Genomic DNA, 144,179 nt, shown 5'->3' on the forward strand with positions numbered 1-144,179 from the left:
CACTCTCTTGTTTCTGGCGAAACAGTACTTCAGTAGCCTTAATATGAAAGGAACCTAAATCAGCTTTATCTGGCATGTAAAATTACATTCAAGAAAAAGAAAGTTTCCCATTCAGGGTAGTTTTGAACTGGTGCTTTTATTCCTAAGCTAGAATCCTTACAAGCAAGTAACTTATCTTAAAAATATATTTTTTAGGGGCAGCTAGGTGGTGGAGTGGATAGAACATTGACCCTGAAGTCAGGAGGACCTGAGTTCAAATCCAGCCTCAAACCAAACACTTGACACTTACTAGCTGTGTGACCCTGGGCAAGTCACTTTAACCCTAATTGTCTAAAATAATAATAATAATTTTTTGGCATCATCAAAAAGTAAAACCAGCAAATGCTGTACCTATAACTTGTGCACAAAGATCACTTAGCTATGTTTTTAAAGTTGTTGACGTAGTAGTGCTTTCAAAGCAAAGTGATTCAAATTGTTTTTTCTTTTTGAAAGACATAACTGGATTGCTTTGAATAAGTAAGGGAACTAAGATCTTCCAAGGTTGCTCACTTAATTCTGTCTTTTTAAGTTATACGAAAAACAAAAAAAATAAGTATCATTCATCCTTGTGAAGTCAAGTGTGAACTGCAGAACTTTTGAAGTTTATTTAATATGAGGTTATATAAAGGTCAACTGTTTTCAACTTCTTTGTCTGATTTTGTGAAATGTGTTTAGAATGATGTGTAGTTGTGTTGCATGGTTTTATTTTCTTCACTTATTTATTTACAATCGTATTTATGTTCTGTTTAATATAGTTCATTTCTGGCCATTTAAAATATCTGACATGAAAGAGGCCACACTGGATCATTTTTAGCTTGATGAATCTTATTGTATTAGCTATTAATTATGTATGATTTAAAAAAATTAGAGAGGTAGTAAAAACTAAAACCTATCTCAGGGTAATTTTTAATAAGTATGGCCAAGATCAAATTTTTAAAAGATTTTTCAAAATTTTCTCATTTTCCAAAGAAAGACAAACATTTTTACCAAATTCCTTTCCCTTCACTTTAAAAATCAGCCATAGTGTTACATACATATTTATGTGCCGCTTTTAACAATTTTGTTATTTTTGTACTAACCCAAATTATTCACAGTGAAAGAAAGTTAGTCAATTGATCAAAAAATGGATAAATGTGAATTTTAATCTTACAAATACTTAAAATGCAGGATTTACTCGTGAAGGGGTATAATGAATATAATATTTAGATCTTGTTTCGATTATCAGTATGTTATTATGGTTTTGCATGTCAGAATCTAAGTATTATAGGTACAAGAACAAAATTACTATTAGCCAAATGAACAGAGTTTAGTTGGATTTTGTAGACTACAAATGAATTAATTTTAAAATCTTTTTTTTCTATTATTTTAGCTATACTGTATTAAACATCAAATTCTTAGGACTGAATTAAATATTTAATCAGGTTAAATTCTGAATGTGTTTCTGTTCTAATTTGTCTTGTTTGTAAAAATATACAAATATATCACAGATTCTTTTTTTTCCTCTGTACTTTCCATGTGTTTGTGATTGGTAAAAAATACAATTTTTTAAAATAAAGATAAAAATATCAGGTAATACATTTATCCATTTCTAAAGGTCATTTAAAACCATTGAAAATATGAGTTACTATATTTAAATTCTGTACTTATCTGACCGATGGTGAATGTATTCCATGAAAAGTAAGAAGCATGCATTAGGGAAGATGAGAGAATGTGTGTATGTGTATATGAGTGTGTGCGTGGTGTGTGTGTGTGTGTGTGTGTGTGTGTGTGTGTGTGTGTGTGTTTATGTATCTATGCTACCAAATGTTTATCATTTTTAATCAAATAAGTCTTCCTCACTTCTTCCTCTTCTCCAGCCTAAGAGACTTTCTGCAGTAGGACCAGCACCTGTTTTTTTTTCTAGATGGAGCAGCTTTCCCTTTTAGGATGTGGGAGAACATTCTTGGATTATCATTGATTTCCTTGCTGCCTAAGGCATTAATGGCCCAACCTTTGGGAAGTAGGGGAAGATGGTTTTAAAAGACTTCTCACTGCTGTGGGTTGGGGTGGATGAGGAGGGGACATTTTTCTGACCAAGCTTTTCCCCTGTGGTGAATGTGGAGGCAGAGGCAGTAGTGTTTTATCTTAATTGTATATTTCTTAATCTTATCATAATTAGTGCTTTAAAAAAATTATGCATTTTTAATGGTCTGTCAAGATCTCATCAAATTCTAATACTGAGCCAAAATCACTGGAGTAATCCAAGCAAGGCCTGCTGTAGAATTTCCTACATAGAGAAAACAAACCAAACCAAACCAAACAAAAACCATTAGCTTTTAATGCACAAATACTGTGTAATCTATTATAACTATTCCAGAATCCTTTTTTCCTGTTTTGTGATTATTTCAGCCAGTTGAGCTTACTGTATAAGTGATATTTCAGAAAACTTGATAGGGTTTATTTTCCCCTTACTTAGTGGAAAATACTTCTATTTGGTGATCCACTTGTAGCAAAGCTTTAGAATCAAATGTGGTGAAAACCAAAATCATTATTGGAGGATAATTATTGGAGAAAAAAAATTCCCTTGAGACTTACACCATAAATTTATCTTGCATTCTCCTGTTGTCATTGCATAATCATTTGGAATTTATTTCCAGAAGCATTCATAAATCAAGTAATTAGTCAAGTTGCAAGAAGTAGTTTAATTAATTTCTTGGGCAAATTCCAAACTATAAAGGGAAAAAAACACAGAAGCTAGAAGGGGAACATTTATATATTTAATTAATAAACAGTAACATGCACACAATTGTTTCTGCCCAAAATGAGCACTCTAATTACTGATTATGGCTCAGTGGGAAATCGCCGTCGAACACAACCACTAGGAGATCCTTAGGATGAAAAATGGGTATGGGAAAATATCAGAGTTGCTTCTCAAAGACAGTTTCATGTAGGTAAAGAAATAATAAATTGAGGTATTTCCATATGCTACTGATAGCTTTCCAAATGTTTTCTGAAGAAAATCCAATTCAATTACACAAATCTTTGGGACCCTACTCCTGCTTAGATAACTACGCTTGATTTAAACTGTGTCTTTAAAATCTAAGTAAAGAGGCTACAGGATGGATGGTTGGATGTTGTCTGCCATCCCCATTGTTGATGTGGAATTTTTTTACATTGTAAATAAGGATGAAATTAAACGTCCAAACCATTAAAAACAAAAAGTAAGGAAGAATTTATGTTGTTGCTTTCCTTATTCAGTTTCTAGCCACCAGGAACTTCGTCATTAATTTTTTTACTGATTTGATGATCACATAATCTATTTTCTTAAGCTAAGGCTATTATATTCAATTTAATTTATCAAGCAAGTATTAAAAGGCTAATACATACATGACACTATGCTAGTTGTTTGGGAGACAAAGAGAAAAATGAAACATTTCCTGTCCTCAAAGTCTTGAGTGGGAGTGGGAGTGAGGACACAGCCTTTCCACAGATAAGTAAATATAATGCATATGGGTGACATTAAAAACTTGAGGAATCAGAAATGGCCTCATGAAGATGGTCATACCTGTACTGAGTCTTGGAAGAAACTAGGGATTCTAAATTGGAAGTGAAGAGGGAGAGTGTTTCAGTCATGGTGATTTCCTCTGCCATAGAGATAGAAGAGTGTCACATACAGGAAACTGAAGTTTTCTGGGAGTAATGTGAAACAAATTTGGAGGGCCAGATTGGGATCAGATTTTGAAGAGTTTTATGAGTGAAACTAAAGTATTTGTATTTTGTCCTGGAGGCACTAAAAGAAACTTCATGAATAGAAACGACTCTATATTCTAGGAAATCATTGAGGCAACTGTATGGGAGAACTGATTAGAGAGGGGAGAGTTTAGAGACAAGGATACTAATTAGAAGATTTTTAATCATATTCCAGCAAGGCCTAAGCTTGAGTGGCAGCATTGTGAATGGAAAGAGGGAAGTACTAATGCAAGAGATGTGAAATTAGCCCTAAAGATTCTTGATTTCTGATTGCACACAAATGCTGCTTTCACATCAACACAATGGTCAACATATGGGAAAAAGCCCCCCCCCTTTCTCCTCCCCCACTGTAATTTTTAAGTATGGTTCATAAGTAAGCTTGTATATTATGCAAAAACATTAAATATATATTATAAGTACTTTCTTCAAGAAAAGGGAATCCTGGATAGAGCATTGGGACGTAGAGTTAAGAAGACCTGAGTTCAAATCCTGCCTCAGATGCTTTCTAGCTACCTGACCTTGGGTAAGGCACTTAACCTCTCTGTGCCTCAGTTTCCTCATCTGTAAAGTGAAGATAATGATAGCACCTATCTTAAAGAGATGTTATGGGAATTAAACAAAATAATATGTGGAAAGTGTTTTGCAAAACAAAGTGATATGTAAATGCTAGATACCATCATCATCATTGTCATCACCATCATCATCCTCATTATCATTATGTCAATAGGTAGAGAATAAGACAAGCATTGAATAACACTAACAAAAAGAAATTGTTTATACTTTAAGGGACAGGAAATAGCTATAGTTATCCACATGAGTTGCATTTCTGAAGCAATTGTATACTGATTCAGAAGCCACCAACTTGTTAGAACAAAGACCAAAATCAATATCGGATTAAAAGGATAAAAATGAGAGGATATAGGGTGTCATTGAGGCAATTCCGGTCTGATAGTTTAAACAAATTGCTAATGCTAAAAATGGGGAATGGATAATTCAAACTAGAAATTATAATTAAACTCATGAGAATCTGGGGGTGGAATAGAGGAAGAGAAAGAGGAGGGAGAAGAGGAAGATGGAGAGAGGGAGGGAGAGAAAGAGAGACAGAGAGACAGAAAGAGCACAGACAGACAGAGACAAAGAGAGCCTATGACAACTTTGAGAAACACCAACCATTAGAAGGCATGATAAGATTGAAGAGTGATAAATTAAGAGTGAGGATCAGTCAGACAAGGGGAAGAAAACAAGAAGAGAGTAATTTCAAAAGCCAAGAGAGGAGAGAGTATCCAGAAGGACAGGGCAGTCAACATTGTCGAACAGAGCAAAAATATCAAAAAGGAGTAGAATGAAAAAGGGAAAATTGGCAATTAAGAGATCATTATCAACTTTGGAGAGAGCAGTTTCCATTGTGCTGATGAGGTTACAAACTGTAAGGGGTAGATGAATAAGTGAGAGAAGTCAAGGTAACAAGTGTAGACAGCTTCTTATTTAGGATTTTGGCTGATAAAGAGAGGAGAAATATAGGACGATGATTAAAGGATGGTAGAGTCTAGCAAACATATATATGTATGTATATACACACACACACACATATAGATACATGTTTATATTTGTACAGTTAATCTTCAACTTTCATGGGGTTAATATACCTAGAAAACAGCATAAAAGTCCAAAACAGGAATGTTGATACATTGAAATAGGTGGTTAGAATCTCAAGACCACCCCAAATTATAATCTTTCACTAGAAGTTGCTGAAAATACACTTTTCTGCATACAATTCTTCATAACAAAACATCAGTTCTGATAATATGCACTTTTCCTAACACAGTAACCACGAAATAACACATAAAATGCAGGGGGCAGGGGAGGCAACGGGAGGCTGGATGGGAGGGGCAGGGGGGAAGTGATGTCAGAAAAAACCCAAGGTAGAAAAGGGGAAGGGATAACACCTGCCATCTCTAATCTCTCTTTTAGCTTCATGGTTGAAATGTTCCTCAGTGAAAAGCCCATGGCTAGGATGAGTCCTCCGCCGTGTCTGAGCTCTGAACCCTAACCTGGGGCAGCTTGGCCAGTGGACAGGACAAGGTGGGCTGGGCTGGCAGCATAGGCATTGGGGAAAACAGGATGCTCCTTTGGCTGCTTGAGTGCTGGCTCTGGCAATGTACACTTCTCTTTTTTTTCTCTACTGAGTATAGCCACAAATATGCCGGTTATCAGCATGAAAATAAAAATGAGGTTGCTAATACAATCACTCAAATGCTTGAAGTGCTGAAAAATCAAATGCTGAGGGTTGACTATGTGTGTGTGTGTGTGCATGTGTATGTGTACACATATATATGTATGTATATGAATGTATCTATACATCTATGTATGTATGTATATATGTATGTGTGTATATGTATATAGTCTGTTGAGGTTATTGTAGGCAACATGATGAAGGCTCCATGGCCATTCATCTCTTCATTTTCCTTAGGCATTTTTATCAAGTTGCTCTATTACAATACCTCATTTTGGCATGGAGGTGAATCTGGCTTTTTGAGACTATGATAGCTTAGTGCAAAGCTCTGATAGCTCTGATACCATGGTGGGATGGCTTTGAGTAAGTCCCCAGAAACAGCTATTCTGCTTTCTAGGGACTAGCTGCAAAGAGGTTCATAATCTGTAAGAAGGCAACTTGGTGATAGATTCTTTGTCCAAAGCAACCCATAAAATAAAAATAATAAAAACTAGCCCTCAGTCTTGTGTTCTCTCCTTTTGCTTCTGCGGTGACAGTGGCAGAATGACAGAAAAGGAGTCACAAGCTACCAAGAATCATACAGTTTTTAGACAGCTTATAAACTTTTACTTGGTTACTGGTATTCTAAAGGTGAGATCCATGTTCAATGACTAACAAATGATCAGACATACTCATTAAAGAACTGTCATATCTTTTTTTTAATCTCTTCTTTATTAAATAATATTTTATTTTCCCCCAAATACATGTTAAAATGATTGTAACTTTTTTTAAAGTTTTGAGTTCCAAATTCTTTCCTGCCTTCCTCTTTCCCTTCCCTCCTTCCTGAGACAGCTGGATTGCTTATACTGGATTATATATATGTGGTTATACATGTGCAATCATGTAAAGCATTTCCATATTAGTCATTTTATACAAGAAGATTTGAACAACAGCAAAAAAAAGAATGAGAGAAAGAAAATGAAAAACAGCATGCTTTATTCAGACAATCTTGTATTCAGACAATATCAGTTCTTTCTTTGGAGGTGGATAGCATGCTCCATCATGAGTCCTTTGAGATTATCTTGGATCATTGTATTGCTGAGAATAGGAAACTCATTCACAATTCTTCATCATATAATATCGCTGTTACTGTGTACAATGTTCTCCTGGTTCTTTTTGCTTTACTTTGCATCAGTCCATATAAGTCTTTCCAGGTTTTTTCTGAAATCATTCTGATTGTCATTTCTTTCTTTTTCTTTTTTTCCCACTTTTTGGTGAAGCAGTTGGGGTTAAGTCACTTGCTCAGAGTCACAAAGCTAGTAAGTGTCAAGTGTCTGTGGCCGGATTTGCTGCTTGTGATTTCTTAGAGCACAATAACATTCCACCACAACCACATACCATAGCTTTTTCAGCCATTCCCCAATTGATGGGCATCTCCTTGATCTTGACATCATTATAAACAAAAACCTTGAGAAAGAAGGAAGTTGCATCTAAAGGGAAAGGAGAGGCAAGTAAAGGAACTGATGAAGTTGATCTTATTATGCCCCCAAGTGCAACAAAAAAGATCTTGTCATGACACCTGTGTGTATCTTATACTGTATTCTTCTTAAGTATCTGCAAAAAAAAAAGTTATATAACAATGCCAGGGACAGAGGATAAAATAACAGAAATTTTACAATGAACTTGATTCATTGTATGAATATAAAGACCCTCCAAAATAAATCAGCATACACATTGCTACTTGGTGGCTTTGATGCAAAGAAGGAAATAGAGGGCAAGAAATATATTGGAAAATACATATGAGAAAGAAGACATGAGAAAGGCCAAAAATGTGTAGACTAAACAAGTCTCATGTCTATACATTATAAATACTTTCTTAAAGAAAAGACTTAATAGGCACTGGATACAGTAAGCACCAAATAACATCGCAAAAAAATAAAATTGATAACATTTTAACAGGCAGTAAATGAGCTATTAATTATGTTGGAGTCATTGCAGAATCAGCTACTTCTATTCAGGCCAACTTCGGATTTATTAGTGTAAAGATCAAAATTAATACTTAGCTAGAAGAAAGAATAAAGTGACATGACATGCAACTGAAAAAACCCTCAATCTTGACATATTTAAACAATTTGTTAATAATGAAAAAAGGATGATGGATAGAATAAAGGACATAGACACAGACTATAATAATATCATGAACAAACATCACTGTTTTAGATCAATTGCCCTAACAAGGAAACTAACACCTTAGTCAGCAAACATGGGGATTGTAATCAAAGGTAACAAAAGATGAGAATATGAACTAATTTGTAAAATATCATGGAGACAAATGATGGAATATTACAAGCAGTATAACCTTATTAAGGAGACAAAAACAGTGGAAAGAAACAAAAATCCCTTTTAACAAAGGTTCATGAGAAGCACAATTAAATAAGTCTTTGCAAAGGGCATCTAAGGATGAAAATGGAAAGAAGGCAGCAAATCAAAAAGAATTGCAAAAAATGGACAGATATTTAAATAACAAACTCATCACTACCAAAGACAGTAAAGCAACCCCACTCACAATTAGTGTGGTATGAGGGATTCATTCATTAAGTAAATGATGGGAAGGTACATGCCAAACATGTGGCAAAATATATGGGACCTTATAACTTTAAGAAAGGTGACTCAGAGATTATCAAAGGCTGCCAATCTGTATGTGTATTTTCAATCTATATAAAAATCTGATGAAAACCAAGTATAGGTACATTGAGTGAATTCTCAAAACAACTTACTAGTGGCAAAAAGGAAGGCCTTCAAAGCAGTAGTCCATAGTAGACTATAGGTTTATTTTCATATAACTGACTAAAAGTTGTTGTGAATACAAGGTAACCATAATATTTATTGCTTATGAAAAAATTCACATGATACAGCAATATTATTCAAACAAAAAGTTTCCTGTCTGTATATCTCATTCAAGATTCCTTAAAATACATAATAAATGACTTATGGAAGTGTTTTTCATGACTACACATATATAACCTATATCTAATTGCTTGCCTTCTCTATGAGGGGAGGAGGAAGAGAGAGAATTTGGATCTCAAAGTTTTAAAACTGAATGCTAAAAATTATTTTTACATACAACTGGGAAATAAGATATACAGAAAGTGGGGTATAGAACTCTATCTTGCCCTATTGGAAAATAGAAGTGGAAAGAGATAAGAAAAGGGGGGTGATAGAAGAGAGGGCAGATTGGGGCAAGGGGAAATCAGAGTGCATGCCATCTTGGGGTGAGGGAGGGGAGGGGAGAGATGGAGAGAAAAATTTGGAACTCAAAATCTTGTGAAAGTGAATGGTGAAAACTAAAAAGAGATAATTTAATTAATAAAAAATAATTTTAAAAAAGTTTTTTTAAAAAAAAAAAGTGTATTGGGTCCTAGGGTTGATTCCCATGAGTATAGCCTGTGGGGACTATGAAGACAAAATGGTGGTAAACCTATTTGATAGACACAGTTCTGAGGTCCCAGTAGTCTCCACATGGAAAATAAGAGCTATAGAAGTACAAGGGAATCCAGGGCCAGAGCATGAAGGTGTTTATGAGCAGGTCTGTATCATTAGAAACCAAACATTGCCGGGAATCAATCACTCAACAAACATTTATTAATTGGTTAAATACATAATAAATAAGGTGTATTTTTAATGGTCCTCTGATTAGAAACTTCAGACAATGCCTATGAAAGTGATATGTATCTAAAGGTGTTTAACAATATAATGGAGGAGATCCAATGCGAACTCCAAGTTGAAAAATGATTCCTTTTAGATGGGAAGGTTTTTGATTGTTTCTGTTTGTATATGACATCACGTTGGTCTCATCAAATCCTAGAGCATAGGAGAACCTTGTGGACTAGTGCCAGAATTATCCAAAAGCTTTTGGTCCAACCAACCACACAGGAAAAAGTCAAATGGATAAAGAATGTCTATTGCTCAGAAATTCACATGAATTAGTTATTTAATATCCAGTTAAAAGGCCAAGATATTGAGACTGTCCATCAGGATACAGATCTGGGTGGACAATACAAATGTATGAATTGGGCCTAGAACTAAATAGGAGGAAAAGAGTAGGCTTGATTTTGCTTTCAGGAAACTGTCAAACTCCTTTAATGACCTCAAACTTCTTCCAGAAACAAAGGCCCATTTAAAAAAATAATAATATTCAGCCAGTATTGCTATGTTGCTGAGAGAAATGATGCACAACATTCTCCAACAAATCGAAAATGAATATCACAGGAAGGACAGTGTAGGGGTCGATAGCACATAAGAAGAGGCTACAATGAAGAGTAAATAAGGGACTTTGAGGAAGAAGGAAGGCTGTCATTGGGCAAATATATTATCAAAAAAGAAAATAGTGTGATTATGTGGTAAGGGAAAACTACAGGTGAATAGCTCAATTGCTATTTTGGTACCATTATTATGTCAGGAGAAAATGAGGAAGTCTCCCAGCACATCAGTTGACCCCTGTCATCTAATCTATAAGAGAACATGAACAAGAGTCATGCAGGATGCACATGCCTAGGCTGGTTGTGATATGCATCACTAAAAGAAATGAATGAATGAAATCACAGATCCATTTGAGTAGGCCTTTTTATAACTTAGATCTTCTTGGGTCATGGTGCCATACGAGGCCCCTTCAATTCAACAAACATTTACTAAATAAGTCACTGTGTCAGGTGCTCAGAATTCCAAGATGAAACTGAAAAAAAAAAGAAAATTCTTTACCCTCAGTGGGCTTACATTTTATTAGGGGATGAAACATATGAATAGATAAGAAAGTACAAAGTAATTTCAAGCAGAGTACACTAACAATTCTGGGAACAAGGAAAGGCTATCTGTGGAAAAAGGCACGTAAACTGAGTCTTGAAAGAAGGCAAAAAGTATAAGGAATAGAATTGAGAAGTATATCTGAGGTAGATGAGGGTCTCTGTGCAAAAAGAGGAAAGTGAGAGATAGAAAGCTGAGTGGGGAGCAGTAAGTAAGCCTGTTTAGGTAAAATGTGGAGTATGTACAAAGGAATAGTATGATCACTTCAGTCTATATTTTTCTCTTCTTTATAGTTTTAAAAGCTTCATACAAGTCAGTGAATTGGTTAAAGCAAGAGAAAACACTTAGCTTACAATGATAGATTGTCAACTGAAAAACTACTTTTAAGACATAAATGTAGACATATTGGAAAATATCTAGGAGATATATCGATCAATGAAGGACCCATAATTTTCCATGTACTTTTCTGAACTGAATTTTTTTCTATATGTGTGACAGAAAATTTGAAGAAGCATCAGCCTGTGTTCATGCCTGCAAAACAGCATCTTAATCATCAAAGCATTTATCTTGAAATGTGCATATAGATGATCAGCAGGGAGGGAAAATGGTGAAAACTGAGAATAAAAAAAAAAAAGGAGTATTCTGAAAACAAATAAAACACAGATAGCTGCGATTACCCCAGAGACAGGCCTGCTTTCTGAACACCCTATTCTTGTCTCTGTTGAATATTATTCTGATATATGTAAGAGACTGGTTATTTCAGCAAAGTAATTAATCATGTAATGACTACACTTGTGCATTCAATTATAGTCTTTATGGTTGATTACTCTTCATAATAAATGTCATTACTGGATCTTTTCACTCTGCTTTGCCCTGGCCAAAGAAGGCCAACTTAAAAAAGGGAAAAACAGTTATAACAAACTTTCAGATTGTATAACTGTAGCAAGGGAGGATGCTAGGGAAACATTTTTCAATGTCATTGAAATATTAGTTTGTTTACTGAAGGTGAAAATCTAAATATTCACTCAATGTCCAGTTTCACTGAAATAGAATCCAGCACTTCAGTATACTACTGTAATGCTAATGTCACCATCATTGTCATCATCATTCACACTCCACTGGAAGTGTGGCCTTATTGATGTGGATACTGTCTCTAAGAGCAGATTGAAAGACTTCCCAACCTTTGCCTTGACCAAAAAAATCAGGGCAAACATCTGGTTACAAGTACTGTCATTGTTTTTTTTTTAATTTATTGTATTATATCCTTATTGCATATTATACATTGCACATTATATTTATTCATGTCTTACTTTGAGTTATCTCTCATAACAAATGAAATGTGGCTAAATAGAATCAACAAAAACAGTGACCACTTTTGTTAGCACATGCAATATTTCCCAACTAAAGTCCTCTACCTATCTTCTGAGAAGAAGGAAGTTTGTTTTCTCATTTTCTCTCTGAAATAAAAATTAGACGTTGTAACAAATGGAAACGGCTGCTTTTTTGGTTGTATTTCTTTTACATTATTGTTTTTATTGAATACATATTTTTGTCCTGGTTCTATTTACTTCATTTGTATCAGTTCACATAAGTTTTCTCATAATTCTTTGAATTCCTAACATCAATATTTCTTATGATACAATAACCTTGGATTGTACTCATATACCACAATTTGTACATTCATTCTCCTGATCAGTGGGTACCTACTTAATTTTATAGTTTTTTTCTGACATACACACACAAAATGCCATCATTAATAGTTTTTACATATGATTTTTTTTTCTGTTCTTGACTGCTTATGTTTTGACCATAAGGATCATTGCATCAAAGAGTATGAACTGTTTAATAGTTTTTACAAATAAATTCATATTGTTTTCCAGCATTGTTGGGCCAATTTATGGCATTCCAGAGTCGTTTTTATTACTCCTGTTATGAATATAGAAGATTTCAGAAACATCTTTACTTTTTCCTAAATGCATGGAATAATCCACTCCTTTGCAAAAAATATATATTTTTTTCATAAACATCCAGATTGAATAAAATACTTCCCTAACTTTCAACAGAAGGAAGATTTTGTACTTCAGTTCTTTTAAGATGCCATATTAAAAGATTGTAAAAAAAATGCCTCTTCTAGAGAATGCTGGAGTTAGAAACCTCAACAAGCCTCAGATGTAGCAATGAATCATACTACTGATTCAATAGGTGGCACTCTTCTCTTTGTGAGAAAGAAAGGGAAGGATTAGTATGTCAAGGTAGGTTTAGAGAAGGTGCTGTTACCTTTAAGATAAATGGCCAACGCTATGTATTGTTACTTTTGGTTGTGTAAGCTTGGTTGTCATGCTATAAGAAAAAAGAAATAACACGTCTACTTTCCTCAAACAGGGTTGTTTGTTTTGTTTTTGTTTTTAATTTGGAAAACATCATATTGCCTATCTATTTAGCAATGGTTTTTATGTTTGTAACATTATAAATATTTTAGCATTTTTTAACAAAGATAATCCAATGTAAAGTGAGGGTGTATATGAGAGAATGGGGCAAAAACATGCTTTTGTAAATTGAAACACATTTAACATTATCAGATCTAGAGAGACAGCGTACTGTAGCATTGGTTTTAAAGACAGAAGAGCTGGGTTTGAGTGGCAGCCATTGTGCAGACCAACTGGGTAATAGACATAATACTTTACTTCACTGACCTTCATTCTTCTCATCTGTAAAAGGAGAAAAATAATGCTTGCCCTACCTAAGGTATCTCCTAGGGCTTTGGACTGCATGTAAAATTTAATAAAAATGCTTTGAAAGTTATTAAGGCATCACACATGCATTGAGTTAGTCATTATGATTTTGCCCTATTTGGGATCCATCCATGAGCTGATACCACAAAGTGATATTTCTATATGATGGTTGTCTAATTGATTCATTGAATACAAAATGGCTCTGTCCTGGCTGGTAGCTGAAGATGGAATACTACTAAAATTAAAATGCTGTTTTTATCTCTTTCTTTTTAATACAATAATAACAAATCATCTCATAGTTTCATGGTACTTTTCAAAGTACTTTACATATATTATTTTATTTAATTCTTGCAGCAACCATGTGAGAGGGCATTACTATACTTTGGACATTGAAACAGCATTATCTATATTATCTATAAAGCTATTAAAGACTGGGGGGGGGAGGAAGCTCTCTGCCAGCATCCCTGGCACTATCAACTGGTTCAATATCAGACATCAGTATGACCTTATTAGTGGAAATGGCATTAAAGCAGATTCACTGCCACTTGCTCTGTTGCTATGCATGCCTTAAAGACCAATGGCCTTTTCTATCTGAATCGCAACTGAAATCTTGTATATATGTTGATTTTTCCCAATTAGAATGTGATTTCCTTGGAAGTAGGAACTATTTTGATTCTGTATTTGTACCTTTCACACTTCACACAGCACTTTGTACATAGTAAGCACTAGAACACTTTTTAATTCATTAATTTCTGCATTTACTCATTTTATAAATGAAAACTGATGCCGAGAGAACTGATTTGCCCAAGGTCACATGGTATTCAGACTACATCTACATGTAAAATAGGACAGGCTTTTATTACTACAGTCAAAAAAATGCAATAATAATTGTTGGCATTATATAGTGCTGGAAGGTTTGTAAAACACTTTACATATTATCTCATTCGAACCTAACAACAATCTCATTAGGTAGGGCCCATTATTATCCTCATTTGACATTTGAGGAAATTGAGACTGAGAGATATCAAGTGACTTACCTAGGTCCTACAGCTAGATGAGTATCCCAAGTATGATTTGCAGTCAGATTTTCCTGAAGTCGAGTATAACCCTCTCTCCCTGTACCATCTAGTTGCCTCGCACAAAGAACTCACATTGAAGCACTTACACAGCAAAGATAAATCTCCTTCCTTCTCTAGGGCTTTCCACAACTTTGCTCTACCCCTATCCTTTGCCCTTAAGAAGGAGAAAGCCCTTTGTGCTAGAATTCCCCTGGGCATTTACATCTCAGATACTCACAGTATTTATTAATGAAGGACAAGTTCTAGATTTGTTCCTGTACGTTGTGGTTTTGTCTTTTGTTACTCTCCCTCCTCCTCTCTCTCTTCCTCTTTCCTTCTCTCTTTTCTTCCTACCTTTTTTTTCTTCCCTTTTCCCCTTCTCCCTTTTCCCTCTCTCCTCCTTTTCTCATTCCTTCTTTATTTTCTCACTTTCTTCCCATTTCCTCTTTTTTCCCTCCCAGGAAGCATAATTCAGTAATTAAATTTTGTTCAGACCTACTCTAAGTGAAAGAAGCAATGAATGTGGTGTCAAAGGACCCAAAATTAAATCTCATCTCTGTCTCTTACTACCTGACAGACCTTGGGTAAGTCTCAACATCTTTTGGCCTCAGTTTTCTCAAATTTAAGGTAAGGGGATTAAACCAGCTCCAAACTTATGCCCAGATAATCAAAGTTACAGAGAGAATTATCAGCAGAATTGAACCAAGGATTTTAAAGTCAGAAAACCTAGGTTTAAGCCTCATGGTCTTTTCACTAATCTGGTTGTCTTCATGTAGGAAGTGGCCAAGAGTAAGCCTGATTTTAAAACTTACTGGTCATTACAAGTAGAAGAATAGGATGGAAGGAAATACACATGTAATAATCATAACTGTAATGTGAATAGGATGAACTCTCCCATAAAATGGAAGCAGATAGCAGAGTGGATCAAAAACCAGAATCCTGCAATACATTGTTTACAAGAAACACACTTGAAGCAGAGAGACACATACAGAGTAAAGATAAGGGGTGGGAACAGAATCTATTATACTTCAGCTGAAGTAAAAAAAGTAAAAAGTTAAAAAATCCTGATCTCAGACACAGTAAAAGAAAAAGTAGACCTAATTAAAAGAGATAAGAAAGGAAACTACATCTTGTTAAAAGATACCAGAAACAATGAAGCAATATCAATACTAAACATATTTATACCAAATGATATAGAATTCACATTCTTAAAGGAGAAGTTAAGTGAAATAGACAGCAATACTATACTAGTGGGGGATCTCAACTATCCCCACTCAGTACTTGATAAATTTAACTAAAAAAGAAACAAGAAAGAAACTAAGAGGTAAATAGAATATTAGAAAAGTTAGATATGACAGACCTTTGGCATGACGTAGACATAAAGGGGACACCATAAGCAAATTAGAAGATCAAGGAATAGTCTTCCTGTCAAATCTATGGGGAGGGAAAGAATTCATGACCAAACAAAAGATGGAGAACATTATAAAATATAAAATAGATAATTTTGATTATATTAAATTAAAAAAACTTTTGTACAAACAAAATCAATGCAACCAAGATTAGAAGGCAAGCAGAAAGATGGGAAACAATCTTTACAGCAACTGTCTCTGACAAAGGCCTCATATCTCAAATATATAAAGAACTGAGTCAAATTTACAAGAATGCAAACCATTTCCCAATTGATAAATGGTCAAAGGATATGAATAAGCAGTTTTCAGATGAAGAAGTCAAAGCTATCTATAGACATATGAAGAAGTTCTGTAAATCACTTTTGATTTGAGAAATGCAAATTAAAATAACTCTGAGGTACTACCACCTCATACCAATCAGATTGACTATTTTGATTGAAAAGAAAAATGATAAATGCTGAAGAATATGTGGGAAATTTGGGACACTGATGCATTGTTGATGGAGTTGTGAACTGATCCAGCCATTCTGGAGAGCAATTTGGAACTATGCCCAAAGGGCAACCAAACTGTGCTTGTATTTGATTCAACAATACCACTAGCAGGTCTGTATCCCAAAGAGAGCATAAAAAGGGAAAGGGACCTACATGTACAAAAATATTTGTAGCAGCCCTTTTTATGGTAGCAAAATATTGGAAATTGAGGAGATGCCCATCAATTGCAAAATGGCTGAACAAACTGTGGCATATGAATGTAATGTAATACTATTGTGCAATAAGAAATGATGAACAGGCAGATTTCAAAAAAACCTGGAAATACTTGTGCAAACTAATGTTAAGTGAAATGAGCAGAACGAGGAAAATATTGTGTACAGTATCAGCAACATTGTGTGATGATCAACTATAAATGACTCAGCTCTTCTCAGCAACACAGTGATCCAAGACAATGACTCACAAAGGGAAATGTTAACCATATCCAGTTAAAGAACTGATGGACTCTGAATACAGATCAAAGTATATGTTTTTTTTACTTGCTTTGTTCTTTCTTGTGTTTTTTTATCTGTTTCTTCTTTCACAACTGTGACTAATATAGAAATATTTTTACATGATAGTACATGTATAAACTATATCAAACTGCCAACCATTTTCAGAAGAGGGAAGGGGAGGGAGGGAAGAAGAAAAATTTGAAACTTAAAATCTTATAAAAATGAATGCTAAAAATTCTCTTGACATGCACCTGGGGAAAAAATAAAATGCTATTTAAAAATAATAAAAACTTACTGGTCAGAAATCAGTTTGACAACATCTTACAAGTATATAAGAGCAAAGGAGAAAGCAGAAAAATCTCATTTCTGCCTGGACAGAGATTCATGTCCCTTATGTTCCATAGTGTGTCATGTGGACAGGAATCATAGAACCACATAAAACCAGAACTATCCATGATCCTGAACAAACAACAATTTTTAGAAGCCCAGGTTAAAGCATTTGTCTACAGTCACATAGCCAGCTTGTATCAAAGGCAGGGCTTGACTCAAAAAACAGCTACTTCTCTATTATACCAACCTGCCTCTCATTCCATTGTGCTGTTGCTTCTGTCATCTCTGACATTTCTTTGGAGTGGTTTGCCATTCCTTCTCCAGTTCATTTTGCAGATGAGGAAACTGAGGCAAATAAGGTTAAGTGAGTTGCTGAGGGTCACACAGCTAGTAAGTGTCTGAAGCTGAATTTGAACTCAGGTGTTCCTGACTCCAGGCCCAGTACTCTATCCACTGCACCACCTATCTGCCCCATTCCATTGCTCATGTTGCCCAAATTCTAACTTGTCAGAGAAATGTAGGTTAAGACTGGAAAGAGAATGTATTGATCATGATCATAAGCAGACTCAAACTTCTCATCTCCTAGCATAAAAAGATTGTCAAAGATAGAATTTTCTGGGGATCTTGGTAAACTAGACTCCTACTTTCAGATACTATCCAATCACTGAAAGAATACTAAATATAAATAGTCCTTTGTACAGTAGCCACATAAAACCCTTAAAGAGACCAAATAAAGTTGGTTTCAAAGCTCTAACATTAATATAGAAATGAGTTTCAAATAATTATGCTAATTCCAGGAGGGAGTCCTGGGAGAGTGAAAAAAAAAAGTTAAACAAAACCTCATTAATTTTGCTTCTGATAAGTACTCTAAAAGAGATTATTTTTTTTTCAGTTTCAGTTCTGAACATTTCACATAGATCTATTTATGACCCAGTAAGAAAGAAATGTGCCTACAATAACATAAAAACACCCAGTTTTATACCAATGTGATTTGAAGCAGAAAAATTATTAAAACACCAAAATTGGGAGTAACTCTGTGCAGCAAGCTCTATTAGGTCACAATAAGTTTCCAATATTCCACAGAAATGCATTACCAGCTTTAGAAAATGAAATGTGTTGTGAGCACAATATTAGAAAAATGAACAATTCAGGCTAACTAGTAAATGTTATTAATCTTATTAAAAAAAAGGGAAACACACACACAGAAATGCCACTGCACTCTCAGTACAAATATGGAGAGCTAATCCATCTTCAGTTTACAGCATCTGTAGAGCAAACAATGGTACTGTCTCCACTCAGGAAAAACTAGGGTTTAAAATAAGAACCTTATGGTCATGGAGGATTTTTTAATGTTTTGTTATAACAGACAGGGATAGACCCATGGGCAAGTCTGTGGACGTTCTTTCACTCATGTGAACTGTGTGTATAAGTTGCTAAGGGGGAAATATGAATGCTACTGGGGAGGGGAAGAAAAACAGGGATGGGTGAAAGCAACTAATATTTGCAGAGGTTTGTATCAGAAGAGAGTTCTGGGAGAAATAATAGGATAGAACGGATTAGGACAGCTTCAATAATTTTTTGTTGACTATTATTAAGTAGGCTGGCAAAAGATCTTGCTTTTTAAAAATTAATTTGTTTCTTTTAAGAAATGAAAAGGATGTGACCAAAGATTGTATACAGTAGAGCAATTTAGCAATAATCAAATAATTCAGACTATAGAGCACTTTAAGGTTTCCAGAGTGCTTTCCTGACAATAACCCAGTGAAATAGGTTCTACACTTAATATCATTACCACCTTCATTTTACAGATAAGAAACTGGAAGTTCGAAAAAATAGTCTGCCAAGAAAACAAGAAAAAGTTCCTTTTCCTATTATTATTTGTCACAGTATAGAAGAGTAAACTGATGAAATCATGAATTGTTAAAGTTCTGAAGAATATTTGCAAGGGAAAAGAATAGTCTGTGAAAATATGAAGAAAAGAGTTGCAAGAGTATATAAAAACCCATTTCTATTCAACCTAATAAGGACTCTAAATATTCTAGGTCTTCTTTGGTAAAGGTCCTGGGGACTAGCTGGTTCCCATAGTCTTTTAGGCCTGAGGCCCATAACAGAGTTTATTCTACTTACTCTGACTTAATCCTCAAATCCTGTCTTCCATTGCTAATGCCCCTATGCAAACTAGGAATTTATTCATCCATCCTTTCTGGACTGAAGTTTTTCTAAAGGTCTGAAAGCCCAGCCACCCTGCTAATCCTGTGCAAGAGGAAGTGATAAGTTCTTTCATGCCTACATTCACTGGGTACATGGCAATTTTATGGTTAAGTTTTCTACCACTTTTAAACATCCATAGAGAGCAAATGCAAAGGAGAATCTGAACAGAAGTGCTGGGCTTAAGTTTTCTCATCTATATTGTTCCTCAGGAGGTCTGAGGTCTTTCACCATCTTGCTCTCCACTAATAGGTCCCTCTGTTCTGGGCCCACACATGTGTATGGATTGAGTTCAGTTTTGAGGGAATCTGATTGTATGGGTGATATTCCTCTTTTTTCACATTTCTACCAACAAAAAGTTGGTTAAATGATGATTTTCTTAAAGCACAGGTCTGATCATGTCACTTTTCTACACAATAAATTCCAAGGGCTTCCTATTCGAAGATTCAGGATCAAATGTAAAATGCTCTGTTTGGTATTAAAAGCCTATTGTAACTTAGCCTCCTCCTACATTTTCAGTTTTCTTAAACCTTATTCTCTAATACATAGTCTTTGATTCAGTGACATTGGCCTCTTGTCTATTCCAGGAAAAAGACTTCATCTCTCAGCTTCTAGCATTTTCTCTGGCTCACTCCCATGCTCTGGCTCACTCCCATGCTCACTCACCTTCTCTGCTCTACCTCTCTTGGTCTTTTTTGATCCTCTAATATTTCAATGATGTCACCTTTATGTCATAAGTTATGGATCCATTTTGAACTTACCATATGGTGTGACATATGCCTGGTTTCCCACATACCAATTTCCGTGTTTCTCAGTAGTTTTTTTCCCCCCCAAATAGTGAATTCTTATCCCAGTACCTGAGACTCTTGGATTTAATAAAACTACTGTGCTCATCTTATTTCTTTCTATGCCTTAGGTGTAATTACCAAATTGTTTTTATGATTGTTGTAGTATAGAGATCCTCTAAAGCAAGCCTCCCTTCTCTCCTCTTTTTTCATTATTCCTCTTGAAATTTTTGACCTATTGTTCTTCCAGGTGAATTTTGTTATTTTTTTATCCTTATAAATTAATCTTTTAGTAATTTTATTGTTTTTCTTTTCTTTTTTGAATTTTTAGGCAATTGGGGTTAAGTGACTTGCCCAGGGTCACATAGCTAGTAAATGTCAAGTGTTTGGTCTGAGATAGGATTTGAACTCAGGTCCTCCTGACTCCAGGGCTGGTGCTCTATCCACTGTGCCACCTAGCTGCCACCTAGCTGCCCCCTAGTAATTTTATTATTAAGGGACTAGGTACTGTCATTTTTATTATATTTATTCAGACTATTCATGAGCAATAAATATTTCTCAAATTTTTTGGTTCTGTCTTTATTTCTACAAAGATTATTTTATCATTGTATTTATACAGTTCTCGTGTGTCTTGGCAGGAATACTCCAAAATATTTTCTACATTATGTAGTCATTTTAAATGGAATTTCTATCTCTTTCTGCTGAGTTTTGCTGGTATTATACAGAAACATGGATAGTTTACATATATTTATTTTATAATACTGAAACTTTATTAAAGTTATTATTTCAATTAATTAAATTTAGATGACTCTGTAGGTTTTCTAAATATCTTCAAAAAGTAGTACTTTTATTTCTTCTTTGCTTATACTTATGATTATCTTCTTATTTTGTTTTTCTTGTCTTATTGTAATAGCTGGAATTTCTAGCACCATAACTAGCAAATAGGAGTGGTGATAATGAACATTCTTCCTTTAGCCCTAATCTTGTTGGAAAGACTTCTAGTACATTTGCTTTACACATGACAGTAGCATTTTGTTTTAGATAGAAACTACTTATATTTTTAAAAGGTCCATTAATTCCTATATTTTTTAGTGTTTTTATAAAACTGGAATGGGTGATATATCTTACAAACAGCTTTTTTTGCATGTATTGACACATAATCATATGTTTTTTCATGTTATAAATATGGTATATTTTGTTGAAATTTTCAAAATATTAAATAAAATATGTATTTCTAGTATAGATCTAACTTGGTAATAGCATATAATCTTTGCAAAATGCTGCTGTAATCTCCTGTCTAATATTTTATTTTAAGAATTTGGAGATTAACTTATACTATTACATTAATATTATAAAATGAGAAATTTTGAAGACTTTCATGAACATGCAGCACTTTTCATCCTGGGGCAGCTAGGCAGTGCAGTAGATAGACTGCTAGGCCTGGAGTCCAGAACACCTGAGTTCAAATCCAGCCTCAGATACTTACTACCTGTGAGATCCTGGGCAAGTCATTTAACCCTGCTTGCCTCAGTTTCCTCATCTGTAAAAAGAGCTGGAGAAGGAAATGGTAAACCACTCCAGCATCTTTGCAAGAAAACACCAAATGGGGTCACAAAGAGTTGGATATGGCTAAAAATTACTAAACAACAACAGCAATCATTATTCATTAGATATATTGATGCTTTCTTCCTCTATTTTGCCTCTTGTTGGGTTTGGTTTCAAATATATATTTGTTTCCTTGAAGGACTTTGGTAGGACCTCCCTTTTTGTTATTTTTCTAAAAATTTATATTAAGTGAAATAAAATTTTTGGGAATAAATTACTGAATTGGAGGTTGTATAAGAGAGAAGAGCAAAGGTAGCAGGTAGAAAGTTTTTGCGACACATCCTAGCTGACTCTATGGCAACCAATGAACATAAAATGATTCCTATTTCTCAATAAGAAGAAGGGTTATGGTAGGGGCAGCTAGATGGCACAGTGGATAGAGCACTGGCCCTGGATTCAGGAGGACCTGAGTTCAAATGCGGCCTCAGACACATAACACATACTAGCTGTGTGACCCTGGGCAAGTCACTTAACCCCATTGCCCAGCCAAAAGAAAAAAAAAAAGAAGAAGAAGGGTTATGGGATAATACATAAGGTAGATGAGGGAGGGACTAAAACAGAAAGAAACAAGAAAATTTGATGCTATAGAGGAGAATGTGTCCCAAAGAAGAACACTGCCATGGAGTGAGAGATCTACACTATAATGGAGGATAGGGATCTTACAATGGGTATAATCTGCAGAGAGATGTGTACTGGGAGAATATTTCCTCTATTTTGCCTCCATGGACAACATCTGTTCTCAAAAGAAGAGAAACTGAAGGTTCTGGAGGTAAACAGTGGGAGGGAAAGGATCCCTGTGAGAAGACTGCATAAGAAATAGAAAGGAAAATGACCATGTGAAGGAGAAGCTAGAAAAAGACATTTGATTTGAGATATGGGGAACTTTCTACATTGGAGCAATGCTTTTATATTTGTTGTTGCTGTTCCATCATTTTGGACATTTTCAATTCTTGGTGACCCTGTTTGGGGTTTTATTGGCAAAGATACTGGAGTGGTTTGCCATTTCCTTCTCCAGCTCAATTTACAGACGAGGAAACAGAGGCAAACAGGGTTAAGTGACTTCCCCAAAGTCATACAGCTATAAGTACCTGAGGCCATATTAGAAGATGAGTCTTCCTGATGTCAGGCTCTGCAATGTGCCACCTAGCTGCTGCTTCTATATTTATTACCTCTCTAATGAACTGATACTTCCAAGAATGAGGTACAACATAACAAAAGGATGAAGGGGCAAGGTTCTCAAGGCAATGACAGAATTTTTTTAGAAAAAGGTATCCAAACTTGATACTTTAGAAGCCTTAATTGCAAGAGAAGCAAAGGACACTAAAAAGGAATAAGTATAAAGTTTATGTATTATACATCTATACATACGTGTGTGTGTGTGTGTGTGTATGGAGAGAGAGTAAATAAGAAAGCAAAATCTCAATCTATTTTTTTACAAGAAAAACATCTAAAAAATAAAGATATATAGAAAACAAAAGAAAAAGTAATGCTAGAGTTTTTCCTAAGCACTCAATGAATCCTAAAAAGTTGCAATCATGCTATCAGACAAAGCAGAAACAAAAGTTAAGAATACAAGAAAAGAAAGTGGCATCACCTTATGTTTGAAAGAGCCACAGACAACAAAACATCATTTTTTAACTTATATGTTCCAACTGCCATAGCAACTAAATATATACTTTCAGAGTTGGGCAAATCTAACAGGAAGAGAAATAAAAGGAAAAATATAGAATTGAATAAAATGTCGATAAATTATATGAAATAGTATATGAAGCACTGATAAGATAAATGTAAATTAAAATAACTCTGAGGTTTCATCTCACAGCCAGAAAATTTGTCCTGATAACAAAAGATGGGAATATACAAAGTTAGAGAGATTATAGAAAGAAAGGCACATTAATCCACTGTTAGTGGAGCTGTGAATTAGCATATTCATTTAACAAAGCAATTAGAAATTATTCAAACGAAGTGGGTAAAATAGCCATACTCTTTGACCCAGTGATTTACTATTGGGCATATACCCCAAGATAGTCATTGATAAAAAGAAAAGGTCCATCTACATAAAAAATAAATTATAGCAAAACATTTTATTGCAGCAAAGAATTGTAAACTGAGTAGTTAACCATTAGCAAGGAAATAATTGTTGATTAACCAAACTGAAGTACATGAATGTAATGAAATGTTACTTTGTTCTATGAAACAATGCATATGACGAATGCAGAGAAGCCTTGAAAGATTTACATGAATTGATACAAGGTGAAATAAGAAGAGTTGAGAAAATGACATACATGATGAGTCCGACAGTGTAAATGGAAAGAACAACCACTACAAAGCAATAGAAAATGAATTTCGCAAAATTATGAAGAACAAGAATGGTCCCAAGGAAGAGATATGAAGATAATTCTCCTCACTCCATTGCAGAACTGAAAGTTCTGTAGGTATAGAACATTACATATGTTGTCAAATTATTTTAATCTATTGATCAATTTTTGTTGATTCGTTTCTTCTTTTTCTTGAAAAAAACTTGTTATATGGGATGATTCTCTGAGAAAAGGTAAGAAAAGAATTACAAAGGGGAAATTTAGGAGATATAACAACAAAAAGTAAATAACATGTATTCTCTGAAAAAAGAAATTTTAAGTATTTTGAGAACTTTAAAATGTCATAAAATCATATACCTCTATAACTTTCTCTTACCCTGAGTTCCCTTTCAAGCAAAAACTAAGATTATAATAATCAAGATAATATAGCTTGCATTTATGTAGTATTTTACAACAGAAAGCATTTCATATACCTGTATGTTATTTCACAGAACAGAAGCAACTTGGCATAGTAGAGAGCCAGCCTTGGAGCCAGGATAATGAAAGGTCAGGTATACCCCTTACATATGTGACCCTGGGCAAATCACATGACGTTTTGCCCTATAAGTAATTCTCTCAGACTCTAAATTGCAGCACAGGTATTGACCTACATTGGTGCAGAGAGTTTCTTCAATGGGGACTTCCTTATACTAATGTAATCACATGCAGTTCTTATCCCTTTTTCATATAATCCTGTGACAAGTAAAAGTTTCTTCATCTCCATTTGTCAGAAGAGAAAAATGAGTCCCAGTGAGCTTAAGTAACTTGCCTGAAGTCAGAGGGTTAAAAAATGGGACAGCTAAATTTCAAAGCAAGAACTCAATGCCTAGTTCAGACCTTTTCCCCAGGATTTATCATATCTTCTTTTAGTTTCAGGACTTTATTCTCTTTCAAAGACCAATCACTTAAGAATTTTTTGAGAATAATATTCAAAAAGATCAACCAAAGTCAAACAAGCTACCAAAGTGATCAGGATCCTGAAAGTTACAAAGACATCAAGGCAAACGGCCTGAAATCCTCAAAGCTGAATTGGGACTGAGAATCCATAATGGATATTGAAGTCATAGCCTGCTGATCCTAATGTCCTAATCCACACTGCAATTTTACTGGCATGTTTATCATTTGGAAAGAAAGAACTTGAAAGTATGCCATGAGAAAAGTTACTTCTTTAACATAGACTCCATGGGGTTGATAAATTATTTCCAGTTATAACTGCAAAATTGTGTTTATTCAGCTTTCCAGTCAAAATGAATGTTGTCCTCAAACCTACAGGATCAGTGAAGCTTATGAAAATCAAACAATATCCTGTCTGCTTCATAAATTATAAACAACAACAGCCAGATAATGGGAAACGGAGTCTGGTTCTGAAAGGCTTCGTGTTGGCAATTCAAAATGGCAATGCATACAGCAGCTAAAAAAGAGCCTGGTTTGATTTTCATAAACTAGCCAGCCCCTCCAGGGTGAAGAATAACGAAAAACAAATGAAAAATTATTCGGTAGTTTTTCTAGCAAGCTAAGCATGACAAGGAAATTGTAAAGATGAATACAGGCATGCAGTGTTACATTTATCTGGATACCTATTTGAATGCATCATTTTGTAAAGGGGGTGGGGAGGAAATAACAAATTCCAACTTATGCCTGACAGTGTAAACACCAAAACCTTGGGGATGGCTCTCTTTTAATCTATCTCTCTCATATTCTGAACTTTATTCTTATTGAAGCATATTATATATTTTAGTTTTTTAGTAAACCCCTTAATTCTTAAGCACATAATTCCACACTGGTCAAAACCATGGTTCCAGCAAGCCCAGTTTCTAGCAGAATCACTAAAAGCCACGATGGAAAAGTATGGTTATCTTTTTTGATGTTAACTTAAAAGCTTAAAGATGTACCAGAAACATTTAGATTTATAACATGAACCATTATAGGTCTGTGAAGTGATCTAAATACCTTTTGATCCTATCCATGTTTTTGACTTCTGCCACATAAGTTCAAACAAATTTACTTCCTGTTGTGTGTACATGATCTGAGTAAAACTCAATTGTCAGTTAAATAAGAGAACTCTTAGGAATCTAACTTGTGTGGAAATATGAGGAAATATGAGTCAATGAACAGCCGAAGATAAATAGCTACTTAGGCCTATGGTTGTGAAAATGCTACATGATTGTTAATGTTTTTTAGAGATAATATTCTGAAATCACACAAAATGTCAGTGTTTCTTCATGAGGTCAAACAAGTGACCTAGGAGTGGATTTAAAGCTGTGTAGGATATTCCATGGGCAGCTAAGTGGCACAGTGAATAGAGTGCTAGGCCTGGAATCAGGAAGATTCCTCTTCCTGAGTTCAAATCTGACCTCAGATACTTGCTAGCTGTGTCAACTTGAGCAAGCCAATTAACCCTTTTTGCCTTAGTTTCCTCAAATATAAAATGAGCTGGAGAAGGAAATGTAAACCACTACAGTATCTTTGCAAGAAAATCCCAAATGGGGTCATGAAGAGTTGGACATAACTGAAAAATAACTGAACAACAACACACATGGAGAGAACACGAACAACCAGTGCAGGTGTGGAAAGGCAACTCACTCCTTTGATGCTTCAAGGCTGTTGATATCTTCTGGTGATACCATTGAATCGATCTCACTGGTCATTGTTGAACACATAGCATGTACCAAATCCACTAGGCAGGATGCTGTTGTATTGGATGAAAGGTTTCCACTATGCATTTCCTCTGCTAGATTTATGGTCTCCACTGGACACTGGATACTGATTACAAAGTCTTTCAGACAATGCCAGGCATGACCCACCCCTCTCCCCCAATGGACACATACTTCTCTCTGTTTCCAGTTTCATTGTTGTTTTTAGGTTCTAGCTTAGTTGAAATCCTTAGCTTCTTTCTCCTTATGAAAAGAACAAGCACTATTATATGTTTCCTTCAAAAGTAGAAGTTTTTACATAGGTTTTCTGTTTGTTCTTTTTCCTTTTTTTCTTTGAAAGAAGCCAGCTTCATCTTGGACCATCACAAAGCTTCTCTGTCCTATATGCTGAAGTCTTAGATAGGCCTATAAACTCCAACTGGAAATTCTCAGTGTAAAGCACCAGGCTATCTAGAAGAAAGGACAAGGTCTTCAAGGCTGATTAATGCCCTCTGGCCCAGTATTTTCTTTGGAATAGATTTTGTGGTCTCTGGGTTTGGGAGTCTCTAGGAGCAACAATCATCAAATCATCAGCATTCTTTACATCTCCTGATTTTAATTTCTGAAGGCTAGATTATAACTCATCTAAGAATTATTTGCCTAATACTTACCTAATAGCTTTAGGTCTGGGTTCCTCTATTTTTCAATCATTTATCTCTTCTTACGTAGATTGGGGGGGGCAGGGTAAAGGAACAGAGAAACAGTGAAGCTGAGGGCCAAAGCCATCTCTTCTACTTGTTTAGCCTTACTTTTTGCCTTTCTTACACAGCTGTGCCCTGTTGAAGCCTGAAACGGGCTCTGAGATCTCCTCTAAAACCATCCATCCAAAAAATTAACTCTCTCCATGGAACATGCTCCAACTTTATTGGATAATCAAGTTGTTACTATAATATAATTTTTTCCTAAATTTGGCATTTTCTAATTCTGTGTGGTTATTCCCATTATTCTTGTAATCTTGAATTTGGTGAACAAGTCATTATTCATTTTTTCAATAGCCTTCATATTTACATGTATTTTTATTATATCTTTTGCAGCTTCATTTTTCTAGGATCAAAGAGGCTTAACAAATCTTTTTAGTTTGTCCTCCTATAACAGGACAGCTTCCCTCCCATCCACTGATCATCTTAATTGTATAATATATATATATATATATATATATATATATACATATATATATAAAAGACATATATGTGTGTATGCATGTATATCTGTATGTGTATACATATATGTAAGTGTATATATATACACATGTGTATATGTGTATATATGTGTGTATATGAGTACTTACATATGTATGTGTGTGTGGAAAGAAAGAGAGAGGAGAGATAGACACACAAAAAGAAACAGAGGGACAAGTATATCAGGGTCAAATGTACCAAAATATCATAAATTTAGAGCTGCAAGAGACCTTAGATTCTCTGATACATCGAGGTTCAAGGATAGGATGAGTTGTAGTTTATTTACAATACCCTTTTGTCTAACTCTTAGGTCTCACTTTCTGTTTGGTAACTAACCAGTACATTGAGTTGAGATCTAATGGTTTTTAAGTCACTATTCTATAAATATTGTTTGGATCTTTCACTAAGCCCATTACCTTGTATTTTCATCTGCCACTTTTGTGTGTATGTTGGCAGGGGATTGAGGGATAGACAGGGTGGAATGAGTCATTGCAAGGGCTTCATTTAGTTTATTCCCATAGACTTGTCATTTTACTACTTAACTATTTAACTTTTAGGGTTATAGAACATCAGAATTGGAAGGGACCTCAGAGGGTATATGCTTAAACTTGAACATGAACTCCCAGCATAGCACACCCAACAAAGGGTATGCTTTCACTCGAATACCTCTAGGGAGGGGAAACATTTCGTCCTGAAGTATCCCATTCGATTTTTTGGATAAATCTATTATCAGAATTCCCCTCCCCCCCTTACATCAAACCTAAATCTACCTCTTTGTATTTTCAACACATTGCCCCCCTTAAGGGTCAAGCAGAAATTGAATATCCATTTCCCTTGTCAGTCCTGAGACTTCTCTGGACTGAGCATTCTCAGTTTCTTCAACTGATCCTTGTATGGAATGGTGTTGGGTCCCTTCACCATCTTGATGGCTCTCTTTTGGATACTATCAAATGTGGATCTGCAAACTGAGCATATCACTTCAAATGTAGTCTGACTCAGGCAGAGTGTAACAGCACGATAACATCCCTAATACTGCTCAGTTGGCTGTCATATTATACCAATGACTCCTATTTGAGGATTTCCAGAATCTGAGCTCAAAAGCCATCTAGCCTGATACCTACATGAACAAGGATCCTCTGTACAATATCCCTGACCAGTGGTCATTCAGCTGAAGACCTCTTTTTAGGAGGGATGTATAAAGCCCCTTTCCCCAGTTCTAATAATTAGGACATTTCTATATATCAAGTTTACATTGACTTCCTTAGCTCTTTAACCTTTACAAAAAACAGCCCTGTGAAGTAAGGTCTGTAATATGCTACCATGCTCTCTAATCTTCCCCATCACTATTTGGACAAGCCTACTCCATTTTCCAGTTGAGGAACTTAGAGCTCAGGGGTGGCAGACATAGCTTCAAACTCTGTGGTTTCCTTTCCTGGTTGGCATTACTAAACACCTGATGACTATGGTGAGCAGAGCTTTCTCTTCCTCAAACTTCCTGGAAGAACTTGGTCACCTGGACCGATATGCAATGTCAGCTAGATATTTCCTAATTATTCATGATAGTCATAAGTTAAAAATATCTGAAAATTTCAATAGAGTAAGAACAAATTAATCTCAGAATTATCCCACATTTGTCAAAATTTTTAAAATCAAATTATTCTATGAAAGTGATAGGCCCACAGTATAAACTTCTCTTGTCACTAAATAAATGGACATTAATCATGCCTTACAATTTAAATGGGCTTAATCATATTTTAGAAAATTCTGTTTCCTTTCTCCACTGATCTTACTCTGATATGTAACTTCTCCAAAAATTATCTGACTACCAACATCCATTAACTAAAAAAGCTCTAACAGTCCAAATCTGTTAAAATGCCGGTACTCTTTTCATAGAGGCAGCTAGAAGGCTCAGTGGACAGAGTACTGGACTAAGAGTCAGAATGACTTGAGTTTGAATCCCACCTCAGACACTATCTGTGTCACCATGGGCAAGTCACTTAAATGCGTTGTGCCTCAATTTCCTCTTCTATAACATGAAGATAATATTAATACCTACTTGTCATGTTGTTATGAATATATCAGCTATACAATCAAGGGAGAGGATTAGAAGCAGGGATACTTTTTGGGGGGCAGGGGGCAGGGTTAGTGAAGAAAAGGGTCAGGAAAAGGAGAGAGAGAGAGAGAAAGAGAGAGAGAGAGAGAGAGAGAGAGAGAGAGAGAGAGAGAGAGAGAGAGAGAGAGAGAGAGAGAGAGAGAGAGGGAAAGGAAGGGAAAAGAAAGAAGGAAAGTGAGGAACCATAGAGGTTCAATGAAGGAAAGAAAAAAAAAAAGACCTGTATCTTTAGTCCTCATAGAATGTAAGCCCTTAGATGGTATGGACTGTTTAATTTTTTTAATCCTTATTCCCCTAGAACCGAGTACGGTACTTGGTACATGTTGTTTTTCAGTTGTGTTGGAATCTTTGTGAAGCACACCAAGTCGGTACTGGCCATGGGGTTTTCTTGGCAAACATACTGGAATGGTTCGCCATTTCCTTCTCTAGTGGATGAAGGCAAACAGAGGTAAAGTGACCTCTCCAGGTCACACAGCTAGTAAATTTCTGAGGCTGGATTTTGAATTCAGGTCTTCCTGACCCCAGGCCCAACATTCTATCCTCTGAGCCACCTAACTACCTCCAAAGCGAGTGGAGGTTAAGTGACTTGCCCAGATTCACAGCTAACAAGTGTCTGAGGCCACATTTGAACTCAGGTCTTCCTGATTCGTCATGTAGTAGTTAATCAACATTCGTTGATTAGATAATACAAAGCTCACCTGCTCCATCTGCTCTAGCCAGGTCACATGTACTTAGTCATGCTTCTTTTTTTCTGGGCTCTAGTCCTGGTCAGCGATGCCCTTTTGGGGCCTTCAAGAACTGAAGGTCATTCTTATAGCATGACGAGACAATAAACTAGTATTTTAGTACAATGCTTATGGGAAGGGTTGGACTAAGTAATCTCTAAGTTTGTTACCAGCTCTAACATTCAATGAGGATGGCAACTGGCATATAAACTTTCAAGTTTTAAATTACTATACATGTGTTATCTCATTTAAGGCTTATAACAACACACTAGAGTAGCTATTACAATCTTTGTTTTGGAGATGGGAAATCTGAAACTCAGAAAATAACGTATTTAATGTTGGTGACATATAGTGTGTGTCATGGTGATACCGCAAATAAATATCAGAGATAGGATTTGAACTCAGATCTTCATGACTTTTGGCTTAGATTTCATCTACTATGCCTTATTGATTGTCCCTCACTTTGGCATATCAAGTTGTGATAACCTAAGCTGTAGAAAGCTATGAGGCAAACTAGTTCTTGAGTTATGTTGTATATAAAATTCCCAGAGACAAAGTTTCAGGTAAGAAAAAATCAATTTATTAATTAGGCCAGCCAATAATTAATACATTGATGGTAAGGGATCTTTTTAGGTGTTCAAACACAAGAATTCAGTGTCTTCTGTCACCTTAAATCTCCCTCTTTTCCTTCTGAACAGGACCATCCCTGGCGAGTGAATGGCAATTCTAGTTGGTGGCTATTTAAGAGCTATCAATTCCTCCTGATTACTTCATCTTTGGGGGGGGGGAGGTAAGCTGAGGAACAAGACCTGGTCATGAGACTCAGTAGCCTCCAGCAATCCAGGCCAAGGAAAACCTCTCTATTCTGGCTTTTTTTTTCCTTCATGAGGCAGGCCTACCCAAACTCTAATGAAGGGATGGAGGACACAAGAGTAGCTCTGGATCAGCTCCATTTAGTTTCTGTTTACAGGGCAAACAGAAAGGCCCACCTTTCCCTGGGGAGAGGCAAGAATATGGTGACATTCCTCAGCTAGAATGGGCCTAGGGGATTTTCTCTGTAAGCTACCATAAGAGATGGCTTTTTGACAGAGAAGGAAGATATTGTAAATTAATATTAATAATCAAATGATTTACCATTAAAATTAATTTTCCTTAGTTAGAAAACATGGGTTCAAATTCCAAATCTGACACAAACTCTGTCATCTCTGTCAATTCAAGCAAACTCCTATAGGCTTCTGTAAAATGATCAGATTAGATCACATGAACTCTATGGTGTCTTCTGCCTCTAGATTTATGATCTTATGGGTTTAGTAAAGTTGTGTAAAATCCATTTGGTGAATGAGTTTACGACATTCCTCAGAGTCAAAATGCACTGTAAGTAATTACTATACATTGCAGTTGAGAGTGTACAGTTATAATGGTACATGGAATCAGGCACATGAATTAATCAGCTGTTCCACAATTTAATCAACAGCAGAGTCTTAACTGTTTTCTCTCTCTCTCTCTCACTCTCTCCCTCTCTGTCTCTGACATCAGAATAACATTACATTATGGGAAATCCCTTTTACCAACAGAACGAGACAATTTCAGTGTGACAAATTGTCTCATGTACTTAAAAAAATCCAACAGACCACTTTAATGACTTCAGTTCTAAAGCACAAGTTATTAGCATACCCTGTCACACACAGATTTAAAATGGGATCACATAAGATGATAATGTGTGCTTCAAACATGATTTTAAGTGCCTAGATTCACAAAACATCTACTGAAAATAGCTGCAGAGGGAGATTAATGTATTTCATGCCCTTTGGCTAATGGGTATACGACATGTGAGTCACTATACCATTGAACCATGAGTGACAGAGGGAGTACATTTAGGAAAATCACATTGCAACTTTTAAAAACAAAGTATAATGAAATTGTAGCATTTGGAAAGCAGGGGGTTATTTAATATTTTATTTGTGACTAATCAGAGGCTTTATAGACTAAGGTGGTTTATTTTATGTTCCACCAAAGTGCACTGCTTTACTTTGCTTCAGGTATTTGTGATCTAAATAGTTTGGGCACTTTGTCTCCCAAGACAGATTGCTACCCTACTTCATGTCAGTAGACAACCTTCATTAGTTGCTGTAAACTGCCAGATTTTTGCCCTATGCAAACATAACAAGGCTAGTCATTTGATGACACACACTGCCAGGCCTGAATGCTTTGGCCCTTCTAACTTAGTATTCCATTGGCATGGCTTTCAAAAACTCAGGGTCACCTGAAGGCTAAAATGAGGCATCAGATAAATAAAGCTATGAATAATTAGGTTAAAAAAAGTGAAACTCTGAAAGGTAGCACTTACAGGAAAATGTTAAGAAGATAAATAGTGTTAATAACAATGTAGCCCTAAGATCAAAAGTATCAGGGTGATCAAATAGGTTATAACTTTAGCCAATTAACAAACCTATTGGATACTCTCTAGATCCCCAGCACTGCCCCATGCACCATGGAGTACACAGAAGGAGGTCCTTGTTCACAAAGAATTTATAATCAAATTAGGGGGAAAGGAGTTGGTACAGAAGACACAATAAGCAAGTAATGTAAAAACAGCCTAGAGTAAAGTTCTGAATGGGGTGGTACAGAATATAATGGCATAAGTGGAAATCAATGAGAGCTAGTACAGTCAGAAAAGGATTAACAGAAGAATAAGAACTCACTTTAAGGCTTGAAAAATAGTTCCTCCCAAGGAACCTGGGTAAGTTAAGGCATACAGGTATTACTATCCTCATTTTACAGATGGGGAAACTGAGACTTTCAGTGCCCATGATCACACAGCTAACAAGTGGCAAAAAAGATAAGTTCTTGGACTGGGAGTCAGGGAGACCTGAGTCTGAATGGTACCTCAGACAATTAGTGTGTGAGCCTGGGCAAGTCATTCAACCTTCCCATTGCCGTAGTTTTCTTGTCTATAAAATGAGGTCATAAGGCCTTTAAAGTCCCTTCTAGTTCTAAATCTCTTAGCCTATGACCCTAAGTGACTGGGGCAGGGTTTGTACGTAGGTCTCCTCAACCTGTTCTCTGTCATACCAGGCTGCCTCCCTAAGAAATAAAACTTGACCTGGGCCATGAAGAATGGGGACATTTGCATAGGTAAAAAGCAGAGAAGACAATTATTCCTGTTGAAGGAAACTGTGATTTGGCACAGGGGTGGGATCATATCTAATACTAGCATTTTTTTCCAGGTGAGGAAATTGAGGCAACAAGCAGCTCCCTGTTACACAGTAAACTTCAGGGGCAAGATTTTAATTCATTTCTTTTTAGCCCCATAGCCAGTATCTTTCTGCTACCTCACACTAATCCAAAGGAGGTTGACCAAGTTGCTTCGGAGAGAGAAGGAGAAAGGAGCAGATAGAACAGGGTGCTGAAATGTAACAGAAATTAGAATGGATGGATTAAAGAAAAAGCATGGGGAAGAGACATAAATCAGGAAGAGAGGCTAGAAATTTTGAAATTTCCAACTGTGAATGTGGGATAAGCATAATCAGCCATAGGCTACCAAAGTTTTACTCCTGATTGGGAAACTTAAAGGGTACAAACAATTTAATACCTACATTCATCTTTAGCAGGATAAGAGGAAGTAAGGGAAAACAAGCTAAGAATCTTGCTAAGAAGAACGAGGAAGTTTAGGGTCCAGGTAGCTGTAGGGTTCTCCTGCCACCCCTCTTTGCTGAAAAATAATCTACAGCTTGTAGCAATCCATCTCATCTCTCATCATGGATATCCATTCCCTTCATCCTTTCTGGGAAATCTAGTCACTATCCCTGTCCCCCACCCCCACCTTCCTCTCAATCCTCACTCCACAAGCAATGACACATTTCCTCAAAAGGAATGAGTAATGCTACCCGTGGGAAGGAACCTTTAGTAAGACCTTTCTGGTAAAGCAGAAAAATAGAGTTCCCAAATATCTTTAGAAGCTTTCTAAAGTCTCTTCCAACTTTGAGATGATACTTCCTAAACTACTGTAATAACAACTTCTCTGTCTCAACAAATTCTCTCTCCCACTCAACTAAATTTGTCTTAATCTATTTTATGATTTGCAGATCATGTCATACAAACTATTTCTTACTGTTTGCCCCAGTCAGTACTTGCCCTAAGTGCCAAAATTCCTAGTTATGGTTCTGGAATGTGGTATGGATAAAACATTTCTAGAAACATGAATAATAGTACAACTGCTCAGTAACAATTGTTTAGATACTTGGCTTCATACAAGTCTTTCCATGATAGGCAGCACAGCATAGTGAATGGAGAATGAGCCTCAGACACATGAAGACTTGGGTTTAAGTCCTGCCTTTGACCCATTATAGCTGTGTGATCCCGGGCAAGTCACTTAACTTCACCAAAGCCCACACAACTCTCTAAGACTAGAGATTTCAGTTCAGGTGCTGCTCTATATCAAAAAAGGAAATTTCCTCCCTAGTTCTCTATAGCAATGAAATTACAGGTATGATCAAAGAAGAAAATATTTCTAGCACTGCAGGGCTTAGGATGGCCCTCTTTGAACCCTGGGCTCTAAAATTCCCACCAGCAGCATGATTCTGTTTGGTTAAAGCAGATTAAGTGACTTCTAAGGTCCCTTCAGCTCCAAATCTGTGATTTAATAAACCGTTTCCTGGCTTGGTAAGACGGTCCCATACTTGGCCCCTCTAAACAGTACTAACATAATTCCTCCTGATATGTCAGGCATATAACTCTTTCCAGTGAAGGCCAACCTCATTTAGAATATATTTTTGCTCCATAAATGTTACTTTTTGGTTGGGTCCAGACCTGTGATTTCAGTGATTGGAGGGAAATTCTGATGTCTACTATAATATAGCTCAACAATTCTGCAACTTAATAGTCTTGGAGATTTACTTGGGGTAGGGAAGAGCTACTATACTTCAAAAGCAGGACTCAAACCTTGGAGTTTGGCCCTCTGTTAAACAATTTTACCTGTGTTTACTACATTATACAAATTGTATCTAATAATTTTTGCATTACAGAACTTAATAGGACCTATGATATTTGGATGATTTTCCTTTTGCTTGCTTCCAATGCTGTTAGAGTTCACCTTTTCTTTTTCCTGGGGGGCTTCTTTCTTTAGTCTTGCTTTCTTAGTGAATTCTTTTCTTTCTTTTCTTGTGCCTCATTTCCATCTTCTTGCCCTTAGTGCCTGTTGTCCTGCTGATTTCAGCAAACAAACCTCTAGGTAATTTTGGTCCTGTTGCTTAGCTCAAAGTAAAAAGCAAACACCATATGCTATGGTTATGAACTTCCCAGGCTAGTATAAGCTGCCAAAAGTCTGGCTTGCAATTCTGTAAGAAAGAATTGATAAAAAGCAATCACGTCTCAGACTCAGAGAAACTGAAAATGCACCCATCCAGGTCCTTTTAGGCCCCTTGTTTTTATTCTTAAAGAGGCAATACCCCTTTAATTCCATTGCAAGACCATACTGTCACTATTCTAATGTGATGTCACCACCTATAATAGAAATAAGGAGAAAAAATGCAAGCAAATAGAGGACAGGAGACAAGTATGTATTTTTTTCTTTGTAAAATGTTGGGGATAAATGTTACAAAAATGGAAATTCATTTCAAAATTTTTAATCTAAGGGACAAGAAAGATCATCGTGTATAAAATCTATTTTCATGCAACTTTTCAGGAATCTATCTAATGTGTAGAGAGACATACATTTTATCCACAGCATGCTAGGATTAGCACTCTTTGGGTCCATAGGAAAAAACCAGGAGCAACAGTTGTATGATACAGATGCAAATTTAAGCTTACAATAACGAAAAACTTACTAATAATTAGAATCAGTTAAAGATGGAATTGGATTGCCTCTCAAGATGGTAAGTTCCCAGTTTTCAGATGAAGTAATCGAAACTATCTACAGCCATATGAAAAATGCTCTAAATCATTATTGATTGGAGAAATGCAAATTAAAACAATTTTGAGGTACTATCCCTCTCCTATTAAATTGACTAATAGGACAGAAAAGACAAATCACAAATTTTAGAGGGGACGTGGGAAAATTGAGACACTGATGGACTATTAGTGGAGTTGTGAACTAATTCAACCATTATGTAGAGTAGTTTGGAACTATGCTCAAATATTTATAGTAGCTCTTTTCCGGTGGCAAAAATTGGAAATGGAGTGTATGCCCATGAATTGGGGAATGGCTGAACAATTTGTGGTATATAATTCTGATGTGTGCTATAAGAAATGATGAGCCTGATGCTCTCAGAAAAATCTGGAAAGACTTACATGAACTGACACGAAGGGAAATGAGTAGAACCAGGAGAATATTGTACATAGTAACAGTAATATTGTAAGATGATCAACTATGGATGACTTAGCTTTTCTTAGCCATGCAATGATCCAAGAAAACTCTGAAGGACTTATAATGAAAAATTCTATTATCCTCAGAGAGAGAACTGATGGAGTCTGAATACAGATTAAAGCATACTTTTTTTTTTACTTTATTTTTCTTGGATTTTTGTTTTGGTCTATGTTTTGATTTTTTACAACATGACTAATATAAAAATATGTCTTGCATGACTACACAGGTGTAACCTATATCAAATTGTTTGCCTTCTCAATGAAGAAAGGAAGAAAAATTTGGAATGCAATTTTAAAAATGAATGTTGAAAATTGTTTTTACATGTAATTGGGAAAAAATAAAATACTAAATTTAAAAAAAAAGGTAGGTTCCCTTTCTTTGTAGTTCTTCAGGCAAAGGCTGAATGACAGTGTCTGATATGTTGAAGAGGGGATCCTTGATCAGGTAAAAATTGTACTTTATAGTCACCAAGGTCTATTCCAGCCCTAAAATTATGAAGTGTATAATGTGTTATCCTTTCCAAGTATCCTTTCATTTACACACTAATGGAAAGCTTCAGGAACAATGGCTCACTCCAAGGATATGCTCAATGGCTATGAATTTCAAGGACTGAAGGAGGTCTAGAAGATATTATGGACCTGACTCCTTAAATGTCATGCATAGAGCGTTGACTGCTCAGATTATGTGTAGCCATGACAGGTAAATATGGATATATGAATTACAGAATGATATTATGTTGTTAAGTCATTTTAGTCATGTCCAACTCTTCATGATCCCATTTAGGGTTTTCTTGACAAAGATACTGGATTTGCCATTTCTTCTCCAGATAACATCTTAGAGATCCTTGTATCAAATCTTTCGTTTTACTGATGAAGAAATGGTCAAGTGACTTAATGTAGATCAGAGCCATAGCCAAGTATTTCTACAACCAGGACAAGTACAGCCTAGGGTAAGGACCATGAAAGCATTCTTTTTTTGTGGAGAGGGGAAGATAGAGGCAGCCCAGTGTGGGAAGACAGAGAATAAAATATAACAGAAGGTTTGTCCTTTGGAAGCTCTGCCTACAAACATCCCAGAAAATTTTGGCCATTTGATAACTTCCTATCTAAGCTAATTCTTAATGACATTCTAAAGTCAATAGTTTCTTCAGACCAAAGCCTGCCCTGTGAACCCCCAAATGCCTCAAAATACCATGTGGGAAATGGATGATTCTCCTTTCTTAATTTTACAAATGAAGAAACTGAGGCTCCAGAGAAGGGAAATGATTTGGTCAATGCCACAGAGGAAAGGTTGCTCCCTTCTTCCTATAATTGAGGCTGAGGTGAGGTAGAGTCTAATGTAAATATTTTAAAAATTCATATAAACTTAACACTGAGCATCAATACAAATAACCCAACTAAGTAACTATTTGTATCAAAATTATTTCATTTCAATCCATAAAGTATTACAACAGTCCCTCAACTTTCTCATCAGGATTCTTTGGCCATTCATTTTCATTCAAGGTTGCAGTTAGCCTATTCTGTACTGTATTCTATTTGTGCTTTTTTTTTTTTTGCTTTGCATAATTTCACAAATATTTTCCAGACTTTTATATTTCTTATATTTGTTGGTCTTAATTGCAATATGCTATTTCATTATATCAATACACTAGAATTTAACTATTTTTCTATTGTTGAATATTTAGTTTGTTTCTAGTTTTTCCAATTACACACACACAGACACACACACACACACTCTTACGTATATTGTGTATGTATATCTATCTCTAAGAATATACATATATACACATGTGTGTATATTTATACATATATGTGTGTATACACACATATATATGCATATACACATATATCTGTGTGTCTATATACATACATATATATGTATATAAAATTATGAATATCATTTGATAATTCTTTCAGGTATACTCCCAATACCAAAACAGTTGGTTTAAGAGTATAATTTTTTAAAATTTTTACTGCATAGTGCTAAATTGCTCTCCAAAAAGATTCTACAAGTTTTCAGCATTCTTTCTGCCAAGTTACTGAAATTTGGCCTATCTTGGTGACATCCAATGGGACACTAGCCCTTCCAGAGCAGCAGTTCCAGGTTTCATGACTCAGGATATGCAGCTAAGCAGGGTGAAAGGACTTGAAGTATTTTCTTTTGAAAGCTCCTTGCACCTTTGGAAAAGTTTAAGCAGATTTGGAAGACAAAGTTTCTAGGAAAAGAAAATACCTAGGGATAAAAGAAGTAGAGAATTTCCCAAGAAGGCATGGCTCTCCTTGCCTACTTGAAGAGCTCTCACTTTCACTGACCCTCTTTAGTGACAGACCCTGCTGTGAGGAACCTGGTGAAGCATCCCTCCATCTCAATCTTTACTATTGCCATTCTATTCCTTCCATCCCTCACCAGGGAAATACTGTTCCTACAAGTGCCTATGAGTCTGTCCTCCTGGGATTAGAAAAGTTTGAAAAGCAGGGGTAGGCAACATTTTTCAGGAAAGACAAATAACCCTTCAAATAAAACAATAGTATTCTCTTTCAGCCTTCAGTACCCCTATTGCTAAAATGTCCTTCCTCTCAATAGGCCAATCACTGATGAAGAGGCCTTTTCCAGACCCTCTTTACCGTAACCCTTTCTCTAGCTGGCCCATCTCCATAGATGGTATGCTATAAGAAAGTAGGAGGAAGAACTGGTAGGTGAGATCAGCATGTTTCTAGTCAGAACCAGAGATCTAGCCATGCCCTCTTCTGCCCAAGTAACCCTGGAAAATAACCAAGCTGCACCCTGCTTTATTTGTAAAGCACTTAGCACAGTGCTTGGCATAAAGTAAGCACTTAATTCTTGTTCCTCCCTACCCCTTTCCCCATCCTTTTCCCAAAATGAAGATCTTCCCCATCCCACTCTCACAAGCCTCCCCCACACCCCACCCCTGCTGGTGGTTCATAAAACATCCTACCTTGGGGCAAATGTTTAGTCCTTGGGGAACAGCTTGCCCTGGAGCAAAACCCCATCCTCTTCCCTCATCCTTGTTACATACCTAATATTGCATAGCTAAGATATTATATACACACATATATACATTTATGTGTATGTGCATATATGTTACATAGCTAAGAGATATGAGCAATATCTTTTATCTGTATATTATTAGATAGACATGTAAATAGAATGAGGATTGAGCTTTGGCCAAGGGCATGCAATTGCCCAAAGTCTAGACATTTGTATATGTGTGTTTGTATGTTTATCAGTTTATCTATAGATAGATAGGTAGGAAGAGAGATAGATAGACACACAGATAGATATACATACACTGACCTAGAGCAAAACCCTATCTTCATCCTAGTTACATATCTAATATACAACTAAGAGACATAACTTATATATCTTAGCTGTTATATACACCTACACATATGTGTATGTATATATATATATGCATATATATATATTATATATATATATATGCATATATATATATATTATATATATATATATATAATATACCTGAAGTGAGTTTATCAGAGTACTTGTAATAACATGGAATAAAATGTTGGTATGTACTGTAATTAATTACACTAACTTCTACAGAATCAAGCCACACACTGCATCTTAATCAGTACATAGGTAATTTTTTCCTTAGTGTCTTTCCACGTAGCAGGATTTGGATAGGGGATTATATCTTCCTCTCCATTAAGAAGACTTTCCAGTCCTTTTTTTGTTCCATGACTCTGTGGTATACGTAGAAGTACCCAGTCTCCAAATCATCTGTATTTGAATTAAACATTACAATTTTGGAGGAAGAGGGGAAATTATATTAAGTGACTTTTACTTAGGTTAGCTAAATAAGGGAAAGTTGAATAGTAGATATAATTTGAAAGTTAAGAATGGAATTCTAGAAGGAAAACCTATCAAATGTTCACACACACACACGCACATCTTTTTGTTTGTTTAAAGTTCACTTTCAAATATGAGGTTGCATTTTTGATACATAGATGGGTATCAAACTTCTAAAATTCAACACTATAAGATTGTGCTTTCTGGCCGCAATGCTATAACAAGAAAAAAAAAGTTTTATTCTTGCTGATAACATAGCAAAACTATGGTAGTATTCTTATTCCTTTTTTTTTTTTTTTGGTTAGGCAATGGGAATAAGTGACTTGCCCAGGGTCACACAGCTAGTAAGTGTTATATGTCTGAGGCCGGATTTGAACTCAGGTCCTCCTGAATCTGGGGCCGGTGCTCTATTTACTGCACCACCTACCTGCTCCTGGTAGTATTCTTATTCCATTTGACCTGAAACTATTTCTTTTTCAATATATAGCCTATGCTAATGCCTTTTCTTTTGTCAAGGTGCTTAATAACCATGTTACCTGCTTTTGTGGGAAGAGAAATGAATTTCCTCTTACATGTAAGGTAATGAACAAGAACAACTCCACTGCTCTCCCCATTTGGTTTATTTTTGAGTATCAAACTATTGTACAAAAATGTTCCTTTTCTATCTGGTCATTTGTGAAACTCAGTTACAAATTGTTACCAAGACAGGTATATCCAGGTGTATAAATATAGAAGAGAGAAGACTCAATATTAATCACATGTATTTGCTCTATCTTACATTCGTTTCAGTACCTTTGTGTTGTGAGACCCTTTGGAAATAGATAACCACATTAATTTTTTTTAATAGTTCATGAAAATATTTTAAAAGTGTCTGATGTATTATAGTTCAAATCCTGTCTCCTGTAACTTAACTGGATAGACTAAAGTCTAACATAATATTTTTAGTCTTAAGGTGAATATTACTCCTGGTCCATGCTTAAGTGTCAAATCCTATTCACAAGTATTCTTTGTTCTTTCTCAATTCTGTGAAATGTCCACTTTTATTCCTTTCAACATAATTAAATACATGCAAAGCAGTATTTTGATTTTCAGTAACACAGATAAAATGTTATGGTACTTATATAGTAACTTGTATTTTTCCCAAGAAGGCAAATCATGTAATCAGGGAGTGGGAAAGGAGGCTTGAAAGCCAAATTTAAGGGGGTATACAAGAGCAGATACTAAATGCAAGCTGTATCAAAAGGCGTAAGATGCTTAGGAAAACAGATAAGTCTGTGTGAGGCAAAAGGACTGGTGTTTGAAAACCATTAAAATCCAATCAAAAGTGTAAAATAATTCAATTAAAGGGAGACAAGACATTGTAGGATGAGGAATGATGGTTGGTGGCAACTTTTTTCTTGGAGTGCTAGGATGTAGAGGCCATACTAATCTTTATTTCTGAAACAAAAAAAAAAATTAGTAACCTGAGATGAAAATGATTATAACTGTATATGATGATCACTTTATTTTTGCATATTAATTATAAAGGGGCATGGACTTTGTTATGACTGCCAGTGAAGGTTGCTGGTGTTTCCAGGGCCTCCTTGTGGCTTATCAGAACTTCAAGGCAATTTTTGTGGAGGATTACAGGATTTGAACAGGTAAATGGAAAGGGCTGTTGGTGTTTTAACACAGCTTCAGAAAGACTCAGCAGGAGATACCAACCATGTGAGAGGAACGCTGTGTACACCCTGAGTCGAGGGTAAGACGAATGGAATTTAGTAACAGAAACTGAAAATGAGTGCTGAGGACCTTCCATTGAGAAGGGCAGGTTTGCAAGTCTTAAGATCTGCTTGAAAAGCCCCTTTTATATCAGCAAAGCACAGCTATGAGGCTTAGTAGTCAAATTTTATTGACTAGCCCAGAAGCATGTTGGCCCAGGAGGTCTCTTCCTATAAGAATGATGAAACTTTCCTGAAATGGAAGTAGTTCAGCAAAGCTTTAGCAAATGGTAGCTTGGGACCTAGAATATAGCAGCAGTGGCAGTGGAAAGGCAAGGTTCCAAGCCTTGAAAGGAACTGGGGCAAAGCAAAGTAGCTGTGGCAAAGGAACTGTTCAATCATATTAAGAAGCTATGGGAAAAAAGTCAAGAAGCACCAGGCACAATCAGTTAGTAGGAGGTACAATACAAAGGATCAAGCAGGAGAAATCTTCCAATATTGAGGCCTAAACATTCCCTCCCTTCAGGATATGAGTTTGTTCAGGGATTTATTGGAGTTGAGGCCATAATCTCTCCTTTAGAAGAAATTAAGTTTATGGAAGATTTTACATAAGAGGCAGGATTTGAATCCTTCTGTCTCTTTATTTTTTTCCTTAAAATCATCTTATTACCCTGTCCTGGTAAAATGCATTGTTATTTGATTTATAGCTCTTGCTTGATCTGTTAGTAAAGTAGGTGCAACATGAAGCACAGCTATATATTAATCCTACATTGATCACAGTAACATGTAGGAACTACAAAATGAATGGGTCAAGTAGGTTACAAAATAATTACAATCATCCTTCCACTTTCTTTCATATTTTTAAAGTGCACATACTATAATACAGAGGCCATTTTCAAATTAAAACCATTCTTATCTGTGAATCTTAAGACTTCTGTGACAACCTGTTATACAGAATGGCTTTTGTCCACATCAAAGGGCTAAAGTAAAACAAGGATGGATGCAAGAGAGGCTTAGAAATGTCAAAAAGTCCCTTGCTTTATCCTTGTAGTCATTACTGAAGCCCCCCAGTAACCTCTGAGATACAGAGCAATGATTTCTTCTAAACACGGAGTTTCATTGATGCTTCATCTTCAAAATGGAAAAAAAAATAAGAGTAACACTATTCCCAAGGATAAAAAATATTTCTTCAGTCAGGTGAGGAAATTGTTCAGATGGTCCAGCTATTTAGAAGGACAGAGCCACCTCAATTCAAAAAGCGTAAGAGATTATACCGAAGATTTGCGTCGCAGATACAGGTTTTTTTTTTCTGTTTTGATTTTAAAATAGAGATATACACATCATGATCAAATGGAAAACAAGAAACAAAAGGGTCATATAAAAAGGCTAGATATTGAAAAAATGCAAACCCAGAACCAGCTCTGTGGGTTTCAGCAGCAGGGTGGCTTTCAGAAGAGAAGCGGGCCTACATGCAGACAGTTTATAGGATTTCTTTTCTTTTTTTTGGGGGGGGTGGGTAGGTGGGAATTAGGATTGGTATGAGAAGGACAGACAAAGGAAAACATCTGTGCAAACAATTTAGACTCACTGCACAATACTGGTCCACATTAAATAGCTATAGATTTCTAAAATTAAAATCCCACCCAATTTCATATATATATACATATATATACATATATATAGGACAGGTTGTCTGTGGTTAATATTTGATGCTGGGGGGACTTTACTTGCTCCTTTTCAGGGCTCTCTGAACTCTTCCCACAATCCTAATTAAGGTAAACAGAAATATTCAGAGATCTGGCTACTCAACTAAGTTTGTAAGGACTGCCAGGCACCTCACCCTAACAATCTGTCCCTCTCTATATACCTAGAAATAAAGTGGTTCTAATTGGTTCTTTTTAACAGTAGCACAAAACTTGGTACCTTTAGGTCAAATTATAGTAATACTGAGGATATCAATTAATAACATATGCTAAAGAAGAAGGAGAAACTGCATTAGTATTTTAAAAACAGAACCATGGATTTCCATACAGATATGGGAGCAGGGAAATAACACCTAGAGAAGGATGAGGAAATGAGATATTAGACTCCCTAGCACTTAATATATACGAAAGAGAAGATAAGTCAACAGCCTACCTATATGCTTAGCTCTCTCCTGAGGAGGAGTTTGATGTAACCCATGAATAAAAAAAAAAATTGGTCTTACTTCAGGCCTACAACGTTAAGAGACCTTTCAAATTAATGCAGCAAAGGATTTGATTTTTTTAAAAAAGAAGTGCAATAGTGTTCACAGAAAAGCCCATGTGGAATGAAATCACCTCCATTCTGCTAGAACAAAATAATCTTAATATAATTGATCATCTCCCTCTTCACTCTGGCTGTTCTTTAATATGCAGGAACAGCTGATCTACTAAGGTGGCATTCCTTGATGTTTGTCAACCAGAAAAACAGATCAGGACATGTCCTGGCAAAGGTTGTGAAGGTGGGACTGAATTACAGACAGGTTATGCGATTAGTAAGTAAACTTTCTTTCCCCAGCCACCTTTAGGCCATTTTCTCTATATCAGACTTGGGTTCTGTTGACTTGGAGCCAATCCAGAATGGAGAGTGAAGCAGGCCTCCAACGGTTTCAATTTTGCTACTTTATCACCTCAAATGTTTGCGATAGCTGCTCTACTGTAGCCATCACACAAGCAGAGCAAACTGTCATTTTGAGATGGAACAATGTTTGCCATCACTGTTGATCTGTAGGCCTGTCCTTTCACAGATAGACATACTGCATTGTGAAGGACATGCAAGGATTTTTATCAAAAGAGCAAGGACCATAAAGCTTAACTTTTCCAGAACTGACCCCAGCAGCAAAAAATAAATAAATAAATAAATGAATAGATAAATAAATAAATAAATAAAAATGAATTATCCTTTTGCAGTCAAAAAATTCAAACATGCTTTCCTTTCAGATGCTAATAATAGACTAGCAGAGAGGAGATCAAAGATCCCACAGTCTAGTGTCAGACGATAAATGGTAAATGTGTCACCTACAGTACTGGTGACAGGGATGAGACCAGCAGTTTCTTGTCTTGGGCAGAGAAGGATCCAAAGAGTATTGCTTGCCACTCAAGGATAAGTCATTTTCTGTTTGTTGAAGTAGCATTGTGTAGCACTCATGGAATGTGTCTAAAGAGGGATTCTCGCTACACATGGTTCTTCGGGGCTTGATTTCCTGTTAGTCTTAGAAGACAGCAGAGCTATCCTTTAGTTAGCCAATCCAAAAAAAAAAAGCCAAAGCAGTTGGCAGATATTATCCTGGTTCTACTGCCTTGCAGAAAACTCAGAGCTCCTTCTGAGCGCTCCCTCCGTTCAAAAGCTCTGGGGAATGCAGAAGGAATCCTGGACTAGAAACAGGGACACAGAAAGAACACGAAGCAGAGAGGCAGAGGACATGTCATCTGCCCGTACTTGGGGAAGGAGATGGGAAGAGGAAGCCCAGGGCTGGATTAACAGCAGGTATATGGTAGAGCTCTGTGCTCTACCAGGCAGGCAGAACAGAAGGGTGGAGGTGAGGGCAGATGGAGGGAAGAAGATGGAAATGAGATGGAAAAAGACTGTGGCGGTGCGGGGGCAGGGGAGGCTACTGGGTAGGATGAGGCAGTGATGGGCAAAGTAGGAGAGATCCAGGCAGAAGCCAAATATCCGCCTTTATACTCTTCTCTTTTCTTGCAGGTTACAGTGCTGGCAACGTGAAGGTTTCTAAGTGGGGCGATTCCTACTGCCCTGTCCAACTGTTAGCAGCAAACATCTACCTCTACCAAGCTGAGGGTGAGGTGTGAAGGGGTGGAATGAAAGTAAATGGTGGAACATAAAGAACCATCCCAAATGGAAGTTCCCCATATAGATAGTTTCACAGAGGAAGAGATAGAAGGGATCTTAGAGGCCATTGAGACCAAATCTATCATTTTACATACAAGGGAACTGGGGATCAAAGGAGTTAAATTAGATGTCTTCCCCAAGGTCACACAGCTAGTAAAAGTCAGAGGCAGAAGTTGAATCCATGTCTTCTTTATTCAGAACTCTAGGCACTCCATTATTGGAACCACTCAGCATTAGAAGGAGTTGAGAGCTCTCATTTAAAAACCTGGCTCTGTCACATTCTCCATGTGAGCCCTTGAGAAAAATGCAACACCTCTCTGGGCCTCATTTTTCTCATTTGTAAAATCAGAGGGTTGGACTAGATGATCTCTAAGGTCCCTCTGAGCTGCCAATCTATGATGCTGTGATCTTGTTACCTAGGGAAATGTAGCTTTGCCTCTGGCTTTTATTCAACTTTTCTTACTGATGACTTATTAGAACCTCAGAGTTCAGCCAACCATTTGTAGTACAAAATCTACTCTATCAATATGGGAAGAATCCCATATTACAGAATACACATATCATATACATATAAAACATATTATAGAACATATATACAAAGGTCTCTCTCTCTCTCTGTCTCTCTCTCTCTCTCTCTCTGTCTCTCTCTCTCTCTCTCTATATATATATATATATATACATACATACATATACACACACACATATACACACATATACATGTATTTCTGTTTAGAAAGAGGCTTATATCTCTACCTATTTATCTAGAGAGGAAGAGAAGGAGAGAGGGAGAAAGAGAGGAAGCAGGGTACTTGTTCCTGGAGTTAGAGGATTCAAATGCCAATTCTTCTGTATATTACATCAGTGATTTTGGGCAAGTCATTTAACCTCCTGTGGATTCAGTTTCTCATGTGTAAAACGATGGTTTTGGCCTAGATGGACTTTGTGATCCTTCTAGCTGTCTGACCTTATGATCCTATGCAGGATCCTTTGAAGTAAGGTAAAGATTTGAAGGGGCAGGACAAAGGGATGCATTGTAAGCCATGTGGAGCAAGCATGGCTATGGGAGATGAAATATACTATGTAGGACATATACTATGTAGAAGGGAGGGATATCAAATAAACCTTGAAAGGTAGGCAGGGACCACATTGTAATGTACTTTAAATACCAAACAAAGGAATTCACATTTTATTCTAGAGGTAAGAGGTAGCTGCTGGAGCTTTTTAAACAGGGGAGTAACATAACAAAACCTCTCTTCTAAGAATATTATTTTGGTAGCAGATATTAGTTCTTGTGTAGCATAAAGGGGGATATTTTCTGATAGAAAAACAATTGAGCAAGAGAGCTATTGTCTTAAAACAGTTTATTACTGTGTTCTCATCAGAGAGAATATTAATTCAGCGAGCAACCCATTCATGCCTTGACGTACTTCATGATTTTTCTCTATTTTATCCTGTAAATTCTACATAGGGCTCTACCCAGTGATTTAAGACTTCTGGTTCTTTTAATGTTTTATGCATATCAGTGCAACATCCTGGCTGTGCATTTGCCATCCCTCACTCTAACCATATCATTGGCCCATTATCCTTTTCTATCTATACATGTTCTCATGATGTCTTTCACACCACTTCTCATGCATGTGAAAATATGCTGCCATCTGCTACACTTACCTTGTGTTTTTCCAATACCCTCTGGATCACTTGCAGTTTTGATTTTTCTGAGATTATGATACTTTGTGATCTGAAACTATGTCATAGTATTAAGAAGATAGGTTTGTTTGTTTTTTTCAGTAATGAGTAGTCATCTAAAGCTTTATGCAGTTTTCTAAATGGGATTGTGGCTGATCTCCAGTTCAATTCTGGATTTAGGTCAATGTTCATCTGTCTCATCTCTCCAATATGTAATTACATGCAATGTCTTCTCATCACCTTTTCTTCTCATTTGGAATTTGCTTTGATCTTTGCTCTAAACAGTCAACAATTTAGTAGTACTAAGAAAATTAATTCTGAAATCATGTCTATGTTACTAACCAATTATTTTGTATTTGTTTTCCAAAGCAGTATAGTTATATTTTTTCAAGTTCTTCACAGAACATTCCCCTTCTCCCTTACTTCTCTGGAACAGATATTAACACAAACAGCAATTATTTTCATGGAAGTCTTTCTGTTTATGCTCAATATAAGTTTTACAAAGTAAGATGGTCAAGTCACCATAAATGATGTTATGTGTTAGCCAAAGGCCCGAAAAAAACTGCCTCTGCCAGCTTTACCAGTTCCTTTGCCTTCCTGAGCAGGCCATGTGAGCCATCCCTCTATCTTACAGGATTGATTACTATGAAAGAAAATAAGCACTAAGCAGGCTTCATTGGCAAGTGACAACCAGAAAAGAGTTATTTAGTTTGAATGCAGTTATCCTTTCATGAGTTTGACCTGTTTTTCTTTTGACATCTATCATGACTCCTCACATAAACACTTTTTTTTTCCCTTTGGAGGCAGTAAGTGCCCCATGTGGGACAATGTTACATATCTAGAGGAAATATCCTGAAATATATACTGAAGCTCAAACTTATCCAGGTTTTGAATTCTCAAAATAATAGTGACTAAAAACAAAGTTAATTCAAATCTGTACTATCTACAAGGTGTTCACATAGATATGCAACACTGTCTCACCTTCATTTAATAACTTGTCATAAAAGAGACTAACAGTATTACCTTTTTTCTGTAGGACTGTGCACCTAGGGGTGTTAAGGAAATATGTTGAATTAATCTGAATATTCATTTAAATTATTTCCTTTTATAATTCTTACTATTGTATGGAAACGATTTCCTTTGAATACAACCAATTTGCAGTGTTCCTTTATTATACCAAACTTGTGACTTGATGCCTTCTGACAAGGAGACAGGGTGGGAGACATAGAAAATTTTCTGGGACAGACACAGAATCAAAGATAGATGAAGATTACAAAGAGTAAACATTAAAAGAAAGGAAAGAAGATAGTCAGATTTTGTGAGATGCTCATGTGCCAAAAGTGAACTTTGACTTTAAAAGAGGATTAACAAAAACGGAAGAAGTGATTTAGCCAAATTTTCATCTGTCATTCCATAATTTAGCTGTCAACATGATGGGAGTGGTTAGATTGGTACAAGACCAGAGGTTTGCTTAAGGAAAAGGGATTTGCTAGGTACTGTAGGTGAAGAAAGCAAGATAATGAGTTCCAGATACATCTGCTAAAGCAAGATGGATGAGACCAATACTATAGATCTACCAGAGTATCTAGAAGCAAGGATTCAGAAGTCAGCAATAGCTATGCTATTAATCAGGAGAAACTCAGCCACTAGATACAAGGCAGCTTCTTTTCTGGTCCTATTCACATGGTCTCTAATGGATATGAAGGGCCCTGTACACATACAACCTGAGAAGGATATCAGAAGACTTGAGATGAAATCTGCCTACTCAGAAACAAACAAGTTTTTCTAGCATCTTTTTCCCCAAACAAATTCTTTTTGAGTAATAACATTACCAGTAGTAAGAAGTTATGGACATGCGACTTCAAAGTTTCATTGAATAAAAGAATCAGACAGATGAAATGGATTTCAAGATGATCTGATACCTTCCTAGATCAAAATTTCTACCTTTCCAAGTAGTCCATGTGGGATAGAGCTACATCTCTAGAGAAAATATCCTAAAATATGCATTGGAGCTCCAATTCATTCAGGACATATGTAATTATTTTGAGAGTTTTTTGTTAGCTTTGTTATGTATCAAGCCAAAATCTGCCTCTAGAATTTCCATGCCTTGCACATCATTTTGCTCTTAGAGCCAAGCAAAACAAATCAAATTTTTCTGTGTATCAATCCATTCTATTTAAAGAATGCCATCATGTCCCCTAAGTCTTTTCTTCACCATGATAAACGTGCTTGGTTACCTCACTGAAACCCAAGTTTATTGGGCCTATGGCACTCTTCCATTCTATGTGTCTAGAAAACCAATTAAAAAAAAGAAAAAAAAAGAAATAGTCTTAGTCTGACTTGATTCATTCTTGATGAACCCATTTTAGTTTATAGTAATTAGGCAATCAGTCAACAAGTATTTATTAAGTGCCTACTATGTGATAACTATGGTAAATGCTGGGGACACAAAGAAAGATAAAACCCAGTACTAGGTCTCCCTTCCACCTGTGGTTCCAAGACTGTATAGCATGTGCAGAGGCTGCACCCTGGTAAATTGTCTCAGTAGACAAGCTAACCAGGTTGAGGGTAACCCACAGGCTCAAAACCATAGGTGAGTTAAGGAGATATCTACCCCAAGCATGTGAAGACTTTTTCTGGAGGATTGGTTGGATGAGAACAATTTCTTCCAACAGCCACAAAGGCAGCTGAAAGCAGGCATTATGGCATGCTTAGAGCTTGGTCAGACATTGGAGATGCCAAGGTGATTCACTGCATTCTGGGCCATCACCAGTCATCCTGACTTTTTTCTTGCCACTGGGCTTTAATGACTCTGGAAGAGAAAATGAGGCTGACAACTTTGTGCAACTTTGCCTCACTTAAATCCAGTTCACACACAAGTCAATACATCATGCTGTGATGTCTTTGGTTCTCTTTGAAACCAAAGGACAAATAACTGTCAAAGAGGTAAAATACAAACAACTGTGCACAGAATTCTGTGTGTGTGTGTGTGTGCCTGCATGCATGTGTGCAAGAATGAACAGGACAAATAAAGATGTTCAGCAAATGGAAGGCTTTAGCATTAAGGTATAGATTGAGAAAGGTTTCTTACAAAAGGTGAGGCTTTGGCTAAGACTTCACAGAAGCCAGGAAAGCTAGGAGCCAGAGATGAGGAGGGAGACAGCTGCACACATGGGAGTGTCTAGCTAGTAAACACACCTGAGGGAGATAGAATATTCTGTAGGAAAAGGAAGGAGGCCAATGTCACTAGAACGAAGTCAATAAGTATTAAGTACCTTCTGTGTGCTAGGCACTGTGCTAAGTGCTGTAGATAAAAAGAAAGTTAAAAAAAAAAAGAGGAGACAACATCAAAAAACCTATGTACAAAGAAGCTAAATATAAGATAAATTGGAGACAGTAGAGTAAAGGTACTAGATTTAAGGGGTATTGGGAATTTAGATGGATTTTAGCTGGGATGTTAAGGAAGCCAGGAAAATCAGGAAGCATAGATGAGGAATGAGAGCCATTGCCTGCTATACTGAGAGTTCATGACTTGCCCAGGGTCACACAGCTAGTATGTTTCAGAAGGGGGCCTTGAATCCAAATTTTCCTGACTCCCAAGCCCATGATCTACTAAAACATACTGGCTCCCCTCTGCACATTTATTTTATAACACCTTTATTTGTGCAGCTTTCTAAAGTTCATAAAGCACATTCTGTATAATAACACTCTGACGTGGGCAATCCAAGTATCATTATGCCAATTTTATAACTGAGGCTAAATGTTTTCGCCTACAGTAATAGAGGACAGAGGCAGAATTTAAGTCCAGGTCTCCTAAATCTCAATATAACAATCTTTCTACTCTACCACATGTCCTATCAATAACAGTTTGACTTTTTCTTGTCACTTTTACATGTTCTAAACTAATTGAGAAACACCAATGTGCACACTGATTGCCACAGTCTGACTCTTAATAGGTTAGGGCCTATCATGGAACTGATGAAAACAATGAGGAGAGAATCAGCAGAATTCAAAAACCTCTCCTTAGATCTATGAATTCCATTGGTGCTTAGTTCCCATAATAAAGGATGATGGGGGGTGGGGTGGGGGAAGAGGGATCATCACCTATTAAAAAGAATTGCTTATATATATAAAAAAAAAACACCAAAGCAGTCTTTTAGTCTATAGATCTACAAAAGTTAAATTAAAGGGATAAAATTTACTAAAGCTTATCTTTCAAATTCATGGACTTATTTTAAAAGAAATAAAGCCCTTCAACCACTATGAAGATTATAGCTATGTAAAAGACAAAGATAATAGATTCAGAAAGCAAAGATAATAGGGACTTGTCTAACAAAGAGATGCTAATGATAGCGAAACAACACATGGATGGAGGAGACTGGACACAAGCCTATTATTATTCGGTACTGATTTATTGGACACTAATAAATGTTTTTGGTAGTACTTTCATAAGAAACTGAAGAAAAAATATGAAATTAAATGAAGTCATTTGGTATAAAAATATAGAAAAAGATATATCAAATTTCATAATTAGAGTACTTTTAGAAGTATATGTTTCATAACTTCTGAAACAAGACCTTTCCCCCATCTTCATAAAATCCTTATGATGGAATCACTCAAGATCTTTGCATACTTGAGTCCTTATTTTTCAAATCTAAGGAAGCAAAGTGATATAATAGTATTTCATGATAACCTTGAAAGACTTCTAAAGATTGTGAAAGATCAAGAGACATTATAAATAAGAACTATTTGATTTTTTGACACTGTATCTAATATACCTACAAAGAAAGAGTTTTTGGGCAATGTTCCAATTATACATGAGTGATAGATGATTTTGCTTTAAGATCATTGAAACTGCTTTAAAAAAAGAGGCTAGAAGCCATCTGATATCAAGCTTATCTAATGCAGTAACGTTACTACTATTGGAATAGCACATTCTAGGGAAGAAACTAAAAGATGCCAGAATATTTTACCAAAATAGAGGGTGCTGATTAATGTCAGATCAAGGCTGAGTATCCATGAATCCTTTAAAGGTATGTTGGGAACATCACAGTGCAGGTCCAAGAAGAGCCTTGAAATGATTTTGTCAATTCTATATTGTATAACTATGCTATATATACCATGAAATGGTTGTTTGTGCCTACTTCATGATAGGTGAGGCCCATATTCCAGATTTCTCTCCTTGCATCTATGCCCACGGATTTGATGATGAAGAACCCAACTTCTCTTATTTTGGGAAGCCAGAATTTTAAGTAGTTAGCAACATAAGGGAGTCAGGATGGTGCGGTGGAAAAACAAAAACAAAAATGCTGACTTCAGGATTAAAAGTGGCTGGTTTGAAGTTAGGGCACTGTCTTTTACTTTCTGTGTGATCTGAGGGAAATTATTTGCCTTCTCTAGGCCTTAGTTTTCTCATTTGTAAAATGAGGGCATTGAAAGAGATTACCTCCAAGAAATCTTACAGCTCTAACTCTTATGATCCTAGGTCTTGTTGGACATACTCCTACTCAGAAATGTTACTTTTCACGTTCGATCAGCCATGTCTAACTCTTTGTGACACCATTTGAGTTTTTTGTTTTTTGTTTACTTGATTGTTTTTTGTTTGCTTGTTTTTTGTTTTTTGCAGAGATATAGGAGTGGTTTGCCCTCTCCTTCTCCAGTTCATTTTACAGATGAGGAAACTGAGGTAAACAGGGTTAAATGACTTACCTAGGTCACACAGCCAGTGTCTGAAGCCAGATTTGAACTCAGGAAAATGAATCTTTCTGACTCTAAGCCCTGCGCTCTATCCATTGCACTACCTAGCTGTCCCTACTCAGAAATACTAGTGCTTAATTTCCACTTTGCTGTAGCACCATTCATTGCAGCATCCCATTTGTTCCAGATCTTCGCAAGTGGAATGGAGAGATCATATGAAGTTTAGAGCTTTGCCATTTCTTTTGTATTGCCTAGTCTTTTTAAAATTATGCACTTAAACTGCCTTAGGGACATACTCAACAAGTCAACATTCATTTACTAAGTGAGTTTTTGGTAGTGACTATGATTTCATTTGTAAAGGGAGCTCCTGCCGATACAATGGGACATGCTGTCTATAGCATTGTTGAGAGGCAGCAGGGTACAGGAAAGAACACTAGCTGTGGAGCCAGAAGAGCTGGATTCAAATACTGCCTCTGACATTACCTTTGTGACTTTGAGAAAAACCCTTTAGTTTCCTTGAACGTCAGGTTTCTCATCTGTAAAATGAAGGGATCTTTGATATCCTTTTCAGATCTAGCTCTGGGATCATAAGATTTTTTTCGGTTTGTAGTCTTACAGAGTTGCGTAAGCCATTGAAAGGTTGAGGGATTTGCTCATGATCACACAGACAGCATGTGTCAGAGACAGCAGTTGAATGTAGGTCTTGCCAAGCCCAGATTAAAATATAGCAAGTTTTACCTAAAGGACATGTCTGTCTTTATGTGTATACAGAGAAATACATAGATAAGGAGAGAGAGAGAGAGAGAGATAAACATATAGTTTATGATCATAACTAACATTTATATAGCACTTTAAGGATTACAAAATACTTTACATACACTAGCACATTTGATTTCTCCACAATCCTGTGAGGTAGGTGCTATTGTCCCCATTTTACAGATGAGTAAATAGAGGCTGAGAGACTTTGACTTGTCAGTGTACTCACTACACAGCTAATGAGCAACTGAGACAGCCTTTGATCTTAGGTCTACCTGACTGCAAGGCCAGCTATCTACTACGTCAAAGAAAGTAAAGGCTGTCATTCCTATACTTTTTTCCTTCATCCTTCTCTCATTTAGTCTCCCATGAACATCTCACTTTACCTTTCCTGATCTCCTGGGTGAGGGCTGGGCTTCCAATGCCAAATGTATGCTTTTTGTCATAGCAGATAATGTCAGGTTATGAGACTTCTAGAACTCCAGTGTTGCTGGGAAAGGAAAGCAAACCAATAATATTGGAATCAGAATATCCTTCAAGACCTCAAAACTGAGGGGTGAGTTGTCCATTCTATTGAAATAGCATTAATGAGAAGGAAAAAAATCCCTAACAAACTGAGATGATATCTGTTTGCAGCCTAGGATTATTATAATATTTCTAGTATATGCATTATTTACATGCCACAAATTAAAAAAAAAAAAAAGAAGCTTCCATGGAATTAGGTTCCTGCTATGTGTGTATTAGTTTTAGTTAGATGGTTTATATCCAGGTCTGTGACATGTTGGAGAATGAGTGTTTGATTATATGTCAAGGTATGTAAATGAGTTAAATGGAGCACACATTGTTTGCTGGGGGGGACTCAAGTATAGTTGGCAGAGAGGATTTATTGAAATCTATTGTCTACGTCAGCAAAACATCTCAAACTCCAGATGCAAGAGAGCATGGAGAGGGTTGGAAGGATTGACTGTAAGTTATGATGAGAATTTTATTATGTATGTCACTCATGCCCCCTCCTTGCACTCTTCGCCTCTGTGCCCACGGATTTTAAAGGGTATGTGCAGACACTGTTAGCTTTCCCTCACCTTCTGGAATAGGCTGCTTTTTGGCCTTAAGCATACAACCAAATCTGGGCTTTCCCAGCCTCCTAGTTTTCTGAAGCTTAGTGAAAGTCACCTACTGATCGAATTTCAATTTATGACCTTTCAGTGTGTGCTATTGGCAGCTGTCATGTAGACAGATCACATTTATGCACTTTGCTAATGCTATAACCCCGGGCATGAATGAAGGTTTGGTAGTTGATGATTTATCTTTTACTTAATAGAAAACACATACTCAACATGCCATTCTGCCTAGGACGCTTTACTAAAAATCTCTTGCTGGCCAGACTAATTTAATTGATAACAAATTCAATCAATCAGCCAACAATTTAATAAGCTCTTACTAGTATGTGCTAGCCACTGAGGACACAAATACAAAAGTGGGAGAGCCTCTACCCTCATGGAGCTTAAACTCTACTTACTGATTTAATGATTACGTTTATGTGAAAGTAGAAAACTCCTGACTCAGTATAGACTATTCTTCTATTATAGGATTTCAGTGATTTTTGTACCTTTCTGCCATTCTTAAACACTAGTGGTCAATGAAATTGTCACTGGGCACATCTTCTCTGATTGAGCTTGTAGAGAAGCTTATAGTTCATACAACCATTAATGCCAATGCACTTGGCCAACATGGCCATTATGGTTATAGTTCAATGATTGAAGACTAAATTTATCTCAGCTATAAAAATAAAGGAGAGGTAGTTATTTGTATGCCCCTTCATAGAGTAATTTGAAATGGTAAGTGGATATGAATAAATCTCCATGAGATAAGTAGAGATCTTCACCCTTTTACAAAGTGAGGCACAGAAAGGTTACATTTCCCAGCTTGTTCTTCAAGAGAATTCCCTAATTCTGCCTCCTGTCTCCTGATTATTGGCTTCTAGATTCTTTTGGACACTTATAATAATGTCTTGGGGACAATGTTGTGGGGAGCAGGACCTGATCTGTCATTTCATTGGTGGGAGTAACTTCCAGTGAGGAAATTCCCTTCACCAATTCAGAGTCTTAACTGCTCTGAAACTTATTGTGTTAGAGTGGGGCCTGGGACATCAAGAGGATCTCTAGTGTCACACAACCTGCATGTGTTAGAGTTAGGACTTGAGAACTTTCTTAACCCTTTCTTAACCCTTTCTTAACCTCACTGTAGTAAGCTCCCTTGTTCTACTACTCCATTCCCTCTCGATCAATATATTAACCTAAAAAGTAAAAAGTTACACACTACTAAAGTCTTCTTTTTTTTTATTTTAAAGAAGGGGGAGGTTACTGTTTGTTTTCTGCCCAGAAAAATCTCTCTCTAGAGTCAAGCTCTGTATTCAGCTCTAACCATTTTAACAGACATAAGAGTTTTACAACTACAATTTGGAGCAGAGAATAAATGGAATCTACCATCCATTTCCAGGTCATGAGAACAACCATTTCTATTTAGAAGGGAATCTGAGCTTGACTAAGTATTCCATCTGAAAATCTCATTACCTGATACTTGCCACTCATAGCAGCCAGGAGTCAGCAACATGCTTCGTTGTTTTGCTCCCTCGTACTGTGAGCATCTCAATGAAGCATGCAACTTTTCCTTGTTGTATTGGTATGCAAATGCTTAAGCTCTTCTGATCACTCCACAGATCCTGTTATTGTGTTTGAACTGCAGGACATGGAGGCCATCTTGTGATCTACATGAACTAGTTGTAGTCATTACAAATTCTTCTCAAGGATAGATTCTAGACAGAAAATATATAAAGGAGTAAATGGTATTTGTCTCTCCAATCAACTGTTACTTATTACAACATTGTGGGCAAAATGTTTGAGAACAAATGAAAATGACAAGAAGGAACAATTTCAAACTTAAGAAACTGTGGAATCATTCATGATATGATGTGAAGCATGAGAAAACTAAGCTAGTATGCAGTTTCAACTTGCAGTCTGCCTAATAGAGAGTAGACAATATTACCTAGATATAGTTTCCTTTTGGTAAATTTTGTGTTTACTTTCAATGGTTACTAAATAATATTGCTCACACTGTCAATTTGCATTTATAGAACATAAAGATGATTTTAGGTTATGTCTTTAGGCAAAACAGTCAATAGCTACTAATAGTGGGTCAAGTAAACACCTCTTTCATGATGTTGGGAAGAGATGAACCAAGATGGGGAAGAACGGTTACCAATACTGGATAGGAAAGATGAGCAGCAGTTTTCCAGAGGTGGTAAAAGGAATCAGACAGCTGGTCAGAAAGAGATTACAGAGAACCTTTGCTGGCCTTGGGCACGGGGCCTGATGCTAAGTGGAAACTCTATTATTACCTTTAAGTAAAAGTTCCAAATTGAAGAGGAGTGCTTGTGGTCAGTCACAAAGGAGCAGAGACACTGGTTACAGTTCCAAGGCAGAGAGGAGTACTAGTACCAGGGCTTGTGGTTGCAGGAGAGGAGATCTTGTCACAGTTCCAGGGCCAAGAGGAGCAGTACTATCCCTTGTGGCTTCAGGAGATTAGGGGACCTTCCTGAGTAAAGGCCAGAATACAGACCAAGAATGCAGTGACCACATCTCTCCCTGGATCACGCCACCTCAGAAGCACTGAAAACTTGCAGACCCTCAGAACTAGCTCTGAAAAGAGCCACATGAAAAAGCCTGAAGCTTGGCACAGTACCTCTTCAGCCTAAGGTGAGCAGAGGCCAATTTTAACATAAAGTTCATAGTCAAGAAAGAGGTTGGGAAAATAAGCAGACAACAAAATAAAAACTTGACCATTAAAAATTATTATGGTGGCAGGTAAGACCAAGACATGCACTCAGAAGAAGACAATAATGTGAAAACAGCTACACCCAAAACCTCAAAGAGAAATGCTAATTAGACTCAAGCCCCCAAAAAATTCTTGGAAGCGTTAAAAAAAAAGAGATAAAAGTGGCAGAGAAAAATTTGGGAAAGTAAATGAGAGTGATGCAAGAAAATTATGAAAAGAGAATTAACGGCTTCGTTAAAGAAGCACAAAAATTCACTGAAGAAAAGAACTCCTTGAAAAGCAGAATTAGTCCAATGGAGAAAGTTCACTGAAGAAAATAATCCGTTAAAAATTAGAATTGGGCAAGTGGAAGCTAATGACTCCATGAGACATAAAGCAACAATAAATCAAAGTCAAAAGAAATGAAAAACTAGAAGAATTTGTGAAACATCTCACTTGGGGAAAAAAACTGACTTGAAAAAGAGATTGAGCAGAGATAATTTAAGAATTATTGAGCTACCTAAAAGCCATGATAAAAAGAAAAGAACCTAGACATCATAGTTCAAAAAATTATAAAGGAAAACTGCCCCAGTATCTTAGATCCCGAGGATAAAATAGAAATTGAAAGAATCCACTGATAATCTAGTGAAAGAGATCGCAAAATGAAAAATCCCAGGAATATTATAACTAAATTCCAGAGCTCCCATGTCAAGGAGAAAATATTGCAGGCAGCCAATAAGAAACAATCCAAATGTCATGGGGGCACAATCAGGATCACACAGTTTTAGTGTTAAAGTAGCAGACAGTTTCAAATAATTAGGTAATCCTAATTAATTAATGAAAGTGAGGATTTTTCAAATATTCCTGACCAGAGCTGAATAGAAAATCTGACTTTCAAACACAAGGCTCAAGAGAAGCATAAAAGGGTAAATATGAAAGAATAATCATAAAAGACTCAATAAAATCAAATACTATACATTCCTATATGGGAAGATGATACATGCAATCCCTAAGGACTTCATCATTACTGGAGTTACAAGGATTCTACATAGAAAGTATAAGTGTCAGTCAATTAAGTTGGGATGATCTCTCCTCCTTTAAAAAAATGAAGGAGTGAGAAAGAGGAATGCACTGAGAGAAGGGGAAAGGGAGAGGTAGAATGGGGAAATTTTCTCCCATGAAAAGAGGTATGCAAGAAAGAGCTATGATAGTGGAGGGGAAAATGGGGAGAAGAATGATAGAAAAAGCTTGAACCTCACTCTAATCAGCATTGGTTCAAAGAGGGAAGAATATGTAAGCACACTCAGTTGGGTACAAAAATCTATCTTAGTAATTAGAATAGGCAATAAGGAAACAAAATGATCACTTTTTTGCAGAAGATATGATGGTATACTTAGAGAATCCTAGATCAAACAAAAAAAAACAGCTTAAACAATTAATGATTTTAGCAAAGCTACAGGGCATAAAATATACAAAATAAATCCACATAAATCATTAGCATTTCTATATGTTACTAACTGAGGTACCATTTCACACCTATCTGAAATGACAAATCCTGGAGGGGATGAAGAAAAATAGGTACATTAATAAACTGTTGGAGAAGCTGTGACCTGTTCTGGTGAACACTTTAGAAATATACTCAAAGGACTATAAAACTCTATATACCTTTTGAATAGTAATACCACTATGGGGTTTGTACCCTAAAGAGATCAAAGGAAAAGGAAAAGAATCTATATGCATTATATTTATGTATGTATATATGTATGTATATGTGTGTGTGTGTGTATGTGTGTGTGTGAGAGAGAGAGAGAGAGAAAGAGAGAAAGAGAGAGAGAGAGAGAGAGAGAGAGAGAGAGAGAGAGAGAGAGTGAGTGCATGCTTTTTTTGTGGTGGCAAAGAATTAGAATTTGATGAAAAGTTCATTAACTGGGGCATGGCTCAACAAGTTGTGGTGTATGATTTGATGGAGTACTACTGTGCTATAAGAAATGATGGGGAGAGTGCTTTTGGGGGGAAAATAAAAAAAACAAGGCAAGACTTATATGAACTGATACAAAGTGAAGTGAGAAGAACTGGGATATCATTGGCACAGTCAGAGCAATGTCATATTGATGATTAACTGTGAAAGACTTGGATACTTTCCTCAATAGAATGATTCAAAATAATTCCAAAGGACTCATGATGAAAAAATGCTATCTACCTCCAGAGAGAAAACCCATGAACTCTGAAGGCAAATTGGATTACAATTTTTTTTTTGCTTTATCTTTTTTTTTTTTTTGCTTTTTTGTGATATGGCCAATATGGAAATGTTTTAAATGATTTCATATGTATGATGATATCATTTGCTTGCCTTTTCAGTGGGTGGGGAGGGGATGGAGGGAGAGAATTTGGAACTCAATTATATATATATATATATGTATATATATATATATACATATATACACACACACACACACACACACACACACACATATGATGGAAAGGCATTCAATAGATGACTCATTTAACTCTTCCTCTCCTTTTCTTTGTCAAGGAGATGATGTGGTTAACAGAGATCTGTAAACCAAAACAAGTTCTGCTACAGTATGTTATACCTTGTTGCTCTTGTTCAGTTCAGCAGTTTAGATATACTATATTGATATAGGTGGTGAAGACATATCTTTATCTACATATCTATATACATATATGCATATGTACATAAATATATAAACATATAGATATACATGTATATATATATGTGTTTAAACTTTATTAGTAATCTTTTAAAAGTTAGGGAAGATGAGACGTGATATTGGAGATAGAATAATCTCTCAATCCCCTGACCTCCCCACAAGAAAAAAGAAAATGGGTACAGCCTTTAGACGTAGAACAGTGAACTTAAATTCCTTAAAAAAAAAATCTAAAATGTATCATTAATGGGAAGGTTTGTGATCAATTAGAAAGGGAAACAATGATAAAAGCCATCATAGCTTCAAAATACCATGGTCCACAGCTCTGTGCTACAGTGATTAATTGTGTAGTGGTGGTAAAGAGAAGATTCTTAGAACACCTACAAACATTATTCTAACTACTGGGATTCAATATGTATTAATTTAACTGTTGGTATTCAATATGACTTTGTCCAATGGTTAACAAATTGACATGTTACTAGAGGAAGTGGTCTACATCCATATTGATATTCTCATTATAAATGAAAGCAGAAGGCAGAAAAACATTTGATCCTATTCAATAAATACTAGGTACTTACCATGTATCTTGAGATACATAGTTATGTCATATGACATATGATCATCATTTTATCACATGATAAAAAAAATTATAGATGTGGTAGCCTCAGAGGCTATCTAATGTAGACTTTCATTTTATATCTAGGTGGGGGACTCAGTCACTGATCAATTGCTTTCTCTCCCCCAATCCAGGATAATTGATGAAGTCAGAGAAAGGGGCAGATAACAGACAGGCAAGGAGTTAATGTGTTCAAATGAAGTGCAAAGATGGATATACCCTGTCATAGCTTTACAAAGTATGAACATTTTTTCCTAAAAATAACAAAAATCATGTGATTAGATAAATAGATACAAGAAAAACAAAACACAACACTTATTTCTGTTAAAAACACTAGAAAGCACAGGAAACAATTGAGCCTTTCTTAAAATGACAGGTAGTATCTATTTAAAACCAAGAGCAAGAATTATCTGTAACAGAAATACACTTGAAGTTTTCCCAGTATGACCAAGAGTGAAGCAAGGTTGTTCATTATCACCACTATTATTCAATATTGTGTTAGAAATGCTAGCTACAACAATAAGACAAGAAAAAGAAATCAAAGGAATAAAAATAGGTAATGAAGAAACAAAAGGATCACTCTTTACAGATGATATGATGGTACAGAGAACACTAGAGAATCAAATAAAAAAACTAGATTGAACAATTAACAACTTTAGCAAATTTGCAGGGCATAAAATAAAGCCACATAAATCACTAGCATTTCTATTACCTGCAAAACCCAATAAGAAGAGATAGAAAGAGAAATTCCATTTAAAACAATGACAGATATAAAATACTTGGGAGACTACCTGCCAAGACAAACCCAGGGACTGTATCAACACAATTACAAAACAGTTTTCACACAAAGACAGAGCTAAACAGTTGGAGAAATATTAATTGCTCATGGACAGGCTGAGCCAGTATAAAAAAAAAATGACAAGTCTACCTAAGTTTACTTATTCAGGGTCATACCGAACTACCAATTATTATTATTATTATTATTATTATTATTATTGTTATTATTATTATTATTATCATTATCATTATTATTTTGGTGAGGCAATTGGGGTTAAGTGACTTGCCCAGAGTCACACAGCTAGTGAGTGTAATGTGTCTGAGGCCAAATTTGGACTCAGGTCGTCCTGAATCCAGGGCTGGTGCTCTATCCACTGTGCCACCTAACGGCCCCCAAAAAATTATTTTATGGAGCTAGAAAAAAAATGGAAGAACAAAAGGTTAAGAATATCAAGAGAATCAATGGAAAAAAGTGAAGGAAGGAGGAATAGCAATACCAGATTTCAGACTATATTATAAAGTGGTAATCATGACAACAACTGACTTATATTCTACGTCCACTTCATTAATCCTCTATTTTTTCTATTTTTGTTAAATATGTCAAAGTTGTTTAAATATCTAGGTTCAAATAAACAACCTCTTCTTCCTATGAACTCTCAGTCTGTTCATGCGTTTCTTGTGTTTACAATACTCTATTATAGCTTTTTGTATAATACTATGCAGTCTACTTCTCCTACAAGACTTTAAGCCCCTTTAGGGCAGGCATTCTAGTTTATTTACTTTCTATAGTCCTTAAATTAAGAGAAGGAATATAACTTATTTGAACATTGTAAGAATGAAATAGATATTTGTTGATTGAATAAATGGAGTCCAGTAAATTAAAAATTTGGCATTTAAAAAATGAAGATTAAAAAGCCCACACACTTCCTTGTTTAACAAACTCCATCATTCATTTTTAGAAATGAGTACAAAGTTTATGTGCAAAAAACTAATTGATAATGATCATTTAAAAAACAAACATTGTGTTTTACAGAAAGCCCTCTTCTAACACATCAAACTTGTTGATGTTAGCCTGTATTATCCAGGGGGCTGGTTATTCTTAGCCAGAATGCCCTGTATTTTCAAGACTGAGATAGGCACTCATCCACTAATGACTCTCCACTCCCATCTTTCATTCTACTTTTCTTACAAACTGCCTTCTCCAAACTGCTGCCCACATGACACAGATTAGACAGCTGTGCTTTCTGTCAATTCTTACTAAATGTGAAGGCTAGAAAAACAATACTGAAATGTATCTGGACCAAGTAATTGTATTTATTTCTGTAGGAACCAATTTGTGTTGCTGTGATTGAAGATCTGTGTACATAGCATTTCCATTGTAAATTCTATTTTTGAGTGACGTATAATTCAGATGTAAAATATGGATGGTAGACTGGAACTTGACATGCAATGTTTCTTCTAGGGAGTAGGTGGTAGAACTAGAGGGAAAGGGTAATTGGATGACATTTTAAATGGTGTATGTGTGTATAAAATCAAGTAATCTCTAATTACATATTGGTTGCCTATTGTGTGTCTAACATTGTGCTAGGAACTTTGAGTGATATAAAAAATAAAATAAAATATGGCCAATTCCTTCCAGAAAGTCAAAGAAAGTGAGAGTATACAGGAGGGGGAATAGTAGATAGTAACAAAAGCTTCCTGGAGTACGGAAGAAGACAGAGAAAAGACAGATTTTGACTAGACATATTCCATGTTTTGAATAATAGTAGAGTGCATGTAAAAAGTCATTGTTTTAAAATATAAAAGAAAATATGCAAAATACAACTAGCTGTTTTCTTCTCCCAAATAAGATGCCTACTGCCAAGTGCCTCTATCATTCTTTACTTTATATGAAGATCTTGAACCAGCCCTGGGATAATTAGACTAACTCAGCTCAGATGCTATAGCGGCATACAGGGAATAGAATGAGAATCAGAGAGATGAAGAGCTAAGATGATCCCCTAAACCCCAAAACCTAGCAAATTATTGGAGTATTGATAGAAACAAGGGAATCACCATTTGAGCTCTCCAGGTAACAGGAGGCAAATGAAACTGACTCATTTTAAGCTTAAAAAGGGATTACAGTGAGAGATCCAATTGGAATTTATGAGAAGATAGTTCTAGAGGCCCCAGTCGGCCTAATATGTTGAGCTTTCCCTGTGTTCCTCTGGGAAAAGTTTTTAGTAGTCCATATTTTGGCCATTCCATAAGGTTCATTCATGTGCTACTCATTTTATAAAAACCTCCCACCCACATCCAATCTTCTTCTCCCAAAAGCTGCCTGTCTCCAATGGCTACTAAGGATTTCCAAATTGGTGGAAAATCTGGTGCCACTTCATATACCAGAAATTGGGAATCTGGGGACCTGTGGTGACTGTAGCAGAAAGAATATACATTATTGTATGAGAAGAGGCCTGAGAGAATGAAAAGAGTACTGGACTTGATGACAGGAAGACATGAACTCAAATCTTGCCTTAGACACACAACTATGTGTCCCTGGGTAAGCCATTAAATCTCTCTGAGCATTATTTTCCTCATCTATAAAATGTAGATAAATCTATAAAATAACTCCTACCTCACAGGCTTGTTGTGAAGATTGCAGCATTTTCATCATGCATTCTATGCCCAATAAATGTCCTAATTTGATCTGATAGCAGTGAGTTTTTAGTTCTTCCTGAGTTCAAATCCAGCATCAGACACTTACTATCTGTGTGACCCTGGGCAAATCACTTCACCCTGTTTGCCTCAGTTCCTCATCAATAAAATGAGCTGGAGAAGGAAATGGCAGACTACTCCAGTATCTTTGCCAAGAAAACACCAAATGGGGATACAAAGAGTTAGATAAGACTAAAAAGGACTGAACAACAACAAAATTCTTGACCCCAAGCCCTGTACTCTATCCACTGTACTGCCTAGCTGCGCCTTGTGTTTATGGCGACAAACTCTTTACCAAGGAATTTACAGGAGCATATAGGTGTACAGACTTTAGTTTCTTAAGCTGAGATCCAACCCTACAGGGCAAATTGTTTGCTTCAAATCAATTTTTCCTATTGTTTTCATAAAATATTTTCAAACTAATGTATTATAATTGAATTAATCAGTGGACCCAGCTTGCTCACAGTTTCTCAGTTCTGCTTTCAACACCCTTTCTAAGTCCTTGGAGACAAGCTTGATATAGTGGATAGAAAGCTGGTCTTAGAATAGGAAGATCTGAGTTCAAGTCCCACTTCTGACACATTGGCTCTGTGACTTTGACTAAGCTACATAACCTCTCAGTAACTTGGCAACACTCTAAAACTCTCAATTACAGAGAAAGTACTGGCATGAATAGTTATAAAGACTTTCCTTATCTGGGAATTTCCTGCATCAATGAAAATGTAGGTACAGTACCTATCCCCATCTAGGTCCCTATAGGCAAACAATATGAAGAAAGTAAATGCATACAGATATAGATGCATATGCATACACACACATATATATGGTATATATGTGCATACCTATTTATATATATTTATGTGTGTATATATGTATGTATGTATATATGTATATATACATACACACACACACACACACACATACACACACAGAGAGAGTTCAGACCAGGAGAGTAATGATACTTTAGGTACAGTCAAATTTTCTGTTTAGCTCTGGTCTTTTTATCAGGAATGCTTGAAAGTCCTCTATTTCACTGAATGACCATTTTTTCCCCTGAACGATTATGCTCAGTTTTGCTGGGTAGGTGATTCTTGGTTGTAATCCTATCTCCTTTGCCCTCCAGAATATTATATTCCATGCCCTGCAGTCCTTTAATGTTAGAAGCTGCTAAATCTTGTGTTATCCTGATTGTGTTTCCACAGTACTTGAATTGTTTCCTTCTGGAAGCTTATAATATTTTCTCCTTGACCTGGGAACTCTGGAATTTGGCTACAATATTCCTAGGAGTTTTCCTTTGGGGATCTCTTTCAGGAGGAGATCTGTGGATTCTTTCAATTTCTATTTTGCCCTCTGGTTCTACTATATCAGGGCAGTTTCCCTTGATAATTTCTTGAAAGATAATGTCTAGGCTCTTTTTTTGATCATGGTTTTCAGATAGTCCAATAATTTTTAAATTCTCTTTCCTGGATCTATTTTCCAAGTCAGTTGTTTTTCCAATGAGATATTTCACATTGTTTTCTAATTTTTCATTCTTTTAGATTTGTTTTAGTGTCTTGATTTCTCATAAAGTCACTGTCTTCCAATTGCTCTATTCTAATTTTTAAGGAAGTATTTTCTTCAGTAATCTTTTGGACTTCCTTTTCCATTTGGCCAATTTTTCTTTTCAGGGCATTTTTCTCTTCATTGGCTTTTTGGACCTCTTTTGCCATTTGGGTTAGGCTATTTTTTTAAGGTGTTATTTTCTTCAGTATTTTTTTGGGTCTCCTTTAGCAAGCTGTTGACTTGTTTTTTGTGATTTTTTTGCATCACTCTCATTTCTCTTCCCAGTTTTCCCTCTACTTCCCTTACTTGCTTCTCAAAATCCCTTTGGAGCTCTTCCAAGGGCCTGGGACTGATTCATATTTTTCTTGGAGGCTTAGGATGTAGGAGCTTTGACTTTGTTGTCATCTTCTGGTTGTATATTTTGATCTTCTTTGTTCCCAAAGTAAGATAATATAGTCTGACTCTTTTTGAGCTGCTTGCTCATGATCCCAGCCAGTTACTTGAGTTGTAAACTCTTTGTTAAGGTAAGAGTTTCCTTCCACTGTGGAGAATGTACTGTTCCCAAGCTTCAGGGGTTTGTACAGCTGTTTTCAGAGATACTTGTAGGGACCTGTAAATTTTCAGTTCTTGCAAGGTGGTATGATAAGGGGCGAGGTGTTTGCTCCTTTCCTGGCCTGTGACCACAAGTATTCCTTTCTGTCCTGTAACTGTGAAGAAGATTTCCTTTCCACAGCCACTACAAGCTTCACCATGCTAGCATTCCTCCTCACCCCAGCACTGCTGCCCAGAACTGTGACCCAGATGCAAACAAGGGCAAAGCAAGAGATTCCTTCCTTAGCACTGGCAAAGAGATCCCTGCAATCCCTGTCTTATCAGCCAGTAGATTCCCCCTCAGTCTGTGGGCTGGAAGCTCGGGAAGCAGCTCCGCCCCCCCCCACGCCATGCTCTTGGGGAATGGAGCTGAGACCCTGCCTTCCTCTCTCAGCACCGACAGAAACAGACTTTTCCCATTGACCTTCTAAATTGTCTTTGGAATTCATGGATTGAGGAGTCTGGAAACCTCCACAGCTGCCCATGATTCAGTCCTCTGAGGCCTGCTCCAGGTTCACTGTGGCCTGTGCTCCCAGCCCTGCGCGATACACCTTTCTGATTAATCATCCAGGTTGTCTTGGGCTGGAAATTTGTTTCACTGTCTTTTTGCGCATTCTGCTGCTTCAGAATTTGTTTAGAGCCATTTTTTATGAGTATTTGGAGGGGTTTAGGGGAGAGCTCAGTGCTTTCACTCTGCCATCTTGGCTCCGCCCCTCAATAATTTGTCTTATAGCCAATATTCATCTAGGAAAGTAAAGACCCAAAACAAACTCCAGCTTCCCTGAAAGAATCTCTGAGGGTCAGCATGACAGATAGTTTTGGATTAGACAATTTCTAGCTACAAAAGAAAAACAAGTTTCAAACAATGTTTATATATAACAAAGTATTTTCCCCACAGAAGGAGTGTGATAAGTGCTGTGTCAGAAAAGGACTCATGGAGGCAGTGTCTGGGAACTGAACTTTGAAGTATGCTAGGGATTATGGGATCCAGAGATCAGGAGGGAGTATGTTCCAGGTATAGGAGGACCTGATAGAAAGACGTTGATAGGTTATGGAACTGCATGTATGGGGAAGACCAAGTGTTAGCAGTTTAGCAGGAATGTAGTAAGTGAATGGGGAGTACTTAAAAACATGGAGAGTCCTACAAAAGAATTTAAACATCAATCCAAAGAGTTTGTATCTAATCCTAGAGGCAATAGGGACCCACTGTGGATTTATGAGCAAGGGAATGACATGGTCAAACTTAGGCTTTAGCAAAATGATTTTGGCATCTGTATGGAGGCTGAAGCAAAATGGGTAGCCATTCTAATTGCACAGATAAACAAATGGGTAAGCTGGGCCAGATCATGGTCATGTAAAAAAAAAAAATCTTAATGTCTTAACAGTCATAAGTCTGTTAACATAACATAACATGACCACCAAACACACACACACACACACACACACACAGTTTTAGTGTCTTAATAGAAGTATAATATCCAAAATGAAGGAGTTAGAGTCAAGGGAGTGATGGGGTCAGCTCTAAGTACTCCCAAGAGCTTATTGTTAAATTTTCAGTGTGAGCATTTATACCTAAGAAACTGGCAAATGCTAAAAGTCCAGGCTTGATTTATTATTTTGTTGAATGTCTAGACTTCAGAACTTGATGGAGAAAATGTTAATAATGCAGATTACATTCAAAAGAGCATTACACATTTTCAGAAAGCTGGTTGACAGATACTTACTAGCACACTCTCTAGTTTCTAGCCCACTGTAATTTTGTAGGCACAGAATTTTAGGAGGGACAAAAGCCTGCTAGAGAGAATGACTCTGGAGAAGAGAAGTGGGGGAGGGTAGAGATTAGATACAGTTACAGCCTACATGTATTTGAAATGTCACTTTGAAAAACAAAAAATTAGATTCATTCTGCTTGGACCCAGAATCACGACCAACTTGTACAAGCTACAAGGAACTGAATGTTGGCTTAATATAAGGAGGAAGAGAAGACATTCCTAGCAATTAATAGCTATCTAAAAACACCAAATATGCTACTTGGAGAAATAGTTAGTTCCAATGTAATAGGAGGTCATTAGTCAGAATCAGAATGATAATTTCTTTTTTTAAAATTTTATTTATTAATTAATTTGTTTTTAGTTTTCAACATCTTCCACAAGATTTTGAGTTCCAAATTTTCTCCCCATCTCATCCCTTCCCTCACCCCAATATGAAATGCATTCTGAATACCCCTTCCCCTAATCTACCCTCCCTTCTGTTCCCCTCCCCACTTCTCTTATTCCCTTCCCCTTCTATTTTTCTGTAGGGTAGGATGGATTTCTATACTCTATTGCCTGTATGTATCATTTCCCAGTTGCATGTGAAAACAATTTTTAACATTTGTTTTTAAAACTTCCTCCCTTTCCCACCCACTCTCATTGAGAAGGCAAGCAACTTGATACAGGTTATACATGTATAGATCATGCAAAATACTTCCATAGTAGTCGTGTTCTGGAACACTAACTGTATTTCCCTTCATCCTATCCTGCCCCTGTTTATTCTATTCTCTCTTTTGACCCTGTCCTTCCTTAGAAGTGTTTGCTTCTGATTACCCCTTCCCCCAATCTGCCCTCCCCTTTATCATTCACACACTCTCTTATCCCCTTCTCCCCTATTTTCCTGTAGGGTAAGATAGCTTTCCATACCCAACTGAGTGTGTATTTTGTTCCCTCCTTAAGCCAAATATGATAAGAATAAGATTCACTCATTCCCTCTTACCTTCTCCCACTTCCCCTCCACTGTAAAAGCTTTTTCTTGTCTGTTTTATGTGAGATAATTTACCCCATTCTACTCTTCCTTTCTCCTTCTCCCAGTATAATCCTCTCACCCCTTGATTTTATTCTCCAGATATCACCTCTTCATCTTCAGCTCACCCTGTTTCATCTATCTATCTATCTATCTATCTATCATCTATCTATCTATATATACATATAATTTTTCCCCTCCAACTACCCTAATATTGACAAGTCTCATGAGTTACAAATATCAAGTTTCCATGTAAGAGTGTAAACAGTTCAACCTTAATAATTCCCTTATGATTTCTCTTTCCTGTTTACCTCTTCATGCTTCTCTTGAGTCTTGTATTTAAAAGTCAGATTTTCTATTCAGCTCTGTTCTTTTCATCAAGAATGCTTGAAAGTCTCCACTTCTGGGAGCCAAGATGGCGGAGTGAAAAGGTAGTCACTCTCACTCTCCCCTATCAACCTCTGAAAACCCAGAAAATATCACCCCAGAAAAAAAACCTGAAACAGCTGAACTAGAAGAAAGACGGGAGCAGCAGTGCAGCAGCCCAGCAAATGGTCTCCCAGTGCCTCAGCAAAAATAAGGGAGCAGAACTACAAGGGGCCCCAGGCAGATAAGTACCCTGTGCATTCATCTGAAAGGAGGTGAAGAAAACAACCTAAAGGCTTCCTAAAGCCCGGCCTTGCTGATTCCAACCCAACACCAGGTGAGCTGTGAGCCTGCAGCCTCCAATTGTGAAGAAATCCTGAAGCCCAGGTGGTAGAGCAGGCAAACACCAACACCTGGACCTCCGTGCCTCAGTGAGGGTGGGGGAACCGTGGAAACCAGCTCAGAAAACCACCAGGTGCCTCGCACTCCACAAAGGAATCTCCCGTGCATTAGCAGAAAGAGGGAGACAACACTGCAGGGGGCCCCAGGCAGATAAACACCCTGCAGCACCCATCTAAAAGGAGCTGAAGAAAGCTAAAGGAAAGGAAAAGCAGGCAACCTAGAATTGCCTGAAAGTTCCAGCCTTGCTGATTCCAGCTGAACACAAGGTAAGCTGCCAGAAACCTACAGCCTCCAATTGCCAGCATAAGAGGCCCCAGACACAAAGCCAGTGACCAAGACCTAGGCTCCCAACACAAGAAGCTTGGGTCAGTACCCTGTGTTCCCCAGCAGGAGAGCTCAATCTCTTTGAAGGCCAGGGAATAAAGAAACACCATGAGTAAAAAGAAACATACCATAGATTCATATTATGAGAAGAATGAAAATCAAGACAGAAATTCTGAAGAGGACAACATTGTCAACAAACCCACATCTGCAACAACAAAAGGGAATATGAACTGGTCTGAAGCCCAAAAAGCCTTCTTAGAAGAGCTCAAGAAGGATTTTAATAGTCAAATGAGAGAGGTAGAAGAGTCCTTCAAAAATACAATTGGCCAATTGGAAAAAAAATAACACTGAAGAAAACAAGTCCCTAAAAAACACAATTGGCCAATTGAAGAAGGAAGGAAAAACTAACAGAAGAGTACACTGAAGAAAACAAGTCCCTAAAAAACACAATTGGCCAGTTGAAGTACAAAAACTAACAGAAGAAAACAATCTGTTAAAAACTAGAATTGGACAAATGGAAACTAATGTCTCTTATGAGAGAGCAAGAATCAGTCAAACAGAAACAAAAAAATAGATGAAAATGTAAAATACCTCATTGGTAAAACAACCAACCTGGAAAACTGATTCTGGAGAGACAATTTAAAAATTATTGGACTACCTGAAAATCATGATGAAAAAAAGAGCCTGGACAGTATCTTTCAGGAAATCATAAAGGAAAACTGCCCAGAAGTCCTAGAACCAGAAGGGAAAATAACCATAGAAAGAATCCACCGATCACCACCTGAAAGAGATCCCAAATTGACAACAAGGAATATAATAGCAAAATTCCAAAATTACCAGATGAAAGAGAAGGTGCTGCAAGCAGCCAGAAAGAAACAATTTAAATATCATGGAACCACAGTCAGGATTACACAGGACCTTGCAGCTTCTACATTAAAAGACCGCAGGGCATGGAACATGATATTCCTAAGGCAAAGGAGCTTGGAATGCAGCCAAGGATCAATTACCCAGCAAAAATGAGCATCATTTTTCAAGGGAGGATGGATATTCAATGAAATAGGAGACTTCCAAACTTTCCTGATAAAAAGACCAGAGCTCAACAAAAAATTTGATCTTCAAGTACAGGACTCAAGAAGGACTTAAAAAGGTAAATGGGACAGAAAGATACAATATAATAAGGGGGGGCTGTTTAAACCCCTACAAGGGAATATGACTTGCAACCCTTGAGAACTGTATTGTTATTATTACATGTTAAAGGAGTATACATAAAGAGGGTGGATATTAGTTGACTTTGATGTAATGATAAAAAAAAATCTAATCAAGTGGGTTAAATGGATCCAAATAAGTGGATCAATCTGATCTTAGAAAATGTACTGAGTAAGGAGGAGGCAGACAAGGGTAAAATACATTACAGGAAAAGACACAAAATCCTATTACAGCAGAGGGAAACAAGGGGGGGAGCATTGTTTGAACCTTACTCTCATCAGATTTGGCTCAAGAAGGGCATAATAATCAGTTAGGTATAGAAATCTAACTTGCCCTATAGGCAGTAGGAGGGAAAAGGGGAAAGAAAAGGGGGGAAAGAAGGGAGGGAAGAAGCAGTAAAGTAAAGGGAAGAAAAGGGAAAGGGATAATAAAAGGGAGAGGGACTGAAGGAGGCGTGGTCAAAAGCAAAACACTAGTGAAGGGGGAAAGGAAAAAGGAGAAAGAAAAGCATAAATGGGGGAAAAGGATGGAGAAAAAGACACAGATAGTAATCATAACTGTGAATGTGAATGGGATGAACTCTCCCATAAAACAGAAATGGATTGCAGAATGGATTAAAAACCATAATCCTACAATATGTTGTTTACAGGAAACACATTTGAAAAAGAGTGACACATACAGGGTAAAGGTAAAAGGCTGGAGCAGAATATATTATGCGTCAGCTGAAGTAAAAAACAAGCAGGGGTAGCAATACTGATCTCAGACAAAGCAAAATAAAAATAGATCTAATCAAAAGAGATAAGGAAGGAAACTACATCCTGCTAAAAGGCACCATAGACAATGAAGTAATATCATTACTAAACATATATGCACCAAATGGTATAGCATCCAAATTCTTAGAGGAGAAGTTCAGGGAGTTACAGGAAGAAATAGACAGCAAAACTATACTAGTGGGGGACCTGAACCTCCCCCTCTCTGCACTAGATAAATCTAACCACAAAATAAATAAGAAAGAAGTTAAGGAGGTGAATAGAACATTAGAAAAGTTAGGTATGATAGACCTCTGGAGAAAACTGAATGGGGATAGAAAGGAATATACTTTTTTCTCGCAGTACATGGCACATACACAAAAATTGACCATGTACTAGGGCATAAAAACCTCACAATCCAATGCAGAAAGGCAGAAATATTAAGTGAATACTTTTCAGATCGTGATGCTATAAAAATTATATGTAACATAGGGCCATGGAAAGTAGAATAAAAAATAAGTGGAAACTAAATAATCTAATCATAAAAAATGATTGAGTCAAACAACAAATCATAGAAACAATCAATAATTTCATTCAAGAGAATGACAATAATGAGACAACATACCAAAACTATGGGATGCAGTGAAAGCAGTTCTTAGGGGAAGTTTTATATCTCTAAATGCTTACATAAATAAAATAGAAAAAGAGGAGATTAATGAATTGGGCATACAACTAAAAAAACTAGAAAAAGAACAATTAAAAATCCTCAACTAAACACAAATTAGAAATATTGAAAACCAAAGGAAAAATTAATAAAATTGAAATTAAGAAAACTATTGAACTAATAAATAAAACTAAGAGCTGGTTTTATGAAAAAACAATAAAATAGATAAACCTTTGGTTAATTTAAAAAAAAGAAAGAAGAAAACCAAATTACTAGTATCAAGAATGAAAAGGGTGAAGCTACCACCAAGGAAGAGGAAATTAAAACAATAATTAGGAATTATTTTGCCCAACTATATGCCAACAAATTTGACAATCTTAGTGAAATGGATACATATTTACAAAAATATAAATTGCCCAGATTAACGAAGAGGAAGTAAAATACTTAAATAACCCCATCTCAGAAAAAGAAATTGAACAAGCCATTGATGAACTCCCTAGGAAAAAATCTCCAGGGCCAGATGGATTTACATGTGAATTCTATCAAACATTTAAAGAACAATTAATTCCAATACTATATAGACTATTTGGGAAAATAGGTGAAGAAGGAGTCTTACCAAATTCTTTTTATGATACAAATATGGTGTTGATACCTAAACCAGGAAGAGTCAAAATAGAGAAAGAAAATTATAGACCAATTTCTCTAATGAATATAGATGCAAAAATTTTAAACAAAATACTAGCAAATAGATTGCAGCAACTTATCACAAGAATAATACACTATGACCAGGTAGGATTTATACCAGGAATGCAGGGTTGGTTCAATATTAGGAAAACTATCAGCATCATTGAGCATATCAACCAAAACCAACAGAAACCACATGATCATCTCAATAGATGCAGAAAAAGCTTTTGATAAAATACAACACCCATTCCTATTAAAAACACTAGAAAGCATAGGTATAAATGGAGTCTTCCTTAAAATAATAAATAGCATATATCTAAAACCTTCAGCAAGCATTATATGTAATGGGGACAGGCTAGAAGCATTTCCAATAAGATCGGGGTGAAACAAGGATGTCCATTATCACCACTGTTATTCAATATTGTACTGGAAATTAGCTTTAGCAATAAGAGAAGAAAAAGAAATTGAAGGCATTAGAATAGGCAAAGAAGAAACAAAGCTATCACTCTTTGCAGATGACATGATGATATACTTAGAGAATCCTAGAGTAAAAAAACTACTTGAAATAATAAACAACTTTAGCAAAGTTGCAGGCTATAAAATAAACCCACATAAATCATCAGCATTTCTATATATTACCAACAAAGCCCAACAGCAAGAGATAGAAAGAGAAATCCCATTTAAACTTACTGTAGACATTATAAAATATTTAGGAGTCTACCTCCAAACAAACCCAGGAACTCTATGAACACAATTACAAAACACTTTTCACACAAATAAAATCAGATCTAAATAATTGGAAAAACATCAGTTGCTCATGGGTAGGCCGAGCTAATATAATAAAAATGACAATCCTACCTAAGCTAATTTACTTATTCAGTGCCATACCAATCAAACTACCAAAAATTATTTTATAGAGTTAGAAAAAATAATAACAAGATTCATTTGGAAAAACAAAAGGTCCAGAATATCAAAGGAACTAATGAAAAGAAATGCAGGGGAAGGTGGCCTAGCAATTCCAGATCTTAAATTGTATTATAAAGCAGCAATCATCAAAACTGCTTGGTACTGGCTAAGAAATAGGGAGGTGGATCAGTGGAATAGGTTAAATATGCAAGACACAGTAGTCAATGACTATAGTAATCTATTATTTGATAAAGCTAAGTATCCCAGCTTCTGGGATAAGAACCCACTCTTTGAAAAAAACTGCTGGGAAAACTGGAAAAGAGTATGGCAGAAACTAGGCATAGACCCAAATCTCACACCATATACCAAAATAAAGTCAAAATGGGTTCATGACTTAGATATAAAGGCTGATACCACAAGTCAACTGGGAGAACAAGGAATAGTTCACCTATCAGATCTATGGAGAACAGAAGAATTCATGACCAAACAGGAGATAGAGAACATTATGAAAAGCAAAATGGATAATTTTGATTACATTAAATTGAAATGTTTTTGCACAAACAAAGCCAATGCAACTAAGATTAGAAGGAAGGTAGAAAATTGGGAAAGAATTTTTACAACCAGTCTCTCTGATAAAGGCCTCATTTCTAAAATATATAGAGAATTAAGACAAATTTATAAGAACACAAGCCATTCCCCAATTGATAAATGGTCAAAGGATATGAACAGACAGTTCTCAGATGAAGAAATTAAAGCCATCTATAGTCATATGAAAAAATGCTCTAAATCATTATTGATTAGAGAAATGCAAATCAAAACAACTCTGAGGTACCACATCACACCTATCAGATTGGCCAACATGACAAAACAGGAAAATGATAAATGTTGGAGAAGATGTGGGAAAATTGGAACACTAATACATTGTTGGTGGAGTTGTGAAATGATCCAACCATTTTGGAGAACAATTTGGAACTATGCCCAAAGGGCTACAAAGATGTGCATACCCTTTGATCCAGCAATAGCAGTTCTAGGGCTATATCCCAAAGAGATCAAACAAATGGGAAAAGGACCCACATATACAAAAATATTCATAGCAGCTCTTTTTGTGGTGGCAAATAATTGGAAATTGAGAGGATGCCCATCAATTGGGGAATGGCTGAGCAAGTTGTGGTATATGAATGTAATGGAATACTATTGTGCTATAAGAAATGATGAACAGGTTGACTTCAGAAAAACCTGGAAAGACTTATATGGTCTGATGCTGAGTGAAGTGAGCAGAACCAAGAGCACTTTGTACACAATAACAGCTACATTATGCAATGACTAATATTGTTAAACTGAACCCTTCTCAGCATTACAAGGATCTAAGACATCTCCAGAGGCCTCGGGATGGAAAATGCTGTCCACATCCAAAGAAAGAACTATGGAAGTCGAATTGCTATCACTTATTTTTACCTTCTGTTGAGTTTTGTTTCATCTTTCTGATGGTTCCTCCTATTGGTTTTAATTTTTACTTACAACTTCACTAATATGAAAATATGTTTAATAGGAAGGTAAATGTAAAGCCTATATCAGATTGTGTGCCATCTTGGGGAGGGAGGAAGGGGGAAAATTTTTCAAACCAAAAGCATATGGAAGTGATTGTTGATAAATCAAAATAAAGTAATAAAATTTTAAAAAAGAATGCTTGAAAGTCCTCTATTTCACTCAATGTCCATTTTTTTCCCCTGAAGGATTATACTCAGTTTTGCTGGATAGGTGAGTTTTGATTGTAATCCTATCTCCTTTGCCCTCTGGAATATTATATTCCAAACCCTGCAGTCCCTTAATGTAGAAGATGCTAAATCTTATGTTATCCTGATTGTGTTTCCACAATACTTGAATTGTTTCTTTCTGGCTGCTTGCAATGTTTTCTCCTTGACCTGGGAACTTTGGAATTTGGCTATAATATTCCTCGGAGTTTTCCTTTGGAGATCTCTTTCAGGAGGTGATTGGTGAATTCTTTCCATTTCTATTTTATGCTCTGGTTCTAGAATATCAGGGCAGTTTTCTTTGATAATTTCTTGAAAGATTATGTCTAGGCTCTTTTTTTTGATCATGACTTTCAGATAATCCAATAATTTTTAAAATTCTCTCTCCTGGATCTATTTTCTAGGTCAGTTCCTTTTTTCCCGTGAGATATTTTACATTGTCTTCTATTTTTTCATTCTTTTGGTTTTGTTTTGCAATGTCTTGATTTCTCATAAAGTCACTAGCTTCCATTTGCTCCATTCTAATTTTTAAGGAAGTATTTTCTTCAGTGAGCTTTTGGACTTACTTTTCCATCTGGCCAATTCTGCTTTTGACAGCATTCTTTTCCTCATTGGCTTCTTTTGTCATTTGGGTTAGGCTGTTTTCAAGGTGTTATTTTCTTCAGTATTTTTTTTTTGGGGGGGGGTTTCCTTTAGCAAGCTGTTGACTTGTTTTTTTATGATTTTCTTGCATCACTCTCATTTCTTTTCCCAGTTTTTCCTCTACTTCTCTTACTTGCTTCTCAAAATCCTTTTTGAGCTCTTCCATGGACTGGGACTGATACATATTTTTCTTGGAGGCTTTGGATGTAGGAGCTTTGACTTTTTTGTCTTCTGGTTGTGTGTTTTGATCTTTTTGTCACCAAAGAAAGATTCTATGGTCTGACTTCTTTTGCACAGTCTGCTCATAATCCCAGCTAATAACTTGAGTTTTAAACTCTTTGTTAAGGTAGATCTGCTTCCGTTATGGAGAATGTACTGTCCCAGGCTTTGGGGGTTTTGTACAGCTGTTTTCAGAGATACTTCTAGGGACCTGTAAATGTTCAGTTCTTCCAAGGTGGTATGATCAAAGGTGAGGTGTTTACTCCTTTTCTGGCCTGTGCTCTGGTCTATGAGTGACCACAAGCACTCTTTTCTGCCTTGTAACTGTGAGGAGGATTTACTCTACCTCACCACTACAAGATCCAACAAGCCAGAGCTCTTCCTCACCCCAGGACTGCCACCCAGAACTGTGACCCAGATCCAAGCACAGGCAAAGCAAGAGATTCCTGCCTCAGCACCAGCAAAGACATCCCTGCAATCCCCCTCTGATCAGCCACTGGATTCCCCCTCAGTCTATCGGCTGAGAGCTCCAGAAGCAACCCCCACCCTGGGACTGCCCGGGGACTGAGGGTGGAACCGAGCTTTTCTCTAACCACCATCATGGACCTTTCCTACTGACCTTCTAAGTTGTCTTTGGTGTTTGTGGGTTTAGAAGTCTGGAAACCACCACAGCTGCCCGTGATTCAGTCTTCTGAGGCCTGCTTTGCTTCACTGAGGCCTGGTCTTTGCCTGCACGACCATGCTGAACTACATTTCCCTCCTAACCCGGCACAATAGACCTTTCTAATCAACCATCCAGGTTGTCTTGGGCTGGAAATTTGTTTAACTCTTTCTTTTTGTGGGTTCTACTGCTCTAGAATTTGTTTAGAGCCATTTTTTTACAGATATTTGGAGGGTACTGGGAGAGAGCTCAAGCAAGTCACTGCTTTCACTCCACCATCTTGGCTCCGCCTCAGAATGATAATTTCTTAGAGATGTTATAGAAATGATTCCAGCTTCAGATCTGAGCTAGACTATCAGATAACCTTTACGTTCCCTTCAAACATATAGTCATAGAATCTTAATACTAGAAGGAGTCTTACAAATGAGAAGACCTTAAGTGATTTGCCTCAGGTAATATAACTCTGCTGGTGATAACACCTTAATAGGAAAGCTGGGTGGTGACACTGGCCCAAAGGTACAGTTTACCAAAGTCATAATTTTCCCTTAAGGCGAGGCCAAATATCCATGTTACCTCTTTCTAGACCCCTACACAGTGCCACTAAAAATGATCTCACATGTCTCATTTGAAATTCATGCCACATGTTGCAACCCCCTGCAAAAAAAAAAAAAAAGATTCCAGAAGGATAAGCTAGTCGGGAAGAAATCTCAGAGCTTTGGGACAGAGCAGGTGATAGAGTACCTGCATAGGCATCTGTGGTGGAGCAAAAGATAAACCTCTACATTGCCATTTTCCCTCTGTGCCCAATGAAAGATCATCCAGAATAGCATATACTCATTTGTATGTTAGTTCTCGTCCAATCACTCAATTACCCCCAAAATCAAACCAAAGTTTTCTTGTTGTCTCTGTTCCCTTTATTCAGTTAGATCACTACATAGGCACCAAGCTAATGCTCCTAGACTTCTTCAGCAGCAGGAATTGTAGCACTCATTTATCTTAGTCTTTTTCACAATGCTGAAGGCAGGTATGGCCATGACATTAGCCTGTACTCATGAAAAACTTTAAAGGATTTTTATGTCTCCCATAACGGTTTCTGGGAGGCTAAATAAAAATGTATAACACTGGTAAATGAAGAGGCATTTCTCCCCCCAGAATTTATTGTATTTGGCCTATAAACATGCTCTTTTTTTTACATTTCAAGGAAAGGCTATCTCCCTCATCCTTTTCTTCCTTCCCTTTCACTCCCAATGTGTATAATCTTAGTCATTCAAAACTATTTGAGCTTCATATTTTAAAATATGTATGTGTATATATGTATGTATATCAATATCAATCTATATTAATGATGTGATAGATAGATGATAGATAGATAGACAGATGGATGGGTAGTTCCTAAGCCTACTGGAATGGATGGGACTTAAAATTGGCATTAACTTTCTAAATGTTTAGTAAAAACTTTTATTGTGAATTTCCTCAATTCTTCCAATCACTTCACATCCACTCATTTTTTTCTGATAATACGATTTTGTGTCCATGAACAATTTTCCTATGTCCTAAATTATAAACATAAAAAGAACTAAAAAAAACCCAACCCAAACAAACCTTTGAATTTATGTAGGTTGTTTCATGAGGCCAGTGACAATTACATTTTAAAAAATCACTTCAACCAAATTTCCAAGATTTCAGACTTGGAAATAAGAAGGAGAGAAACAACCCTGAAAGTTCTTTTTTTAAGTTCTCTGGGTTTTGAGTACTCATGCAGAAATTTCCCAGAAGTGTGGAACTGAGTTTTAGATAAGCATCTGAGAGCTGAAATAGTTATCCAAAGTCCTCTGGTCTTGAAAAAGCCACCACATTTTGTGAGAGCAGGATTTCTCAATCATTTATAGATACTTTTTGGTTTCAGGTGGATCTTAAAGTCTACAGGAATAGCTTTTTATTCCACTTATATTTTAGCTCTTCCTGCCCATTTTGGCTGAAGATAACAATGGGGTTGAAAAGTCTGAATGAAGTTTTTGAACTTTAAGAAAATGTTCTGGGATGAAGTTTAGGAGGAATTATTTATCAGAATTAATTGTATCCCTACAATTCTAATTGCCTTTGATATGAATATTTTTGTACTTTCATTTACTAAATTTCAAAGATAGCTTTTTTTTTTCTTTTTTGAAGGGGAAATGCTCTAAGTCTGTGATATCATGGGTGTAGAGCAGAGCCCATGGGTATGATGCTTTTGGTAGCATTTTGTAGTGCAGCTCAAACCACATTAAAATGGGAAACATTAAACTAAAATAGGAAATATTTGATAAAATTAATAAAAATACAATAAAACATAGATAATATTACTTTTTAAAGACTAAGTCAATATGTGGACTGCAAGGATCCTTGTGTAGGGTTTAAAAGTCTCTATTTGAGTTAGATGCCAAGAGTGTATATACCTCTGCCACTACAAATGGTCAGCTTGCACTTCAAGTTACTGTTTTAGAAAATTGCCTGAGAGCAATGAAATATTAAGTGAATGGCCCAGGGGGACACAGCTAGTATGTAACAAAGAGACTTGAACTCTGGTCCTTCCAACTTTAAGTCAAGATAACTAATAGCTATGGGAAGTTTAAGAAATAGTTATAACCACATGTTGTATTATTTTGTGTTCCTTTTGTCATGAGAATTTTTTTTATTTCCTTTCATAAATCTTTATTATGTGGGGTTCTGGGCAGACTCTCTTAATTAGGGGGTTATGTGGCTTGCTAAAGCTTATTTTTACTAGCTGTTAATATTAAATGAGATGCCTGGAGTCTGGATGGATGCCTATGGCATGCAAAAATTTACCGAAGGCTCTCAGACATTTCTGGAAATAAGAAGCCAAAAAGGAGGCCAAGCTTCCCAAAAGGAACTGAGTTGCTCTATTTGTGGAACGATCCTAACTAGCTCTGACCCTGTGGTTATTTTTTGACGTGTAAATCTTCCCTCTCAATTACCCAACTGCAAATTCCAAATCTTGCAAACTTAAGTTTATTCTGTAACTTACCCTAGTCCATTTCTAGATACTAAAACTAAGTCTGTTTAACTTTTATGACCTTAGAGGATGAATAAGATAATGCTAAAAATTATTCTTCTGTCTCTCTGATGTAGTTCAAATGCATTTAAGCCCTGTTAGAACCATAGCCACAGTTCAGTTTTGTTTCTGAATTCTGGACCTATGCTTGAGCATATTGAAGACTTAGATTTTAACCTCTTGGATCACAGTGTGGTATTAGTATCATTCAGCAGTTACCTGTGACATGTGTGGTAATATTTTTCCCTGTAATAATTTTTTTCCTGTACCTTAGTTCTTTAATTAAGATTCTTTCTGTGGAAATTCCCTTTGATTATGCACAGAAAGGGCATGGTTTGGGACAAAGATATCACACGCCATCAAAGCTCCTCAGTGTGGCTGAACCAGATTAAAATGTAATTGAAAACTATGTAACAAAGTAAATTAAAAAAATAAATAAAACATAGATAACATTTCATTTTAAAACCAAGTCAATATGTAGCCCAACAAGATCTTTAGGTATAGATTAGTGGCCTCCTTTTCTATTTGAGTTTGATCTCACTGGTATGGTTTACAAATGTGGGCTGTTTCTTTCTGATACAAAAACCAAAAACATTCACTGAGATTTCTTTATTTTTAAAATGGTCATATATTATATCATCAAAGTAGTTACTGAAGAAAAGGATAATAAAACAAAACTTGAACCCACTAATGGAAGCAAATCTGAAGGTTCCTCACCTTCATTGATCAGGTACATGTGCTTTAAGAAACCCTTTACAGGGACAACTAGGTGGCACAATGGATACAGTCCCAGCCCCGGAGTCAGGAGGACCTGAGTTCAAATCCAGTCTCAGACACTTGACACTTACTAGCTATGTGACCCTGGGCAAGTCATTTAACCATATTGCCTAGCTAAAAAAAAGAAAAAGAAACCCTTTGCAAATGATTATGGCTTTCTTAATTAGAGAATCTAGATCTGGAAGGTACCTCACATATCAATTGCCTAGACAAATGCTTTCTATGGCATGTCTGACAAGCATCCCATTAACAACTTGAAAATATCCAGTGAATGAGAAGCCCCTGCCTTCCAAAGCATCCCCTTCTGATTTTAGACAGCCCCAACTGTTAAGAAATCTTCTTTTACTTTCAAGCCTCATTCTGCCCTTTTATTTTGGGGGTGGGGAAGGTGAGGCGATTGAGGTTAAAACAATTTGCTCAGAGTCTCACAGATAGTGTTAGGTGTCTGAAGCTGAATTTGAACTCAGGTCCTCCTGACTTTGTGGCTAATGCTTTATCCACTGCCCCAATCTGCCTTTCCTTTACTCTTCTCCACCAGCTTCCCCATGCTTCTAGGGCTACTCAGTATGTAAAAGCAGAATAAGTCACTTCCCACTTTCAAATACCTAAAAATAGCTTTCATGTTTTCCCCTAAATCTTCTGTTCTTCATGCTAAAAGGCAGTGGTCTCTGATTCCTCTCATTATTCTAGTCCCCATTCTCTGGATCCACTCTACTATACCAATATACTTCCAAAAAGTGGTAAACAGAACTGAACATAACTATTTATTCCATTTGCAGTCTGACTAGGAGAACAACAGCTCTATCCCCCCTTCCTCATCTTGGATGCTTCTAATGCTTCTCTATAATAAATTACTATGTTTGGCTACCATATCAGGGCATAGGATTATATTTTAGCATAATTCCAAAGCACAGTTCCAACAGCAGTGACGTTTGTGTACCTATCTTCCCACAGCTTCTCCAACAATGACTATTTCTACCTTTAATTATCTTTGCTACTTTGCATGATCTGAGAGGCATTTTATTTGAAATTTCTCATCTGCTAGTGATTTGGAGCATGTCTTCATGTAGTTATTTATAGTATGCATTTGTGCAGAAAATTGTTCTTTTTTCCTTATCCTTTGACTCCTTTATTGGGGAAACGCTCTTGGCACTGTATATTTGTGTCAACATCCTGCATATTTTAAGAGTTTTATTAATGATATTTGATGAAAATATTTCCCTACATTATCATTTCTCTTTTAACTTTGCCTTCATTAATTTTAACTATTCAAAAGCTTTAAAAATTTTATATAGGCAAATTTGTCTGTTTTGTCTTTTATTATCTCCTTATCCCTTGACTGGTTAAGAATTCTCCTCCTAGTTATAGTTGTGAAAGGTACCTGATCTTTTTCACTTCTGATTCTTTAGAAGGTGTGACCTTTTATACTGAGGTCAGGTGTCCATTTTGTGCCTTGGATGGTCAAAACCTAACTTCGCCCAAACTATTCATCAATTTTCCTAACAGTTCTTTAAAAAAAAATCCTTTTTCCACTCACTTAAATTACTGAGATGATCAACTATTGTAGTACTACTTTTTCCTACTATTTCTCTTTCTCGTTTATTTTGTCTATTCCACTGATCTGCTCTATAACCAGAACCAAGAAGTTTCGATGACTACTGGTTTATAATATAGTTTAAGGTCTGATAATGCTATGTACCCTTCAGTCTCACCTTTTTGTCATTTTCCCCCTAAAGATTCTAGGCATTTTATTCTCCTAAATGAATTGTATTAGTTTATCTAACAATCCCCTCAGCAATTTGACTAATACAACATCAAATTTATAAATTAAGTTAGGTTATATTGTCATTTTCAGTATACAAGTTGACCCAAAAGACTTAATGTGGTCTTACGGTTTAATGGCGTATTTCCCAGCTGTATGGTCTCCACTCCAATGGTCTTCCTCCCATTAGAGCGTAAACTCCTTGAGAGCAGTGAGTCTTTCTGCTCCAATTTGTATTCTCAGTGGTTAGCATAGTGCCTGGCATATAGTAAGTGATTAATTAGTACTTATTGACTTAACAACCTCTTAGATTCAGTTTCCTCATCTGTAAAATGAAAATAATAATAGCACCTGTCTTTCAGGGTTGTTATAAGGATAAAATGCGATGATATTTATGTGGCCTTTTGTAAACTCTAAAGCACTACATATATGCTCACTGTTATTTTTAATAATATATTTTATATTTTTTTTGTTTTAGTATCAAGACAGAAAAACTGGTATTTTTTTTTTTAATTTTAGGCAGTTGGGGTTAAGTGATGTGCCCAGGTCACACAGCTAGTAAGTGTCAAGTGTTTGGTCTGAGGCCAGATTTGAACTCAGGCCCTCCTGACTTTGGGGCTGGTGCTCTATCCATTGAGCCACTAGCTGCCCCCCAAACTGGCAATTTTTGTTGGTTTATTATGTGTATTTGTGATCTTGATGAAGCTACTTTTTCAATTTATGTTTTCTCAATTTACATGTCTTTTTTTAATTGAAAGCATGCTTTTCTAGATTTTCACTAACCATCCATTGAATAAAGTTTTTCCCCTTGTTAGCACTCTTAACAAACTCCTCTTCAACTCTTTGTTCTACCTCACTACCTGTATTAAATCATTTCCCAACTCTTATTGATTTTATTTTATTTTTTTTTTTTTTGGCTTTTGGTGAGGCAATCAGGGTTAAGTGACTTGCCCAGGGTCACACAGCTAGTAAGTGTTATGTGTCTGAGGCTGGATTTGAACTCAGGTCCTCCTGACTTCAGGGCCAGTACTCTATCTACTGTGCCACCTAGCTGCCCTTTTACCTCAGTTTTTTCATCTGCAAAATGAGTTGTTGAAGGAAATGGCAAACCATTTCTGTATCTTTGCCAAGAAAATCCCAAACAGTGTCACAGAGAGTCGGACGTGACTGGAATAACTCAACTATAACAACTGATTCTAGAACTACAACAGATCTTTTATCCATTCCTCCTTTTCCATTCACAGAACTGCGACCTTCTTTCTCTTATCTGGACTCCTGTAATGGCCAAGTAACATTTATCCCTGACTCCAGCATTTCCCTTCTCCAATTTATTCTTTATTCTTACTGGCAAAGCAATTTTCTGAATTCACAGGCCTGACCATATCATTTCCTTCTTGAAAACAAACAAGCATCGAGTGATTTGCCATTGACCACAGGCTTAAATATCAACTTCTTCCTCTTTCATTCAAGTCCCTTCACAACCTAAGTCTGCCTTTCCAGGCTCAAACTCCATTCATATGCCTTACTTTCATTCTACTTTGCATACTCTACATTCTGAACAAACTTGATTACTAGATATTCCCTGACCTCATAATAACTTTTCCTACTTCAGTGCATTTTCACAAGCCATTCTCTCTAACTGAAATGAATATCTTCCTACATACCTTTGCTTGCTGAAATCTTTTCCTTCCATCACTGTTCAATTCAGGTATTACCTATGCCAGAGGTGTCAGACATGGGCCACATAGAGTCTGTAACAATCCTGAGTGATACAAGAACCAGATGAAAAATATATTTTGGCAATATTCAATAAATAAATAAAATATAATAAAACATATATAACATTAAAATTTTAAAACTAAATAAGTATGTGGCTGCAGGGATCCTTTTGTGTTGATTAGTAGTCCCATTTCTGAGTTTAACACTGACCTCTGCCAGCAAGTCTTTTTTGAATGCCTCCAAATAGTCTAGTGTGTGTCAATCCCAATCCTACTTCTGAGCAAGAAGTAATTTCTCTTTCCTCTGAATTTGTGAAAGCACATTATGAAATTTTATGAATTTATTTCCTACTTGGTAGTATAGTTATTTTTGAATGTTTTATCTTCCCTTATACATCATATACTTCTTGAAGGCATGTGTTATTTATCTTTTTCTCTGTCTTTGTGCCTCCCTGAGATACACCATGGAAAAGTAGATAAAGACTTAGTTTTGGAGTCTGGAGGTCCACCCAATGACACACTCTGTGACTCTGGATAAATCACTTAATTTCTCAGCATCCATGTCAGCTCTCTGAGCCTATATGTTATAGATGAGATTTTTTTTTCCTGATCAATATTGGTAGGAGTTTCCTCATTGGGAATTCCCTATAGCAGGAGCTGTCAAACTACAGCCTGCAGCCAAATCTGGCCTGCCATCTATTTTTGTATGGCCCAAGAGCTAAGAATGAATTTTATAATTTTAAAATAAATGATATTTAAATAAACCTTATTTAAAATGTAAACATACTTCTTAGCTCATCTATATTCTTGTCCTATACCAATAAACTCACAAATTCCATTTCATCCCATTCTATCCCATTTCCCTTAGTGGATAACATATATTTTATGCTCAAAAAAGTATATTTAATACCACACTCGAAAAAATATTTAAAACCACATAAAATTTAGGATGTTTGTCATTTAACATTTAAAACAATGGCAACACACATAAAGAAACAAGAATAGCACAAGGCAGTTAATTACCCTACTACCATACAATAGCTTTTCTTTGAGTAGCCTTGTTGTAAAAAACAATTATCTCACCATTGCCTACTACTCTCCTTCCTAGTGTATTCTCTCCTGATGCTGGGCTATTTCCTGGGCTTTCAAACACTGCATTTAAAAAACAAACAAACAAAGAAAAAACCTTCTACTTTTCTTTTGGAATTGGTTACCCTGTGAACTCTGGTTTGATTTGGTAGAACATTATCTTTCCAGTCTCAAATTACAATCTGGACCATCCTCTCTGTCCTCAGTATTCTTCTTCTCTTCCTCTAGTCCTGTTAATTGTCCCATAATTACCAGAAAATAACAGGTCACACAGAGATTCTGTATATATTCTATTTCTCTATTCCAAACCAAAATACATAAACTCCTCTGCCCTCTGCTTAGTTAATGATTGAGATGTTTGCCATCTTACACATACTCCAACCCCAGGCTATACTGGAGTTGTGTTTACAACTGAATCAGATCTTTACATAACAAGTTAATATCCTGGGAATATTTGAAGTCCTACAGGAAGTAAGAGCAGTTTTGGAAAACAGTTCTTTCAACTGCCTTGCTTCTTAGCAGCACAATGAGTGCTTTAAATGGAAAAGTAAATGGATATGGTGCAAGTTCTGGAAAGGTCATTTCTTTCATTTAATTTTTTTTTCAATTAAAAATCTACCATTGCTCTCCCATTTCCTCCTTTTCCACTGAAAAAGAAAGAAAAAAACAACTGTTACAAACATGTAGAGTCAAGTAAAACAAATTCCTGCATTAGTCATGTAAAAAAATGTGCTTTATTTCATCATTAATCTTCTGGAAATATCATTGGTCATTACTTCAAACAGAATTGCTAAGTCACTCAAAATTGTCTTTATAGTATTATTATATAAATTGTTCTTGTTTTGCTCACTCTACTCTGTATCAGTTCATATAAGTCTTCTCAAGTTTTTCTGAAACAATTCACTTCATTTCTTGAAGTGCATTAGTATTCCATCATATTCATATGACACAATTTTTTCAGCCAGTCCCCAATTGATAGGAACCTCCTTAGTTTCCAGTTTTTTGACACCATGAAAAGAGCTACTATCTTTTTGTATATACGGTTTGCTTAGAGCCATTATTTTTTTATGAGCATTTGGATGGGTTTGGGGGAGAGCTCAAGCAAGTCACTGCTTTCACTCCACCATCTTGGCTCCACCCCCTGTATATATGGCTTGCCAAAGTCACTTCTGTATGATATTGCTGATCATGGCCCCTTTGATTAACTAGCCACTCAAAATATGAATTACTTAGAACTGACTTGACCTGATACTTGAGAAATTCTCCTGAATCTGGGACAAGATAATAAGATAAGCTTCCATACCTCTCCAGAATTTATTCAAAAAAGACAAATCCTCAAAGTTGGGTACATAATCCTCAGAGATCAGAATTTCATGCTCCAAGTAAATGGGGAAAGACATTCTTTAGGGAGAGCATTGGAAGTAATTTGCTAATATGGGGTCAGAAAAATGAAATAACCCATACTTGTCTTAGAAGGGAAATCCACATTCCACAGCAGAAAGTATGACTCTGATTCAGATCATGATTAGACGCCAACAGGGCTCAATGTTACAGTAATAATAATAATAATCATAATTCTAACAAAGCAGCACATGTGTATATAGCTCTTTAATGTTTGGAACCCTCTTTGCATATATCATTTCATTGTTTCTCATAACAACCATGTGAGGTAAGTGCTATACCTATCTTATTATCCTGATTTTACAGATGAGAAATTGAGGCTTAAAGGAGTAAAGTGATTTGCTGAGGTTAACAAAGCTAGGAAGTCTAATTTAAATCAAATCTTTTTTTCCCCCAAATCCAGCAACTTATTCATAATACAATACAACAAAAGAAGGAATGACCCAAGTTGTGATCTGAGAGAGTAAAGAAGGATGTTGGACTTAGGCAGGTCAGGGTAAAAAAAAAAATCAAGGGCTAAGCAAGTCCTCTTTAAATTTTAAGATGTTTTTATTAAACATCTACTGTGTTATAGGCACTATACTAAGTGCTGGAGATACGGAAAAAATAAGGGCAAAAGATATAGTCCCTGCTCTCAAGGGATTTACAGTCTAATGGGGGAGATAACATGAAAACAAATATATAGAAAGAAGATATATACTATTAAATGGAGGTAGTCAATAGATGTGAGAAAGGTAGAAAGGTGGTGATCATTTGGGGTCATGAAGTCAGAAAGTCAACATAGAGTCAAGGAGAGCCTAAGGCATTGGTGAGATGATTGGTGAGGTCCATTCAAGACCATGTTTATTTATGGAAGTGATATGGTAGCCTTATCTTCTCCTTAATCCACTGCCTCAGCAATGCCATGTCCCAGGCACCTAATGTTTTTCAATCTATAGTTTCATAAAGCAAGAGGAACTGATAATCAGTTATTTATTTGCCTGGTTTGAACTTTTAAAAAAAAAACCTGTTTAAATCCATGAATTTAAATGGCTTATTCTAATGGTGATTCAGATTTAAGCCAGCATTCATTATTTTTTGTGCATTTGCTTTTGTGGCTTGTAATTGTTATCTTAATGAACTTTGCATAGAAAATAAAGGGGATAGAATTAACTACTAATGGTGCTAATACTATGGAAAGGACAAAGAAGAATTGGACAGAGGAAATAAAATTAAGTGGTTACTTTTAAATTATTGCTATGTTCACCTACATGCAGAAAAAGAATAAGTCAAGAAGAACTTTAATACGCTGTTGTAATTCACTGTAACCTTGGAGATGTTCTCTTATGCTGAGTTTTGAAGTGTCTATTTCTGACAATTGATGACAAGTCATGCCCCCATGGACTAGTTGGGAGGTAGGCCAATTCCTCTGGAAAACATCAGCTTGGTCATTAGCCAGGAAGGATTGGATTTAGCATTTAGTATGGTGCAGTTATAAAAACTGATGGAAGAATTTGTGACTTTGTTGCAGAGGGGGACAGAAATCTGTATTGGCTATATTTCATACATCTCTCAACTATGGAACCAGGAAGAGAATCTAGCTACAACCAGGAATCTCAAAATGTACTATTTGTGAGACAAAATGAGAATGCTGTCTAGTGGTGAGTTGTTTTGGTAAAAAGGTGGGTGACAGTATGATGCAATTGGAAAAAGTATTAGATTTGGAGGCAGAAGACCCGAGTTCACATCCTGACTCAGATACTTATTACCTTTATCACCTTGGGCAAATAAGTATTTTTTTTCTCTGGACCTTGGTTTACATATCTGTAAATTGAGGTGTATGGGCTATTCAGGAGCACTAGCACCTACAGTGTGAGAGCTTGCTGAGCCCTTCTCAGGGCTGCTCATCTAGAGACATTTAGTCTACCTGATTCATGTAACTCTCACCTGTGGCTCTAAGAAGCTGTGGTATGCACAGTGGCCACACACCAGTAAACTGTCCTGTCAAATAGGCTAAACCAGGTTGAAGATAACCAACAGGTCCCAAACGTGTTGATAAGTGAGGGAGATGTCTACCACAAGCATGTGAAGACTTTCCCTGGGTAGATTACAACAGTTTGTTCCAACATCAATGAAGATGGCTGAAACACACTTTGTGAAGCTCTCAGAGCTTGGTCAGACATTGAAGATGCCAAGGTCACCCACTGCATGGTGAGCCATCACCAGTTTTCTTGACTTTTGTCCAGCTACTGAATTTCAACAACTCTGGAAGAGAGAGTGAGGCTGACAACTTTGCATAACCTTGCCTCACTTATAGCCAATTCCTGTGCAAGTCACAACATCACCCGTGATGTAATTGGTCCTTTTTTGAAAATAACAACAACAAAGTGAGGAGGTTATACTAGATAACTTATAAGCCCTGTTAAGCACTAAACTTAGTATTCTATGGCTAATGGCATATTCAGTCCTAATGTTTATGAAGTATATTGCTGCAAATATAAAGAAAAGATGCAAAAAGTTCCAACTTAACAGAAATATACCTTTTTCTACTAATGAGAACAAAGAGAGAGCATTGAATGAAAAAATAAAGGGGGAGGGTTAATCAGGACAAATCAAGATAGCTACACTTGGGATGTAAGAGATGAAACCAAGAAGAATTCAGGCTGATAGGAAGAAAGAGCAGCATCATAGGAGCCCAGGGAGGAATGAGAAAGTATTCATGGGGAGAAAATGGTCAGTAATAGTGTTGAAAGCCACAGAGAGGCACACGAGGGCATGGACTGGGAAGCCTTCAGATGTACGAATTAAAAGATCACTGATAACCTTGGGAGAATCTTAAGACAAGTGATGGGAGAATAACCAAAGTCCAGTTACAAGGGGGTGGAGGAGTGAGTAGTATGGAAGTGAAGATAGTAAGTATAAAAGACCCTTGCTGGGAGTTTCACAGCAAAAGGGAAGAGAAATACATAATAGTGTGGAGAATGGCAACTTAAGGTTCTACCTATTTCTGATTTGAACAATTTAGTTGACTGAAAGAAGAAGAACAAGGGCAGTTAGAAACATTGAAAAAGCAGCACCTCAGGGAAAAGATTTTAAAGAGTTTCATAGGATCTAACTTACATATGCCAGACATGAGGAGTTTAGAACTCAAAGCTGGGAAACCCTAATACCTAGAACTATTTGGTGAATGAAAGTACTGTATATTACCTTTTTATAGTATGGTTGACTGAAAAAAATATGATTTGGTTTTTGAACTGATTCTTGAAGGAAGCAGGAGAAACTAAGAGGTGGGGGTGAGGAAGGGGAGTATTCCAGGCATGGAGACAATAAATTAAACATCATATGCAAGCAATAGCAAGCAGGTGGGTGTAGGTGGGTTGCAGATTGTATTAAAGGGAATAAAAAGTAAGAACACTGGCAAGGTGAGAAGGAGCAAGATTGGGAAAAAGACAACTTTATATTTTATCCATGAGGTAAAAGGGAAGCACAGTTTGTTCTGTCATTCCATATATGAAGATGATTCTCCCTGGAAAAGAGTACTTTAATGCTTCAATTGATTTATCATATCATTTATGTGGGTACTATTTCCTGGGAGCAAAGTTGGACAATTTGATTTGCTCAGCTGCTTTGGATCAGCAATTAATACATCTCTGCCACATCCTGAATTGCTCCATTTGAATTATCTTAGGAAGCTTCTGAAGATTACCTGGCATATTAAGGTACTAGCCACTGAGGTCCTTTCTTGTGCTGAACTTCCAAGGATTCAAACTCTGCTGCAGAGAGTACAACTCAGATGGGCTCACCATGTTGTTCAAATGCCAAATGTCTGTTTGCCTAAAGACTTTCATGAAGAATTCATGTGAGGCAAGTGCTCACACAGAGGTCAGAAGAAGTGGTTAAAGGACATGGTCAAAGTCTCTCTTTAGAACTTTGGAAATGATTGTGAGATGTGAGAGACACTGTCAAAATGTGTGTGACCACATCAAAGAAGGTGCTGTGCTCTATGGACAAAGGAGAATTTCAGTCGCTCAAAAGAAACGTGAGATGAATAAAGTTAGAGACATCTCCAGTCCAAATATTCATAGGTACTATTTGTGCCTGACCTGTGGTAGAGCCTTTCAAGCTTGTATTGGTCTGATCAGCCACCGTCAGACACACTGTACTTGACTCCAGCACAGTGATGTCATTTTGGTCCTCTTTGAGAACGAAGGACAACAATCAACCAACCAGCCAGTTGACAATAGACTGTGACTGAAATAGAGTCAAGTATTATCTGCTTGGAATGTCAAAGAGATGATAGTTATAGCCTCCAAGAGAGAGAATTTAAATTGAGGAAAAATCATGGAAATTAGAGCAACTATTTTCAGCGTAACTTAAATTTATGGTGGAACATCTTCAAGATGTGTGGTAGAAAGAATGGGACTTATGAGGTAGTAAATTCAGGAAAAGTCATGTGGATTTATGCATTATCCACAAATAAATCATTATATCCAAGGAAGCAGATGATATTACTCAGCTCATTTATTTATTTATTTGTTTGTTTGTTTGTTTGTTTATTTATTTATGCCTGCATTATCTGGGTTGCCATCATTGTAAGAATTTACCAAGTGAATGCCAACCATTTTCCTTTGTGCTATGTACTTTGTACAGGTAGAAGATATATCCTAAAGGAAGGGAAAGCCTTAATTTAAAAAAAAAGCACTATTCTCTCCACCTTGTGACATACTTTGAAATACTTCAATTAGAGAAGATGATGAGCTGTGTAATTCAATTGGTGAGCAAAATAGAATACATATCTTTCATTTAATTACTGTAAATGCTCACTATCATAAATATATTCAAAGGACATATGGCCACTTCAATTTCCCCAAGGTCATCCTAGCATGCAGTGTATAGTTTACATGAAGTCAAAACAATTATTTAAGCAGCTCGAGAGATATATGCAAACCCATTATAAAAAGCTACTCAGTGGCATTTATTAGACTTAAAAATGAGAGAAGACAAGAGCTTACTGCAGTGGCTCAATTTCTACAATAGCTAAATACGTCCACACATCTGTCGAATCTTTTTTCCTATCCTATTCATGTTCTCATAATTAAGTTACTGTCTTAGGTTCAGTACAGTAAGTATATTCATTAAAAGTGAATTCCCCTTAACAGAATGTTGAGAATATATTATGTATATGATGCCTCTAATGGTTTGCTTTTAATTGGCAAATTGAAATTCTTCCCCCACAGGCAGGTAAGAAATCCTTGGAATTTTTTTTTAATTAGAATTCAAAACACAGGAGAAAATTTCTAGTAACTATATTGAGTATTAAACTCTGAAATATATTGTACCATGAGCACCAGGGTTTTTTAAGATTTTTATTTTTAGGAAGAGTCTATATGATCCCACTAATCTACCTTTATCCTCACCTCAAAATAGCTCCAAATAGCTTAGTAGCTATCCCCAAACTCCTTCCATCAAGACTCAAGAGGGTAAAAAAAGCCAATATACTCAATAAAAGTAACCTTTCTTCCTATCCTGTAGCTGTACTCTAAATCCTGTTCTTCTTTGGATTATTATGGGATTTTACTTCCTTTCTTATTCATCCTTCTCCAACACCTTGTCTTCCCATCTCTACTACCTATACTTTAAGAAAAATGCTTTGACACGTTCATAGCTCTCCATATTAAAAAAAAAAAATCCTTCACTTGACCCTTACAGCTCTTTGAACTTCCTATTTTCTCTCCTATTCACAGTCAGATTTCTCACATAGGCCATCAATACCTGCGGCCTTCACTTCCTGAGCCCCCACTTCTTTAATTAATCTCCTTCAATCTGGAATTATTTCAATCTGGAATTGATGTTATCAAAGTAAAGAGAAATGATGATGGGGAGAATTGTAATGGGAAGTGCAAATCTAAGGGGAACAAGAATTCATGAATTTATCCTTACATATGGCATATGTTTTATTGTTTATCTATTCTATGTCTAACAATAGGAGAGGTACAGAGAGGCACACAAAGAAGTCTGTAACAAAAAGGCCATGCCCTCAGGTAGCTTACAGTCTAATTCTTAAGACATATACACATGCCATACTATAATCATATACTTCTACTTGAAGATTTTGTACTGTCATTTAATTTGCATTGTTTCTGTATCTTTTCTTTTGAGTTCTGTCAGCTTTTGAGCCTGAATATGCATTGTTTAATGTAATTCTCTTCTCACATATTTTTTTCTCTGTGTGTATATCTCTATATGTTTCAAGGGCAAGCCATACATGTGTATGCATTTCTGTTTTCAGCTGTGCCTCTGAGGATGTCCTTGCATTTGTTTTTTGAATTTATGATTTTCTATCTTTTCCTTTATATTGCCATCTTTTATTCTCTACCTTTCACTCACCTTTTTTCTTTCTCCATCAGTACTTTCCTCTTTCTACACAATGTTTATTTCTCTGCTTCCTTACCTCTCTTTCCCTAGCTCTCTACTTCTTATGTAATTTGTCACTATACAGGGTATCCCAAATGGCTTAGTGCAGTTATAAGCTTTGATAGCTTGTTACTAATTAAAAAAATAAAACTAAAAATCTACTCAATACATGCACAGTACAGTGAAAGGTATTTTCCATGACTCCTTCCTTTAGGAGGATACTTGTCTAGTTGGAGAGGACAGAATATATGCAATATAAAACATACTATAAAAACATACTTAAATAATGGTTCAGGATTTTTATCTATGAAATTAAAGTTATATTAATGCAATAATCACAAAAGTGCTTTAATAGATTAAAACTAAGACTTCTGAGATACCCTGTATAGAACTGAAGAGTAGTTTTTCACATTTAGTAGCTATCAGATCACGGGCAAAATTGGTTAACCTTCTCAGCCTTAAATCCTTCATCAGTAAAATAGAGAAATAATACCTGGAGTGTTTCATTCAAAGGGTCCTTGTGAAGATATGAGATCACATGCATTAAGTGTTTTCAAGCTTATACATGTCAGTGAATTTGTTAACTTGTTGATGTGGGTAATCCTTCAGTGATGCAGATCTCATTCCATCCATGCTCTTCTGTCCTGTGCTGTCATTGTCCATGCTTCTTGTAAATCCTCCATAGGAAGTGTACCTAATCTGCTTTGGTTTTCCATTTTCTTCTTTTAACATTGAACAGATATGAATGGAACACATGGACTATTCTTCTCTTGCTGATCATTGACTTTTCTGATTATATCGTTAAGACTGTTTGCATAATATTCAATTGGTGCTATTTCAGCCTTATCCACTATCTGTGCATTTATTGCCTTTTGGATGAACCACAACTTTATTCTTCAGAGGATGTATTATTCCCTGACTTACAGCTGCACATACAGCTTCAGTGGAAGATTATTGTTGGTCAAAAATGGGTCTTTGATTGAGAAGCTAAAGGTTATTATAAGCACTGTGCAATTTCCCAGAGGCAGTCTATCTCATTATCTCCCTCCTATCAATTCTGGATACAATCCGTTCTCCAAGAGTAGTTTATATCTAAGATAGATGTACCAATAGAGCAGCCATATGTGTTGTTCATCCAAATATGTGTCATCATAAACAACAACAAGCATTCTTTAACCACTTGGTGTTTCCAATGGGGACAGTTAGACTAAATTATTTTGAACTTTATGGATATGATTTAGGAGGCTCTACAATGTTCTCTGGCTTAATGTGTCCAGTTCACTGACATTCTCCAAATAGACACCTCATCCTCTTTAAGTAATCTCTCTTCCATTGGAATGTGGTTTGGATACCATCCATAATGGTGGCAGACACTTTTGGTAAGCATATATTTCCCTTTTTATGGTCCTACTTCATTATAATAACCATAGGGCCACTGAACAAAGTTATTTCTAATATTACATTTTTCAAGGAATCGTGTTAAGATTGTATAATAAGCATAGGAGACACCTTGTCAGAAGAGAGTATTTGAGGTGATATTTCTCTATATTGAATCAAATGCTTGCATAGTCAAAAAATTGTAAGTACAATGGGGTTTAGTATCCTCAACACTTATCTGAAATGGCCTGCTGTAGAATAACATTTGTTAAAGTCTTCTTGTTTCTTTCTCATTCTTTTATAAAGGATACCCTTGAAATATATGGATATTTTTCTCCTAACAATTTTATTGTCATTCAGTCATTTTTTTTCAGTCATGTCTGACTCTTTGTGACCCCATTTGGGATTTTCTTGGCAAAGATGCGAGTGGTTTGTCATTTCCTTCTCCAGCTCATTTTATAGATGAAGAAACTGAGGCAAACAAGGTCAGGTGACTTGCCCTGGGTCACACAGCTAGTAAGTGTCTGAGACCAGATTTGAACTCAGGAAGATGAATCTTTCTGACTTTGGGCCTGGCATTCTATCTGCTGCACCACCTAGCTGCTCTCCTAACAATTTTACAGAGATGAAAAATAAACATTTTGATGACCGTTTGTGGGGTAACCATAAAGTCTGATATTTATCATCTCCTTTCTTTTAGGTTTCTTGAAAAATCTATCCCTCAGCAGTCTTAAAAATGTTGTCTCTGGCATGGATCTCCTGTTTACACTTGGTCCATTCCAGCTGTTCTTCATCTTTGTTTTCTTTAATGCTACTTTTACCAGTTCATGCAGCACACTGGAGAATTATGATTTCAGATTCTGAATAATGTATCTCCACTACACAAAGTTTATAATAAAAACCTTACAAACATTTTACATTTATAATTGTTCTTTTCCTTAATATTTCAAGGAGTCAGCACGACACAGTGAAATGAATCCTGAATTTGGAGTCAGAGGACCTTAGTTAGAATCCCAGCCCTACCATTTGTTATCTGTATGACTTTGTCCAAAATGCTTAGTCGCTCTGGTCTTCAGTTTCCTCATCTGTAAAATGGAGGGGTTGGAATACATTACCTGTAGAAGCCTTTCTGGGTGTGAAGTGGTGATCTAATACACCCCAAATAACTTTCAGTTGACTTTTTATTTATTTGGTCTCTTCCAAGTTTTCTTCAAACTTATTTTCTCTTCACTTTTCACTATTTTATGAGGTAACTCATCATCTTCCACCATCTATATATTGTAGTATATTGCAAATGAGAGTATATTGCAAACATGTTATCTTTACCGTATCACTCCAATCAATAAGAGATCATTTATTTACTGATGGAGAGATGTCTATGGTTGACTTTTTTGGGATGCCTTAATTGTAGTGATCTATTTGTATGTGTTAAGTTTCCTTAGCATATGTTAACAGTTCATGTTGATATCAGTTATTTTTTATTCATTACCCATTTTGGTATCACTAGTTTGTTCTAATAGGTCAGGTTACAGTTGCCTCACTTGCATGCCAAAACTTTTCAGTTTTGTTTCTTCCAGTTTTATATTGATTTTTAATCTTTGCTCTAACAAAATAGTGGTCAGACAGAATGCAGTTGATTTGAAAATGACTACCATGCCAGTAATGATTTATTTCTTGTCTGTTAAAATATTTTCATTTTTAAGGCATCGTTAAAATACTTTTATTTTCTGTGATATTATTTGGTGTTCAACACATTTATTACCTAAAACTGTCTTGTCAAAAAAGCATATTGAATACATGTATATGTTATGCACATTTGTGTATATGGATAATGGTTCTATGCAGGTGAAAAATTTTTGATCTATCATATTTCTTATTCTTTGGCTATGTGTCCCTGTTTAGGCAGGTAGGAGGTTCAGTAGATGGAGTACTTGGTCTAGAGTCAGCAAAAACTGAATTTAAATCTTGCCTTGGATACTGCCCAGTTGTGTGTGTGACTGGGCAAAACGCTTAAACTCTCAGCCTTGGTTTTCTCATCTGTTAAGTAGGGAAAATAATAGCACTTATCTCCCAGGGTTGTTATGAAGATCAAATGAGATACTTTAAAGCACTAGCTATTATTATTATTTCACTCTTTATCAGTATGTCCACTTGTTGGTGACTGTTCATGTATCTTACATTTAGAGCAGAGGTGTCAAATACATGGCTGGCTACAATAATCCAAAACATAGCTCAAACCAAATTAAAATAAATTTGGAAAATATTTAACAAAATAAAAATAAAACGGAATATAGATAGAGTTCATATGTGGTTTTCAAAGTTAATATTATGTGGCCTGCAAAGATTCTTGTCTATGGTTTAGTGGCCCCACTTCTGTTTCAGTTTTACATTACTGATTTAGAGTATCAAAAGCTATGCAAATCTTTCTAGCCAGTCAACAAACTGCAAACCAGAAGTCTCTGTTCCATTTCCTCCTACCCTGCTACCCACACTGCAGATATAGGAGGAGGATCACACAAAAGTAAGGATCATTTTTTCCTTTTTTTTTTTTTAAATCTCAAGGGTTGTCGAAGCCAAAGAAAATTAATCACCATGTAGTCAGTCTACTGGTAATGAGTTACTGCCACTTGAGCATATTGTGTTCCCAGGACAGAATTCTAAAACTTTCTAGTGTGGTAGAAACTACTGAGCTCATGGTCTGTAGGTACAGCCTTAGAGAATCCAGAAATCTAAAATTTAAGACATTTAAAACTAAATTGAGAACCAAAGCAGGATCCTCCTACAAACAGACTCCTCTCTTTGTCAAGGACAGTGTTATTGTTCTGGTCTCCCTGGATTAAAACTCAAAACTTCGAAATCTCTCTCTCTCTCTCTCTCTCTCTCTCTCTCTCTCTCTCTCTCTCTCTCTCTCTCTCTCTCTCTCTTATTAATCTTCCCCTCCCCCCAACTCCCAATCCAATCTAGTACTATTAATTCTTCTTTTACACTGTCATAAAACACTAATATATATATATATATATATATATATATATATATATATATATATATATACACATACACACATATACATACATACATACATACATATATACACATATATGTGTATATATATATACCCATACTTGAACTAAGAGTATGAAAATAAATAGTTCATGTTTGTGTGCAGAACTAGATTGAAGAAAAGGTGACTTTCAAGTGGAAATAAATAGCAAATATTCAGCACTGTACTACTGTAGAAAAAGACCTAATCCATTTACATAAACATGGAAACTATAGTCAGTTCAATCCAATTCAACGATTATTAAGTGTCTGCTATGTCCTATAAGAGCTACTGGGTACTATAGCTTTACAATCACAAGACAGCTTTTTGATTTAGTCAAATAAATGATTAGTTTCCTGGTCGACAAGTTCAACTAGTTATTTGATTGATTGGTTGCTTGGCTGAACTGAAAGTTCAGGGTCAGCTAAAATGGTTATGTCTGTGGTCCTTTCTGCATCAGTAATAGAGGATGTTTTAAGAGGTCCCAGCATAACTTGGGGGAAAAAAGGTTCCTTGAAACAAATATCCTGCCTTGTCTTTGATTTTATGCTCAGAATTTTGATTTCTTGTAGATATAACCCTCTGGCTATCCTGTTAGGCATACTCAGGTTTGGTTTAGCAAGTTTGGTCTATTTCTCATTTGGTCTGCATAAGGATCCTTTTAGGGAAAGGGTAGCTTCAGGTTATTTCTCTTTTTCTTTCCTTCTCCCTTCTGCTGCCTCTCTCTGCCTCTATTTCTTTCTGTCTTGATAAACTTGCAATTTATTTCACTGGCATATGGATCTCCCTCTACCATTGCAGATGGGCAACTAATCCACAATTTATCTTCACAGAGTTGCTTGGAGCACTGACAGGTTAAATGATTTGTCCAGGGTCACACAGACAGTATATGTCAGGGACAAGACTTGAACTCAGGTTTCCCTGATTCTCAAGGCAATTATCAGTCTGCTCTGCCCATGGCCTTCCATATGTCTGAAAATTGATATGCTTTCATCTATTTTTGTTAAGATTTATAAATAAATCAATCAATCTGGTATGAGTTTTGTTAGTATGATTCAGCTGGTCAAAGCCTGATTACTTTTTAACTGAACTGTACTAGAGTACGAAGAACTGAGAAAGAGGTGACCCCAACCACAAGGCAACAGTGTTGTCCTGAAACTGTCTGCAATGAGTGAGCAAAAAGAAGCTCATGCAGAATCACCAGAAAATTAATGTTTTTGTGAAATTGCTTTTTAAAGACTATGGCAAGGGAAAGTGACACCTTTGTATAATTTCTCGAGATTTTATTTATTTTGATGGATGATCTCACATTTTCTTTTCTGCAAGATGTCTAGAATATGGATGATGGATAAGTAATGTATAAATGCAATCCATTGTCTTAATAATTTCCCACAATCTATACAGCATGAGACGATAGCAATCAGCTAATACAATTATTTTAAATATATTAAAAATAAAGATGAGAACTCATTTCTCCCTGGATTCATCAAGACTGAAAAAAATGCATTAAAAAGCATGACTAAAACACTATGTAAAGCACAATGGATCAAAAGCATTGTCCTTGTAACTGTGACTGCTAATCCACAGGTGACCCACTTTATTGGATATCTATGCAGAGAGATGGATGCAGGTTCCATATCAAACATTTCATTTAATAGAATGCAAACCACTGTAAGATAAACATTCTTCTCTAAGAAGAGGAAATTTTTAGTTCTTTTAATTGGCTTTTAGAGGAAAAAATAAATTAACACAAATACCATTTCCATTTGTTTCATTGGTTTTAAACTGTAATTTCAGGATATGCAATAGTCTCATTTCAGGAATAGTGCTTAGAATGTTCAAAACATGCTACTGTGTTTATTTTGACTCCTTTTTAGCAGTGGTGGCAGTCTATGGAAACTGATAACAGTTGGAAACTAGAGATAAATGCTGGTAGTTCAATTTAGTTGCCTACTGATGTTAAACTTGTTTTCAGAAATGTATATAATTAATTCCAGCTCTTTACAGGATGAGCCAGGGGTTGGACTGTTTGCAGATGCTGGCATCCTTAGTCCTAGTGGTAGAATATGAAAAAGCATTTGTTGTAATCAATGGATTTGTAGTCCTTGGAATTCACATTGCCTAAATACAGGTATCACTGGAAGGTTCTTTCTAGACCCTTACTCTTTTCCTTGTATAAGTTCATATTTGGTTCCCACCCCAAAATTCCCTAATGGTAACCCTTTCCTAAAGTGCTTTAGTAAGCAAGCAGTTAACAAACATTTGTTAAAGCACATTCAACCTATTTTTTTTAGGGGGGATGTTTAATGTTTTTCATGATAAATTAATCAGGATTTCAATTTTAAACAAAAACAATCAATTAATAAACACTTATTAAACAGGTACTATGTATCAGGGAGGTAGGTGGCTGGCTGGGGCAGTGGATAGAGTGCTGAGCCTGAAGTCAGGAAGACTTAATGAGTTCAAATCTGACCTTAGACACTTACTAGCTGTGTGACCATGGGCAAGTCACTTACCTATTTGCCTCAGTTTGCTTATCTGTAAAATGAGCTGTAAAAGAAAATGGCAAATCACTCCAGTACCTTTTCCAAGAAATTCCCAAATAGGGTCATAAAGAGTCAGACACCACTGAAATGACTGAACAAGAACAACAAAATGTATCAGGCATTGGGATCACAAATCCAAAAGTGGACAGTCTCTAATCTACTATATAACCACTCTTAAAATGAATTGAACTCTTCAAATTACTTTCCATGTATTATTTATCATAGCTTGTTGTTTTAATTGCTTAGTGGTTTTTTAGTCATGTCTGACTCTTTGTGATCCTTTTTTTTTTTGTGGCAAAGATATACTGGAGTGGTTTGCCATTTCCTTCTCCAGTTCATTTTATAGATGAGAAAACTGCAGCATTGAGGATTACCCAGAATCACATAGTAAATGTCTGAGGTCAGACATGAACTCAGGTCTTCTTGCCTCCAGCCCTGGCACTCTCGCACTATACCATCTATCTAGTTGCCATATAACCACTTAGTCAAGTATTTTAGTGACAGGAGGAATAGTATGAAGGATATTAGAGGAATGTGTGACCAGAAAAGAATATGTTTCATTCATGTAGTAAGTATGAAAGATTACAGATAAGCAGCTCGTGTATCCATACATTGTTATGAGATATTTTACGCTGAGTATATAACTGTGGAGGATTTACAAAGAGAATGAAGATGGGTCACACAGGATGAATTGGTATGGCATGGGTTCTAACTGCACTTCTGGAGTGAGTGATCATATTGAGAAGGTAACATATTCATTAAAGCCATCACCAAAAGAAGTATACTTTGGCCAATGATCTATTGGAAACTAGATGGGTTTTCATATTATTGGTGTAGTGGTTCTGTACTTTTATGATACCTCTATGATACCTCTATGATACCTCTATGATACATTTATGATACTTTTATAATACTTTTATTATACTTTTATTTTAAATATTTTTATCCGTTTTTTGTATATTTGCAGAAAGCATTTCCCAATCTGCTTTAATGATAGTTTCGTGCCATATCCAACCTTTTATTCTGACATTCTGCAATCAATCCCTATGCCTGATATATTATTTCTACCTTGGTTGTGAATTTTATGACAAAAAGTGCACCCTTCCAGTTAATGATTGTATAACTATACTGTTAGAATTTTGCATTTTTTCCCAAAAATTGAACTGCTGTATGAAACATTTCTGTAGTTTTCCCTTTCCCACCTGAGTGTGGAATTTAATTATGTTATGATCTGTACTCTGTAGGGAGCCGCCAAAATTAAACCCTGTTCCAATTCTTGCTCACTGCTAAGAACCAAATCCCACATGCTTCCCTCATTTATCAGTTGTAAAGCAGTCGGCTCTAAGAAGCATTAGTTCTATCTATGAATTCTACTTTTGCTCATGACAAGATTATACAAATTGGTGTGAGGACTTTGAATACTACAGTCTAGTCCCCATGATACATTGAATTTGCTATATGACTACGGGTAAATTATTTATCTATATTGTGACTCATTTGTCTAATCTGTAACACACACACACACACACATACATATATGTAGAAAGAATGGACCAGGTTATTTATTTTTATTTATTTATTGGAGACAATTGGGGTTGTGAGTTGTCCCTCATCACACAGCTAGTAAATGTTTGAGGTCAGATTTGAACTGAGGTCCTCCTGACTCCAGGGCTCTATCAATTAAATGACCTAGCTGTTCCTTGGACCAGGTTATTTCTTAAGCCCTTCAAACACTAAAATCTATGAATCTATGACTTCTTGAACTCTTGGGGAATTTGAAGTACAGAAGAGGAGAAAGCCAAACTAAATACCTAAGGTTCAAATGAACAGGATCTTGTTCAATAGTTAATCAAAAGGTGGAGCTAATCTTATACTCACTCCTAGACTGCTTGCTTCCTACTTCATTTTGAATGACAGCTGGCAGAAGCCACAAAATAGGAGGTTTAAACAAACAGTGGAGCAATAATAACCTTGACAACTCTTAAACAAGTGGAATGTAGTTTCCCCACTCTTACCTAAAGCTAAGGGAGATGTGTATATAATTAAAGAAAAGTACAATTTCCTGACACGAACAATTCAGCATATTCCCAACATAATTTCCAAGACAGCACAAGGCTAAGCTTTCCTTCAATATAAACCTCAACCCAAAGGAGGAAGAAAGAAGTAGATGCTGCCTGACATCAATCGGAATTAAAAACCTCTGAATTTTAAAATCCAAGGTCACCTTTTAACTTATATGCTAGTTTCCTGGAAATGATTATTAAAGTCATCCACTTTAGTTACTTTGGGAAACAGGGAAGTGCCAATTGGCCAGGATTTATTTTGATCATAAATATATTACATTGGATTTGTCTCATTTTTTAAAAATCTGACTAAAAGCATCTGTTTTAAAATCAAACAAAATATAGGAATAGATGGATTGCCGTAAGAATCACAAAATGTGATATTAACTAGTGAAAGCAGAAAAATCAAACCAAATTCTAATGTAGATATTTTGTTTTCCAATATGAGTCTATGTGGAAAGGAGGGTTATTGGGGTTTGAATGGTTATAGATTCAGGCTAGAGGCCATAAAAGTAGCCAGTACTGAATTCAGCCCACAGAAAGATTGCCTCAGGTTACAACACTTTAAAGAAAACAAGCCCTCACCTGAAATCATTATGTATGTGGTTTTCCAGCTAGGAAATCTGTTTATGAATTACAAAATATAAATGGAATATAACAAAATTATAGAGACATAATAGATATAGAGTTAGCCTTAGAGAAGGAAGACCTGGGTTCAAGTCCCATATCTGGAACATGCCAGTTGTGTGACCCTGCAATTTCTCAAATACTGCAAGTTGCAGAGGTGTCACCAATCTGCGTAAATGGAGGACATTTACCCAACAGGAATTCCTCAAGGGGTTAAAATCACAGGTTCAGACCTCCCTCCCTCAACAACAACAATAACAACAACAACAACAACAACGTGTTCTCCACTTCCAAGATGTTTGATACCCGAGCTCAAAATTTTGACTTCTTTACTCTTTTCCATCTTTCTCAACACAGAGAGAGCTAATCAGTCACTAAGTATTATTAATTTTCACTTCATCATCTTTTGTACTCATTTCAATTCAACAAGCATTTATTGAGTGCCTAATATATTCCCTTGTTTATTCCAGGTACTGTTTTAGTCACTTTTAATACAAAGACAAAAAGAAAAAAAAAGAAAATCACTCTCATCAAGAAGCTTCTGCATTACTGCAGAGGAGTTGGGGACAACATGCACATATATAAATGTAGATAAAATGGTTAGAGAATAAATGTGAATCAATTTCGTTGGTAGGGGAAACTCAAAACTGAGATTAGGTAAACCTTCCATTTGGAAGTAGTATCTGATTTGTCCTTTGAAGGAATCTAGGGATTCAAGGTAGGTGTCAGGAGGGACTGAATTTCTAACAGGCACAGGGGATAGCCCCAGCAAAGGCATAGAGATTGAAGGTGTAACATTATGCATAAGGATCAGCAAAGCAGGGTAGCTTGTCATCTAGAGGTCACAGAAGGGAACAATACAACATAATTGTGTAAATATTGGTTATAACTGGATTTTGCAGAAATTTCATGCAAGAAGGGGTCACTTGTATTTTATTCTACCAATCAGGAGCCACAGAAGCTTCTTGAGCAGGAGAATGGTATAGTCAAATCTCATTTTGGTATTATCACTTTGGCACCTCTGTGGAAGACAGATTAGAAAGGAGAGGACCTGGAGGCAAAGGGATCAGTTAAGATCTTAAGGCCATAGTCTGGGTGAGAAGTGATGAGGTTCTGGACTAGGGTGATAGCCATGCAAATAGAAGGGGAGAGATAGGAGAGTTGATATGGAGGTGCAGTGGACAGAACTGAGCAAGGGTGTGAGATAAAGTAAAGAGTCAAGGATGACTCAGATTTTCCATCTAAGTGGCTGGAAGAATGGTGCTGCTGTCAAAAGAAATAGGGAAGTTACCAAAAGTGATTGTGGGAATGGGGGAGGGGAGAGACTAGATAATAGGCTTCATTTTAGACATGCTGTATTTGATGTAAGAATGAGGTTGAGATGATGGGCAGTCAATTAATGTTAATGATATGGGATTGTAGCTCAACAGAGAGAAGTGATCTTGGAGTCATGTGCATAAGGCCAGATTTGAACTCAGGAAGATGATTCTTTCTAACTCCAGGTTGGCAATCAATCTGCTGTGCTACTCAACGACGTGTAATGAGTATAAATAGTCTTTTCTAGGAATTTGGAAGTTAAAGGGAGGAAAAATCAGGTGTAATTTAGCTTGAGAAAATGACAACACGGAGGTAATAATGGATTTTTTGTTTTATTTTGCTTTGTTTTTAAGGGATGGGGAACCTCTGCATATATTTTTTAGGCAATAAGAAGAAGTCAGTGAAGAGAAAGCTATTAAAAATTTTAATAAGGAGAAAGAGCCAAAATAGTAGATTAAAGGCAGCAATCCAGCTGAACTCTCCCAACAGTGCCCTCCAAACAACTTCATTTATTTATTTGTTTGTTTTTGGTTAAGCAATGGTGTTGAGTGACTTGCAGGGTCACACAGCTAGTAAGTGTTATGTGTCTGAGGTCAGATTTGAACCCAGGTACTCCTGAATCCAGGTCCCGTGCTCTATCCACTGTGCCATCTAGCTGCCCCATCCAAATAACTTTAAAATAACACCTCAAATCAAGTTTTGGAAAGGCAGAGCCAACAAAAGGGCAAGTTAAATTTTTTTTTCCAGCCTAAGAAAACTTAGGAGATTGGCAGAAGAGGTCTGTGACACCAGGATGAACGCCAGCCCAGACAGCGTACAGCGCAGTGGTGGCAGCAGCTGCAACTTTAGGAACACTTAGTCCAGAGGTAGTAAGGGCGTTGGATAAATGGTCAGAAGGAGATTACAAGGGACCCTTTGCTGGCACTGGGTGCAGCTGGCATTAATCAGCAACTTTATTACCAATTCACACTTCTAAGTTGCAGTTCCAGGATGGAGAGGAGCACTTTTGATCAGTCACAAAAGAGTGGGGGCCCTGGTAGCATTTCCAAAGCAAAGAGGAACATTAGCACTTGCAGATGCAGGAGAGCAAGGGACCTGGTCACAGTTCTGGGGCCAAGAGGAGCACTAGGCCTAGTGGCTACAGGGAAGGAAGAGTCTTTCTTGGGTAAGGCCAGAGGGCAGATCAGGAGAGCACTGATCATGCCACCTTGGAAGCACCAAAACTTGCAGACCCCCAGAACTAGCTCTGAAAACACCAGTACAAAAAAGCCTGAAGTTTGAGATAGGGCTTCCCCACAGCCAGGTGAGCAGAGCCCAGTGAAAACATAGAGTTCAAAGTCAAGCAATAGGCTGGAAAAATGTGGGGAAAAAACATGACCTTAAAAAAGTACTATGCTGGCAGAGAAAACCAAGACACAAACTCAAGATAATAATGTGGAAATAGCTACAAGCAAAACCTCAAACAAAAATGCTAATTGGACACAAGTCCAACAAGAATTCCAAGAATAGTTGAAAAAAAGAAATAAATGATAGAGGAAAAATTGGGGAAATAAATGAGAGCAACACAAGGAAATTATGAAAATAGAATTAACAACTTCATAAAAGATGCAAAAAAAAATTGAACAAAGTAACACCTTAAAAACCAGAACTGTCCTAAAGGGACACAAAAATTCATTGAAGAAAAGACCTTCTTGAAAACAGAATTGGCCAAATGGACAAAAAGGTTCACTGAAAAAAAAATAATTCGTTAAAAATGAGAATTGGTCAAAGGGAAGCTAATAACTCTATGAGACATCAACAAAGAAAATTTTTTTTAGAAGTCAGAAATTTTTAAAAAAAATAGAAGCAAATATGAAGTATCACATTGGAAAAACAACTCAGCTAAAAAATAGACTGAGAAGAGATAATTTAACAATATTTGGACTATCTGAAAGCTATGATTAAAAAAAAAAGAGCCTAAACAACATATTTCAAGAAATTATCAAGGAAAACTACTCTGATATCCTAGAGCCAGAGGATAAAATAGAATCTGAAAGAATCCACCTACCACCTACTGAAAGATATTCCAAAATGAAAACTCTCAGAATAATGTGGAGCCACAATTAGGAAACATAAGATTTAGCAGTTTCAATCCTAAAGAATTGGAGGACTTGGAGGGCAAAGGAGGTAGCCTACCCGCTAAAACTAAGTATAATTCTTCAGGGGAAATAATGGGTATCTAATAAAATAGAGGACTTTCAAGCAATCTTGATGAAAAGATAAGAGCTGAATAGAATAGAAGATCAGACATTTAAACAGAAGACTCAAGAGAAGCATAAAAAGGTAAACATGAAAAAGTATCATCAGCAACTCAAAGCTAAACTGTTCACATTCCTACATGGGAAGATAATATATGTAAATCCTAAGAATGGTACCATTTGGAAGGCTGTTAGAAGGGATCCACAGAGACAGAGGTCATTGCTGTGAGTTGATTATGCTCAAATGATCTTCCCCAATAAAATGAAGTTGTATGCACTAGCAGAAGGAGAAAGGGAGAGGCAGATTGGGGAAATGTTTTCTCATTAAAAAAGAGGCATTCAAGAAAGAGCTTTTTAGTAAAGGGAGGAAAGGAGGGTGAGTAAGCAATAATTGAACTTTATTCTCATCAGAATTGGTTCAAAGAGGGAGGGATATATATATAGCCTCACTTTCTCCTGTGGGCTAGTGACTGTGTAGGGTCAGACAGATTTCTATACACAAATCCAATTCACTTGCATGTCATGGTATCACCTCTCTGAAGTCACACTCCTCTTCAAGAGCAAAGGACAAATTACAACCTCTTTGAGTACAAAGAGGAGCTGACCCACTGGGGACTTAACTGGAACTGGACAGTTGGGCAACACAGCTTCTCTCGTCTCCTCTGCTACCCTCTCCTCCCTTCCCTTCCCCTACTTACCCTTCTCCTTTCCTGTTCTCTTTTCACAGTCCACATAGGGTACCTAAGGGTGCTCTACTCAAAGGAATATAACTTTTGATCTCTGAAACTTTTTTTTTCTTTAGAACCATGCCTTACAAAATCTGTCTGGCTCTCCTTGATTGGCCAACAATAGGTCCCAGGCCAAGCCCCACTTGGTCATTGTTTGGGCCCTGATTGGCTCAAAGTGCATGTAAATAGCAATTGTTTTTGTTTTGGCCAGAAACTCTGAGGGTGTTCCCCTCCCAGATTGATTTATTTTTTGACTAGGTAAACAGGCCATTCTCTGCCTCATTTCTTATCTAGCTTTACTCACTGAATGGGCACTGCCTCAGTCAAACTGAGACCAATTAAAGACCTTAGCTTAAAAAGCCAAGGTATCCCACTGCATCCTGGGCCATCTCTAGTTTTCCTGATCTATATCTGGCCACTGGACCCAGATGGCTCCAGATAAAGTGAGGCTGGTGACTTTGCACAGCCCTTCCTCACTTAAATCCAATTCACTTGCATGTCATGGCATCACTTCCCTGATGTCATGGGTCCTCTTCAAGAAGGAAGGACAAACAACAACAAACCTACCCTCCAGGGAAATAGGAGGGGAAAGAGAAAAAAGAAAGGAATGGGGGAATGATAAAAGGGAGGGTGGATTTAGGGAGGTAATCGTCAGAAACAGAAACAAAATAGACTTTTGAGGAGGGAAGAGAGAGAGACAGAGACAGAGAGACAGAGAGAGAGAGAAAGAAGAAGAAGAAGAAGAACAAGAGAAAATGGAGGGAAATACACAGTAATCATAACTGTGAATGTGAATGGGATGAGTTCAAACATAAAGCAAAAGCAGACAGCAGAATAAATTAGGGTGACCAGAAGAGTGGGACTATTGCCCAGTCCACTAATTTAAAACCCCCCAGAAATTCCAGCTGAGCACAATGAATGGCTGAAGACTTTGCATTGCTTACATGCTCCCTTAAGATGCTTTCTCCTCAGTTTTGTCATTTGTTTTCTGTAGCCTTCTTGTGTTTGCACTGCTTTGTATTGCCTATGGTGCCTAGCACAGTGCTTGGCAGAGATAAGTAATACTGTTAAATATTTAGCTAGTGACTGCAGCATGCACAATCTTAAAGATCCACTGTTTGCCCCATGGTTCAATTCTTCATTTTAGTCTTTTCTCTCATTCTTTCATATCCTGTAGCCCACATCTACACATATAAGCCTCAACCCATACCCCTCTCCCAACATTGGGGACATTATGATACTTCCCCATCATTCATTTTGCAATTTCTCATTACCTATGGTAGCACAGTAAATGAAAAATTACAGTTCTCCTAATGACTTGGCTAGTTGATTTTTAACCTTAACAAGACATTTATGTCTTGTTTCCCCAACCAGATTGTGATGGCCTTGACAATAGGTGCTCTTCTGTATAGTACTTTTTATCTGCCATAGTGGCTAATGGTTCTTACCACATATTTAGCTAGAGTGACATTGCCATCCATGTTAAATACAAGTCATCCATTTTATCCTCAGGACTCCTCATCTTTATTAAATGCTTTGATATTTATCTACATTCTGTATACTTTTTTGGCCTTTGCTATAGGCACTGACCCATCTCTGAAGTCAATGCACACTCCTAACCATATACCTAGTATGAAGACTACATCCTTAGCCTAACTTCTCTCTCCATATATTTTACATTACTTAAACTATAGACATTCCAATCACTTGGCCTCATGCATTTTACCAAGCTTTACATCCTCCTTCTGGTTACAACAGATTCTCTTCACCACCAGGACTCCAGAGTTAACCCACTGTTACTATGATTACCACCTGATTTGCATATATTGCTTTCAGTTTATTCCATGCCTGCCATATTATTCTCCAATCCTGAAATATTTCAACCATCTAATTTCTCTGCTCCTATGCTTAGAATATAGATTACCACTGGACAAAAAAAAAAGCATAATTGTAGAGATCTGGCCATTAAAATATTCATGCTATCCAGATTCATCTTGCCCCTTGCTGATGTTCGTGATTTAAACAAAACTAAATAAATAAATCTTTTCCTGCTTGCCCAGTCCACTCACTGCTCAGAGTGGCTTTCTCACATCTATTTTTTCCTGTAACCCTTATCTTTTCTGACAGTCACAGTGCATGTTATAACCCCTATTAATTCCCTTCCGGGAAGTGAAATGTAGCAATAAAATGCAAAATACATTTGTAAAACACATAGCTTTGAAGGAATTCAAAGTATTTTACAGATCATCTCTATAGTTATTAGGATTCCAGGCATAATCCATTCTTTTTATAATGCAATCATCAGTTTTTCTGTATTTTACATCATAGTTTTCAAAGCAGCAGAAATACTCTTACCTGCTCATCAATAATAACAGCATGTTCTGTAAAATGGTGGTAATGATACTTTGTAAACCATTTTGGTGTCCACAGATGAAATGCACTGTGAGGACAAAGAATTATTATTATTCTCCTTGATACATGTGTGCAATTACCATTAATGTCTATGAGAATTACATATGGTCAGCAAGGTTGTAATAGAATTTCTCTGCTCTCCCCTCGTCAAATCCCTCCCCCAGCTCGGAGTGTTTATAAGCTAATGTGGTACACCTATGCTGGGGAGTGTGGGAGAGGAAACATTCCATTTAATAGCTCTAATGCTCAGAGTGCAGGCTGTTAGAGGCTTTACTTTTAAAAAAAATGAAGAAGTGTTTTGTTTTGTTTGTTTTCTTTTACAAGATAATCAAACTTGCTGATATGCATAGAACATCCCAGAAAAGAAAATTAATTCGTTTAACCAACAGGTATTTATTAAGTGCATGCTGTGTGTCCAATACTACTGGGTGCTGTGATGGATACCTTGATGAGAAGAGTCAAGAATAATTTGTGCCATTCTCACTTGAGAAAACCATAGAATATTTAAATGAAAGAATGAACACAGGCAGTTAGAGATAGGGATAGGCACAGGACTTGTAATTTCACCAATGTACAGAACTCTCAGATGAGGAAATTGCCTTACAGGTCACAACGTTCCCTTCAACTTAAAGTCTTGGAAATTTACCTAACACAACGAAATACTAAGTACTTGCCCGAGGTCACAAAACAAAAAAGGCAGAACTAGAACCCAGGTTTTCCGGTTCTGGAGCCAGCTTTCTATCTACTATGCCATACTATCTAGGTATTTGGAGTTAGATCAAGGTTAGAGAAACAATAATAATTATTATAATTCTAGTTATAACTGTAATAATGGTTAGTATTTATATAGCTCTTTAAGATTTACAAAACCCTCAATATGTGTTAATTCATCAGAGCCTCAAGACAGCCCTGTAAGGTAGGGGTTATCATTATCACCATTTTACAGATGAGGAAAGTGAAGCACAGAGAGATTAAGTGACTTGCCTGAGGTTAAATAACTAGTAAGTTTCTGAGGCAGGATTTGAACCCGGGTCTTCCTAGCTCTGGAGCCAGCTCTCTGTCCTCTATGCCCTGCTATGTAGATAGTAGAAGTTATAGCAATAAAGATAAAAGTTAGAGAAATTATTATTATTATTATTATTATTATTATTATTATTGATGATGATGATAATAATAACTAGCATTTATATGAGTAGCTAGGTGGCACAGTGGAGAGAATGCCAGACCTAGAGTCAGGAATACCTGAGTTCCAATCTGGTCTCAGATGCTAGCTGTGTGATCCTGAGTAAGTCACTTAAACAACCCCATTTGCTTAAGTGTCCTAATCTGTAAAATGAGCTGGAGAAGGAAATAACAAACCATTGTAGCATCTTCACCAAGAAAAACCTCAATTTTTTTTAAGGTTTATAAAGTATTTTGCATGTTAACTCATCTTATCCTAACAACAACCCTATGAGGGAGGTATTATTATTATCCCCATTTTACAGATGAGGAAACTGAGGCACAGAGAGGGTTAAGTGACTTGTTGAAGATTGCATTGCGAGTATCTATCTGAATTTGAACTCAGATTTTCTTGACTTCAAGTCCAGGGCTCTATCCATTGTCCTCCTTAGCTGCTTCATTCTTTAATTTTCACCTTTCAAGCTGATATCAAAGGATAATACTATAGTAAGAGAAAGAGTATATTAGAGGACTGAATACCTACAGTAATGGGGCAGAAAGAAGGAAAGTAGTCAGTAAAGGTAACAGAGTAAGAGTGGATGGATAGATATGCAGGAGGATAGCATAGCATAACGGAAACATAAGAAAACCTATTTTACACAATTTTCAGGAATAAAATAATTAAGCATGAAACTGGTTTGGAAGATTTCTATTTCATATCTTTTGCATGACTTAATATGTATAATTGTATTTCATGCTGTCTTAATAGATGAGGTAGGGATTGAGTGAGAGAAAGAATTTGGAGCTGAAAATAAAAATATTTAAAAAATTATGTTTCAAAGATTAGATATATAAAAGCTAACATTTAAAATCCAAGGACATTTTTGGTTTGAAGATGGGGAAATTACTGTTTTGTTCTGTTTGTTTGCTCAAGAAGTAATTGCTTTAAAAAATCCCTAACCTCTTATAGTTCTTCTGGTTATAAAATGCCCAGAAACCTAAAGGGAGGTAATTGTTCTTGTTCTGAGCTTCATTGTTTGCTGGAGGAGGAGTAAGAAAGCAATAAGAAATCCCTAGATCCTAAAGGTGCTGAGGGAGAAATATTATAAAAATGTTTCGAGTAGAGGCAAGGGGAGAAATTACCCACTTCCTTCGAAGGGAGATAATATTGCCACTGCTCTTGGGGACTAGGTCATCTGGCATATTAAACTTCTCACAGTAATTGTCAAAATTATGAATTCATTCAGTTATGATTATACATTGTATTATTCCCTTTAGTAAATCACCTCGGTGATTTACTTTTCTTAAAGTAAAGAGACATGTAATAACCCCTTTAGCTCCAAGAGCATTCCATGTGAGAACTCAGTCTAAGTTTGCTACAAGGTCATCTGTATCCATAACCAAGAACTTAAGCACGCAAGGGTGTGTGCTTCTGATTATTCCAAAGAAAATCTGTTTACTTGGGTTAATCCAAAAACTTGAAATTTAAATAGAAGCAGCCAAAAAGTCAAACTTGCAAGGACTCAAGGTATATCATGACCATGGCATTTTGACTTGCACTTATTTGCAAAGGGAGCATCTTTCAAACCTTTATTTAGCTAAGCAAGCCCTTTAGATTCAAGTCTCAAGTGCCTTTCACAAGAAATGTTTTCAAATGGAAGCATTAATTGAAATGTTTTGCTTAAAATGAAAGTAAATACTTGGTCTTAAATAGCCACATTTTGGGTGCAATTAATAGACTTCATTTTAAAGCACTTTAAAAGCATCTTCATGTTTTATTATTTCAAAAAACAACCCTGCTGTTGGTTCAATATTAGGAAAACTATCAGCATCATTGAGCATATCAACAACAAAACCAACAGAAACCACATGATCATCTCAATAGATGCAGAAAAAGCTTTTGATAAAATACAACACCCATTCCTATTAAAAACACTAGAAAGCATAGGTATAAATGGAGTCTTCCTTAAAATAATAAATAGCTTCTACCTAAAACCTTCAGCAAGCACTATATGTAATGGGGACAAGCTAGAAGCATTTCCAATAAGATCAGGGGTGAAACAAGGATGTCCATTATCACCAGTGTTATTCAATATTGTACTGGAAATGTTAGTTTTAGCAATAAGAGAAGAAAAAGAAACTGAAGGCATTAGAATAGGCAGAGAAGAAACAAAGCTATCACTCTTTGCAGATGGCATGATGATATACTTAGAGAATCCAGTAAAAAACTACTTGAAAGAATAAACAACTTTAGCAAGGTTGCAGGCTATAAAATGAACCCACATAAATCATCAGCATTTCTGTAGATTAGCAAAAAAGCCCAACAGCAAGAGATAGAAAGAGAAATCCCATTTAAAGTTACTGTAGACATTATAAAATATTTAGGAGTCTACCTCCCGAAACAAACCCAGGAACTCCATGAACACAATTACAAAACACTTTTCACACAAAATCAGATCTAAATAATTGGAAAAACAGCAGTTGCTCATGGGTAGCCTGAGCTAATATAATAAAAATGACAATCCTGCCTAAGCTAATTTACTTATTCAGTGCCATACCAATCAAACTACCAAAAAATTATTTTATAGAGTTAGAAAAAATGATAACAAGATTCATTTGGAAAAACAAAAGGTCCAGAATATCAAAGGAACTAATGAAAAGAAATGCAGGGAAAGGTGGCCTAGCAATTACAGATCTTAAATTGTATTATAAAGCAGCAATCATCAAAACTGCTTGGTACTGGCTAAGAAATGGGGAGGTGGATCAGTGGAATAGGTTAAATATGCAAGACACAGTAGTCAATGACTATAGTAATCTATTATTTGATAAACCCAAAGACCCCAGCTTCTGGGATAAGAACCACTCTTTGAAAAAAAAACTGCTGGGAAAACTGGAAAAGAGTATGGCAGAAACTAGGCATAGACCCAAATCTCACACCATATACCAAAATAAAGTCAAAATGGGTTCAGACTTAGATATAAAGGCTGATCCATAAGTAAACTGGGAGAACAAGGAATAGTTTACCTATCAGATCTATGGAGAACAGAAGAATTCATGACCAAACAGGAGATAGAGAACATTATGAAAAGCAAAATGGATAATTTTGATTACATTAAATTGAAAAGTTTTTGCACAAACAAAGCCAATGCAACTAAGATTAGAAGGAAGGTAGAAAATTGGGAAAGAATTTTTACAACCAGTCTCTCTGATAAAGGCCTCATTTCTAAAATATATAGAGAATTAAGACAAATTTATAAGAACACAAGCCATTCCCCAATTGTTAAATGGTCAAAGTATATGAACAGACAGTTCTCAGATGAAGAAATTAAAGCCATCTATAGTCATATGAAAAAAATGTTCTAAATCATTATTGATTAGAGAAATGCAAATCAAAACAACCCTGAGGTACCACATCACACCTATCAGATTGGCCAACATGACAAAACAGGAAAATGATAAATGTTGGAGAAGATGTGGGAAAATTGGAACGCTAATACATCGGTGGTGGAGTTGTGAAATGATCCAACCATTTTGGAGAACAATTTGGAACTATGCCCAAAGGGCTTCAAAGATGTACATACCTTTGATCCAGCAATAGCAGTTCTGGGGCTATATCCCAAAGAGATCAAACAAATGGGAAAAAGACCCACATGTACAAAAATATTCATAGCAGCTCTTTTTGTGGTGGCAAAGAACTGGAAATTGAGAGGATGTCCATCAATTGGGGAATGGCTGAACAAGTTGTGGTATATGAATGTAATGGAATACTATTGTGCTATAAGAAATGATGAACAGGCTGACTTCAGAAAAACCTGGAAAGACTTATATGGTCTGATGCTGAGTGAAGTGAGCAGAACCAAGAGTATTTTGTACACAATAACAGCCACGTTATGCAATGATTAAGATTGTTAAACTGAACCCTTCTCAGCATTTTGAGGATCTAAGACATCTCCAGAGGCCTCGGGATGGAAAATGCTGTCCACATCCAAAGAAAGAACTATGGAAGTCAAATTGCTATCACTTATTTTTACCTTCTGTTGAGTTTTGTTTCATCTTTCTGATGGTTCCTCCTATTGATTTTAATTTTTACTTACAACTTCACTAATGGGAAAATATGTTTAATGGGTTTCTAAATGTAAAGCCTATATCAGATTGTGCGCTGTCTTGGGGAGGGTGGGGGGGAGGAAGGGGGAGAAAAATTTTCAACTCAAAAGCATATGGAAGTGATTGTTGATACATCCAAATAAATTAATAAAAAAAAGTGGAAAAAGAAAAAAAAAACAACCCTGCCAGAATAAAAATAGCACAAGCACTATTAACTCCATTCAACAGAAGAACAAACTGAGACTCAGATATTAAGTGGCTTGCCCTAGCCCACATAGACAATAAGGACCAGAACTGAGACTTGAGTTTAGACCATCTATGTCCAAGCCTTGTGATCTTTCTTCATAAAAACAAACAAAAAATAAAAAAAAAACACCTTTATTATGAACTTATCAATCATCAACAAATGAAAACATTTGATATACAAAGAATAAAAAAGAATTTTACTTATAATTCAAGAACTTCTGCTGTATAGCTTGTTTTTTTAAAGTATATATTCCAATTAACAGTGATAAAATATCCCTCTTTGTGTCACTGTTTTGTTTTCATCTACGTATTTTTGCAGCCTTTTATAGGTGGTCTTTTTTATATCTCTATTGCTACCCTCTTGTGATCTTTCCTCCCACACAATGATGCCTTTGGCTAAATCCACACATAGACTTCCATTTGGCCTGATGTTGAGAGCTTGGCCAACTTCCCTCTCTAATCTCAGTGTCTGTTTTGTGAAAAGATGTGTGGATCTATCCTAACAGTGGGTCCTCCTATAATTATGGGAACTGAGTAATTCGTGACAGAAAATTTGTGAAAATTAAAATGAAGGGGAAATAAGTTTTTAGTTGTATTTCCCCTTCAGACAAAATTAGGCATGACATGAACAGTGTTTTTGAAAGGGGGGCGGGGAAGAAGCTGCTTTTTAATGTGGGGCTAAAAGGCCTATCTGTATCCCCACCCCACCCCTAATAGTTCACCTATTAGGCCACCATAGCTGTCTGAAATTGCCACTAACAGAGTCTCTACTTTGGGTCAAAAGGTGCTGGCTGCTTCCAGAAAACTCAAATACTTGTTTAAAATAACATGTCGTCTAATATGGATAAACATGGACACATCAGCATATATGATTTCGTTTTTCAGGGGCAAGACTAGTTTCTGGGAAAGTCTGGAGTAGTGGTACATGGGAGGACATATTGACTGATTAGAGCTGGTAAAGACAGAATAGAAGTAGATCACAGAGCGTTGTCAGGGAAGGAGGTAGCGCCTGTGTGCCTGGAGATAAGACTCTGAAGGGACACATGGAGAGTCACTGAAGAAAAAGGACATATTTCACTTTTGCCCAGAGCTGGCCTCAGTGGGCTATTAGTGTTGACTATACTGACTGGATGGTTTCTCACTTCTCCACTTTATTTGCCAGTGAAGCTACAGCTTTGTAGAACTCAACAGTCTCAAAAATAGGAAGAGAAGAATAAAGAGAGTGGATGGGGGGGGGAAGGAAGGAGTAAGGAGGAAAGGAAGGAATTCAAGTCGAAAACATCGACAAGTATTTATTAGGAAACTGCTGTGTAAGGTACTTATGCATAGTCCCCTAAAGGAACTTCCAACCTAATGGAGAGAGGGAGTGAAAAATCACATACACAAATACCCATGAAGCCAAGGAGAGTATGATAAGTGCAAAGAAGTTCTTACCATGGCTTTGAGAGATGTGTGGAGGACGATTAATTTGCTTCCAAACTAACTGCCAACTCTAGCACAAGGTCTTTTCTGATCTCCCCCTAGCCCCTAAATTGTTAATGCTCTGCCCTCCCTATCTTGAAAACAAATTATTTTGTATTTTTCTTGTATATGTTTTGTATTTGTAATACCTGTATGCCAGCTGTTTCCCCTCAGGAGAATTTAAGTTCCTATGGACCTTGACTTTTTGCTTTTTTTCTGTTTTCTCAGTGACTAGTAAAGTGCCCTGCACATAGAAGGTACTAAGAAAAGTTTGTGGGCTTGGACTGAATTGAAATTTTAGGGAGGTATCACTTTCAGCTGAGGATTGATGTGGTTGAAGAAAGCTTCATGGAAGAAGGGCCAGCACCTGAGCTGAATATTGAATGGGGAACAGGATTTCTTTGTTAATGGTAGTGGCAGACAAAAGAAATAGACCTTTCTTCAAATTCGTTCAAGAATGGGGAAATGGAAAGTTATACATGTACTATCTGTCTGCTGCAGTTTCCTTTATTGACATCTATTTTTTTATATCACCTGCATTTCTAAATCTATCCATCTTCTCTCCAGTCAGAAAACTATTCTGTGCAAGGAAAAATTGAATAATTTAAAAAAAATAACTGGGAGAAAAAGAAATCAGCTTAGCAGAACTAACTAACTTATCAACTGATGCTAATAGTATATTCAGTGTTCCACACCTATGGCCCTTCACTTGAGGAGAGGGATGTATAAAGATAGAAACTAGGAATACGAGCCAATCCCACCTGGGGATAATATGATCAAAGATCTAGAGATGAGATTAGTGCACAGTGAGACTGAGAGAAGATGGGAGGTTCACTTTGGCTGGAAGACTGAATACATGAGATATGATTTGAAAGATAAATTGAAGTCAGATTATGAGGGTTTTGAATTCTAAGGTCAGGAGCTTATACTTTAACTGGCAAGTAATAGGGAGTCACTGACTTTTTTGAGTAGAGTATTGATGTGATACAAATGATACTTGTTAGCCAGATTACATGGGTAGCTTTGTGAAACATGGATAGAAGGATGGATAGACTGGAAGCATGACCACAAAACTATTCTATACATACTATATACAGTATAGGCAAGAGCTGATGAATGATTAAGGTAAGGCAATTTATAATGGTAGTAAAATGGAGAAGGATGTGAAAGATGCCTCAGTGATAACAGACAGAGATGGAAAAGTGGTTAGAGCACTGGATCAAGACTGAGGATGACCTGAGTACAAATACAGCTTAGACACTTCCTAACTGTGTGACCCTGGGCAAGTTGTATAACAACTTCCTCCTCCTCCTCCTCTTCTTCTTCTTCTTCTTCTTCTTCTTCTTCTTCTTCGTCTTCGTTGTCGTCGTCTTCTTCGTCTTCTTTGTCTTCTTCGTCTTTTTATATTTATTTAGTATTTATTTTTTCACCAGTTATATGTAAAAACAATTTTAACATTTGTTTTTAAAACTTTGAGTTCCAAATTCTCTCCCTTTTTCTTCCTCACTATCCCTCATTGAGAAGGCAAGCAATTTGATATAGGTAATACATGTGTAATCATGCACAACATATCCATAATAGTTATGTTATAAAAGAAAACTTAGACCAAAAAAAACTCAAGAAAAATAAAGAAAATAAGAAAGTATTCTTCAATCTGTATTCAGACACCATCAGTTCTTTCTCTGGGGATGGGTAGCATTTTTCATCATAAGTTCTTCAGAATGGTCTTGGATCATTGTATTTTGAGAATAGCTAAGTCATTCACAGCTGATCATCCTATAATATTGCTGTTACTTTGTACCTAGTACATTTCAATTTGTATCAACCCATCCAAGTCTTTCCAGGTTTTTCTAAGAGCATCCTGCTCATCATTTCTCATAGTACAATAGTATTCTCTCATAATTACATACCACAACTTGTTCAGCCATTCTTTAGCATCCCTTCAGTTTCTAATTTCTTTTCTTTTTTGCTGATGTTGTTGTTTTTGCTAGGCAATGGGGTTAAGTGACTTGCCCAGGGTCACACGGCTAGTAAGTGTCAAGTATCTGAGGCCGGATTTGAACTCAGATCCTCCTGACTCTAGGGCTGGTGGTCTATCTACTGTGCCATCTAGCTGCTCCCTCAATTTCTAATTCTTTACTCCTGAAAAGAGTTGCTATAAATATTTTTGTACATATAGATCCTTTTCTGTTTTGTTGTTTATCTCTTTTGGGATATAGACCTAGTAGTGGTATTGCTAGGTCAAAGGGTATATGAGTGGTGTTATAGCCCTTTGGACATAGTTCCAAATTGCCATCTAGAATGGTAGAATCAGTTCACAACTCCACCAACAGTGAATTAATGTTTCATTTTTCCCACATCCCCTCCAACATTTGTCATTCACCTTGTCTGTTCTATTAGCCAATTTAATCAGTATGAGGCAGTACCTCAGAATTGTTTTAATTTGCATTTCTCCAAATGATAGTGAATTAGAATATTTGTTTAATATAGTTATAGATAGCTTTGATTGCTTCATCTGAAAACTGATTATATCTTTTGATCATTCATCAATTGGGAAATGGCAATTATTTTTACAAATTTGACATAGTTCTCTAGATGTTAGAGAAATGAGGCCTTTATCAGAGAAACTTTCTTCAAAATATTTTTTTCACAGTTACTATTTCCAACTGTATTTCCCTCTATCCTATTCTCCCAAATCCCTGTTTATTCTGTTCTTTCTCTCCTTTCACTCTGCCCCTCCTCAAAAGTGTTTTGCTTCTTACTACCTTTTCCCTTAATCTACCCTCCCTTCTATCACCCTCCCCCCTCCTCTTATCTCCTTCCCCTTCTACTTTCCTATACCCCATTGCCAATAACATTGTATGTTATTCCCTCTTTGAGACAATTCTGATGACAGTAAGGTTAGTCACTCCCTCTCACATCCCTGCTCTTCTCTCCACTTTAAAAGCTTTTTCTTGCCTCTTTTATGTGAGATAATTTAACCCCCATTCTGCCTCTCCCTTTGTCTTTCTCCCAGTACATTCCTCTCTCACCCCTTAATTTTATTTTTTAGATATCATCACACTTGTGCCCTCTGTCTATATGTATTCCTTCTAACTACCCTGATAATGAGAAAGGTCTTATGAGTTACAAATAGCATCTTCCAATGCAGGAATGTAAACAGTTTAACCTTATTAAGTCCCTTATGATTTTCCTTTCCTGTTTACCTTTTTATGTTCCTCTTGAGTCTTGTATTTGAAAGTCAAATTTTCTATTCAGCTCTGGTGTTTTCATCAGGAATGCCTGAAAGTCCTTTATCTCATTGTATATATATATTTTTTCCTCTGAAGGATTATACTAAGTTTTGCTGGGTAGGTGATTTTTGGTTTAAATTCTACCTCTTTTGCCCTTCAGAATATTGTATACCAAACCCTTTAATCCTTTAATGTAGAAGCTTCAAAATCTTGAATTATCATGACTGTGGCTCCACCATACTTGAATTGTTTCTTTCTGGCCACATGCAATACTTTCTCCTTGACCTGAGAACTCTGGAATTTGGCTATAATATTCCTGGGAGTTTTCATTTTGGGATCTCTTTCAGGAAGTGATCAGTGGATTCTTTCAATTTCTATTTTATGCTCTGGTTCTAGTATATCGGGGCAGTTTTCCCTGATAATTTATTGAAAGATGATATCTAGGCTTTTTTTTTATCTCAGCTTTCAGGTAGTCCAGTAATTTTTACCTTATCTATCCTGGATCTATTTTCCAGGTCAGTTGTTTTTCTAATGAGATATTTCATGTTGTTTTCTACTTTTTCATTCTTCTGGCTTTGTTTTATTGCTTCTAGGTTTCTCAGAAAATCATTAGCTTCCATTTGCTTTATTCTAATCTTTAAGAAATTATTTTCTTCAGTGACCTTTGGGCCTCCTTTTCCATTTGGTCAGTTCTATTTTTTAAGGCATTCTTCTCCACATTGGCTTTTTGGATCTCTTTTGCCATTTAGCCTAGTCCATTTTTCAAGGTGTTATTTTCTTCAGTATTTGTGTGTGTGTATGTGTGTGTGTGTGTGTGTGTGTGTGTGTGTGTGTGTGTGTGTCTTTCATCAAGCTGTCACCTCATTTTTCTTAAATTTTTTGCATCTCTCTCATTTCTATTCCCAATTTTTCCTCTACCTCTCTTACTTAATTTTCAAAATCCTTTTGGAACTCTTCCATGGCCTGAGACCAATTCATTCTTTTCTTGGAGGCTTTGGATGTAGGAGCTTTGACTTTGCTATCTTCTTCTGTGTGTGTATTTTGATCTTCCTTGTCATCATAAGAACTTTCTTTAGAGTTTTTTTCCATTGTTTTTCTCATTTTCCCAGTCTATTATTTGACTTTTTACTCTTTGTTAAAGTAGAAGTCTGCTTCCAAGGTGAAGGGAACACTGTCCCAAGCTTCAGGGGTTTTGTGCAGTTGTTTTCAGAGAGACTTCTAGGGATCTGTAACTTTTCAGCTCTTCCAAGGTGGTATGATCTAAGGAGAGGTGTTTTCTACTCTCTTGGCCTGTGCTCTGGTCTGTGAGTGACCGCAAACACTCTTTTCTTCCCTGGAACTGTGAGAAGGGTCTCCTCTGTATTGTGGTTACAAGCTCTGCTATGCTAATGCTCCTTCTTGCCCTGGGGCTGACACCCAGGACTGGGACTGGGATCTGAGTGTGGGCAAAGCAGCAGAGTCCTGCCTCAGTGCTAGCAAAGAAACCCCTGTAATCTCCTTCTGACCAGTTGTTCAACTCCCTTACCATCTGTGGGCTGGGAGCCCAAGAAGCAGCCACTGCTGCTGCAGATTCAGCCACTCCCAAGGCCTACTCTTGGCTTGCTGAAGTTGTGCTGTGCTGGTATAGCCTGTGTTGGACTGCACCCCACTCCCACCCTGGAGCAACAGACCTTTCCTGCTGACCTTCTAAGCTGTCTTGGGCTGGAAATGTGTTTCACTCCATCTTTTTATGGGTCCTGCTGCTCTAGAATTTGTGTGGAGTCATTTTTAAAGGTATTTTGGGGGGTTTTGGAAGAGAACTCATCTGCCATCTTGGCTCCTCCTTCTGGAAAATTTTCTAATTGTGTAACCTCTTCTACCCTCAGTTTCCTCATATATAAAATGGGGATAATAATAGCAGCTCCCTCACAGGATTGTTTTGAGGATAAAATGAGATAATATTTGTAAAGTATGTATAAAACCTGGAAGTACTATATAGTTATTATTATTAAAGTCAATAAGACTTGGTAAATTATCAATTATAGGTGGCGAGGAAAGAGGAAGAGTCAAAGATAACTCCAAGGTTATATGTGACTGTAGTGATGGTGAGGCCAACAATGGAAATAGAAAAATTAGTGAGTGAAAAAAAGTTTCTTTGAGGAGGGAGAAGAAGAGGATTTCATATGTGACGTGTTTATTCTTATATATCAGCAAAATATCTAGGTCAAGAAATCTTAACCTTTTTTTGTGTCATGGACCCCTTTGACAACCTGGAAAAGTCTGGATTCTTTCTAAAAGTAATATTTTTAAATGTATAAAATAAAATTCATAGGAATAAAAAGGAAACAAATTATATTGAAATAATTATCAAAATATTTAAAAAAAGTTCAAAGACCCATGATAATAAGAACCCCTGATTTAAGTGGACATATTCAACATGCAGCTGGAAATGTAGAAGAGGCGTGTAAGGGGGAAAAAATTAGGATATTGCTATATTTTGGGGAGTATTTTACATAGAGGTGAGAATGTAAATCAGGGGAGTTGGTGAGATCACAAAGGGAGAGAGTATAGTGAGAAAAAAGACTAAAGATGACCTAAGAGGACATCTTCCTTCAAAGGGCAGGAGGATGTCAAAACCTTCATCAGATTAAAGGTTGAAGAGAACAGAAAAAAAGAACATTGAGCTTAGATATGGAGGATATCTATCATGCTCTGGGGGTAGACTTCAAGGTACTGAAAATTAAGTTGATGGTGATGAAGTAAAGACAGTGAGTATAGATTTCTCATTCTAAAGAAATCTGACAGAAATTGAGGCAGAGAGGGAAGGATGGAAGAAGGAAGGGAGGGAGAGAGAGACAGATACAGAGAGAGAGGGACAGTGAAAGGGAGACACTCAGAAACAGTAAGAGAGAGAGACACACACAGGGGGGAAAGGGAAAGGAGGGGAAGGAGAGGAGAGGAGAGGAATCAAGGGAGACAGCTAGACAGAGAAGAGACAGGGATCGAGATAGAGAGAAGAAAGACAGAGACACACAGAGAGAAGGGACAGAGAGACAGAGAAGACAAAGAGAAGAGACAAATAGAGATAGAGACAGACTGATATGTTGAGGAAAGAATTTGGTCTAGGGAAAAATGTTTTTCTTGTTTTGATTTTTTGGATGAGGAGCCCTAGGAATGTTTGTCAACTAAAGCAAAAGAACCATTGAGAAATGATTATAGATGCATAAGAAATGAAGGATAATGAGGAAAGATAATATAAGAGACCGAAGGAGATGGGTTTCAGGTGACAGGTATATGGGTCAGAAAGAGATCCACCTTGTTCTCAGAGACTGGCAGGAAAGAGAAGATAAACAGGTAAGGACACTGAGAGTTTTAATGAAGGAGAAAGATGTGGACAGAATCCCTGTTGGCTGGCTTAAATCTCAAGGAGGCAGAAAGGTAAAAGCGTTATTTTGGCAAAAACCTGCATGGCAAGATAATTTGTCAAAAACTCACTGATGTCAGTAAAGATTTTTGAAAACTTAAGCAACTGCTCACACAATAGTGAATTTGCTTAAGTAAACAAGTTCTTTCCCTACAGAATAGTGTTATTTGACAGGTAGTTATTGACTATAAGTTGTCAATTCAAGAAGGCTTCTCTCTACTTCTTGTATTAGTGGAGGGAGCAATAAAAATGAATAGTTTGGCATATTAGAATTCAATGCATTTAGGACATGGTGGACCAGACAAGGGTAAAGATTGGACCTATGATTTCATAAATACAGGGAACTTCCATGTGAGGAAACACCCTTTGCCTGTACAATTGGAACCTTCCTTGCAACATATAGTCTTTTTTTTTAAATCTTTTTTTTTTTTTGGTGAGGTAATGGGGTTAAGCAAATTGCCCAGGGTCACACAGCTAGTAAGTATTATGTGTCTGAGGCCAGATTTGAACTCAGATCCTCCTGACTTCAGGGCTGGTGCTCTATCCACTGTGCTATCTAGCTGCCCCACAACATATAGTCTTAAAGAGTTACCTGGTGGGGCAGCTAGGTGGTGCAGTGGATAGAACTCTGGCCTTGGAGTCAAGAGGACCTGAGTTCAAATCCAACCTCAGATACTCGACACTTACTAGCTGTATGACCCTGGGCAAGTCACTTAACCCTGATTACCTCACCAAAGAAAAAGCAAAAAACAACAACAACAAAAAATAAGTTACGTAGAGCTGAGGTGTTAAATACACACAGACTGCATGTAAACTATAGCACTCTAGCGTGCAGCCTGAGCCAAGCTAAAATGTAATTAGAAAATGTTTAACAAAATAAACAAAACCATGATGAAACATAGCTAATAATTAATAGGTAATTTTTCTAAGTCAATATGCAGCCCCTAGGGATCCTTATGTACCACTGAGTGGACCTTGTGACGCCACTGGCCTAGATTATTGAAAAGTTATGTGATTAGTCAGGGTCACACACCACGTATGTGTCAGAGGCAAAACATGAATCCAGATATTCCTGGCTCTGAGGTTGGCTTTGTATCTACTGTATCATGCTATCCCTCTGTGGATAGCATGGTAGGAGAGATAGTTGGCTATGAACCAGCTGTAAGAAAGATTTCTAGATATTCATAACACTATTTGTCTACATGACACAAGCATTTTCAATGACAGTGTGTCTTTCATTTTAAAACAGTTTTTCTTCATCTCCCTTTATTTCTTATCAAGATGAACAACAAAGTCAGAGAAGAAAGCTTCCAAAGATAGAACAAAGTAATCATCTTGTTCAAATCAGCCTTGGGATATAGTCCTTAAAATCTAAGAGAGTCTCAGCAGTTTCAGGTACCTTGTAGTCCTTCTGTGATGTTTGTTGGGAAGAATTAGAAATCCTAGGAAATCACTACAAACTGGCTGAAAGTTGAACCCCTCTACGTAATAGTTGTACTGGGAATCAACATGGTGCCATGGACCAGGTCAGGAAATGTAGCTTTTAGTTCTTCCTAGGCAACTAAGTTGCTGTGGCCTTATTAAGAATGCCATTTTTACCTCTCTATCCCTGCCTCAGTATCATGATTACATTTGGGAAACCATAAAACTCCTTCCATAATATCAAACCATACATGGTTTAATCACTGAATGGGTACTGCCTCAGTCAAACTGAGACCTGTTAAAGACCTTAGCTTGAAAAAGTCAAGGTCCCCTACTGTACCCTGGACCATCTCCATTTGTCTTGATCCATATCTAGCCACTGGACCCAGATGGCTCCAGAGGAGAAAGTGAGGCTAGTGACTTTGTACAGCCCTTCCTCAGTTAAATCCAATTCATTTGCATGTCATGGCATCACTTTCCTGATGTCATGGTCCTCTTTGAGAATGAAGTACAAATAACAATCATACATGGTTATAAAAGACAGCCCCTTTGGCACAATCATCCTCATAGTGATATCATAGGGCTAAAAGTAATGAAATACTATATTAGAAGAGAAACTAAAATGGCTACATCTTGATGACCTGTAGTACCAACATGCAGCACATTACAGAAGCATACAAGATGTTTTGAGGGATACTTTCCTTACTTGTATGGATTCCTACATGTGACTAGAAAAGGAGGGCCAGTCATTATCAATAATTAAGCCCACTTTCCCTACATGAGAGACAATCTCAAGCCAATTACTTATTTCTTAAGTGTCAATAATATGACAGGGAGAAGAAGGGTAATTACTTACACATGGTAGTTTGAAGAACAATTACAGTGGTGGGTCTGGCCCATGATTAATCATTCAATTATACCACCACAGATATATACATACATACATACATATATACATACATACACATATATTTGTTAAATTCCATTAAAATGGGGGGGGAAGCCTAGAAATGAAGAAAAGTCAGAAAAAGGCAATATGTGGCTTGTGGTGGGGGGAGGCTAGACTTGTAAGAGACTTACCTTTATGATGGTGTTGGACTGAATATTCATACATACACAGACATGCACACATCCATGAGTTGCTGTTTTTTTTTCTTTTATCATATCTGGACATCTTATTATATCCTTCCATTTGCCTCCTTGACTCATCACTGAGCACCAAACTGTGCTATAGCATAGGTCCAAATTGATTTCTCTGATTTGCTTATGATTAATATGTTCACAGCCTCTAGATGTCCCAACATCTTCTCCATGTCTTATTACACTATTGGATTCTCCCTAAGGCCTACATTTTCATGGTCATTCCTTATTTCCTATGGGCATACTTTAGAGAAGACAAATCAGTATATAGTTAAATTGTTAAGACTTAGGCTATGGGTCACTATTATTGTTAGTCCTAATGGAAATTCAAAAAATATCATACATGTATGTGTGTGTGTGTATAAATAAAAAAATACATGTATGTGTATATATATATTAAACACATGTATGTATGTGTGTGTGTATATATATATATACGTACATACATACATATACATACACATATTTCTGTTTGGGAAGAAGAGGGGAAGAAGGATAGAAGAGTATCTTATCTGTTACATTGTTGATCTATAGAACTTGGAGTATATAAACATTTTCTTCTGGTGACAGTAAATTTTGAGTCTTGGATAGTTATTTGAGTTACTGAGAAGTTAAGTGACTTGTCTGTCATATACAGTTAGTAGCTATTAGAGAGTGTGCTTGAAACAGCCAGACCTTCCTAACTCTGCACTCATTACTTCTTCAACGCATCAAGTGTGTAGGATTTCATCCATGTAGGTATGCCTTCCATGCAGATTATAACTGATCTATGCCTTCACAGTTTCATGAATTTCTTGACACTAAAAAATCATTACCTAGAAGCTGAATTTCTACTGAAAAGACTCTCCAAACATAGCTTGGCTGGCTCTCAGACTTGCTTTCTGCTGATGTTGCTGGAAGGAAGAAAGGAAGGAAGGAAAAAAAGGAAGGAAGGAAAAAAGGAAGGAAGGAAGAAAGGAAAAAAGGAAGGAAGGAAGGAAGAAAGGAAAAAGGAAGGAAGGAAGGAAGGAAGGAAGGAAGGAAGGAAGGAAGGAAGGAAGGAAGGAAGGAAGGAAGGAAAGAAGGAAGGAAGGACGGACTTACTAAGCACATATTATATTTCAGATACTATGCTAAATAAGTTACAAGTATTCTCTCTTTTGATCTACACAACAACCCTGCGAGGTGGGTGTTATTATCATACCCATCCTCATTTTACAGTAAAGGAACCTGAGGCAGACAGAGTTTAAGCAACTTGCCTAGTGTCACACAGCTATCAAGTATCTAAGGCTGGGTTGATGCCATACCTAGCCTTCTATACAATGCATTATCTTTCTGACTCCAGAAACAAGAGTCACTCTAATACAATGAGGATGCATCAAAGTAGGACATTTGCAGAATCTTCACATCTATCCCATGAGGACCTTCATTGCTACAGCAAAAGAAAAAGTGTATTTTGGCTGTTTTCAAATTCTTTATTCCATAGAAAACAGCATTTTCATTTATTGTTGTTGTTTTAAAAATTACTTAATTATAAATGTAAGGTTGCATGGCATAGTGGATAGACTATTGAGATTGGAGTTAGGAAGACCTGGATTCAATTTCTGCCTCTGATACTAACTATGTGACCTTGAACAAGCCACTGAATGCCTTAAGTACTTGCTTGCCAGTATCCACAAAGTCACATGTGGTGGTAGTTGTCTGAATTGCTGGATGGAATTCCCACATTGGAACTTCCCAATAAAAATCATAGACCTTTGGCATGTTAGCATAAATTTTTGTGGATGTTATTATTCAGACCTGTGCTTTTATTAATATTGGGAACTCCCAGTGTGGAAATTATCTCTGTCAGTTTGGATTAGCACCACCTCTTCAACTCTTAGAGAGTTTCCAGGGTCACTGCATAGTTAAATACCTTGACTAGGATCACATAAACAGTTTGGGAGAGTGTTGGAACTTGAAGTCCCTCTTTCTAACTCTGAGGCTAGCTCTCTATGTATATACTATACCATTGTGCCTCTCGTCTAATTAGCATAATTAAATAAAATATTAGGGAATTACAATCATAAATTCATGTAGCTGGAAAGGATTTCAGAACTCATCTTTTGCCACACATCCAAATTATGAATGCTTCTTATCACATCACCCAAACTGATTGTACAGCCTCCATTTGAAGTAGTTCAGTGATAGTAAACTCATTCTCCTCCATGCAGGTGTTGTTAAACTGTTTTTGTGCCATGTAATTAGTTATACAGAAATGAAGTTAGAATTTTGCCAGCTAAGTTCATGGACCCCATGAAACCTATGCATGGAACCTTTGGTGGGTCTGTGGGCCCCAGGTTAAGAACTTTTGCTCTGAGGCATCTCCAAAAGAACCAATATGTACACTTTAAAAAACAAACAAAAACAAGACATCTGACCTCATTGGCATATAGTCTTAAAGAGGAAGTTCTCTGCAACAATAAAGAAGGGCAATTGTTGGGCAACTTTAAGTCTTGGAGGATTGCCTTGGGCACTGTGAGGATAAGTGACTTGCCTAGGTTCACATAGCCAGTATGTCAAAGGTAATTCTTGAACCAAGTTGGTCTCAATGACTCTGAGATTGGGCATGTGTCCATTATTCTTAGCTGTTTCTCATATAAATGCTATTTCATAATTGATTTTGCCAGTAAAATATATGAAATAAAGGACAGGTTCAAAGAACTAGACTAGACCTTTAAGATAGTAAACAGAGTCCCAGCTTCTAACCTTCCTTTGGCCTCTGAATCAAATGATGTAGACCATTATACAGATGTGTCTTGGGAATCTGTCTCACTAGATGGGTAGAAATTCTCACAATAGGGTCTAGTTACAAGGGCTTTTAACCTGGGTTCTATGGCCTCGTTAAAGTTTTATTTTTGTACTTTTTGGAATTGAGTCTCACTATCTCACCCAGGCTCATAGTGCAGCAGCCACTCGTAGGGGTCTGATATTACTTTTATCTGCTTGGAAACCTTGACCTGTTTTATTTCTGACCTAGGCTAGTTCATGCTTCCTCAGGAAGTATGATGGCCCCCTGCTCTTGGAAGATCACCATAGTGGTGCTGGACTTAGTGTGGATACTCATGTGGTTCTAGGCCTACTGTAGTTCAGAATTCCCTCACTTATCCACAGGCCTCAGAAGAGAGGTTATAGATTTGGACAACCATGTGGCACTGTGAACTACACCTATATCTGTCTATACACGCACATACATATTTATGCACGTGTATGTCTATATATTATGCATATGTGTACATGCGCACATATGCATACATGCCTATATGTATTGTGTACGTGTATACATATACACACAAATACATGTGTATGTGTATGTATATAGACATGTGTTTAGCTACATGTGTATGCCTATATAAATACATGTGTCAATACATATATAAATATAGACACTCGTATAATATCTAACCACATACAGATACATACATATCTATATTAAAGATTTAATATGTATATATATAATAAATTATATATGCTTATAATATATCATAAATACATTACATATTTAGTATACATATTTTGATAAGTATATCAGTATAAAATACTTATCAAAAGTATTGCTTTCCTTTAAAAATTTATATATTTTACTCATTTAATTTTATTCCAAGAAGAGATCCACAAATTTTGCCAAACTGACAAAGAAGTCCATGACAAAAAAGGTTAAGAATCCATGGTCTAGAAGAAAATTTTCCCAAATTTTTTAATTGAATTGGCCAAATCCTCGTGAAATTGTAAATGTTTTTTTGTTTCTGGTTTGATTTTATTGGCTTTTTTTAAAGAAGGAAAATCTACAGGATACAATTTAGTAATGAAGTAGTTTAAAATTCCTTTCTACCTTTACATATTCACTCAGTCACATCCTGAAAAATGACTTCCTTAATCTTTGCCGAAGAAGGCCCCTTGTCAAAGGCATAGAACCCGAGGTTTGTGCCAATAAATGGAAATAAAGGACTCTCCTTTTTGACAACTAACCAGATTTTAATGATAAATTGCTTGGGGTGAAGCCAGCTGTTGTTAATGAATCAGTGATGACAAATGTTATAGGAATTAGGCTTTGTGGGACAATGAAATCTGATTCTTCATTGATAGAAGGAAATGACAAACAGCCAGGGAAGGCTAAATGATGCTATGGTCTAAGACAGCCTGCTGTATTCCTCTTAGTTAAACAGTTGGCTGTTAGCCCTGAGTTTGCTTTGCCCCTTCTGTTTAGGCCATCACCACCTTTCTGCAGTGACCCACTTCTTTCATTTGATACTTGAAAACCTTTCAAACCTGGTGCTTTGTTTTTATTAAAATTTCAAATTTTATTTTAAATTTAAGATGAGAAAACAAGTATCTAAGGCACTATGTTAGTCTCCAATAACTTGGATTTTTTTTTCATGGAGAAAATAATAACAACATAATATCAGGTGAATTCTGGGACCATCTGATTTGAACCTGAGTATTTACAAATGAGGGCTATTTTCCTTTTAGTTCTCTAATACCTTGTTTTCACAGATCTCAGGAAGGGGCTGGAGTGGCTTATTTAATGGATTCTCACCTCCCCTTCAAATGATGTCTTTTTTTTTTTAAACAATGTTGTTCAATTATTTTCTTCCTTTTATCAGGCTTTCAGGGAATGGAACAGAGCACTGTAGCTAATTAAAAATCTGAGTGCAAAAATTTTCTCCTGAAAAATAAGATCTGCCACTATACTAATTGAGCACTCTAACTGCTCATTAAATGCATTTGTTTTGATGAAAGTACCACAGTACTAACAAGAACCTCATTTTTCTACTTGAGTTGTTTCCCCTAGCCCCATTTTCCTTGGCAGATTTCCCTCTTCCCCTTAGGCAGCTCAGCAAGGACTCACAAAAAGGCTGACAACCTTCTTGAAATATTTTCCTTTTTTTTTTGCACTTAATGGTATTTTATTTTTCTTCTTGAAATATTTTCTCCAAAAACATCCTCCATTGCTACTGTCACACATCACTGGGGCAATTAAAGCCCTCTCAAAATGCTCTTCCTCAGATGGAATTCATCCATAATAGACTGAAGAGGAGAGTATCCTGGGCAAGAATTTACTTGTTTGATGTTTAATTCCTGTTCCTATACAAATCAGTTATGCTAAATGTGAATGTGTGTGCAGTTTTCATCAAAAACCACTTATGATCATCAGTAACTCTATAGATGGTGAAGAAACAGGAGGAAGTCAGTGATGGCCAAAGTTACATTACTGGCAGAATTGATTTTATCACACATAGCAAAAAGGCCAGAGGTGAGAATTCAGATTTTTTAAAAAAAAATTACTTTTTAAACAAATGAAAATACTGTGGCTGAGTAGTATAGGGAGCAGCCATGTGGCACAGTGGATAGAGTGCCTGGCCTGAAGTCAGGAATAACTGAGTTCAAATCTAGTCTTAGATACTTACTAACTGTGGGACCCAGGGCAATTCACCCTGTTTGCCTCAGTTTTCTTATCTGTAAAATTAGCTGAAGAAAGAAATGGCAAATCACTCTGGTATCTTTGCTAAGCAACCCCCATTGGGGTTGCAAAGAATTGGATACAATTGAAAAGACTGAAAAACAATGACAGCAGGTAGTGTAGAGGTCGTTCAGATGTCAAATTAGCTATACTGTAGTAACAGCATTGATTGGTAGCTAGAATTAATCTGGAAGGAAGGAGAGGAGATGAAGAATGATCCATCAGCTCTGTAACCGCAGCACCAGCACTCTTTCTTTATTCAGACTTTCCAAAGGGATGAGTATGAAATAAATGAATAAACGAAACCACTTATTCACCACATTGAAAATGAAAGAAGGGCAAGGCAAAGATCTTTAACTTGGGGTCCATGGAGGGTCTGTGGGTAGATTTCAGAGAGTTTCAGTATATTCTAGGCATGGAGAACAGTCAATGCAAAATCACAGGAACAGGAAATGGAGTGTCAGCAATTCAATGGCATGTAGGCCAAGAAAGGCATTGATATCTATGCATTAATTCATTTATATGCATATTAAATATGTCATACATATCAGGACATTTTGGTCCCTTCCAGGATTCTGATATTCTGACACAGCTTCATCGTCCCCATTTGTGTTCCATCCTGTAGCTATAAATGATCATGGAATGGCAGTGTGGCCTAGTAGAGAATGGGGCTTGCAGCTAGGAAGCCTCGGATTCAAGTCTAGTCTTTGCCACATAGTGGCTATATAACCATGGGTGATCTCTTAGCCTTTCCACTACCGAAGCATCTCTCTAACAGGGCTTCTTAACCTGGGGTACATGAAATTGGGTATGTGTGAGTGTGTGTGTGTGTATATGTGTGTGTGTGTGTTGTGTGTGTGTGTTTAATTTATTTTGATAACTGTATCAATACATGGGTTTCTTTGGTTATCCTATGCATTTTACTTTATTTATTTTGAGAAGGGGTCAGAGGATTGACCAGACTTCTAAAGAGGTCATGACACAAAAAGTTGAGAACCCTTGCCTTAGGAGTAGAAATTGCACAGCAGCTACAGATCTGCAGAACTCTATTGGCAAAAGAAGTTTCATCATCAGAAGTTCCCAGTACCAATGACATCACAAGTGCAGGAGAAGCAAAATGGTGTCATTGCCAACTAAGATAAGAATTTCATTTAAGCTACACCGGTTATACCTCCTTTCTCAGAAAGAACAGGGACCAGAGTAAATACTGGTGTTTTTGATTCAAATGGCTTCCAGTGGAGTTAACCTCGCACTGCTCTTGTTTTAAATTGGTCAAGATTTGTCACAGGAACTCAAATTGTAGCAAAAAAAAAAAGCAATTGACTTAAAATAAAAAGCACTGTGATATACATATACATACATACATCCACAAAAATAAATATAAAGCACAAATATATACACATATCTATATGCACATACATATATGTATATGTGTATGTATATATACATATATATACATACACATATACACACACACATATATACACACATACACACACACACACATACACACACATATAAACTTCAAGTGACATCAGCCAGCTGTCACCATCCCAAAGCCCATACTCCCACATGTCCATCTCCTGACAGGGAAGGGTTGTTCTCAGCACAGTTCCACTGCAGCCTGAAGATATTCCCAGCCAGGTGTCAGCACAAGAACTGGGGATTGTTGTAGGCTGTTATTTTTCCTTGACCCAGAAACCAGGAAAGGAGGATGTCAAGGCTGTTCCATCTGGAGTTTCTTCTATCTCAAGCCTTCCTCCTAGGTACCAGAAACTCCCAATTTCTTTGAGGGGTACTAGCTAGAATCTTTCTAGCATAAAATGGAGAAAGGTTTCATAGAGCTGCCGCAGCACAATTGTATCAAAATCCTAAGTCTGGCATACTGGGATGGAAAGAATCTCCTTAATTACTACACTACAGAAGGATGAGATGCAGTCCGTGGGCATACCCTGCCTCAGCTCTTCATTTTTCTGACATCATTCTTTTCTCCCTGCTCAGTCTTAACCCTGGAATTTCTCATCCTGCATCTTCTCCCAGTCAGTCCAACGTCTGTAGGCACTAAAGAGATGTGAAAAGCAAGCACTGTAGACAGTTGATAAATTGATCAATAAACATTTCCTAGGTGCTTATTATGTGCCATGTACTGTGCTAAGCATACACACACACACACACATACACACACACACATATGTAGAGAGACAGAGAGAGGAATATATACATATATATGCATACACACACACACAGAGGGAGAAAGATGAGAGGAGAATGAGAAGGGAGACAGTATCTACAAAAACAAAGAAAATGATCAGCAAACATGGATATGAAAGCTGAGAAATCTAATGTTATCTTAGGCTGAATTAAAAGCAGCATGGTGTCAAAATGTCACATTTTAAGAAAGACGTCATTAAATAGAACAATATCCAAAGAAGGGCTAACAATATGATAAAGAGCTTCAAGCTCACACTACACTTATTAATAAAACTACACTTATTAAGAAAGGGGGAAGAAAGGAAGGAAAGAAGGAAGAAAAAAATGAAGGAGGGAGGGAAAAATGAAGAAAGAAGAGAGGGAGAGAAGAAGGAAGGAAGGAAGAAGAGATAAATTATATATGGATAGATAGAAAGACAATAACATCTGTGTATTAAAAACAATGCTGATGATCTTGGCAGAACCATATGCTACAGGTCTATAAGAATCCTGCGGAGACTGGATCCTTGAAATGGTAAGTCTCTGTCATTCTCTTTAACTTCCTGTACTCTGTATAGCCAGTAAGTGGAACTGTTTACTGTCAGTGAGAAATATCCACTTCTAGATAGACTGCTACTCTCCCACTTCTTTCTTTTGCCGCAGAATACATATCAAGATAAGGAAGATAGTAGAGTTGACAGTAGGGGCAGCCTGCAGTGCAGTGCTGGCAAAGCACTTATTAGAGTTATGAACAATGCTACTGTCTTAGGTTGTCCCCAACAAGGGGGAATGGATCAAAAGATTATAGGTTATAGGAAGCTCTCGGAAATCATCTAGCTACATTTTGTAGATGAAGAAACTGAGGCCCAGATAAGTTAAGTGATTCCCCCCCAACAAGTTACCAAAGAGCAAATCGTAATTCAAACTCAGGTCCTCTGACTGTAAAGCCAACACTCACTCATTTTGCTCCACTACTCAAATTATCAAAGATCCATGTGAATATATGTACCACTTACTTATTATTATTTTAGAACTTTGAAAGAAAGTGTGGTCACATACTACAGAGAGGGTTGACCTTGGAATTAGTCAGAATTAGTAGAGTGAGCTTTCTCACCAGGAATTCCTTACACAAATGAAAATTCATGTCCAGATCCAAAACAAAAGTTACTATAATCGTTGGCTTGCTATTTGAACCACTCAGGGACTATGTCTACCAAAGGCATCATGGATCTCTCGAAGCATCCAAATAACACATCAGGCATGTATTCATTCAATAAGCATTCATCAAACACATTTTAGTTGCTAGGTTCTCAATGCCAGTGATAGGAAGAGAAAAATGAAACCATTTCTGTACTGAAGAAGCTTACATTCTGTGGGGAAATAATAAAATTTATACAAAAAGATAAATAATATATCAAAAATTCAAGGAATTAGACAAACTTAGTTGTCACTTTTGAAAGGCAACATAGTATGATTTCAAGTTATAGACTTTAGAGTTTAAATATGGAGAATAAAAAGACAGAGCATGACTCTTGATTGTACTTCCATACCACAGCTATTGCTAGTATTTCAGTCTTTAAGTATAAGAACAGAATACCTATATTGTAATATATTGCCTCTGTTGATACTCTCATTGATAAAGCAAATCATAATTTACAGAGATCCTTCCTCACAATCCTGTGAAGGCAGATAATGTGAGTATTTTTAACCCTATATTACATATGAAGCTCCTATTTCAGGTGGGGGTGGGAGCAATCCTAAATCTGTGATATCACTGATTTAGGGAACAGGATCCTCATGGGGAAACTACATTTATTAATGCACATCAACAGTTGTTCTGCAAATTTAAGTCTCAAAGAGGCACTTGGTACAAAAGGAGATTAAGCAACTTGCTGAGGGTCAGAGAGCTAGTGTCAGACACAGAATCTGAATCCAAATTTTCCTAATCTGAGTCTTCTTCCACATGACTGTCCTTCAAATACTTTAAGAGAGCAACTACAACCTCATTAAGTAATTTCTTCTCCAGACTAAATAGTTCGACTTATTTCAACCTCTCCTCATATGGTATGAGTAGTATGAGCTTGAAGCTCTTTATCATGTTGTTAGCCCTTCTTTGGATGTTGTTCTAGTTAGTGATGTCTTTCTTAAAATGCGACATTTTGACACCATGCTTCTTTTAATTCAGCCTAAGATAACATTAGATTTCTCAGCTCTCATAACCAATCCTTGATATATACAGAGCTCACAACCTAATCTTTTCTAGATGATTCTCTATCTAGCTAAGCTGCTCCCATCTTGTACTTGTGAAGCATTTTTAACTCAAATTCACTTCCTATATGATTTGACATTTATCTCTATTTGTTTTAATGTTATTAATGTCTGCTTCACATTCTAGACTTTTGCTGTCTTTTTGGATTCTGACTTTATTAGCAATTCTTCTCATCTGCAATTTTGATAAGCATAACTTCTATACCTTTCTATACCATGTCACAGGAGACTTGCTTCCAAGTTGTTATTGAACTATTGATGATTAATTTTCTTTGAGTTCAATAATTGAACTAATTTCAAATCTACCAAACTGTATTGTAGAATTGTCTTGAACACATCTCCCCAAGTACCATAAGAATAGCATGAGAAACTGAGACAAATATTTTGTTAATTACCCAGTTTAACTCTATCTACAGACTTCACGTGAGTTATGATTCTACTACCTCTTTCAGAAAAAAAAAAGAAGTTTGTTATAATCTTTCCCTGATAAAGCACTGCTGACTCATAGTAATCACATTTCCTTTTCTAGATGCTCACTAAGTAGTCTTTTAATGCTGTCTTCTATAATTTTCTCTGCTAATTCCACCTTAATGGCCCATAATTTGCAAACTCCATTCTCTTTCTTTTCTTGAAAATTGGGATGCTTGCCCTTCAGTGTGTCTCCCGTGTTGCATTCTCCATGATCTTTCAAAGATTATTGACAGTGGCTCACCAATTATGTCTGCTAGTTTTCTCAATATGCATCTATGCAGTACATTGGGACCTTTTGACTTATATTCATTAATGGTAGCTAAGTGTTCTTTTCCTATCTTCCTACTCATCTCAGTTGTCAACTCCATAGTAGTTAATTTTCCTCTCTCTCTATTCTAGTTCATATATCATCATTTGAAAAAATAATGATAATAATGGAGCAATTCTGTCATTCGTTCTGAGTAATCCAATATAGCTAAAAAATAAAACAAACTTAAACTAAACCCCTTTTATCGTCTTCTTGTTTATTTGAGGAAAATTCTTCCTTCTATTAAATTCTGCCACATTGTGACTTCACCCATTTACAAGAGTATATAAAATTTATTTTTTTCTAGTAATAGTAGTGACTAAATACTGATCTGAGGTATAGGTGTTAATTGATTTCTTTATTTTTATTTTTATTTTTTTACGCAATTGGGGTTAAGTGACTTGCCCAGTGTCACATAGCTAGTAAGCGTCAAGTGTTTGTTCTCAGGCCATGTTTGAACTCAGGTCCTGCTGACTTCAGGGCTGGTGCTCTATCCACTGTGCTACCTAGCTGCCTCTTAAATTGATTTATTTTGCAATGATCCATAATCCAATTGATATGGGTAATACATCCAAAAGGATGGATCATATTGATGCATTCACCAAAGTTTTCTTCTCTTGTGGGACTCTTATCTATGCCCTCCATAAATTTACAACATATATTTTGTACTGCTATAAGTAATGATGGGTTGTTATTAGAGTAGGGATAGGGGCTGTACCTATTCTTTCACTATTGAAGAAAACTCCTTCTAAAAATTCAAGTCATCACTTTCTCTGCGACTTACAGTCTTGAAAGAGTGCTCGAAAAGAGTGGTGTCAAATTAAAATAGTAAGGGGGCTACTGATCTGTACATAATCTGTATACATGATCTGCATATCGATAGTTTTAAAATATAATGCTATGTTTTATATATTTTTATTGGTTTTGTTAAATGTTTCTCAGTTACATTTTAATCTGGTTGAGAACATATCTGGGAGTGTTACTGGCACTGTTCGACATTTTAGAAGTCAAATAAATTACCTAGGGTCATAAAGTCAGTATGTGTCAGAGGTGAGACTAATACATATGGCAAATTAAAATATATGTTAAAAAATGAACCAGTAGAGAATTGTAATAATATCTATAATCATGAAATTGGATATTCTCATTCCCAGAATCCACTCTAATTTCCCCAGAGTTTGGTACAGATCATAGGAAGTTTCATAGGATCATATGTAGATAGCTAGAAGGGACTTTAAAAGCCATCCATTCCAACTTCCTCCTTTTTCAGATGTGGAAATTGAGACAAGGAGAGGAGAAACGACTTGTCCAGGGTCTTACAACTAGGTAATAATTGTCTGAGGCAGGATTCTAACTCAGTTCTTCCTTATTTTAAGCCTAGCTCACTGTCTACTATGCCATGTAGCTGGCTATTATACAGCAAGAATTGGTATGAACATTTAATAGTCTGTGTGGATTGCATAAATAGAGTACTAAAGACTACAGAAATGGATAGCTCCATGCCACTCTGTTCAGGAGAATCTAAGCTGTATTGCTTCACCCAGAAAATACCAAGGAAGTACAGTCTACAAAAACAAACCAACAAAACCCCCTCAACATCAGAGAAAATAAGGGAGACATCCTACCATGAATGATTTTTAAAAATGCTTAAAAAGACCTTTGTTCTCACTTCCCAATACTTTACACCTACAGAAAATTCCACTGTAGCAAGAAATACACTGAGGCAAAACCCAGTGCTGTATATGATGACCATATCTGGCTGTACATATCTCATTCCCTGATACTTCCCCTACATACACTTCCCTTCACTCATAATCCTCTATCAAAATAAATAAAAATGGTTGAACAAATCGAAGCAATACAACAACATATATTGTGGACATCTGCCACATTCACAACCTAGAAAATCTAACTGTTGTCCACCTTTCTTCTCCCCACACTCTTCCCTAACTCCTACACAGGACAAAGGAAGATACCATAATCAATAGTCAAATCATAACACAAAGGATCTTTTTGCTTATAATCACTAAAATTTTTTAATATAAAAGAAGTTTTTATGAAGAGTTTTTTGTTTGTTTTTTAAGGAATCTTCTTTGAAAGATTCCATTAGACCTAATGTTAGGACATTGAACTTTGGAGTAGAAAGGCAGAAGCTGTTGAAAAAAATCCTGCTTCTCATTAAATGTTGCCTGTAGTCAGAATATAAAAGATGATTTGTCTAGAATTCCAGTTCAGTGATTCCTAAACTGGCTCTCATACTGCAGTGATTAAAATGTTATTAGGAAAGAAACAGTAAGAAAGCCAGAGATCTAGGTCTGTGCAGCTCAGTAGTGGAGTCTGGGTGATTTTTTCTGGGTATTCATGTTTGTACTCACCTATGTTTGTGTCTCTTTTCATATAAGTATCTATGCTACAAGATGCTGCAAGGTTTATGGCACAGAATACATAAAAAGGTCTTGGACAATGATGATATTGTTACCTTTAAAACTGAAGTGAAATCCCAAAAGTGAAACCCAAAGAGAAAAAAAAAGGAAAATGTACAAAAATATATACAAAAATAAATATATTATGGATTTTTGTAGTGTTAAGGAACTGGAAATTGAAGGGATGCCCATCAACTGGGTAATGGCTGAGTAAGTTGAATAAATTGATAACAATATGATTGTGGTGGAATACCATTGTGCTATAAGAAATGATGAACAGGATGCTTTCAGAAAAACCTGGAAAAACTTAAATGAACTGATGCAAAGTGAAGTTGACAGGTTGTTAACCAAAAATGTTGTACATAGCAACAACAATATTGGATAATGATGAACTGTGAATGACTTAGACATTCCTAGTAATACGAAGATCCAAGAGAAACACATTTATGGTGAAAAATGCTATTCACCTTCAGAAAAAGAACTGATGGAATCTGAATGCAGAATGAAGCTTTTTTTTTACTTTATTTTTCTTGTTTTTGCCTGTTTTGTCTTACAATATGACTCATATGGAAATAAATTTTGTGTGATGACATATGTATAACCTTTATCAAATTGCTTGCCTTCCCAATGGTGGGGGAGGGGAGAGAAAGTAATGGAGAATGTGTAACTCAAAATTGTTTTAAAAATAAAAGGTTAAACATTTTTAAATATAAATGGGAAAAAAATATTTATTTTTTTTAAAGTCAGTGAAAGCTGCATGCACCCTTGACCACACCTCATGAACGATTTCCTATATTCATAAATGTGCCAATTTTAGAAATCACAGGACTTTTTGCAGTCAAAGATTGTGGGATCCTGGGAAACATACTGTAAGTCTATTGAATAAGTTATCTGTTTCTGCTGGACATAATTAATATCCATATATCTATTTGGTTTTATGTCATCCAGTTCTCTCTCCCACTCTGCCTCTGATTTTGGAACTAGAAATTGAGAGGTAAACTGCCCAAGATTCTGATAAATCATTCCAGATGAAAGCTGGTTTTGGCATTTTTATTACTGTTTTCATTTTTTAAATTTTGTTTGAATTATATTCAGTTCTAAATTCTCTCTTCCCCTTCATCCCCTCCCCTATCCAACAAGAAGACAAGAAATATGATACATGTGAAGTCATACAAAAGGTATTTTCACATTAACCATGTTCAAAAAAAAGCAAGAAAAATAAAAAACGGGAAAAAATACTTCAATCTAAACTCTGAAACCATTAGTTCCTTATTTGGATAAGGATAGCATTTTACATCATGAGTCCTTTGGAGTTGTAGATCATGAGTCCTTTGGAGTTGTAGATCATGAGTTCTTTGATTTTTATCATGAGTTTTATATCATGAGTTCTTTGGATCATTGTATTAATAACAGTTGAACATCTTTACAACATTGTTGATACAATGTAGATTGTTCTCCCAGTTCTGCTTGCTTCACTTTGCCTCAGTTCATATGTCTTCCCACGTTGTTTTAAAACTATTCCCTTCATCACTGCTTATAGCACAGTAGTATTTCATCACAACCATATACCATAACTTGTCCAGTCATACCCCGAGTAAGGGTTATCCTTTCAGTTTCCAACTCTGGCACCACAAAAAAAAAAAGCTGCTATGAATATATTTGTTTATATGAGTCCTTTTCATTTGATTGCCTTGGGGCACAAACTTAGTAGCAGTATTGCTAGGTCAAAGAGTATGCACCATGTAATAGCTTTTACAGCATAGTTACAAATTACTTTCTAGATGTTTGAACTAGTTCATAATTCCACCAATAGCACATTAGTGTACATACCTATTTTCCCATGCCTCCTCCAGCATTTGTCATTTTCCTTTTTTATCATGTTAGTCAATCTGATGGGGATGAAGTGGTACCTCAAAGTGGTTTTAATTTTCATTTTTCTAGTTATTTGTGATTTAGAGAATTCTTTCACATGACTATTGCAAGGTTTGATTTCTTGTTCTGAAAAATGCCTGCTCATATCCTTTGACCATTTATCAATTGATGAATGGCTCCTATTTTTATAAAATTGGGTCAATTCTCTCTATACATATGAGAAATAAGACTTTTTTCAGAGAAACATATGTAACACCCCTCCCCCTCCCCATGTGTGCGTGCACACACACAACACACACACACACACACACACACAAACAGTTTTCTGCTTTTCTTCTTTTGGGCTTCATTGACTTTGTGCAACTCTCTCTATCTCTAAATTGCGAAGGCAGTGCTAACCTGGATTATCAAAATGAGTTTCCTCATCGAGGAGGCCCTGGAACAAATGAACTCACAGGTCCAGTCCTTTTCCCTTAAGTGTCAGAAAATGGATTGTATTTGTCATCTTTTTTATATTATGTCTAATGGTCTTTTTATCTCTTGTTCAGGAAATCTCACCCAAATTATTCTTACTGCTCTCTAAATTTCTAAATACAGGGTAATGTTTGCTTGAATTTGGAAAAAAAAAACAACAGCAAACTCTTGTCCAGCTTCGAAAACAAATTAATGTTACTTAAGAGACAACTTAATAAGAACAAATACCACATCTCTTAATTATTCTTCTTACATGACTCAGAACACTGCATTCTTCTGAGTTTTTGCTTCTGCACATTACTAAATGTAATACTGTCTTTATAAAGTTGAGTAACTCTAGAATAAGCCAAGATTTCTAGATAAATATGAATAAATTTTGGTGGGAATAAGGGCTGAATGAGGGAGAAACCCTAGCAATCCACAAGGAAAAATGAATAAACTCAAATTTGGGCATTCAGTTGCTACAGTTGTAAAGAAAAATGTGGAACTATTTTTAAGATTTGTTTCTTTAATCCACAGGGGATAAAACATGTGATGGAAAATGGCATGTATGTGAGTGATGGTTCTAATGGAGTTTCTTTTTGCCCTGCTGTGATTGCTACCCCAAACTGGCATGAGCCTTTCAGGCAGGGTCACAAGGAAAACAAAGGTTTGCAGAGGAGGCAGGCTGTTAATGTTGACTCATGCTGATTTCTCTGAATAGCCAATAATGTTCATCACTGAAGTAGCCATTGGGAATTAAATATGCCCTTCACAGAAAACATCCAACAAATGTCACAATGCCTTGCTTTCTTACTTGGAACACTGTTAATCTAACAGGACTTTTTCTCCTTCCTCCCCACCCCATGTTTATTCCACTTGCCCAGAGTGAAGAACTTAAATGATATAGAATATCTTTTTTGTTATGTAAACATATTGAATCATGTTTTGAAATTATTTAAACAAAAATGTTTTTAAAACTTTGAAAAAAGGGAGGGTTTTTTTTAAGTTCAAAGAGAAAATTTATTATTGCATCAGTTCTATAAAGTATAAAATATTCTTGAATTCTGCAATTATCCATGATTCTAGAATTA

The sequence above is a fragment of the Phascolarctos cinereus genome, unplaced genomic scaffold (genome assembly GCF_003287225.1).
Source record: "Phascolarctos cinereus isolate Bilbo 61053 unplaced genomic scaffold, phaCin_HiC Scaffold_1;HRSCAF=81, whole genome shotgun sequence".
NCBI lineage: Eukaryota > Metazoa > Chordata > Mammalia > Diprotodontia > Phascolarctidae > Phascolarctos > Phascolarctos cinereus.